Source organism: Indicator indicator, chromosome 2 (genome assembly GCF_027791375.1).
Source record: "Indicator indicator isolate 239-I01 chromosome 2, UM_Iind_1.1, whole genome shotgun sequence".
NCBI lineage: Eukaryota > Metazoa > Chordata > Aves > Piciformes > Indicatoridae > Indicator > Indicator indicator.
Window position 1 is genome coordinate 41,531,768 of NC_072011.1, and position 137,902 is coordinate 41,669,669.

General features: G+C 54.2%; 6 protein-coding genes across 7 annotated transcripts in view; 4 read left to right on the plus strand and 2 right to left on the minus strand.

Moving 5' to 3' along the window:
- The window catches only part of TMEM63B (transmembrane protein 63B), a 16,279-nt gene extending 8,904 nt beyond the window's left edge, over positions 1-7,375 (plus strand). The window contains exons 9-23 of the mRNA XM_054393868.1: positions 242-312; positions 1,016-1,096; positions 1,215-1,338; positions 1,427-1,560; positions 1,687-1,824; positions 2,096-2,249; positions 2,519-2,625; positions 3,409-3,495; positions 4,710-4,775; positions 4,908-5,070; positions 5,227-5,332; positions 5,489-5,656; positions 5,797-5,912; positions 6,145-6,225; positions 7,211-7,375. Of these exons, the coding sequence (XP_054249843.1) occupies positions 242-312; positions 1,016-1,096; positions 1,215-1,338; positions 1,427-1,560; positions 1,687-1,824; positions 2,096-2,249; positions 2,519-2,625; positions 3,409-3,495; positions 4,710-4,775; positions 4,908-5,070; positions 5,227-5,332; positions 5,489-5,656; positions 5,797-5,912; positions 6,145-6,225; positions 7,211-7,375 (1,761 nt within the window). The remainder of the gene's footprint in view (positions 1-241; positions 313-1,015; positions 1,097-1,214; positions 1,339-1,426; positions 1,561-1,686; positions 1,825-2,095; positions 2,250-2,518; positions 2,626-3,408; positions 3,496-4,709; positions 4,776-4,907; positions 5,071-5,226; positions 5,333-5,488; positions 5,657-5,796; positions 5,913-6,144; positions 6,226-7,210) is intronic.
- Positions 7,376-16,279: 8,904 nt separating this feature from the next.
- On the plus strand, positions 16,280-31,595 carry CAPN11 (calpain 11). The gene is made up of 21 exons (XM_054395130.1): positions 16,280-16,525; positions 17,116-17,185; positions 18,505-18,623; positions 18,765-18,898; positions 19,064-19,232; positions 19,826-19,909; positions 19,996-20,081; positions 20,305-20,379; positions 20,776-20,936; positions 21,013-21,182; positions 21,398-21,409; positions 21,681-21,892; positions 21,992-22,031; positions 22,317-22,382; positions 22,722-22,779; positions 22,856-22,920; positions 23,669-23,737; positions 23,868-23,946; positions 29,799-29,915; positions 29,991-30,049; positions 30,278-31,595. Exons 1-21 carry the CDS (start codon positions 16,280-16,282, stop codon positions 30,302-30,304), a joined length of 2,118 nt encoding a protein of 705 aa, XP_054251105.1. The 3' UTR covers positions 30,305-31,595.
- Positions 31,596-59,010: 27,415 nt separating this feature from the next.
- On the plus strand, positions 59,011-94,164 carry SLC29A1 (solute carrier family 29 member 1 (Augustine blood group)). Of its 2 annotated transcripts, none has more exons than XM_054394166.1 (13): positions 59,011-59,031; positions 85,724-85,806; positions 86,293-86,374; positions 86,642-86,811; positions 87,037-87,176; positions 87,387-87,521; positions 87,694-87,791; positions 88,134-88,224; positions 88,314-88,405; positions 88,545-88,653; positions 89,925-90,010; positions 91,707-91,906; positions 92,461-94,164. In XM_054394166.1, the coding sequence occupies exons 2-13, from the start codon at positions 85,778-85,780 to the stop codon at positions 92,570-92,572; spliced, it is 1,344 nt and encodes a 447-aa protein (XP_054250141.1). In that variant the 5' UTR covers positions 59,011-59,031; positions 85,724-85,777; the 3' UTR covers positions 92,573-94,164. The 2 variants fall into 2 exon arrangements, with proteins under 2 accessions (XP_054250141.1, XP_054250134.1); XM_054394159.1 differs by lacking the exon at positions 59,011-59,031 and adding an exon at positions 79,525-79,640.
- A 3,799-nt stretch (positions 94,165-97,963) lies between these two features.
- SLC35B2 (solute carrier family 35 member B2) lies at positions 97,964-104,034 on the minus strand. The gene is given in 6 exon segments (XM_054396981.1): positions 97,964-98,902; positions 100,172-100,332; positions 100,624-100,817; positions 102,135-102,232; positions 102,820-102,880; positions 103,232-104,034. Coding segments are annotated over 6 exon segments (2,256 nt in total).
- A 1,782-nt stretch (positions 104,035-105,816) lies between these two features.
- On the minus strand, positions 105,817-118,105 carry NFKBIE (NFKB inhibitor epsilon). Its single transcript, XM_054399097.1, has 6 exons — positions 117,774-118,105; positions 107,694-107,796; positions 106,974-107,205; positions 106,713-106,801; positions 106,171-106,419; positions 105,817-105,882 (listed from the first exon to the last, which is right to left on the minus strand). The coding sequence occupies exons 1-6, from the start codon at positions 118,103-118,105 to the stop codon at positions 105,817-105,819; spliced, it is 1,071 nt and encodes a 356-aa protein (XP_054255072.1).
- Positions 118,106-129,566: 11,461 nt separating this feature from the next.
- Positions 129,567-137,902, plus strand: part of TMEM151B (transmembrane protein 151B) — an 8,538-nt gene continuing 202 nt past the window's right edge. Inside the window, exons 1-2 of the mRNA XM_054399183.1 lie at positions 129,567-129,659; positions 136,668-137,902. The exon at positions 136,668-137,902 is cut by the window's right edge and continues 202 nt beyond it. Coding sequence (XP_054255158.1) covers positions 129,567-129,659; positions 136,668-137,902 — 1,328 coding nt within the window. The remainder of the gene's footprint in view (positions 129,660-136,667) is intronic.

A 137,902-nucleotide genomic window follows, 5' to 3' on the forward strand; every position in this document is an offset into this window, starting at 1 on the left:
GGCAGCTGCAGTATCAGCCACCTGTCAGTCTGCAGCACACCAGGATGCAGGATCCCAACAACTGGTTGAATCATAGCCAAGCAGGGGAGCCCTGGGGGGGAGCCCTGGGTGCTAGAACTGATGGGGCTGCTCTTTCCCATTGCTGACTCAAACCTCAAGGGGGTTGCTGCAACCCAGTCTTCCATACCATCAACACTGTCAACACTTACCCTTTTTTTTTTTTTTTTTTTTTTCCTTCCAGGTTAAGCGAACTCTCTTCATCAATGGCATCTCAAAATACGCTGAGCCAGAGAAGATCAAGAAGCATTTTGAGTGAGTCTCATTGTGTCCTTAACTAAAGGCTGCTCTGTAACGGGGATGTTTTTGTTGGGGTAGTACTACCTTGAACACACTGGCCAGGGCCATGTTTAGAAGCATTATGGGGAGAAGAGAAATGCTTTGTACCCTTTGGGAACCTTTCCACATTTTTCTGACCCCAAGCCTTGTGGTCTGTGAAGGCAGAGAGGGGATGTGGGGTCACGGGGTGAAAGTCCAAAGAGGCTTATCATTCTAGAGCCTGGAGCAATGGCCTTAAACTGAAGAAGAGCAGGTTTAGACTGGATCTTAGGAAGAAGTTCTTCAGTACGAGGGTGGTATGACTGGAATAGGTTGCCCAAGGAGGTTCTGGATGCCCCCTCCTTGGAGGTGTGCAAGGCCAGACTGGATGAGGCCTTGGGCAACCAACTCTAGTTGAGAGGTGTCCGTGCCCATGGCAGGGGGGTTGAGGCAGATGAACTCTGAGGACCCTTCCAACCTAAGCCTTTGACACTATGATGCTATGATTCTAGGATGTAGCATTTGCCCCATTTGTTGCTTTCGCTATAAAGGGCAGAGCCTGCAGGCTCCCCTGCTGACCCCAGCAAGCTCTTACTATGCAACATGATGCTGAGCCCAGAGAAGTCCTGGATGTATGGGGTTTGCTTGAGGGTACAACTTCTGATATTGGGTTTGATGAGTGGCTGCTTCCTGTCTGCAGGGAGGCCTATGCCAACTGCACCGTCCTGGAGGCTCGTCCCTGCTATGACGTGGCCCGACTGATGTTCCTAGATGCAGAGAGGTAACCTAGTTTGGGAGAGAAGGCAGAGTGGGTGATGCCACAGGCACTCCCTTATGTCTGGTGCCACAGGAGCTTTTCTGAGCCATGCTCTTTCTTTCCTTCCATTCTTCTGTTTCAGGAAGAAAGCTGAGCGTGGACGAATCTACTTCACCAACCTGCAGACCAAGGAGAACACTCCATCCATGATCAACCCCAAGCCATGTGGCCACCTGTGCTGCTGTGTCATCAGGGGCTGTGAGGAGGTGGGGAGGTGCTGGAGGTGTTGAACAGCAGGGCAAATGGAGGCTTGGGTTCCTGGGTCTTTGCTCTGACCCCTGTCCCCCTGCTCAGGTGGAGGCCATTGAATACTATACTAAGCTGGAACAGAAGCTGAAAGATGACTACAAGCGGGAGAAGGAGAAGGTGAATGAAAAGCCTCTGGGGATGGCCTTTGTCACTTTCCACAATGAGACCATCACAGCCATGTGAGTGCAAAGGGTTCTGTCTCATCTCTCACCTTAAATCAGAGGAATGGCAGCACCAGGGCATCCCTCTCAGCTTTTTCCTTAACAATTCTGTGTCAGCATTTCCCTCTTTCTCTTCTCTTCCAGAATCCTCAAAGATTTCAATGCTTGCAAGTGCCAGGGCTGTGCATGCCGTGGGGAGCCCAGGGCCTCTTCGTGCAGTGAGTCCCTTCATGTCTCCAACTGGACTGTCAGCTATGCCCCTGACCCACAGAACATCTACTGGTGAGCAGCTTTCTGGGGTGCAGTGGGCCCTGCCAATAGGAACGGAGTGCACCCTCCCTTCTCATTTGTTCCTCTGGTAGCTGAATGAATATTTCTGGCTGGAGCCCAGCCTGGTTGAGCTAGAAGTCTGATTTGACTTGGAGGGGGAAAGTCTTGGTCTGGCACCCCAAGTGCTTTTAATATAGGCTGGGCTGCAGCGTGCAACCTGAGGCTCCAGACCTGGTGCTCTTCCTAATGTAGCCATCATGATGTCCTCCTTTCCCCCTCTCAGGGAACACCTCTCCATAAGGGGCTTCATCTGGTGGATCCGCTGCCTTGTGATTAATGTGGTCCTCTTCATCCTTCTCTTCTTCCTCACCACCCCTGCTATCATCATCACCACAATGGACAAGTTCAATGTCACCAAGCCTGTGGAGTACCTCAATGTAAGACTTCCGAACACTGGTTCAGGATGGGTAGTGTGGGAACCACCCTGAAAAACAACAGGCCCTGCAAGGGAGGGAGTAGGGAAAGAGATTGTTGTTGTTCCACAGGTCCTGTCAGCCTGACCATGAGGGGGATGCTCGCTCTGGCCAGGGTGCAGTGGAAGCTGCGATGCTGGAAACTCAGTGTCAACAAAGGCAGCTTGTACCTGTGGCTGATGTAAGAGCTACTGCACCATGTAACATGCAGTCTCTTCTCTGCCTCATTGCAGAACCCCATCATCACCCAGTTCTTCCCCACCCTGCTGCTGTGGTGTTTCTCTGCTCTGCTTCCCACCATCGTCTATTATTCTGCCTTCTTCGAAGCGCACTGGACCAGGTAAGGAGAGCCAGAGCCTGTCCTTAGTCATACTAACGTGCTGCCTGGCCACTAGACACTTCTCACTGATGTAAAGCTCCTGGATCCTTCTACTTGAACTTCTCTCTTCCACTCCAAGCACGCTATTTTGTTGCACATCTTGGACACTTGTGATCTGTCATGGACAGCTGTTCTGCTGATCCTTAGTTATTATGTGGCATGGTTGTCTGAGCAGAGTTTGACATAGGTCTGTAAGAAGAAGAAAGGTTGGGAGGAGTTTGGACTGGTCACTGAGAAACGCTAGCAGTGAGGGAAATCTTGGGTGAGATGAGCAGACGGGTGGCATGCCTGTATCCAGCTTTTGCAAGAGAAAACCACTCTAGCTGCTGTGGCTTCTGGCCAGAGGAAATGTGTTTGAACTGCAGAGCACTAGAAATATGCTGCTTGTGAGGCACTTTCCCTGGAGGATGTGCAATGTAAGCTTTGTTTTGTGGTCTATATTAGAGACTGGAGGGGAGGATGTCACTGGTTTTGAGGACTGCAGGTTAAGAGAGACAATTGCAGAGTTCTCTATAAGAGACAACAGCTTGGACGGCCTATGAGACAAGTTGGGAGTAACTGGGATTCAAGAACAGACCTCAGATGTGCTGAAGGAAAGGGGGCACATTCACGTACTAGCAGTGGATAGAGTGGGATTCAGATTAGACACTGGAAATTTCTTTCTGATGAGGAAGCTATGGGGATGCTGCTCTTGGGGCTGGCAGGGTGACAATGAAAGATTAACAGCCTCCTCTCTGCCCTCAGGTCTGGAGAGAACAGGACAACTATGCACAAGTGTTACACCTTCCTCATCTTCATGGTCTTGCTGCTGCCATCATTGGGCCTGAGCAGGTGGGGATGGTGGGAAAGGGAAGCAAGTGCAGAGACCTGGAGCATGGGGAGAGGGTTGATATGCAGTCCTGGTTGCTCTCTTACACTATGTACTTCCCCTGCTGCACAAGTGCCATGGCCATTATCCCCTTGGTGTTTAATTCTAATTGTGGGGCCAGGCCATACCATGCCTGTCTGGCTCTCTAGGAGCACTGATAGGCACCATGGTGTTACAAATAATGCAGCAAAAAGTGACATGGTTGGATGCATGTGAAAAGCCTACTCAAGGTCTCGTGGTTGTGAAGGAGGCGCTTCCCACCTCTCTGTGCTCAGTGCACACTCCAAGTTTTGCACAAAACTACTGAATTCCGGCACTGGACAGTGATCAAGCAGGGAAACAGTGTGAGGAAGACAAAACTGAGGAGTGGAGCAGCGGGTCCTCACTGCTAAGGAGTTACCTACACAGTGTAGGGTGGGGAGATCTACCCCTTCCTAAATTCAACATTTGGGATACAGCCCCTCAGTGGTAAAGTCAGGCAGTTCCTACTAATAACAAACCCTCTGACAGAGGCAGAAGAATAGCCCTCTCCATCACAGTGGGTGACTACAGCAACATTCCCTGCCAGATGAAAAATGCATTGTTGAACATATAACCTCGTGACCTGGGCAAGTGAATGCCCAGGTACGCCAAAGGTTTGTGTTTGACTAGATCCTCTTAAACAGGCCACGCTTCCTTCTGAGGACTGAGTCCCCCTGCTGTTCCCTCTGGAGTGGTGTATCCTACCAATACCTGAGGTGCTAGAGGATTGCATGGTTTTATATCAAAAAAAAAAAAAAAAGCCCAGAATTTAGGGAAAAAGGATTTGTTTCTCCTGAATGATTTATTTTGGGCTTTTTTTGTTTTTGTTGTTTTCAATCTCTTATCTCTGTGTTGTAGTATATCTTGTCACTAACCAGTTTCCTCTATAGAGTCACTCACCTGTTCCTTGCATGGGTGTTGTGCCCAAACAGAGAAAAGAGGAAAACACTTTACTGATAGGGTCAGGGCAAAGGGAGAAGAACACACATGAGAGTGGGAAGATATAATTGCTGGTGACACATCCCAAGAGGGAACAAAACAGTCTATGGTCAGAGCTGTGGGTCATTCTAGAGCAGATTCCAGATGTTTTCATGTGCATGTCTGTCTATTGCTGCTTCTGAATTTCTTTTTTTCTTCTCACCCCCGTTTTCCACAGCTTGGATGTGTTTTTCCGATGGTTGTTTGACAAAAAATTCCTTGCTGAAGCCGCTGTGCGATTTGAGTAAGTGGGATTGGGCAGAAGGCTCTTTGCAATGGGGGAGGTTCTTGGTGTCCACAGGTTCCGGGGGCTCCCAGCTGCTGTCCTGCAAGGGAGGAGCACCTCCTGCAGCCTTCTCTCACTGCACCTCCCCAGATGTGTGTTCCTGCCAGACAACGGGGCCTTCTTCGTCAACTACGTCATCGCTTCTGCCTTCATCGGGAACGCCATGGACCTGCTGCGCATCCCCGGCCTGCTGATGTACATGATACGCCTCTGCTTGGCTCGCTCCGCTGCCGAGCGCAGGAACGTCAAACGGGTTCGTAGCCAGGCTGAGGGGCGAGCTTGTGGCCTCCACCTGGGATCGGGACCTTAACGGGGCTGGCCCGATGCTGTGCCTGCAGCTGGGTATGTTGCTGCACACCCCTGCTCAGCTCCCAGGGTCGCGCTGACAGATGTCTGTTATCTCTTGCAGCACCAGGCCTATGAGTTCCAATTTGGGGCTGCTTATGCCTGGATGATGTGTGTCTTCACTGTGGTTATGACATACAGCATCACCTGCCCTATCATCGTCCCTTTTGGTAGGTGATACCCCTCCACCTCCCTGGGTTAGAGGCTGGGGAGAGCTCGAGGAGGGAGCCAAGAAAGGTAGTGTGGGGGAGATACTTCCTGTCAGTCAGAGGTACTGGGGAAGAGTCTGATTCCCTGTTCTGTTGGCATCGCTCCCTTTCTCCCAGGGCTCATGTACATGCTGCTTAAGCACCTGGTGGATCGATACAACCTGTATTATGCTTATCTGCCTGCCAAGCTGGACAAGAAGATCCATTCAGGGGCTGTAAACCAGGTGGTGGCAGCCCCCATTCTCTGCCTTTTCTGGCTTCTCTTCTTCTCCACTATGCGCACAGGTGAGCACAGGGCTGAGATGCCAACTCCTGGCTTCCTACAGAGCTGCTTTCCTGGCCCAACTGTGGTCCTGGCAGCTCCCACCCACAGAGCATGGTCAGGGTCCCTCTGACATCTCCATTTTGGTTTTCTTTTACCTCAGGGTTCCTGGCCCCCACTTCCATGTTCACCTTTGTGGTTCTTGTAATCACCATTGTGATCTGCCTGTGTCACGTCTGCTTCGGGCACTTCAAATACCTCAGCGCTCACAACTACAAGGTGAGGCAAAGTGCTGGGTAGGGGCATGGGACCCTTCTCTTTGGGAGCATGGCTCAGTCACAGAAGAGCAGGGGCTCTGAGGGGCTCCCAACCTGCTCCCCAGCAGAGTCTCTCAACCCCAGCTTCACAGAGGGGTCAGTCCCAAGGCTGTTCTAGCTACCTGTGTACCACTCCTGTGGTGGAACAGTAAACATGTTGCCCTATGAAGTCTCAATTTCTCCTTTCCCTCCAGATTGACCACACAGAGGTGGACACTGTAGAAAATAGGCAGAATGGGAGAGCTGCCACCAGTCTGCCGGCTCCGAAATCAGCTGTGAGTCCCTGTCTCCACCTTGATGCCCTGACACACTCCTTACCTGGGATTATAAGGGGGAGGTAACTCCCTGAGGGAGAATCTGGGGTCTCCCAGTGAGGGTGGGATGCAAGTGTTGGGTGCTGTTATCACTGGAGCTGGACGATGTAAGCGTAATCGCCCCAAACACACTGCAGCCCTTTCCCAGTGCTCCTCAGGCACTGTGCATTTATTTCCTGCCTCTTTCAGCAGGAGCAGCGAGTCCAGCCAGGTTGGTCTCCCTTCTCCTTCTGCATCTTTGCACACTTACCCATCAGCAAAGGCTGTCATCCACCAGGCTGGCCCTAGTGCTGAGGGGACTCTCTCTTCCTCTGCACTTTCATGGCCTGCAAGGCAATGCCCACAGAGGCCCTTTTTGCACTGGCAGTAGGGCAGAGACCATTTTTTTAAACTTCTTGGCTCATTCCAGTGGCTTCCTTCCACCATTAGATTTTTCTGGTCGTGGTCTGTGCAGAGCTGTTTGGGGGGTTACATGCAGAGATGGGGTAAAGCAGAGCCTCCCGCTTCCTTGGGAGAGCGAGTCTGGGGTATGAGCATATAATCCAGGCTCTTTCCTATTTTCTGTGGAACTCGGGCAGCAGCATCTCTCCAAAAGGTGATTCCCCATAGGAGGCAGGCTCCACTTCAGAGGGACACATCCAGCTGGCATGAATGGGAGCACAGTCTTATAGCCCACATGGACTCTGAAGTGCTGAGAAGCCCCATACTGCCCCATGCTGCCTGTCCCAGAGTGCTGGGGTTTGACACATCCACTGTTGCAGGGCCAAGCTAGCCTTGCTTTTAACCCCCTTTCCTGGTACATCCCATAGTCTGGACCTTTCCTGGCCCCCTCCCCAGGCTCAACCTCTTGCATGGCACTTTGCATGTTGTGCTTTGCTGCCACAAGAAGCCCCCTAGACTCACATGTGTTTCTGCTCTCTCCAAACCCCTCACCTGGCCCTGGCAGAAGTACATCGCCCAAGTGCTGCAGGACTCCTCACCGGAGGGCGAAGCAACGGAGTCAGAGGAGCAAGGGTCACAGGATGAGGAGCTCATCAACACAGATGGCATGAATGACACGGATTTCCAGTCATGTGAAGACAGCCTGATAGAGAACGAGATCCACCAGTAGGGACCTCAGAGGGTGGGAGGGGAAGGAGGCCCAGGAGCAGGGCAGGCTGTGTGCATGGAGACCTAGGGAGAGGCACCTGAGGATGCTAGCTTCTTGCCCTGCCCACCCTCCAGGGCCTCCGTCCTCAGTGAGCGCAGAGGTCCTGCCCCAAGCTCTCCATTTCCCTGACCCTCCATCCCTGCACCAGCCCAGCAGCTCAGCAGGCATGCTCTTTACTAGCTACCTTCATTAATGCATCCCTGGACCCCAAAATGCTGGGGGCTGGGGAAGAGGGGGACGGTGATCCCCATGGTGCTGCTCTGGACCTGCAAGGAAGAAGAAAGCTGGGTGCTTGTGGGGTGGGGCCACAAGGGGAACCTTTGGTGACTTCTCTGTCCCTTGTCCTCCTAGTAAGAAATACTAATAATTTATTAGATTTACAGGAAGGTAATAAAGGAAAAGCTTTAGTCAGTGTACTGGAAGCCCTACCTAGGGAGAGAGGTGGCTTTTGTTGCACCTTCTCCCCATGCATGCCCTTTCTCAGCCCCTTGTAGCATCTACTTGGTGTGACATGCCAGGAGCTGGGTTAAGCATGGGGGCTGGTGGCAGAGACTTCCCACTCCCATGGGGTAGGTGACAACCTAGCTTTGTGGTCAGGGGTAGCATCACCCTGGGGAAGGGGTGCAAGGTTGGTGTGAGCTGGGCAGGCCCTCGCAGGGTGAGGGAATGTTGAGGGCACTTCTTGATGTCAAAAGGAGGCGCAGGCAGCCTCTCCCCCAGGTCCTATCCCCTCGTCTCCCAGGGGCATAGGCAGGGGATTGCAGCATCATTTTAAGTGGCTTTTTTTTTTTTTTCACACATTTCTCTCCCTTTTCAAACAAATCAACCTGACCCTTGTGGTGGTACCACGACCTCCTTTGCTGCCCTCTGTGTGTACAGCAGGCTCAGGGCTGGGGGCTGTGTTGGGAGTCACTTGGGTGCTAGAATAAAGGGTCCTGGACTGCAGGCCCTCAGCACCCTGCGGGGGTGGTGCTGCCTGATTGCCACAGGGGCCCTCATGGGCTGCCTTTCCTGAGCTGCTGCAGGGTCTTCCCCCATCTGAGGCAGAGAGAGGGAGTCCTGTTAGAGTAACCCCTGAGGAACCCTCTCCAAGCAAGCCCACTGTCTTCAGGAGCACAAAAACCTCATGGGGCTATGCTGGCTTTCTTCACCTGGCCTGACTGGGTGTAGGCTGAAAGAGAAGGGCTGTTTCTCCTCTGCCCTTGCCCTCTCCTTGGTGATAACTGTTCTAGAGACAGGCAGGGGACCAGACAGATGGGAGAGGTGGACTGGAGCCTTTAGCACCTACAAGGAGGCCTGACCCTGTTTAAAAACTCTGTGAGGATGTTTTTAGTCAGGATCAGTTGCCTTCAATTGCTTCCCCCTTCTCCTTGTGTAAAATGTAAAGGAAACAACTAAATCTCCCTGCTATTGAACTATATTTATTTCCCTCAAGGCCCTGCCACATCCCGTTTGGTGCTCGCTGCAGACGCTACCAGCCTCCCTTTGCCCGTGGGTGCTGCGCTGGCTCGCTGGGGCCATGCCCTACACAGCCTGATGGGTCCAGGTGGAAAGGAGCAGCCCTTTACCTTTCAATCACCAGTGCTGGCCCTGGAGCTCCAAGCACTTTAACAGACCTGAACAAGGGAGGCGTCAGCCATACCCAGCCGTGCTCTGGGAAGGGCAGTCACATCCCATGGCTTTTCTCTCCTGGGAGGATGCAGATGACTTTCTTGTACACCTCTCTATAGGAATCCTAGGTCTAGAGGGGGACAGAGGGGAAGAGATGTAGGTCTTTGCAGCGGGAGGGCAGGTCACCCTTGGTTCCAGGGCTCCACTGGGACTGGAGCACATGTGGGTGCAGAAGGGCATAGTGAGTGTCACCTGTCCCCTCCAGGGATGGGCTACATATGAAATGAGCATGTGAGCTCCCAGGCTGGGGCAGGGAGGATGTTGATCCTGCTTCCCTTGTCTTGCACACACCTATCACCCTTGTCCCCAGTCCAGCAGGTGAGCTGGGACGCTTCAGTCTCTGTAGGTACAGTTGTGGGCTGGGCTGCCTCAGCAGCTGCTGGGACTCTGCCTGCAGAGAGCTGTGTGTTCTGAGTGGCACTGTCTGTGTAGAGATGTGTATAATACCCTGTATATATTTGTGTACAAAAGAAAAAGAAGAAAAAAAAAAAGGAGCAAATGTTTTTGTAGCCTTTGCTTTGTGGAGTGGGTTGGGAGCTGGGAGAAGAGGACTCTGGCAGCAGCAGGGATGCAGGAGCATGCATAGTGCACAAGGATCAGGGGCTTGTGTGCTTCTCCTGTGTGAGCACAAGCCATGCCCTGCCACCAGGAACCTGGCCATGGTTCATGACTCTCCCAGCCCAAGGGGACTCTCCCACTGGCTTGCAGAAGCACCAAAGGCTTTTCTGCTAAAAGGAGGTGGGTGGGGAGCTGCAAGGATGGAGATTGGGATGGGGGAAGATGCTTTGGGAATGGTGTGGGAAGGAAGTTTTGTTGGTAGCCTTGGTGGCAGATGTCAGCCTCCAATCCCAATAGCAATTCATGTGGCTGCTCCTGCCATCTCCATCCAGGAACCTGTCTCCTAGCCTGATCTGGGTGGACAACTGAAGCTTTTGGGAAAGGGTGAGATCCCTGGAACACAGCTTGGCTTGGAGTGCTTTCCTCTTATGTGATGCCACTTGTAGCTCACTCATACCCTAATTATCCCCTGAGTTCCATCTGGGAACCGTCCTCCAGGTTGGAGCTGGGATGGTTCCCAGGCAGCTGCTGCATGCTCCTTAATTTGTGCATAGTGGCCATTGCTTGGAGAATGGCATGGCAGTGAGGGAAGGCATGGGGCTGCTTTTGAGAGATGGATGAGTGACCCCAAGCTCCCTGCTCCATTCCTACCTTGCTGTGCAGCATAGTGTGAGCAGGGGATAAAAAAGGTCTCCTCTCCCTAGCAGCCTACAGCCAAAGAACCAGAAAGAGGCAATGCCTGGGCACAGACAGAGAACCAAAGGCCAAGAGAAGAATGGTGCTTGTTGCCAAGCCCCTGCTGACATGGCTGCAAAGGGGAGCTTGGGGGAAAGGAACAAGAAAATTGTGCAGTTTTGATGGAAACTGCTCTAAAATCCAAGGGGCAGGATATGTAACAGGATTGCATGGGAGCCATCTCCTACCCTGAGACAGTCAGCTGTGACAGCAGCTTTAAGGGTCACAGAGGGATAATGAAGTAAGTGATTAACGAATGGGGTCAGAGCAAGGACAAGCACTGTCCTGGGTGGATCTGAGCAGACAGGGCAGTCGGTGGTGGCCAAGGCCAGAGAAAAAGCTGGCAGAGGTGTACAAACACAAGTTCAAAGCAGGAAGAAGCCCTGGCATTGCAGATCTGCTTGTTCCTCATCTCAAGGTGTGATGCTGCCTGCAGCTTTGTCCAGAGCTGGCTGGTGACCCTAGAGGGGATGTCCCTGTTCTCCCAGCCAGTGGGCAGCAACATAGCTGCCTTCTGGGTGAGGATAAGATGGAGCAGCCACTGCAGCTGCCTTTGATTCCTAAACTCCCTTTCATTCCCCACGTAAGGGTGGTTGTTAGAGGTGGTCCCAGAGTAGTGTGTGAGCCACCCTGCTCTTGTGATGGGACCCCAGTTCAGCTGAGTCATTCTTGGGGCAGCTGCGTGTAGCATAGTTGTGGTCACGAAACAGCAAGCACCCCTGATATCCCAGGTGACTGCTGCTTCACCTTCATTTGCACAAATTCAGTTGTGAAGGTGGCAGCAACTGCCTTCCACTGGCACAGATGCAGGTACCCAAGTGGTGCCTGAACCACAATGGCCTGTTTAAGGAGCAGACTGTCATGGTTGCTTGAGAAGCAGTCTGTTTGAAAATACTTCTCTGGCTATGCAGTTTCTACACAAGCTGTCTATGGCAGGCTCTCCCAGGCAGGAATGGGTTCAGCTCTGGAGGGTCCAGGTTAGTGCCAAAGTGTTCCCTTGTGGGTGGGTGCAGCAGCAGGACCATGCTACAGCTGGTTTTGAATGACCCAGTTGCCTTTCCCTCAGGCAAGGAACTCCTAACCCAACCAGTAACCTGCTCCCTCCTTAGCAATTATTTTCATCCCTGGGGCAAGGTGGAGGGGATGAGAAAGCAGGTGCTCTGTGAAGCCTGAGGGACCAGCTGGATGCCAGCTCCTGCAGTGAGGTGGAATGGGTCCACCCTCCCCATTCAGGCAGGCATGACAGGAAGAGAAGGAGCCCCACAGCTGGTGACATCTGCTGGGATCACCATCTTCAGCCCTGGCACCAGAAAGATGGCAGTGCAGATTGTCTTCCAGAGTCTGGGGCAGGTAGGGCTGGGCCAGGCTATGGCAAGCTGGGCTGAGCTGGTCATGCCAGACCAAGATATGCTGTGTGGAGCCAAGCTGGGCTAAGTCACACCAGGCCAAGCTGTATCAGTCCATGCTGGGCCATGCTATGCCAAACAATGGGCTGCGCAGTGCCGTGCCAAGCCCCACTGTGGCCGTGCCTCTTGGCAACAGCACTACCTAGCATAGCCATGCCATGAATCATGGAGGGCATGTAAAGGCAGCCCCATTCTGGGAAGCTTCAGGGCAGTAGGACCTGCTTGGGGTGGGCCCTGCTGGCACCCAGCAGCAGCATGGGGCACCTTGTGGGGTGGGTGTGAGCTGTGACTGCCTGAGCTTGCAGGAGTGAGGTGGTGCAGGCACAGCCTTCATAGGCAGGAGGAAAGGAGCAGGGATCCTGCCTCACTTTCAGCTAAAACAGAACCAATTTCTGTGGTCAATGATTCTACTTTTCAGCTCAGTCTCTTCTAAGCAACTGCACTCTGAAGTTAAGAGCACATTTATGCAGTGTCTGCCTCTAGAAGCGACAGCACTTGATGTGTCTGGTTATTACCAAGGACTGGCATGCAGAAAGGCTCTTGCTTATACTTGCTCCAATAGAAACCATGGTCATTGCTCAATCTTGTGTCCCACACTGGGGTGCTGTAAACGAAATGGTCATCACTAAGTTCAATACATTTAAAATTCTATACTTGCATGAAGGAGCAGGCAGGACAGGTGACCCAAACCTGACCAACAAGGTAATCCATTCCATATATGTCAATATTCAGTGTAAGGCTGAGAGATCACAAGGGTCAACCTCTCATCTTCAATGGCTGGCATTCAAGGAGGACTCTCTTCTTCTATCTTCCATCCAAATCTGTGATTTTCTGAATCCGGTTCCCATCTGTGTCCAGACTGGACTCTGGGGGAGTTGGGTTTGTATATATTTCATGTATTTTTATTGTTACTGTTTCATTAAAGCTCTTTTAGAGGGACTTTCTCCAACCCCTAAGTCTCTCTTCCGTGTTCCTTTTCTCTTCCCGTTCTAGGAAAGGGGAGGACTTAATAGAGAGCATCTGTCATTGGTTTAGTGGCTGGCCCAGCCTCAGCCTTTGTTTGACAGACGCCAGGGTGACTGACGCCAGTCGGGACCACCATGCTCAGCCCTGGTAGCAGGGCAACAAGCCCTGGGACAAGGCACAGTGCAGAACTTCACCCACGTAAACTGGATTGCCAGCATCGTGGGGCAGTGCAATGCCACCACTAAACTTTTTCCCAGGAGAAAGCCGCTTCCTCTTTTCCTCCCAGACCCGTTGTCCCTGTGCACTGAGCCTTTTGCGCAAAGGTGGAAGGAATGCGGTACCTAAAACTGCGAGGGAGTGGCATGAGCCAGGACCGCACCAGCAGCCCAGATAAAACCCTTCTCAGCAGCTGCAAGCGGTCGCTGCGCCTTTAATTCCCCCTCCTACCGCCCTTCCCGACTTTGCTGGCATATCCTGCCCGCCCAAACCCCACCTTCCGCGGGGCCGTACTGAGCTGAGCCGAGCCGATCCGGGCTGGGCTGGGCTGGGCTGAAGCGGGCAGGGCGGTGGCGGCAGCAGCTTCCGTAAGTCCATCTTCTCCCTCCTCATCCCCATCGTCACCCTTATCCGACCCTCAGCATGAGGTTAGCACCGGGGAGCGGGGAGAAGGGAGCGAGGGGGGAGAAGGAAGGCTGCCGACGGACGAGCAGGGGTCCTCCGCCGCGGCGACCCTCGCTCTCTCGTCGGCGAAGGTTCTCCCGGCTGCTTACCCAGGGTTCAGAGCTGCTTCAGGCTTGCCTGCCTCCCCCATCTCCTTTTTATCCGACGGGATTTTTTGCATTGGATAGTACAACCGCAGAGAACCCCAGAGGCTTCTCAATCAGGGCAGTGAGTAAAGTGGGTACCACAGGGACCCTCAGGATGCAATGCCAAGCTGTCGTCTAGTAGATGTGGGAACATAAAAAGGAACAAGTGGGAAATGAGGATCTTTGTCATTCGGAGGCCTGAGATGGGCCTGAGAGCTGCTTGTGTAGTGTAGGGCCCTAGGCTTCTTGCCCCGAGCTGAATATGCGGCAGGATGCGGTGTCTGGGCTCGGCCTGATTGGTTTTAAGGAAAAGGGATCCCTCTTCCTTTGATCTCTAAGCAGATGAAGAAATAGAGGTCTGCAGAGTTTTGGTGTGGTGTGGGTTTTTTGGTTTTGGTTTTTTCTTTTGCTGGACTTCAGCAATGATGCTGTCCAGGGGCTTCTCATTATGCGCTAGGGTGCATGAGGTATCAGGGATGCTGCAGGAGGACCAGCATGTCTTTCTGCTCCCACATGGGAGGGCTCAGAGGTGTCTCCAATACCAGAAGGCATCATATTGTGGCTGGGTGTTGCCTGATGTGGAAAACCGCCCTGGAGGCTTGAACAGTCTCTGCACACCCGTTCCTTCCTTCTGTGGAGGACCTGCAGAGTCCATCAGCATCAGCCTGGGGCAAGGTGTCAGCAAGCAGCCCCATTGCTTAAGGACCTTGCTTAAGGACTTTTATGGTTCCTGTCCCATGCTGGGGTCTGTAATACTTTTTCTCACTTTGTGCATGCGTTATTGCCATCTGCCCCCGAGCTTGTACAACCTTCCTGAGTATTTTGAGCCACGGAGCTAATAATAACTCACATGGTGCTTGTGTCTGGGCTGCAAGCAGCTTCCCAAGTCTGCAGCCATGTCCAGTGCTGGTAAGCAGGGTGGGAGAGGGTACAGGGAGCCTGACAGGGGCTGCAGGCAGGGTGAGTTTCCCAGACCTTGGCAGGCTGCAGTGTGAATGCTGCAAGCTGGCAAAGTGGGAGCTGGAGGCTGTGTGGGCAGTTGTACTTGGGATTCCTCCTCCCACAGAGGACCCCCTGGTCTCTAGGCAGTGGCTTGGACTAGAGGAGTCATCCTGCCAGCTCTGCAGGCACCAAGTGCCTGGATGCTGGGATAGGCTGCCTAGCTGGAGTTGGAGGGAGGTGATGATATAAAAGGGTGGAGCTCTGTAGATTTGTGGCCTTTGTAGAGAAGAAAAGGGCTGGTACAGCCTTGGAAAAGTATAGTAGGTTTAGAGCATCCCAGGGCAGGCAGAGTGATGTGGAGGAACAGATTTTCTTCCTGAAAAGCTTGTGGTTAGGGCAGCCCCTTGGGTTAGCATTCAGGTTTATGCCCTATGTATGTGCTAAGGCCTTGCAACCTTTTCACTGTTGCCTGCATTCCTTAGCTATCACAGCACAGGAGAGCTGCTTCTCTAGAGCCAGGCTGCACCTGAGACTGGGTGCTGGGGAGGCAGCAGGGCAGCACTGGCATTCTTAGCCCACTACTCTGAGTGGGTTGCTGACTCCTGAGTTACTTACTCAAGGACTGTTCTGCTGTTTTGCATGGAGAAAGACCTTCAGTATTTAGCATCAGCCCTGCCAAGCATGGCCCTGCTGCAGGTGACCCTGCTGGCATGGGGGTGGGGTTACAACAGGCAGTCCCCAGAGCCCCTTCCAGCCTAGGTAGTGCAGTGGCTGTGAGCACCAGTTCCTGACACTGGTGCCTGAGCGGGGCCGAGGGCAGCTGGACACAGGGCGGAGAGCTGGGGCTTGCCCCACTGCAGCGGTGCTGTGGGGCGGGGCTGCAGGGCCCAGCATGCCTGGCAGCAGTGTCATGCTGGTTCGAAGTGCCTGGCTGGGAGCTTACAGTTAAACCCGCGGAATAAAGGCCATAGCGAGCAACCGGTGCGGTGTGGGGTGCTCGGGGTGGGGGTCCGCCCTGCCTGGTCTGGTGCCAGGGTGCCGCACTGCACCCCACGTCCTTTCCCCGATGCCTCTCTGCAGGCTGCTCCGCCAGCGAGGCTTGAGTCACCCTGCGTATGTGTGCTAGCAATGGCCGGCCCGCCTCTTCCTTCCCTCTTCCTCCCCTTGTCCTCCGCCGGCCCCACAGATTGAGCTGCCACGCCGCGCCGCTCCCTTCCCGGCCCCACTGACTCAGTGCTCAGGCAGCCGCGGCTGACAAGCTACGGAGCGGCCTCTGACGCCCTCCCGGCTGCGACGGGCGAGGAGGAGCCAGGACGGGGAAAGGTCCCAGAAAGCTGCGCAGGGAGGAGACGCCGTCGGGGGCGGAAAGCGCCTGCAATTCTCTTGGGCGTTTCAGGACGGACAGGAGATCCCTGGCCTGGCTGCCCCCTTCCAGCTGTCCCCCAAAGCCACTCTGCTCCTTCGGTGTCTCCTAAAGACAAGCCGGGCTGGAGACCATGGGCTCAGAACGGGACTGCTGCCCGAGGTGGGGTTTGGGGAGGTGTTCGTGGTGCATGGGCTCACACTTGCGGCCGGATGTGCTTGCTGCCGCGGGGAAACGCTGCGGGAGAAGGTTCCTGGTTGTGGGGGTGGCGAGAATTGGGGATCTGGCCTCTTGCGTCTGGCACTGTGTGAAATGGATGATGTCCCCAGCAGGGTGTGTGGGTGCCAGGCCGTGTCTCAGTGTGGCTGTCTGTTGTTGCAGGGAGCAGAGCTGAAGGTAGCACTGCTGGTGCCCAGCCATGATGCCCTTTGGTGGGATGGCTGCCCGTCTGCAGAGAGACCGCCTGAGAGCTGAGGGGCTTGGCGAGCACAGCAATGCCATCAAGTACCTCAATCAAGACTATGAGACCCTCAAACAGGAGTGCCTTGAGAGTGGCACCCTCTTCAGGGACCCCCAGTTCCCAGCTGGACCCTCCGCCCTCGGATTCAAGGAGCTGGGGCCACACTCCAGCAAGACACGGGGGGTGGAGTGGAAGCGTCCATCAGTAAGTGCTAGGCCTGGTTCTCCTTGGGCTGGCATTCCCACGTTGCAGTACATGCACTGTTCTGGTTAGTCGAGTTACAGCCTGTCCATGGTTTGTTCCTCTCAGTGCTCAAAGTCCCTCAAGTGCTTCATAGCCTTTTTTCCCAAGACTCTAGAGCAATGCTTCATGACTATCTGCTCAGAAAAGTATTATGTCTAGTAGACCCTGCATCTTTTGGGCAGCAGATCATGGACTTTAAAATGGGTGGGCTATGTCACTGCTGCTAGGCATCGTGGCATGGATGTATCACCCCTGGTGATTGGGGCTTTTTTGCTTGCATACTCCTTGAGGCCATGAGCACAAGGGCAATGCCATTAGTCTATCTAGCTGTGTCCTGCTATGGCTACATCAGAAGATCCTGCCTTGCCTTACCATGATGGTCTTAGGGTGGCAGTCAAGCAGATTTCCCTGGCAGAGGGGAGGTGTGGTGCATCTCTCAGGGACCATATACCCTTCCTTCCAAGTCAGAGCTGCAAAGGATGCCATCCCCCTAGAAGACCAGGCCATGCTGAGATCTAGCACCAGCATCTAATTCTCTTCTCTTCTTGCAGGAATTAGTGAATGATCCTCAGTTCATTGTTGGTGGTGCAACCCGGACAGACATCTGTCAGGGGGCTCTGGGTGAGTGCTGGAACTCTGTCCCTGGACCTTGGTCTGGAGAGCAGTTACTGGACAGGGCTATCATAGCTGGAGAAGAGATGTTTGTGCAAGGTTGGGGGTGGACTAGTTTCACATCGCCTTTCTCTTGTGCAGTGTATTTTCTGTACAACTGTGTCTCTATCAAAGGCTCCCTTCCCATTTAGTGGGGTGGAAACTGAAAGGCAGGAGACATCCTGTGCATCCTGGTTAAGGCTTCAAGAAAATGGCTTGATGCGTGCACAGCTTGGGCATGATAAGATCAGGGATGATATTGGGTGGATCCACGCCAGATACATGCCAACAACAATGCCAAGAGAACTCCAGATTGCTCCCTGCTTTGGTAAATGGTGAGGGATGGCAGCTGGATGACAGTAACATCAAATGAGGTGAGGGTATTCTGGTCATGACAAAGTGCTTGTGAAGTAACATGGTTTGGCAGAAGGGTATTACAAGGAGAGTTACGGAGTGCAAGTGGTGATTTGTCATTTCTCCAGAACCAGATCTAGGTGCCACCAAGAGTATTGACTGATCCAAATCAAACTGGGTACTTGATTGAGAGTGTTGTGTACTGTAGCACACATAGCATGCTGGTTTCAGGGCTGACCATATTTAATATATCCAGTAAGTAGAACAAAACTTGAGGTGCCAATGAGAGCATATGACAGCCCAGAGCATTGTGGTGGCGTTCGGCTGGTCATTAAAAAGTCTGAAATGCCGTTTTGTCAAACCACATCCTGTACAGGTTATCCAGGCTCAAGGCTAAGGTGTGACAGGCTTCAAAGGCAAGAGAAAGGGGAACCAAAGGAAAGAATTTAAAGCACAGTGCTGGCCTGGAGCAGCACTTGTGGTTAAGAGCACTTGGAAGGAAAAGTGCAGTGGTGGTGCTTGCAATTTGAGAAGCCATGGCAGCAGCATTAAACCTCTCACTTGTTAAAATGTTTTAGTTTTTTTTTTAAATGCAAAGTGTAATTCTGCTGCAGAGCTCACTGAGATGCAGAGGGCAGTCATATGAAGGAGCCCCAGGTCTAGATAAATGGCTGCAGGAGGGAGCTGTTGGTGGTGACTGTGTGGTGGTCTGGGCCCAGGCTCCAAGCCAGGAAGGATCATTCCCGGTTTCCTTGAGCTAATACTTCTCTCCACGGCTAGATGAATGAGCCTGGCTCTCTGAGCTCCATTTATCTGCTGCACCCTCTCTGTTTTCTCCATGTGCTTTTTGAGCTGAGGAGCCCAAAATGTTTGCAGGCTCCTACACAACCCTCTGCCTACGGAAGATGCTTCTAACGGCTTCCTCTCTTTCCCAGGTGACTGCTGGCTGCTGGCTGCCATCGGCTCTCTCACTCTCAATGAGGAGCTCCTGCACCGTGTGGTGCCCCATGGGCAGAGCTTCCAGGAGGACTATGCTGGCATCTTCCATTTTCAGGTGTGCTGGGAGCTTCTGGCGCTCCACAGCTGGTTGTTGTGGTGGGAGGGTGGGTAGTGGGTTGAGGGCATCCCTCTGGGGTAGGGATGGGCAAATCATGTCGTGCTCTGAGCTCACCCCACTCTCTCTTTGACCCCACAGATCTGGCAGTTTGGAGAGTGGGTGGACGTGGTGGTGGATGACCAGCTGCCCACCAAAGATGGGGAACTTCTGTTTGTGCACTCAGCAGAGTGCACTGAGTTCTGGAGTGCTCTGCTGGAGAAGGCCTATGCCAAGTGAGTACTGCCATGATGGGCATGGGGGTGGGTGGGGGACATCTCACTATGCAGGACAGAGGGTCTTTTCAGTGCCTGGCCCTGCTTGTGCTGGGTGTCTGGGGAGCAGCAGTATGCTGTGTCCTTGTCTCACCTCATGCACCCTTCTTGCTGTCTGGCACTCAGGCTGAACGGCTGCTATGAGGCACTTTCAGGGGGCAGTACCACCGAGGGCTTTGAGGACTTCACTGGTGGTGTGGCAGAGATGTACGATCTGAAGCGGCCGCCACGCAACATGGGCCACATCATCCGCAAGGCACTGGAGAGGGGGTCCCTGCTGGGCTGCTCCATCGATGTAAGTGCTGTACTGGGATGAGCCATGGATTATGGCCCAGTGGTGGCCAAAGTGAGGCCTTGCAGCCCAAGACTGGATCAGCAGTTCTCTTCTTGGGACACCAGATGGGAGGCTTCTTCTTTCTCCTCTTAGCAAAGCAGCCTTTCTAGTGCCAGTATTGTGGCCCTGGTGCACAGCATGTGTGACTGCAGCCCAGCTGCCGTGAATGAGATCCTTTGGATGGAGCAGGAATGTCCATTTCAAGCATGGGCTGTTGAACAAGGGTCTGCCTATAGCTCTGGCCTTATGTCAGCATCTAAGAATTATCTGGAGTAAGATTTTCCATCCATTCTCTCCCATTAACTCTTTCTCTTGCTTTCAGAAGTTTGGGTTGTTCCTTGGTTTAGATGGACCTTCAGGATCTCCTGCCTGTGAAACTGTCTTTACATTGTCCTCAGCCAGCAGCCTTTTAGCAGAGGGTGCTGGTATCTGCTGCTTCTCCTGGCCAGAGCAGTGCAAACCAAGAGAAATTCTTCATGTGGTGGAGGGAAGAGGTAGGGATAAGACTACATGAATTTAATCATATTCACATGAGCTTTGTACATTTTTCTCAGATCACGAGTGCCTTTGACATGGAAGCGGTGACCTTCAGGAAGCTGGTGAAGGGCCATGCCTATTCTGTCACAGCCTTCAGAGATGTGAGTTGGCTAGACGAGGCTTTAATAGCAATAAAATAGCCTGGTCAGTGGCGTGGGCTCAACCTCTTGTATCTGGTGTCTGGCAGGTGAACTACCGGGGTCAGCAAGAACAACTCATCCGCATCAGGAACCCCTGGGGTCAGGTGGAGTGGACCGGAGCCTGGAGTGATGGGTGAGTTGGACAGAGGGGGCTTCAGTCTCACCACTGGCAGGCCAGCAGGCACTGCACACAAAGCTGGTAGGGATGCATGGTATTGCATGGCACTGCTGAGAGAAAGTTTGCTGCATACAGTGCCCTTCGTGTCAGCAAGGGGGGCAGTTGAGGGCCAGCTCTGAACTGCTCTTAATTCACCTTGAGTGGTTCTCATCTAATTGTCTCTTTCCTGCTACTCCAGCTCTTCTGAGTGGGACAACATTGATCCCAGTGACAGGGAAGAGCTGCAGCTGAAGATGGAGGATGGAGAGTTCTGGTGAGTGCCAGAGCAAGGTGGGGTTCTGCTTCAGCATCCAGACTGGGAAGGAGCAGAGGCAGTGGGAGAAGATCCCATAGTCATGCTTCACCTGAAACACATGGCCTGCATTTATGAATTGGATTTCCAGCACTAGAGAGCCTGCTAGTGTTTTCTCATTTGATTTGAGTTAATAATTTTCCTCCCTTCAGGGAAATGGAGCCCAACTAAATATAAAATAAGCATCTAGGAAGAGTAAACATCCCTTCTTCCCCAAACCCAGCAGTGGGCTTTAAGTGAGCTGTAACTGCTCAGGGTAAAAGCCCTTGCTGTCACTTAACTCTCCCAAAACGCTGGCTGTTTGCGCTTTCTTCCCCAAGGAGTGCCCTAGCCTCAACCCCTGTCTGCCTCCCACAGGATGTCTTTCCGGGACTTCATGAGGGAGTTCTCCAGGCTGGAGATCTGCAACCTGACCCCTGATGCCCTCACCAAGGATGAGCTCAGCAGATGGCACACACAAGTGTTCGAGGGCACGTGGCGCCGGGGAAGCACTGCTGGGGGCTGCAGGAATCACCCAGGTACTTCTTCTCTCCACATCTCCACTGTTGGCAGTGTGGTAGACACAGGTGTCTCATCCACACATCTTCCTCCCAGCCACATTCTGGATCAACCCCCAGTTTAAGATCAAGTTGCTGGAAGAGGATGATGATCCTGGTGATGACGAGGTGGCCTGCAGCTTCCTGGTGGCTCTGATGCAGAAGCACCGGCGGCGGGAGCGGCGCGTTGGGGGTGACATGCACACCATCGGCTTTGCTGTCTATGAGGTAACCCCTGCCCACCCCAATGATGGTTCCTTAGGGACAAGCTCAGCCCTGCCAGTCTCATCTTAACCTGGCACCCCAGTCCTCAAGGAAACCTTTCCCACCTGCTTTGGCCAGTTAATGTCCCCCATCCTATGCTCCCTGCAGCTGTAAGGGATGGGGACAGGTACTGGGATTCTGATTTGAGTTTTTTTCCCCCTTTTTTCTCCTCCCTGCAGGTTCCTGAGGAGGTATGTCCAGATCCACCAGAGCCTAGCCCTTATTGGAGGGGAGCACATGAGAGGGCAGGAATGGGTTAATGCACATGCCTGGACACGTGCACGAAGTGGCATGGGAGCCCCCACCATGTTGACAGTGGCTAGGGTGCTGGGCATCTCCCTGAAAGAGTCATGGCTCCTGCTGGGAAGGGCAGGGATGTCCTGCCTGACAGAGCTGGCTTTGGTCCCACTGCTCCCTGTGGGTCCCCCTGTTGCAGGTCCACAAGCATATTCATTCCCACAGGCCCAGGGCACCCAGAACGTGCACTTGAAGAAGGACTTCTTCCTGCGAAATCAGTCACGGGCACGGTCCGAGACTTTCATCAACCTGCGGGAGGTGAGCAACCAGATCCGGCTGCCCCCTGGCGAGTACATCATTGTGCCCTCCACCTTCGAGCCACACAAGGAGGCCGACTTCGTCCTGCGGGTCTTCACTGAGAAGCAGTCAGACACAGCGTGAGTGCTTTGTCTGGCCAGGGAACACTTCCCCATCACAAGCAGCCTGCTAAGTGGGGACCCCACTCATTGCTTTGGTTTCCTCCTTTCTGCCCCCAGGGAGCTGGATGAGGAGATCTCAGCAGAACTGGCAGACGAGGTAGGAGCTGCTGCTTTGGTTTCTTTCGGCGCTGAGGCTCTGGCACTTGGCAGGGGGAGCTGCAGGCAGTGAGAGCTGCAGGCAGTGGGGTGGTTACCTGGGTTTGGGATGTCACTGTGACTGAAGAGGGGTTGGCAGGCTCGAGGTGATTGGGATGTGGGAAGTAACAAAGGTGAGAAGAACAAAGAAGAACTTCCCTCCTGGTTTGGGTTTGCTGAGCCTGGGAGTCAGGGCAGAGCCTAGATTTGACCACTAACCTCTTGTTTCTGGCCCTTGTCACCCCAGGAGCAAATAACTGAGGATGACATAGAGGACGGCTTCAAGAACATGTTCCAGCAGCTGGCAGGGGAGGTGGGTATGGCTGTGCGAAGTTCTTGGGGTGTCCTGGGAAGGGGATGGCACCCTTGGCCATAAGATCTGCAGCTCACCCCATGTTCACTCAGTCCCATCCTACAGACAAATCCATCTCTGCCATGGCTCAGCCCAGCTGTCCCCAAGGGTGGTAGGATAGGAGGAGATTTGGGGAAGCGGCATTTAGCTGTGGCCCAAACTCTTCTGCTCCTGCAGGAAATGCAATAGCACCCTGATGTTTTGTGACTAAGGCAGAGATGTTTAGGTGGGAGCAGGGGAACGGTCACAAGTAGGGTGGAGAGCAGGCATGGGGTGCTGCTAACTTTGCTCCTGCTGCAGGACATGGAAATCAGCGTCTTTGAGCTCCGGACCATTCTGAACAGAGTCATTGCTAGACGTAAGTGCTGCCCTTCCCCATCCCTTGCTCCCTATGGCCCAGGGTTTTGATGCACATGCTCAACCTTCTTATTCAGACAAAGATCTGAAGACAGATGGGTTCAGCCTGGACTCCTGCCGCAACATGGTCAACCTGATGGATGTATCCTGTTGGTACTGCGGGCAAGCTTCCCTGGTGCTCAGCCTACCAGCAGCAAGACTTTTCCCATGGGAACTGAGGCTTGGTTCTCTAACCCTGCTGACGCTGTTCAGTGAGGGGCAGGAAAGAGGAAAAGGGTCCTTGTGGCCCACCTGCCCGACACCATTGGGCTTTAGCAGCAGGTTTTTTGGAAAGGGCCATCAGTTCCCATGCTTGCTTTGGGCCCTAGCTCAGCCATGAGAAGCCCATCCTCATTCACACCCCCAACATCCCCTCCAGAAAGAAGCTCCCTATGCTTCCCTTCACTGCAGGCTCTCCAGGCTGACGTGTGTGATTGCACCCAGCCTTTGAGGCATGTGAAGTGACAAGAGCTGTGGCCTATGTTCCTGCTTGCAAAAGGACATGCAGCTGAGGAGTAGAGCAGCTCCAAGCCTTTCTCTAGACTGTCCTTGCAGCATCCTCTTTTGCTGCAGGCCAGCCCAGTTTTCCTCCAAGGACACCACAGCAATGTGCTACGTGGAACAGCATCACAGGGAGTGGCACAGCAGTTAATTTAAGCATTGCACTTTTGCTGCTGGCCTGCAGGATCTGATCTTGCTGATGCTGCAAGAGAGAGAAGGAAGTTGGAGGGAATATTGAGCAGGCCAAGTGTGGCCAGGGTTTTCCCACCTCAGGTGGTCGGGATCTGTTGTCTTTGCCTTTACACCACCCCTTTTTTTGGTTGCTTTCACCTTGACCCTCTGCTCTCCAGAAAGATGGCAGTGCCCGCCTTGGGCTGGTGGAGTTCCAGATCCTGTGGAACAAGATCCGGAGCTGGCTGGTGAGGAGGAGCAGGGGAGCATGGCACACTGCATAAGGATAGCACTCCTCCTGGGGGAGAAGGGTCAGGGGATGGACAGTCTGGAAGCCACAAGAGAGCCTGCCCTCCACATCCTCTGATGTTTTTGCAGACGATCTTCCGCCAGCACGACCTGGATAAGTCGGGCACCATGAGCTCCTATGAGATGCGCATGGCTCTAGAGTCAGCTGGTAGGTCTGGAGAAGGATGGAGCTGGGGAGGGGGTTGTGAAACCAGCCTATATCACAGGCTTAGAGCCTGTAACTGGTGACAGGAAAAGAGCTAGGCCCAGAAATTGCAAGCTCCATTTAGTCCCCCTCTCTCCTCAAAAATACACTAATCTGGCAAAAGAAATTTGGTGCTAGGATGTTTCCTTGATGTGTTAGCCCCCATGCTTTTCTTTGTCTCTGTGCGGCTTGTAAAAGCAGCTTTTTTTTCCACCTGCTTAGACCATGGCTGGTAACTGGTGACAGGAAAAGAGCTAGGCCAGAATTGCAAGCTCCATTTAGTCCCCCTCCTCCTCCTCAAAATACACTAATTGGCAAAAGAAAATTTGGTGCTAGGATGTTTCCCCTTGATGTGTTTTAGCCCCCCATGCTTTTTCTTTTGTCCCCTCTGTGCGGCTTGTAAAAGCAGCTTTTTTTTTCCCACCTGCTTAGACATGGCTGTAACTGGTGACAGGAAAGAGCTAGGCCCAGAAATTGCAAGCTCCATTTAGTCCCCCCTCTCTCCCTCAAAATACACTAAATTGGCCAAAAGAAAATTTGGTGCTAGGATGTTTCCCCTTGATGTGGTTTTAGCCCCCCATGCTTTTTCTTTGTCCCCTCTGTGCGGCTTTGTAAAAGCAGCTTTTTTTTCCACCTGCTTAGACATGGCTTGTAACTGGTGACAGGAAAAGAGCTAGGCCCAGAAATTGCAAGCTCCATTTTAGTCCCCCTCTCCTCCTCAAAATACACTAATTGGCAAAAGAAAATTTGGTGCTAGGATGTTTCCCCTTGATGTGTTTTAGCCCCCCATGCCTTTTTTCTTTGTCCCCCTCTGTGCGGCTTTGTAAAAGCAGCTTTTTTTTCCCACCTGCCTTAGACCATGGCTTGTAACTGGTGACAGGAAAAGAGCTAGGCCCAGAATTGCCAAGCTCCATTTAGTCCCCCTCTCTCCCTCAAAAATACACTAATTGGCAAAAAGAAATTTTGGTGGCTAGGATGTTTCCCCTTGATGTGTTTTAGCCCCCCATGCTTTTTCTTTTGTCCCCTCTGTGGCGGCTTGTAAAAAGCAGCTTTTTTTTCCACCTGCCTTAGACCATGGCTGTAAACTGGTGACAGGAAAAGAGCTAGGCCCAGAATTGCAAGCTCCATTTTAGTCCCCCTCCTCTCCCTCAAAAATACACTAATTGGCAAAAAGAAATTTGGTGCTAGGATGTTTCCCCTTGATGTGTTTAGCCCCCCATGCTTTTCTTTGTCTCTGTGCGGCTTGTAAAGCAGCTTTTTTCCACCTGCTTAGACATGGCTGTAAACTGGTGACAGGAAAGAGCTAGGCCAGAATTGCAAGCTCCATTTAGTCTCTCTCCTCAAAATACACTAATTGGCAAAAATAAATTTGGTGCTAGCATGTTTTCCCCTTGATGTGTTTAGCCCCCCATGCTTTTTCTTTGTCCCTCTGTGCGGCTTGTAAAAGCAGCTTTTTTTCCACCTGCTTAGACATGGCTGTAACTGGTGACAGGAAAAGAGCTAGGCCCAGAATTGCAAGCTCCATTTTAGTCTCTCTCCTCAAAATACACTAACTGGCAAAAGAAAATTTGGTGCTAGGATGTTCCCTTGATGTGTTTAGCCCCCCATGCTTTTCTTTGTCTCTGTGCGGCTTGTAAAGCAGCTTTTTTCCACCTGCTTAGACATGGCTGTAACTGGTGACAGGAAAAGAGCTAGGCCCAGAATTGCAAGCTCCATTTAGTCCCCTCTCTCCTCAAAATACACTAATCTGGCAAAAAGAAATTTTGGTGCTAGGAGTTGTTCCCCTTGATGTGTTTAGCCCCCCATGCTTTTTCTTTGTCCTCTGTGCGGCTTGTAAAGCAGCTTTTTTTCCACCTGCTTAGACATGGCTGTAACTGGTGGACAGGAAAAGAGCTAGGCCCAGAAATTGCAAGCTCCATTTAGTCCCCCTCCTCCTCCTCAAAAATACACTAAATGGCAAAAAGAAATTTGGTGCTAGGATGTTTCCCCTTGATGTGTTTTAGCCCCCCATGCCTTTTTCTTTTGTCCCCTCTGTGCGGCTTGTAAAAGCAGCTTTTTTTTTCCACCTGCCTTAGACATGGCCTTGTAACTGGTGACAGGAAAAGAGCTAGGCCAGAAATTGCAAGCTCCCATTTTAGTCCCTCCCTCTCCCTCAAAATACACTAATTGGCCAAAAGAAAATTTTGGTGCTAGGATGTTTCCCCTTGAATGTGTTTTAGCCCCCCATGCCTTTTTTCCTTTGTCCTCTGTGCGGCTTGTAAAAAAGCAGCTTTTTTTTTCCCACCTGCCTTAGACATGGCCTGTAAACTGGTGAACAGGAAAAGAGCTAGGCCCAGAAATTTGCAAGCTCCCATTTAGTCCCCTCTCCTCCCTCAAAAATACACTAATTGGCAAAAAGAAAATTTTGGTGCTAGGATGTTTCCCCTTGATGTGTTTTAGCCCCCCATGCTTTTTTCTTTGTCCCTCTGTGCGGCTTGTAAAAGCAGCTTTTTTTTCCACCTGCTTAGACATGGCTGTAAACTGGTGACAGGAAAAGAGCTAGGCCCAGAATTGCAAGCTCCCATTTAGTCCCCTCTCTCCTCAAAATACACTAATTGGCAAAAAGAAAATTTTGGTGCTAGGAATGTTTCCCCTTGATGTGGTTTAGCCCCCCATGCTTTTTCTTTGTCCCTCTGTGCGGCTTGTAAAAGCAAGCTTTTTTTCCCACCTGCTTAGACATGGCTGTAACTGGTGACAGGAAAGAGCTAGGCCCAGAATTGCAAGCTCCATTTTAGTCTCTCTCCTCAAAATACACTAATTGGCAAAAAGAAATTTGGTGCTAGGAATGTTTCCCCTTGATGTGTTTAGCCCCCCATGCTTTTTCTTTGTCCTCTGTGCGGCTTGTAAAAGCAGCTTTTTTTTTCCACCTGCCTTAGACATGGCTGTAACTGGTGACAGGAAAGAGCTAGGCCCAGAAATTGCAAGCTCCATTTAGTCCCCCTCTCCTCCTCAAAAATACACTAATTGGCAAAAAGAAAATTTGGTGCTAGGATGTTTCCCCTTGATGTGTTTAGCCCCCCCATGCTTTTTTCTTTTGTCCCTCTGTGCGGCTTTGTAAAAGCAGCTTTTTTTTTCCACCTGCCTTAGACATGGCTGTAACTGGTGACAGGAAAAGAGCTAGGCCCAGAATTGCAAGCTCCCATTTAGTCCCCCCTCCTCTCCCTCAAAATACACTAATTGGCAAAAGAAAATTTTGGTGCTAGGATGTTTCCCCTTGATGTGTTTTAGCCCCCCATGCTTTTTCCTTTGTCCCCTCTGTGGCGGCTTTGTAAAAGCAAGCTTTTTTTTCCACCTGCTTAGACATGGCTGTAACTGGTGACAGGAAAAGAGCTAGGCCCAGAATTGCAAGCTCCATTTAGTCCCCCTCTCCTCCTCAAAAATACACTAATTGGCAAAAGAAAATTTGGTGCTAGGATGTTTCCCCTTGATGTGTTTAGCCCCCCATGCCTTTTTTCTTTGTCCCCTCTGTGCGGCTTTGTAAAAGCAGCTTTTTTTTTCCACCTGCCTTAGACATGGCTGTAACTGGTGACAGGAAAAGAGCTAGGCCCAGAAATTGCAAGCTCCCATTTTAGTCCCCCCTCTCCTCCTCAAAAATACACTAATTGGCAAAAAGAAAATTTTGGTGCTAGGATTTTTCCCTTGATGTGTTTAGCCCCCCATGCTTTTTTCTTTTGTCCCTCTGTGCGGCTTGTAAAAGCAGCTTTTTTTTCCACCCTGCTTAGACATGGCCTGTAAACTGGTGACAGGAAAAGAGCTAGGCCCAGAAATTGCAAGCTCCATTTTAGTCCCCTCTCCTCCCTCAAAAATACACTAACTTGGCAAAAGAAAATTTGGTGCTAGGATGTTTCCCCTTGATGTGTTAGCCCCCCATGCTTTTTTCTTTGTCCCCTCTGTGCGGCTTGTAAAGCAGCTTTTTTCCACCTGCTTAGACAATGGCCTGTAACTGGTGACAGGAAAAGAGCTAGGCCAGAATTGCCAAGCTCCATTTAGTCCCCCCTCTCCTCCTCAAAATACACTAATTGGCAAAAAGAAATTTGGTGCTAGGATGTTTCCCCTTGATGTGTTTAGCCCCCCATGCTTTTTCTTTTGTCCCTCTGTGCGGCTTTGTAAAAGCAGCTTTTTTTTTCCACCTGCCTTAGACATGGCTGTAACTGGTGACAGGAAAAGAGCTAGGCCATACATCCTAGCTCCATTTAGTCTCTCTCCTCAAAATACACTAATTGGCAAAAGAAATTTTGGTGCTAGGATGTTCCCTTGATGTGTTTAGCCCCCCATGCTTTTTCTTTGTCCTCTGTGCGGCTTGTAAAAGCAGCTTTTTTTTCCACCTGCTTAGACCATGGCTGTAACTGGTGAACAGGAAAAGAGCTAGGCCCAGAAATTGCAAGCTCCCATTTTAGTCCCCCCCCTCTCTCCTCAAAATACACTAATTGGCATAAGAAATTTGGTGCTAGGATGTTTCCTTGATGTGTTAGCCCCCATGCTTTTCTTTGTCCCTCTGTGCGGCTTGTAAAAAGCAACTTTTTTTTCCACCTGCTTAGACATGGCTGTAACTGGTGACAGGAAAGAGCTAGGCCAGAATTGCAAGCTCCATTTTGTCGCTCTCCTCAAAATACACTAATTGGCAAAAGAAATTTGGTGCTAGGATGTTCCCTTGATGTGTTAGCCCCCATGCTTTTCTTTGTCTCTGTGCGGCTTGTAAAGCAGCTTTTTTTTTCCACCTGCTTAGACATGGCTGTAACTGGTGACAGGAAAGAGCTAGGCCCAGAATTGCAAGCTCCATTTAGTCTCTCCTCCTCCTCAAAAATACACTAATTGGCAAAAGAAAATTTTGGTGCTAGGATGTTTCCCCTTGATGTGTTTAGCCCCCCATGCTTTTTCTTTGTCCCTCTGTGCGGCTTGTAAAAGCAGCTTTTTTTTCCACCTGCTTAGACATGGCTGTAACTGGTGACAGGAAAAGAGCTAGGCCAGAATTGCAAGCTCCATTTAGTCTCTCTCCTCAAAATACACTAATTGGCAAAAGAAATTTGGTGCTAGGATGTTCCCTTGATGTGTTAGCCCCCATGCTTTTCTTTGTCTCTGTGCGGCTTGTAAAAGCAGCTTTTTTCCACCTGCTTAGACATGGCTGTAACTGGTGACAGGAAAGAGCTAGGCCAGAATTGCAAGCTCCATTTTGTCTCTCTCCTCAAAATACACTAATGGCAAAAGAAATTTGGTGCTAGGATGTTCCCTTGATGTGTTAGCCCCCATGCTTTTCTTTGTCTCTGTGCGGCTTGTAAAGCAGCTTTTTTCCACCTGCTTAGACATGGCTGTAACTGGTGACAGGAAAGAGCTAGGCCAGAATTGCAAGCTCCAATTCGTCTCTCTCCTCAAAATACACTAATTGGCAAAAGAAATTTGGTGCTAGGATGTGAAACCAGCCTATATCACATGCTTAGAGCCGATGTGTTGTGATAGTGAGATGTGACCTATGTTTGTGCTGGACTCTCTCCATCCCAGCTGTTCCAGGTGCTGGAGCCTCAGACTTAGGGATACATGCAAGTTAGTCCCAGCCTCTGTTCACCTCTGACCTGCAGGGTCCCACACTGTTGGAGCAGAGGTGGATCAATGAGCTAACTAGTCATATGGCTCCAGGGAGAGCTTCTGCTCTTCCTGATGAGGCTGGACATGGTGCCCTTCCTTGGGTGGGTTGGTGGTCCCTTCAGGCAGAGACACGGACTTTGATAGTTAGACCCTCCTCTTCTGCCTCCCTCTAGTGTTGACTGCTCTCTACCTTGCAGGTTTCAAGCTGAACAACAAGCTGCATCAAGTAGTGGTGGCCCGCTATGCAGATGCTGACATGGGTGTGGACTTTGACAACTTTGTCTGCTGCCTGGTGAAGCTGGAGGCCATGTTCAGTGAGTGGTGGCTCCAACACAGGGAGGTCAGAGACAAAGGGACACGTTGCTCACTTTGTTCTCATTCCCCTGCAGGGTTCTTCTATAGCATGGACCCTGAAGGCACTGGCACTGCTGTCATGAACCTCTCTGAGGTAAGATCTCAGCCCATTGGAAGGTGGGATGGGAGACAAGGGGAAAATGCATTAGGGCACTTGGAGTGAGTAGTAGAAAGCCCTCCAGCCCCTTAGTTATGGAAACAACACATAGATAATAGGAAAAACCAGGATTGCTGTTGTTTCTTGGAGGACTGTCAAACTTGACACAAGGGCATGTCAAAAATGTGTGAGCCCCTGCTCATCCCTTCTTCTCTTCCTTCACAGTGGCTGCTGCTAACAATGTGCGGCTAGGAGCCATGACAGATCTGCTGTGGCTGAGACAACCCAGCTGGGCCAGGCCCCCTCCAAGTGCCTCCCCTTGGATCTGTGGACACAGCATACTCTTCCCTCCTTACTTCATCACATGCTGAGCCACCAGCCTTGCCTCCCAGCAAGCCTCACACCGCCCTCTCTGGTGTACCAGGGGTCAAGGCAGGCAGAGGATACCCTTCTCCTTTTCTGGGCTGGGCTTCTTATCACTTCCACCCCACCTCTCTCCCCACTCCAGAACAGGAGGAGGGCAGGCAGCATGGGCTACCTGTGCATCCCTGCACTGAACTTGGCAGGAGTGAAGGACTGGGCTGGGAGCTGGCTGTGTAGCAGAGAGAGGCAGGAGCTGCAGGGGCGAAGAGAGGAGGTACCCGTATCGCTTGCTCTAGTGCTGTTCCATCCCTGCCGGAACACATTGCCTGTCTCTGCACATACCTGGGAGCATCAGCAGCTACTGCATTGCTCAGGCAGAGGCAGCAGGTTCCTGGCGAGTCAGAGTTGCCTTCTTGGGGGGAGGAAGGGCCATACTGCTCTTCTTGAAGCCCTCGCACTGTACTCAGCACCACTAAGCACGACCAAAGTGTGGAGCCCACTGGTTCTTTCTGTGTGGCCTTCAACACATCCCTCCCACCTTCATGCCTCTCCCTGCCTTTGCCCCACCACTGGGTGTAGCCCTGCAACTTAAGCACTGACTGTTTGGGGGCTCCCCTTCCCTGTGAACATGTGACACTCTTCAGTGCAGCAGAAGCTCTTCTCTTCCACGTGGCACAGCAATGCTACCACTGTCACTGGCTTGGCCTACCCTCCCATCCCTGGAGCTCCTGGGGCATCCAGTGCCCCTGCCTATGGCCCACAGCAGGGCTGGGAGGGAGCCAGTATCCAAGAAGTGATGCCGTCTCCCAGAGAGGGAGGGGGAGGTGGTCTTAGGGGTGTTCTCCTGCATACAGTTGGGGGTTCTTCCCCCTTTCCCTCACTCTCACATACTATTACACTCTCCTCTTCCCTTGACGTCCTTCACCCAGTGCAGATGGCCTTCAGTGCAAACACTTCGCTGTGCTTCTCCATTCCCCTCACCACCTTCTGTGGTAATGGGGAGGCTCCAGCTTGGTGGTGGGCAGCAGCTCGTCCTTTGCCCTGTAGAAGCAGGTTGGCAGGCAGTTAGTTTCCCCCAGGCCCCTGTCATCACTGGAGGACACGCCTGCAGCAATAACCACTGCTGCCCGCCTGGCAGCTCCGCTTCCTCACCCTGCTCACTGCGCGCTCTGGGAATAAACTGAGATCTGTTGGACCTGTGGTCTGGGCAATCACTTGGCGTTTGCACCTTCCTTCCGCTCTCCGTGGCCCAGGCTGGGGGAATGACATATGAGCCAAGCCTGAGGCACACTGCCTGCCCAGCCTGAGCCACAGGAGAAGTAGCAGCAGGTACAGATCCATATCCCCTAGAATTTTATAAAGGTCACCTCTTCTTTTGCAGGGGTTACACCTCTCCCATGGTAAGAGAGCACTGGTCTTAAAAGCGAGAACAAGCAGCATGATGTTAGCAGGATTGTTTGGTTACCCCAGAGACTTTTTGTAGCAAAGGAAATGCCAATGCATGCTCCTTGGTGTTGGTGGAAAGAGAACTGTTAGTGCTGGTCTGGGATGGGGAGCCAAGGCAGCTTCACTCTAGCCTGTGCCCCAGGAATTTGGGTGCATCCATGCTCCTGCTCAGCTAGGGCAGCCCTGGGTCCATTCCAAAGGTCCCCCCTTGGCACTGCTGGTTGCCTCTACTCTACAGGCATCTAGAGTAGTTTAAACTCGCTATCTCCTTGCCTTTCCAGTGGCCTGGCAGCAGCTGAAGGCAGCCAGTGAGGCTGGGTTGAACTTAGCTCTGGGGTGGGTTCATGTTGGTCCCAATTTACTGCCTTGGATGATCCTTTGCCAAGGTCTCCTCTGCTGGTGGCAGAGATGGGCCCTGCATTTAAATAAAAGTTTAGTCTTGGGGGGGCTGGGGAGGGGAAAGAGGGTCTGCCTGGACAGGATGGAGTAGGTAGGAGTGATGGACAGCCTGGAGCTCTGGACCATGGGAAAGGGACCACATGAGATATGTGGCCCTGTGTAGGGGCTGTGGGAGGTCAGTGTTTTTTCCCATTTCCTTTGAGGCCATGCAAGTTATGGCTGGAGGCAAAAGCCTTCCAAGAAAATAACTGGAGAGCCGAGTAGTGGAACCTTTGACTGCACAGCTCACAGCAGGACTTGCTGTCTGTCAGTGTGTGTATCCTGCCCCTTACTGACACCCCTGAAGGGCAGCACCAGCCCAGAAGGCCCTAGGGGCACTCAGCATTTAGAAGAGGAGTGCCTTGGGTGATTATCCCCTTCCCAGCATCTCAGTATCCCTCATGTCCTTTGTGCCAGCCCAGCTCTGGGACCAGTCTCCTCGCAGTGGGGTAACACTCAGTTCTGGGGCAAGCTGACCGGTCTCAGAGCATGGAGAGGAGCTGAGGTGCAATAGCAAGAGGGAGCAATCCCCAAGCCACCTTCCCACCTCCTCTGGAGGCTTGCCAGGGCTGGATGGAGGTGAGCTGTTATCGCTCTTGGCTACCTATGAGCTGAGCTACCTCCTGTGGAGTGGAGGGTACCTTTAAGCTTGCCAGCCCAGGCTCCCTGCTCCTTCATACAACCCCAAAGCCCCTGGTAAACAAGAGCTCAGAAGGGGATGAGACACAGGAGCAAGCCTGCAGAGCTGTCCCTGCTTGCCAGCTGTGGGGCTTCATCACACACACAGCAGCCTGATTGTAGGGCACACGGACATGCTGGCTTTGGGATGACAGGTGCCCCCAGCACAGCCTTACCAGAAGCCCCCTGCCTCCTTCCAGGCACCAGCTGGCAGATCCCTTCCTCACTGGTCCCAGCAGCTGGCAGGCCAGTATCACAGGGGGGGGGGGGGTGGCCAGGGGGTACCCAGCTGCCAGCTAATGCCACAAAGAGTAGCCTGTCTCGTCCCCCTCATCACAAAGGAGGTCCAGCAGAGTCCTTAAATACCACTGTGAGATGAGGAGCAAGAGGGGCACACATGACCAAAACTGCTCTTTGAATTAAGTTTGTCTTGCAATGGGCACTAGCCAGCAAGAGCCAGCCAGCTCCCACCTTTCCCACAGGTCCACATTGGGTGGGCATGCACAAGGTGGGCAGGCAGCACACATGGGTGCACAGCACCACTGCTCCTGCTCCCCAGTACCACAGCATCCTCTCTTTCACTCCATGACTTGTGCCCTTGCTTCCTGCAGCCTGAAGCCACATGCCCACTGTGGGTGTTCCCCCTCTCCCATCAGCTGCTTGTATCCATCCTCCAGGCATGGGAAAGGGAGGGCCAGGACTGCAGCCCATCCCCACCTGGCCCCACCAGCTGTCCTGGCAGCTGGGTCCTGGCCCCATCTCCCCCTTCTCTGTGCTTCACTGTGCCCCAGACCCGAAGCTGAAGGAATGTCAGCCCTGTGGTCACAAGAGGCCTTTGTGTGAGCAGAGCCAGCAGATGGGGGGCTGTGGCTCAGCCCAACATCCCCAGCCAGGGCTGGGGAGAGCTGCAGCCGAGGACACGTGCATGGACAGCAGCTGCCACCAGCATGGCCTTGCAGCTTGCAGACAGGCTTGGAGGTGTCCCTACTGCTGTAAGAGCCATCACAGACAAAAGACCCCTCCCCATCTTCCTCATCCCTCCAGCACCAGCAGCCAGGCAGTGGAAGCATCTTGCAACCACCACCGTCCCAGGGAGCAGTGCCAACACCAGTGCAGAGCTGGCACCTCCTTTGCAAGGCTTGGCATCAGTGACAAGAGATGCCACAGGCTCAGCTCCCGTAAGGGGAGTAGGAGGACTCAGGGGGGTGCAGTGTGGGGGCCAAGAGCACTGGGCAGCAGCTGCTGGATTCAGCCTTTTTTTTTTCAACAGCTGCTGACCCAGTGCCAGCAAGAGGGAATGTGCACAGCCCGGGGCTTTCCAGGGCCTGGCCACAGAATGTCAAACAGACTATTTATAGCACTTGCATCCCTCCCCAGCAGAAATGGCCTGCATTCCTCCTGCGAGAGGATGGGTGCCACTGGTGTCCCCAACACCAACACTCTCTCAAGGCCCTGCCAGAAGGCTGGGATCTCCTCAAAGAGGGAACTCTTGGCTGCCTTTCATCTTCTGCACCCCCCCCTCCATCCCCCACCTTTCCCTTAGCTCCCAGTACCATGCCCAGAACAAGAATTTCAGCAAATCTTCCACACTTTGTGGAAGCGATGCCCAAAGGCTGTGCCCTTCTTCCCAATGTACCAGCTCCCTCCTAAATCCTCTGGAGCTTTAACCACACAACAACCACTTAACATTGGCAGGTGCTGATTGTTGCTTTGTCTCTGGCACCTGCCTCTGAAGAGACACAAGTGTCTTGCCCACCTGTGAAGCAGCCATGCTGTCCTAGGAACAGACTGGGTGCTGTCAGATTGCTCAGGAAGCAAAGGCCAGGGATCTGGCCCACTCTCAAAGCCCACACCAGCTTTGCCTGTGGGCTGGCGGGTCACAGGGCTGCTCAGAAGGACTTCCCTCCACTGACAGGCAGCAGTAACCAAAGGAGGTCATACCAGAAGGCAGCACAGCCATAAGTTGCCCAAAGGCTGGCTTAATGCTCCATCCATGCCTCCTCTGAAGTGGCATTCCAGAGGGTTGTCCTCTCCCAGAGCCACACTAGCTCCAGCCTCTAGATCTACCCAGGGGATGCATGGACTATGAGCTCACCCATTGCTCAGCAACAAGAAGGAAGGTGATGGGCTTTGGGCAAGCTGAATCCTGAGGAGTTTGGGAAGGCAGGGAGGAGAGAAAAAGAGGATAGATCTGCATAGTCCTGCCACCACCTTGAGGACAGACCCTGAAGCTTGGTTGCTTCCAGCAGGGCTCTCCCATTATCAGTGGTGCTCTGCAAGCTTACTGGGATGCCACACCCACCTTATGCTGACTGGGGGCATCTCCTGCTACTGGTATGCTCAGGTCCAGCTGCTAACTGACCACCTGAGAGGCACAAGTGCTACAGAGAAGTATGCAGTCCCTATTTAGACTTGGCAAGTGTATCTCAGCCCTCCCTGGCAATTTAACAGGGGATACTTGATTTTGCAATCAGTACAATAAAGCAAATGCACAACTGAAAGGAAGTGGCCTTGATACATACCCAGCAAAAAAAAAGGAGCTGGCCACCTGGTGAGGGATTTTGCACCTCTTGGTGAAGAGAGATGGATAGGCAAGAAAAAGAGTTCAGAGAGCAGTGACTGAAAGAGCAAAAAGTCCTCCGTGAATCACAGAGGTTATAGGAAGGCTCTAAGCACCTTGTCCCAGGGAACACACTCCAGTGCTCTAAGTCTTGGGTTTGGAAGTAGTTTTGTTTTCTTTTTGAGGTGGTATTCTCTTCCCATCTCTGTGCCTGAATTGCCAGAGGAGCAGAGTTAAAGTCTCTTCAGCTCCCTAGGCTGTGCTTTTGCCCAACTGTGAGACTAAAACCCCTGACCTTTGGCAATGTTTGGCATTTTGGCACAGACTAAAATCTGCCTGTTTACAAATTGTAAGAGCTTGGCAAACAAGCCCTGCCCCTGCTGAGATATTGCAAACACCTGGCTCTCACAGCAGTGTAGCCCCTCCTGCTCTTACCTGTGCTCACTCCCTGGGAAAGGGCAGATCTCTGCAGAGGCTATACACTGAAGTCCCTTTGTTCCCAAAGAATTTTTCCATCATCTCTGCCACATAACACAGAGACACAATTCCCCCAGAAACATGCTGCAACACCTCTGCACCTGGACACCACTTCCTGTTCCTTGTGGGACCAGAGATGAGGATTCCCCCAGGAGGCATGGTAGGATGGGTCATTCTGGCTCAACCAGGGCCTTTCCTAAGGATCAGTAAGGCTCCCTGAGGAATAAGAACTCTGCTCTTCTCTATCACTGCAGTCAGTACCACTGAACAGGGACACTGCACTTTTCATCCCAGCCCATTCAGAGGTGGGATGATGCAAGAGCCCTCTGCACAGGGAGGGGATATTCCCACTGTGCTGTGAATTCCCACTGTGAATCTGTACTGCTGGGAAAATTGATGTACTAAGTGAAGCAACGACCTACCTAGAATTGACCACAGGACAGCAAACCCAGGAGTCTCAAGAGCAGGCCAGGCACTGCCTTCCTGATAAAAGGGGAAAAGCTCCTTCACAGGGAAGCATAAACCCTGACAGAGCTGTAGCAAACCTTTGGCTCCTGCTTCCTTTGCCCAGGTTCTTCCCACTCTCTGCAGCAGCAGCACACAGTGGAGTGGTGCACCTGTGCTGAAATCCTCTGGTCGCAGTAGACTTGAAGCCCAGAAGGCTCCTGGAAGTCTGTCTCAAGTAGCTAAAGTCAGCATTGGGTAGTTGCAGCTCCTGAGTCTGGAGCTGAGCCCTCAAGTAGCTGTTTCTGGTTTCTGCACATGGTGTCTCTGTGATGAGGCACAACCAGCCCACTTTCCTCATCTATGGCTGGCTCCCCAAGAGGAATCCACAGGGCTGGGAAAGGTCAACCTGGCTGAACTAACTGCCCTTGGATGGGATTTACTGGGCAAGGAACAGCTTGCATCAGGCAAGCTGAGAGACAGAGCAGCAGCTTTCAGTTCCTTGTGTGTATTCTTTCTTCTTAAGTTATGTTTGGTGGGAGCCAAGTGTAGGGCCCTGACAGGGCTTTTGAGGAGAACAACAAGGGGAGGAAATTAAGCCAGCCAGACACCAGGAACACAACAAAACAAAGGTTAGGCACAGGAGGGAAGTGGAAGAGCACACATATGAGCTATGGACCTTCCTGCCTGTGCTCTCATGCTCATGCTTTTGTTCCCCTGGTCTGCAGAACCGTGGCCACTTGGCCTAAGCAGGCTCAGCTTGGGAGCGCAGCTGGAAAGAATGGGACGCTGGCTACCAGCTGCTCTGGAACCCTGCATGGAGCCAGACTGCAGTTCTTCCCCATGGGAATTCCCATCTGCTCCTCAGTGTTTCATGCTTTGGGGCATCCCTTGCCCCTCTCCTTGGCAGTTTGCCTGGGCTGCATTCCCGGTCCTTGTGGGAGCAGGGTGGCAATTGCTTACACCCGCAGAGAATGACAGGCAAGCATATTTTGGACCCAGTTGCCTGCTCAGGGGCTTTTGCAAAGCCTTGTAGTGAAACAGGACCCTGTCCTGCCAGCCCACGTTTCTGTGGTGGGCAGATGTTGTTCCTCCCTCACCCCCCTTCTTCACCCAGCCCTGCCACCGCAACAAATGGGGTCCGGGGGCTGAGAAGCAGTATCACTTACAGGGAACATGTGTTTGGCCTGGAAGGAGGGGGCATTTAAATGGGCAGGTGGGGTTTTGTTGTTGTTGTCCCTTGCTCTAGAGCTGCTCCTGCCATTTGGGACAGTGGCAGGTCCACGTGGGAGAGGCTGAGCAGTACAGGCTCCTCTGGAAGAAAGAGCTGAACAGTTCCCGGAGCGGGAAGGATCCCAAGCAGGGTAAGAATGACATGGGGAAGAGGTGGGGAGCAGAGTGGTCCCCTTCAGTGCTTCTCCCCGAGCAACCTCCCGCTCCCAGAGGTGTGCGGACACCTCGAGCACCATGCTCGGGTCAGAAGATCCGAAGCGTGAGGAGCTCCTGGGCACCACACGATCCGCCAATGCACCTCAGCGGGGGGTCGGAGGGTCCTGACGGTGCTCCCACAGGCTCGGGGGGCAGCATGCCCGCCCCGCCGCTGGCCGCCCCGCTGCTGGCCGCCCTGCTCGCCCGTCTGCTGCCGCTGGCCCGCCAGCGCCTCCTGCCGCCGCTCCGACGCCTGGGCCGCCGACTACGCTCCCGGGAGAGCCGTCAGGCCCTGCTCACCTGCCTGCTCTGCCTCCTCAACCTGCGCAAGAAGGTGGACGACTGAAGCCGGCCGGGGAAGGGAGCGGAGAGGGCACGGCTAGGGAACGGCTAGGGAACGGCTAGGGCACCAAGACTCTCTGCCACCTCCCCTGCCCGCCGCGGGAGGAGGGACCCGGGCAGGGGAGGGGACGCGCCCCGGCGGGGGCGGGAGGGTCCGCCCAGGCAGCCGAAGCCCGGGCGGCTGCCTGCTTCTCGCCGCTCCGGCCATGGGAGCCGGACCGCTGCCCCCTGCCCCGCTGCCCCCCGCCACGGGGCCGCCCCGCTGAGCGCCTCCGCGGGAAGGGGCGGCCCCGCCGCCGCCGCCCGCCCTGGGGAAGGAGCCGGCGCCGCCCGGGCGGTCTCCATCACCCGCGCTCTCGGGAGGCGGGGGCCCCGCGCTGACGCTGCGCCCCACGGTACCTGGGCCGGGGCCCCTGGTTGTCCCTCGGCGCGCCGGTGGCGGCGGGAGGGCGAGGATGTCGGGCAGCACGGCGAGGAAGGTGCAGCCCTTCACCATCAGCACTAAGCTCTCGCTGCCCAAGTATGCCGCCGATTTCTCCGGGGACGCCTGCCCTGGTATCGCTCTCGCCTCTGCTCTGGACAGTCACCGCGGCCTCCGCCGCAGCCTCAACGAGCGTATCTCCCTCTACCTGGCTCAAGCCCGGGACAACCCCGCCGCCCCCGAGGGCTATCCCCGCAACCCCAACGACGATGGAGGGACCGACGAGGAGCAGCTTAACCGCAACTCTCTTGCCCGCTCCATTAAGAAGATCACGCTGTCCAATTGGCATGGGGAGGCTGGCGTGGGGGATGCAAGGGGACCTGGGGACCTTGCAGAAACCGGCGATCAGAGGAACCACAACAACAATAACAGTAGGCCAGGGAAAACTCAGTTCAAGGTAAGTGCTTCCCGTCCCTTGCACCCTGTTTTCTCCCAGTCTTCCCTGCAGTTCCCCGTTCCTGACGAGGCAGCGTTTGGGCAGGGGATCCCTGCTGTCTTTTCCCCGCGCCCTCCAGGCAGCACTCGCTACAGGGCTACTGGAGCAGCTGCTTTTCCTCCCGACTCCCCCCACGCACTCCTCTGTACCGTCAGTCTGGAGGGCAGGAGGTCTTTGCAGGTTTGCCTGGCGCTAAAATAAGCCAGAAAAGCTTTGCCCCAGAAACCGGCTGTGGAAGCTTCGGCTTTCGGGATGCCTACGAGGATGCACTTACGTGTGGGGAGCTGGGAACTTGCTCTTCCGTTTACCGGAGGAGAAACCGAGGCCGGGAGAAGGGAAGTGACTCATGAAGGGCCACACAGACAGACAGAGCTGGGCCAGAGGCTAGGAGCAGGACCTAGGGCTCCCGGCACCCTACCCTCCAAGTCTGAGCGCTGGCAGGCATAAAAGTCTGAGTGCATCAGTGCCGGCGCTCAGCAGACCCCCTGTGTGGCTGGGATGGGGCGGAAGGCAGCTCGGAGATCTCGCTGTTCCTGGCAAGAGAAGGCAGGAACTCCTTGGGATCTAACCCTGACCCGCAACAGCTGGTTTCCCGGCGGGATAGCCGCTAGAGAGAGCCTCGCAGTCCACTGCCAAACTCTCGTCCTCATTGCCAATAAAGGCCAGGCACGGCCTTGCCAGGGCTGCCGCTTCCTCCGCGCTCGGGCAGCTCCGCGCTGGGCGGCCGGAGCCTGCGCAGCCCGAGGGGCATCGTCGGAATGAGGGGTCCCCTCTTTCTTATGAGGGCTAGGCACGGTCGTTTGGTGTGGGGCTCTTGGGAGGCTGCTAGGATCGGCCCCTCCTGCCTGTCCGGCCTGGGGGGATGGGGCGGGGGGGTAGAGATGGAACTAGGGAGGGGAGGAGGCTGCAAAGTGGAGCTTTGGGAGGGAGAGGGAGAGCCAGGACGCTGAAGGCGGCGTGCGTTAGGCAGGAAGGTAGCCAGAGGAGAGAAGGGAACACCGTCCCCCGGGCAGGACACGTTAGGGCTTTCTCAAGTGGGGCCACAGGCTCTGCCCGTTTCCTGTCCTGTAGGGGTGAGGGAGTCCTCCTTCACCTGCACAGTGCAGCCCAGGAGGCTGGCCCCGCTCGTCTTGCTCATGGGAAATCACTGGCACCTACACTTTTATGGGAACGTGGCAAGCGTGTGTGCTGCGTTAATTTTGCTTTTAACAGGGGAAAGAAGCGTTCACGAATGAAGCAGCTGAGGCTGCTGTACTCACTTCATGTGCAACTTTGCTCACATTGTGAAGCCTGGGGTCCTGGTGGGAAGCAGTTGGCATGGCACCTTATGGATGCTAGGGAAAGCACTACTGCTTCTCCCAGCCTTCGGGTGCTGCGAGAGTTTGTTATTTTGCTGGAGTGAGGACCCAACTCCAACCAGAGGGACTTGGGGCTGGTGGCGCAGTCCCAGTGGAACTGCTCTGTGGGAAGGATGAAGTCATCCTTATGCCAGCAGTCCTGTTTTCCTGCAGCTGATGGATCATGAGATGGGGACTTTAAATAAAGCTCCCGTGTCACCTGCAGGCACGTTTCCCAGGGCTAAGCCCAGGGGTGGGGAGGACAGGGGGTGACAGACTTGCAGGCTGCAGTCAGTATGGGACACTGCTGCCTAGAAGAGAAGCTTCCTAGGCTATTATGCCTTATAAACAGTTTCCTGCTTTACCTGGGTTGATTCCTCCTTGGACACTGTCCCCACTTTGAAGTGGTCTGAGTGGCGGTGGTCTGGGTCTGTCTGTGGCTGATTCACCACCCCATTTTCTATGGTCTCACAGGAGGGGGTGTCAGAGCAGTACACGTTGCCTACCACTTTGTGTTGCCTTGTCCATACCTTGTCCAGCTGTTGACAAGGTGGCCCAGGGGTGGGAATGGAAGGAGGTCCCTAAATTGGCCTGTTATATCTGACAGCCCAAGAAAGGATCCATCTGTAGAGTATGAGAATGGCTGCCCTTGTGCGTGATCCAATCTCATGCACCTCTCCTCCTGGGGCTGGGTTCCGCTAAGGATAAGGTAATGTGGATTTCATCCTGGACCTCCTCCCTGTGCTTGGCTACAGCACCTGGACTTCCTTTCTCCTGCTGCCATTCCTCACCCCATCCCTTGGGAGCCCTTCCCTGTGAGCCAGCCACACCTTCAACTCTCGCCTCCAACCTAGGCAGTTGGAGGGACTGGCAGCTGAGGTGACTGAGGTTCTGGCTGGTGGAGTTAATATCCTCCTAGGACCTTGTGCCTCTGCTTTGCTGTCCTGAAGGAGGGCAGGGTCTCTCAACTTGAGTATCCTTAGATGACCAGAGGCCAGTGGTGTACACTGAATGGATTTCTGCTGATTTTGGAGTCATTTGGAGGGGAAAATACGAGATGCATGCGTGACTTACAATGGAGAAAGTGCTGAGCAAAGCAAGCATAAGGATTCTTGCCTCTTGCTCAATACATGGCAGGAGCTGCCGATGGTGGCTCAGAGGTGCCTGGCCTGGATACGTGAGGAGGGATTTGCAAGAGCTTGGCCAAGCAGCGTTTGGGTACTGCCAGCAGCCTCCTCTGGTCCAGGGGGAAGCGGGTGCATGCTCCTCCATCCCTTTGCCTGCTGGGATGGTCAAATGCTTCCAGGCTTACAGCTATGCCTTCTTCTAGGTCTTCCTCAGAAAGGATGTGGATGTGGAGAATGAGCAACAGGAGGCTGGGAATCCCCAGGCCAGTAGTTTCTGCTCTGCGGTGGAGAGAGGTTCCCCTTTCTATGTGGTATGTTCCCTTGCCCTCTCTGTTTAGGAGGATCTGACCCAGGAGCACAGTGTGGGGCTGAGAAAACAGGGGCAGCTGGTGGTCTACCTGGGCATGATTGGAGCCTTGCCACTTTAAATGAGTGAGCTAGCATGCCAGGGCACAGGGTTAGGGTGCAAAGCCCAGAGGTTTTATCACCTCTAAGGGAGCCAGATTGCAGACTCATCCATCCCTGGCCATGTCAAGAGGCTGAAGACCCCAGAGTTTCAGGAGGGCCTAAGAATCTGTGTTGCTATTTTAAAAAGAAAAAAGAAAAAGAAAGAGGAGACAGAGGATTTCTGTAGTTGTTGTGGTTAGGCAGAAAGGCCTTGAGAAGCAACTCCCATGCTGTCAGCAGTGCGGCACATGCCAGAGTGCTTAGAGAGCTTGAAACAGTTGCCTGAACCCCACTGCTCTGCAGGCTTATGGGAAATTGTACCCTGGTGGGTTAGGGGTGCCTGTGATCCTTCAGGGCAGCTGTCATCCAGCCCCTTTGGGATGCCCTTAGGCTTAGTCCCAGGAGCAATTTCTGCTTGGTGAGAGGAAGCAGTGAACCCTGCACCTTCAGGTTTCTCCTGAAGATGCTCAGGCTCCTGTTTGCCACCACTTAGTATGTGGTCAGGTGCCCATCCCTGGGCAGCAGGTTAGGAAACAAGTGCCTGGCTGGCTGTGCTGTCCCCTTGGCTCTGTGCAGCTGCACCAGGGGCTGAACTTGGAGAGGGGCCAGCTCCTTCACTGACCTTTGATGGCTGACCTTTGCTGTCACCCCTGGTGGAGAGTTTTGTCAGCATGGACCACCTGCGAGGCTGAGTCCTGGGGGAGATGCTGAGTTTTCTGCCCCTCTGCCACTACTTGCTTGGAATGACGGTCTCCAAGTTCCCCCGAAGGACTGCTGGGCTGATTTCATTGAGGACCTGCCTTGTGGTCCCCCTATTCCTTGCAGGGACACAAAGCCTTAGGCTGTAGAGGCAGCAAGTGCCACATCCACCTCCAGAGTAGGCACAGGGCCCAGCCCAGGTGTTGGGTGACATCCAGCCATTCTGGAGTGACTTAGGGATGAGAGACATCCTGGCAACCCTGGTCTTGTTAGAGGAGAGCTATGCCTTGGCATTGCTGGGAGAGAACCCCAAATGTGTCGGTGAAGGAGAGGGAATGGGGATGAGGCAGGCTGACATACTTTATTTGGGTTTCTGAAACACTCTTGGGAGGTGATGGGAAGGGCTCCCTGGGGTGGCACACTGACCCCTCACCTCTGCCTGCCCCAGCTGGCAGGACCCCTGGCATCATCACCTCGGAAAGAGAGCCCCAAAAGCAAGGAGCCCACCGCAGCACCAAGATGCAGTAGGCAAAGCAGCGCAGGAGCAGCCCCTTTCCTCGACCCCAGCCCTCTGGTAGCCCAGTTCAACCGGGAGATGCTGCAGGTTAGGCTAACCAAATTGCCAGCCCAAAGCTCTTCACGGGGAGCGCTGCGGGGGCCACAAGCAGCCTTTCATGTGAGCTATGGGGTGGGGTGCACGGCAGGGAGGGCTGAACTCCTGGCCCCGAGCGAAGCAATGGTTGTGGCATGAGATCATGTTTGGCTGCCTCTCCCTGGCTGTCGGCCCCAGGGAGAGGGGGTCAGCCCGCACCGGGGCCCTGCTTCCTCCCCACATACGCATGCTCCTCTCATCTCTCATCCTTCTCCTCCCAGCCCATGTCCCTCCCCAGCAGCGTGGGAATGGGGATGGCATGGGCTGACTGCTTCCATGCCATTCTGGGGAGGGTGCATGGGTACTTGCACTGGAGAGCAAGGAGAAGAGGTGCTTCGTGCAGGGATATCTCACCCAGACACTCCACTCATCTTCCTATCTCCATCACTGCTGATGCCATCCTCAGTCTATTTGCTGGCTTCTTGGCACTTGGAGCAATGGAGTCGTCAGTTGAAAAGGTCACCTCTGGTCCCTGTTGCAGCTTTGGAGGGGTTTGGGCTTGGGTCCCTGAAACTGCATCCTTGGGGCTCTGGCAAAGGTGCCTGGCCATGTGGATCTTCCCACATTGCAGGCAGAGGGCTGGGTGCGAGGCAAGCTGCGGGACCTGAAGGACGGCTGCAACCTTCAGGACTGGGAGGAGGTGGGTCAGACCTTGCAGCGGGACATGAAGGATTTTGAGAACACGCTGATAAAGCTCAACCAGGTGAGGTTGGGTGGCATCATGGCTCCCATTCCCTGAAGCACCCAGGTTCTCCACAGTGGAGGGTCTCTGGGAGCCCCTGACATTGAATGGGACCCTGGGCCCCACAGATGGGTGAGCAGCTGATGTGGCAGGCAAGCCCCAGTGCTGAGACAGTGCAGAGGCAGCTGCTTGCCCTGCGGGATCAGTGGCAGCTCCTGAAGCAGACAGCCACCAGCCAGAGCAAAGCTCTAGGGGGTCTGCGGAGCCTGCAGGACTTCAACAAGAAGGCTGAACAGCTGGAGGCATGGATCAGACACCAGGTATGGAATGCTGGGAGCACGGTCTGGGGAGGGGGACAGGCTGGCTGTCCTACCACCTTCTCATACCTTCCTCTGGCCCAGGAGAAGAAGCCCTCTGTGGCAGCCCTCCTGCAGGAAAGCCTGGACAAGATCCAGCTTACTCGCCGCATCCTTGACTTGAAGCAGGTGAGAGGCTGCTGCAGGCTGCCAGTGTACTGGGGACCCCAAACCCCATGGGACTGGGGCCTGGCACAGGTCCCTGAGGTGTGATGCTGATGTCTGTCTCCTTGGTTGGACCAGGAGGAGCAGCAGTTCCAGAGTCTGCACAAGGAGCTGAACAGCTTGGCTCAGAAGCTAGAGAAACAAGGCAAAAGTGAGAGCCGGAGCATTTCAGCCCGGCGCAAGCACCTCAACAAAACGTGAGTGGAGGATGCATGGGCTGAGTCCAGCACCAGAAGCCAACAGGCTGGGAAGTGGGACACTAAACCTCCCACCTGCTTCCCCTTGGCCCAGCTCTGCAGAGGTCCCAGGGTGGGCACATGCTACCCTTCCACCTCTCTGTTTCCACTCACACAGGTGGCTGAGGCTGCAAGGGACCCTGAAGGAGCACCATGAGGCTCTGCAGCTGGCCCTGGAGGTGGCTGCCTTCCTCCAGCAAGCAGATACCCTACTCAGGGCTATCCATGCCAAGGTACCAGCACTGAAGTCAGGGTCAGCCTGTTGTGGGGCTGTTGCATGGTGAGAGCAAAACTAGGCAGGCAGCACCTTGTTCTCACTCACTGTGTGGGGGCTGCTCTAATCCTAGCACCCTGAGTGTGGGCCTTGGGGAGAGAGCTAGGGAATGAAGCCTGGTGTAAGAAGGGGAGCCGAGGCAAGAAGTGCAGCTTTGCAGTGTCCCTTTCTGCTGGAGTGGAGAGTGGGGCCCTGTGATCCTCTGCTGCTGACTAGAGCTTCTTCTTCTTACAGCAGAGGAGTGTCTGTGGCGTAGGGAAGCCAGGGGAGGGTGAGCCATGCCGGGATCGGGATGTCAGAGACATAGCCAGCCAGGTGATGGTAAGTGCAAGGCTCTGTCTTGTCCTCTGAGCCCTGGGGAGCATCCCAACTGAATGAAGATGTGTACCTTCTCAGGTCAGCACTGGCACCAGCAAGGCTGGGGGCTCAGTGGGCACCACATGGGCTGTGCAGGGCTGTGTGATGCCCCCTGGGTGCAGTAGGGGACTGAGCTTGTCATCTGCTACCTCTCATGCCCCACAGGGTTGCCATCACACACTCAGACCGTGTCTGCAGTGACTCATCCCTTGTCAGCCCTGTCATTGCTCCCTGGCTGCTCTCTCTCCTCCAGATGCTGGATGTGACCGTGTCCCAGCTCCTGAGTCTGCAGCCCAGCCTGGCAGCCCGAGTCACCCCCAAGCACCGAGATGTCAAGGAGAGTTGGGTGCAGCTCCAGCAGGTGCTGAGGTAAGGCACAGCCCAGCTTGAGCCCTAATGCTGGAGGTAGAGGCTTGGAGAAAGACCTGGATTAGCATCTGTCAGACTCTCTGAGGCATGATCTCCACTTAAAGTCACTCTTTTCTCCATCCTCTGCTCCCCTGTGCCTCCCTCGTGCTTCTTTCCCAGGTCAGAGAAGGCTCCAGCACTGGTGAGCAGTTCTCCAGCAGGCAAAGCAGTGGCTCTGGGTGCAGAGCCACAAGGAGACAATAGTGGTTGTGGAGCTGTGGGAGAGGAATCAAAAGGCAAATGGACAAGAGACCTCAGAAACACAGTAAGCACTGCCTTTCTCTGGTCATCTCTGGTGCCTCTGCCTCAAGAAGACAGGGAAGCTTGTGAGAAAGGGGTTTGGGAGTTGAGCAGAACCCAAGCTGTTCACATCTGTGACCTGGCCCCACTGTTTACTGGAGGTGATAAGTGCTGGGCCTGGGGCAAAGCAATGCATAATTTGAGCTGGCAAAGGAGGAATGGGAACCTTTGTGCCATAGGTCTTGAAGGATGTGCCAGGGAAGATGGTGGAGAACAGGACAGGGGAGAAGGGCAGCCTTGGCTCCACAACATCAGGACAGCCCCCTCACAGTGGGGACAGCAAAAGGTACTGACTTGTGGAGATGGCTGTGGGGAGTGGGATGGATTCAGAGGGCATGGGGGGGCCTTGTGTGCAAGAGAGACCTAGCAGTCCTGACTGTCCCACTCTTTGCAGGCAAAAGAGAGAGACAGAAGCTGAATGGAGGACACCGCAGCCAGAGGTGCAGGTGCATGACATCTGTCAAGCAGTGAACACAGTAATGTCTCCCCAAGAGCCTCCTTTGCTCTCAGCCTGGCCAGGGGAACCAGTGTCAAAGGGACCTTTTCCCTGACCCACTCTTGCTGCTCATGGACATGCATGCTTGTGCATTCATGCCCATCCCTGATGTGGGTACTAATGCACCATGTCTTCCCTGCTCCTCAGCCAACTGTGCCCCTGCACAAGGACAGCATGGGTCCCAGAGTACTTCCGTGTCCAGTGGGGGATGTGGAGAGCCTGGAGGCAGCACGGACACTGCAGGAGCCCCTGGATCGCAGCTCCAGTGCCAGGGCTGTGCTCTTGGTGAGTCCCCTTAGGAGGGAGAGAAGGTACAGCAGGCAGGGCCTGTCCTAACAGCCCACCCTGTCTCCTAGAAGGGCCCAGTGCCAGGGGGGGCCCCAGGAAACCCACAGGTGGAGGCCATGCTGCGGGAGCTGGGAGAGCTGTGGGAGGACCTGCAGAGGAAGCACCAAGAGAATGGCGCCGTGCTGCGGGAAATTGATAAGGTACAGTGAGGCAGGACTGGGATGGGCACAGGGTCATACCCCACATGGCTGTTTGCTGAGAACTAGGCAAGCAAGGCTGGTGTCTGTGGTGATCAGAGCTGCAGCTTTAGCACCTGCATCTCTGGCTGGCCTTGTGCTGCTGGTGGCCCAGCTATCCACAGAGGTGTGGCAGCATGGCTTCTTCCTGCCCACCTCAGAGCCAGGCTGATGGGCTCCGTGCTTTTCCCACAGGCACTGAGGCTGGTGGGGGAGCTGGATAAGGCTGAGCGGTGGCTGCAGGCTGTGGCTGGATCGCTTTCGGAGCCAGCCACCATGAGGAGCCCAGTGGAGCTGCGCAGGGACCTGGAAGAGACAGGCCAGCTGGAGAAGCAGCTCTTGCTGTGCGGCCTCGGGCTCCGGGCACTGCGGGAGGAGGTGGTGGGTGAGCCACCCTCTGAGCCAGAGGCGGCAAGGAAGATGCAGAGGAAGGTGGAGATGGTGGAGGATAAGTGAGTCCTGGAGGAAGATTCCTCCTCTCTGGTCCCTGAGGTGGGTGGGGAGGAGGATGCTCACCCTGAGGATGCCCTCAAAGAGGTGCAGGGATAAGGCTGCTTGCCCCAGGGAGGTGCAGAGGGTGTGCCAGTATCCATGATAGGCTCCTGTCCCCATAGGTTGGCACATGTGCAGACAGCCCTGCAGCGCCGAGCAGCAGACCTGCGTGACTCCCTGGTGCTGTCTGAGTTCCTGCAGGATCTGCAAGAGGAGGAAGCACGAACCCAGCAGGGACCTGCAGCGGTGAGCAGAGGGGTCAGGCATCCCTCACCAGTCTCAGGACTGCCCAGCACTTGAGACTGGCCGAAGGGTCAGTCTGTGGCTGGCAGGAGGACCCAATAGGTTCCCCTTTCTCACCCACCTGCCTGGGTGGTTGCTTCCCATCTCACTCATGCCCAGTGTTTCTGTTGGCTTCAGCCAGGGAGTGGCCATCGCAGCTTGCAGGGGTCTTTTCCCCTGCTTTCAGCCCAGGTTGGACAGCTGCCAAGCAACAAGGATATAAGCCACCCCTTGGGAGAGCTGCAGGAGGCCGTGGAGATGCTAAACGATGCAGCAAAGGAACGAGAGCGGGTCATGGAGGTGGCAGCAGAGACAGAAAGTCTGGAGCACCTGGTAGGGGATGGAGGCGGGAATCTGGGGATGCACTTGGGTGATCCACCTAAAGCTGAATATGTTGGCTAGTTGGGATGGGGCCTGGCCTGCACTTTAGCTGGTGCCAGTGGCACACAAGGACATTGGGATACATGGGGACTGCTTTGTGTGAGGCTGCTATCCTTATCTGTTCTGTGGCTGGTGCTCCGTGCCCTTTTGTAGGTGTGTGGCAGGGTGCCCCCATGCTGGGGTGGGCTGAGGCCATATGGTGAGTAGTGGCACAGACAGTCCCATGCCAGGGTTTATCACTCTTCCCCTGCTACCTGCTAATCCAGGTAGCGGAGGTGTCCCCACTCCTGGAGGCTCTTCGATGCAGAGCTGAGGCACTGGCTCATGACACTGTCCAAGCAGAGAGAGGCTTCACTGTGGTGAAGAGTGAAAAGGACCTTCAAGAGCTTCAAGGCTTGCTGAGTCAGCAGCAGGAGATGGAGGTGAGACCCAAGGAGCACTGTGTCTGGCTGTGTCAGTAGTGAGGAGGTGTCCCAGCTGGCTGGGGCTGTCCCAAGGAGATGCTGGCCCCTGGATGACCAGGTGTCATAAGCCTTGGCATGCTGCAGCAAGCTGAGCTGGAATTTTCTAGTGGAGCTGAGCCCTGTCCTGCTCTGCTCCCCTCTGCCAGCACAGGCCAGGCCATGGGAGCAAGCTTGCATCACATCCCGTGTGCCAGCTCCTGGCTGCCAGCACCTCACTTGATCTTCCTGCCAGTGGGGCAGGGACTCACATGAGCAGAGCAGGGAAACAAGCAGCCCTCCACTCTGCCAGCCCACCCCACCAAAGGTGGCTGGCTGCTTCCAACGGTCCCTGTGCCCACATGTTTCCCTCCATCCTGACATACTCCCCTCCATCCCTGCATCCCGGGGAGTCCAGCCTGAGCAGAGAGCGGTTGGATGAATCCTGAACCTTTTCTGCCTTGTGATCTTTAGCGTATGGTGTCAGAAACTCTGCAGGGGCAGCTGGAGGAACTGGAAAGGGGAGCTGCCCGCTTGCAGGAGCTCTGCCCCACTCAGCTGTGCCCTATCAGCCAAGAAGTGCAGGAGACACTGCGAGCCTGGGCAGGACTGCAGGAGCTGCTGCAGGAGACCCAGGCCCGAGTGCGTCAGGCCAGCCGGCTACGGCACTTCTTCAAGGATTACTTAGCCATGATGTAAGTGGCCATGAGCCATCAGGGTTGTCTCTGTGGTGGCTGGGAGGGAGCTGGTAAGAGCACAGCGTTGTCATAGTGTGGGCTGCTGGCAAGTACATGGGCAGCATTGGAGCTGCAGCCAAGCAGGACCATGGGGAGCCTGGAATGAAGGGCTGCCTGCTGTGGCGCAGCCCCATGGCATCTTGTCGTGCCCTGCCAGACTTGCCACTGCCCCAGGAGCTGCTTCCAGCCATCTCTAAGCATAGGAATGGCTTATTTTGGGCTCCAGGGCTGAGGAGCAACTCAGCTCCTCCTCAGCCCTCTCAGCCCACCTTTCACATGTCCACAGCTCCTGGACGGAGGACACACGGGCTCAGATCTTCTCTGAAAACCCCAGCAGTCATGGCCTCCCAGAGACTCCATGTGAGGAGCTGGAGAGGAGGATTGAAAGGAAACTCAAAGAGTTTGAGATGCTGGCAGCATCGGGACAGCAGCTGGTGTCTGAGGAGCACTACCTGAGTGCTACAGTAAGGACAGGGCAAAGGGAGTCAGGGAAACTCTCAGTGCCCCCCCCCAAAATTCTCTAGGGACAGTCACTGGAGGAGAGAAGCAGATAAAGATAAAGGATATCCTTTATCCTCAGATAAAGGAGCGCTTGGAAGAGCTGCAGAGCATGTTGGGCTGGGTGCTGGTGCGCTGGCGAGCACAGAGGTACCAGCGGGACCCAGGGAACAAGCAGGACGACAGAAGGAACACAGAGAGTGCCTCGGGTGTGTCCCCCACCAGCCAAGTAAGTACCCAGCCATGTTAAGCAGCACCAGTCTCGAGGCTGAGGGTAGCAGAGGCACCAGATGGAGTGGGTAGTGCAGCAGTAGGGGATGAATGTGTACCACTACTCCTGGGACACTCAGGCAGGGCAAAGGGAAAATGATCCTGAGAAAGTGTCCGGCCCTGGCAGCCTTTTATTCACGTTCCCTTTCTTGCCTTGCTCCTCAGGAGCAGCATGCCCCACGTCCTCAGCCCTGGCTGGAGAGTATCCACAGCCCCGTGGAGTTCACACCCTGCTCCCTCCTCAAGCCCATGCAAAGATCAGAGTCACAGCTGCCAGCAGGAACAGCCATTTCCCCACCAGCATCGCCCCTCTCAGATGCCCATGCGGGAATGGAGCACAGCTGGAGGGAGCCCAGCAGCTCAACGCCTCACAGTGTGGAACCACCCAAGGAGGATATCCGGCATCCTGCTGAGACCTCCACACTGCTGCTGCCACCACGGAGCCCCAGTGGGCTGGAAGGGACAGTCAACTTCATCTTTAGCATTGGCAAGAAGGGGGAGAAGAAAAAGATGCAGCCAGTGGCCAGCAGCAGGTGGCCAGGAGAGGATACACTGCAGATGGTACGTGAAGCATGATAGATGCCTTCAGCAGAACCATGGGTGAACACCTAGTGCCTGTCCCAGAGCCAGCCACTGCTATGCAGCCAAGGCAGCTTCCCAGAGCTGTGCCCCAAAGCAGACCAGGAGGATTTGAGGGCTGTGAGGTGGCCTTCCTACTGAGACCCACCCTGCCAGGCAATCTGCTGAGGCTGTGTCAGTCTCAGGAGAGAGACTTTGTATGTGCTTATGCCAAGCAATGCCCAAGGGCTGAGGACAAGCTTGTGCCATCCCTTTTGCCTGTGCTCTCCTGCCTTGGCTTCTTGCCCACTTTGCCCTCAACTTTCTCTGTCTCTCTTTCTCTCTCCCTCCCTGCTCAGCTCCCCTCCACTAAACTCTCAGGCTGTAAAACATTTTGGAAGCGTTGCCAGGGCCTTTTAGGAAACACTTGGGGTAGTTTAAAGCGAAAGAGAAAGCCACCTCACCAGCCACTGGAAGAGGTAATGTCCTCGGGGGAGGTTGCATGCCGGGCAGAGTGGCTGCATGGCGTGAACCCGCCTGCTACCAACCCTCCTGGGTGTGCCACTGTGCCCTGCTGGCGGTGGTTCCTCAGGACAGGGGAAACCCTCCCAGTTCTGTGGTCTTCAGAGCGTGGGTGATGAGGCATGTGAGGAGGGAGCTCAGACAGGGCTAGCTGCAGTTTGGACCCTTGGGTAAGTGGTTTTGGTGGCCACAGGAGGCATGGTGAGCTGGTGTCCATTTCTGCTAAACATCTCCAGTGCAGCCAACTGAAGGGTGCAAGGGGGTGTGTCAGGGTGCATGTTTCAGGGGAGGGCTTGCTCTGGGTTGCATGGCTCATAACCCTGGGGCTGAGAGCCCAGGATTTTTTTGGAACTTGCATCTGTTTGTTGCCTGAGAGCTTGCAGAGAGGGTTGTGTATGAGGAGACCTGAGGGCAGCAGTGGCTGGGCCCTCCATGCATCAAGGCTGGGTAGCCCAAGGCAGAGGACAGGGGCCTGAAGAGGCCCAAGGACATCAAGGCAGGTGAGGGTCTTCCAGGAGGATTTTGGTAACAGTTCTCCTAAGAGGTAGAGGGGAACACTGCTCCACCTCCTGCAGGGAAAGTCCTTTGCTTTCATCCTTGCAGCTGCAGAAGAGGGGCTGTGACTGGACTGGAGAGAGTGCTGGAAGGGACTGTGCTCAGTCCCTGCCCTTGCATTTGCTTTCTGTACTGCCTGGGGACATGCAAGGTTGGCAGGGATGGGCAGTAGAGACTGCTGTGTCAGTAGCCACCCACAAGTGGTGTCTTAGAGGGCAGAAGTCCAGGGGGAGAGTCATATGGCACAGGCAGTTGGGAACATCTGGGTGACTCAACCATGAGCAGAGGTTTCCCTGGCTGTCTGTTTGCCTGTTCCCTGCCTGCACTGAGGTGGGAGCAGCTCTTGGAAGGGCTAAGGTGAAACTGTGCTGCTCCCAGCTCTGCATGTACATCAGTATTTTTGACTGCCTGCCCCCTGGCCCTGGCTCCCTGCTGGCCCTGGCACAGCACGGAGGGTGTTTGTTGCAGGGCGGCAGAGACTCTGGCCATGGGAGTCACGTTTGTCTCCTCTGTGTCCCCAGGCACAGGTGGAAGCAGGTAAAGGCTCCAGTGCGAAGTGGCCTCCTGCTGTTGTGCGCCGCCCCCCAGCATCCAGCAGCGGGACACCAGCTGCCTCCCACACACTGCCCAAGTCCGGGGCCAGCTCCCTCTTCAACAGCCTTCAGCGGCGGGAGCGGGTGAGGGCTGAGCAGGCACAGCTGCTGACGCTGCAGGGCATCATGGGCACCAGCTCCGTGCAGCCCACACTTGAGGAGCACCATGGCCCCAGCAACACGTGGCCTCAGAAGTGTGGCCGGAGGAAGGAGGGGCCGGCTGCTGCTGGACCTCTGCCTGGGCAGCTGCTGCTCTATGTCAAGAATCCACTGGTGCGGGACATTGATGCTGAGTGTGGGGCAGCCTCCCGGGATCCCTGTGTCCCTGACCCAAAAACTATGTGTCCCCGCCTTTCTCTGGGCTCTGTGCTCAGCCTGCAGCTGCCCCAGGATGCAGCAGTCCTGGGGCGTCACCAAGATGCCGTGGCCCAGTGGAAGGAGGCGGAGGGGCAGGAGCAGAGGCAGGGCAGGCAAGTAAGGCCGTGGGAGCCCACAGGCCTGCATGGGGCTGGATGGCAGGAGGAGGTAGATGTGGATGGACACAGTCCCCAGGAGCCTGATAGAAGGCTGGGAAAGTCCTCCAAGAGTGAGCAAGGAACATGGTTCGAGGAGGTGAGCTTCAACCCCAGCTACAGCCAGCAAAGGGCACACCGTGCTGAGGAGGAGCACTGGAGCCTGAGTCACCCCAGCAGTGCCAGTGAAAACCTCCTGGACTTCAGGCCAAGACAGCTGTCCTGTGTTGGCATGCTGCGTGGGCAGGAAGGGGATAAGCTGGTTGCCCAGCTGGGTCAGGATGGCAGGGCCAGGCATCATGAAGCCAGTCGGCTAGAGCTTGGTGCATCCCCTGCTGGCAACCCAGGCAGGGCAGGAGCCACTCTTGGCACTGCCTGCACATGGCAGTCAGATGGCAGCAGCCAGCCTGGAGGGTCTCCAGTTTCCCCTGACACCCCTGCTCAGCTCTCTGTGTTTGAGTGGGCACTGGGGTCCCCAGAACCTCCCAACCCTGTGTCAAGCACCAGGGAGGTTTGCCATTCTGCCCATGGGCAGTTTGAGGAAGAGGAGGAGGAGCTGCAGGCCATCTGGGATGGAGCAGTTGAGCAACAGATACACAGCCTGCCAGTAAGCAGCCCCAGTGCCACCACCAGCAGGCCCCTCATCCTCTCATCAGCCAACAGCGTGCTAGTAGCCAAATTCACCCTTCCCAGCACCACCCAGCTCCTCCACAGCCCACTGGGAGAGAAGAGCCCTGGTGGGGGGCACAGTAGTAGTGTCAGTCCCAGCAGGCACATGGTGTCCCCCTGCACAGAGGAGCTGGTGTCCACAGTCACCTTGGATGGCCCTGGCTCCTGGGATCGATGGAGGCATGGGGAAGAGGAAAGAGAGTGCAGCAAGGTGAGAGCCCGAGGCTGGGGGCCTTCCCTTGGGGTCAGGCAGGGGTTTGGGGGACATGCTAGGCAGGAGCTGGATTACTTGCTCCAGCATAGATGACCTGTATTTGGGGACTCCTTGACTCCAGTGGCCCTTTTGCTCCAGCTGGCAGGGTGATAAAGAGCAAGGTGATGAATTTGGGAGTCCCTGCAGCATGCACTGCCCTGCCAGCCCTCAGCCTTAGCAAGGCAGCACTTCACCCCAAAAGCCTGAAAACAGCCCAGCCCTTGCCTGAGCCAGGAAATTTCTCCTGTTGCCCCCTTCCCACTTTGGCATCACCTGCTGAGAATGGATCATATGGACCCTGTGTGCCTGGGGGCTGAGCTGGCACCACTGACCCCAGCACTGCTTTGCTCACTCTCTGTCCTCTTGCAGGTCCTTCCCAGTAAAACAGAGTTTCAGATGATGGAGGGGTCACTGGAAAGGAAGCATGTGTTGCAGACAGGAGGGAGGAAGGTACATGCATGTCTGTGGGGGTCCTTTGGGGCTGAGGTGCTGGAACATGGCAAGGGGCATCCAGGTTTTGGGGCAGGAATGAAGCCAGAGATAGTCCTGGCACTACCATGACAGTGCTGCTGGCCATGCTGAGTGGGTAGACCCCACTGTGCCTGAGGGACATTTTGGGTAACAGGCCTGTTGGCATCACAGCTGTACTCTGCTCATGTCTCACAGGCCAACTGCAGGGCCTGGGGCCTCTTCCATGCTGTGCTGATGCGGCAGACACTGTGCTTCTACCAGGACCGCAGGGACAGCCTCAAGGTGCAGTGGAGGAGAGTGGGGGACTGGCAGCAGGGGCACTTTTGCCTCAGTGGCCAGGGAAGACAAAGCCAGCTGACCTCACTGTTGCTTTTGCTATTCCCTGTGCTACAGAGCTCCGTGGTGGCCCTTCCCCTGAACCTTTCTGGAGCGGTTTGCACCCCAGATGCCGAATACACCAAGAAGACCAACTGCTTCAGGCTTCAGTGAGTGACCCCAACCTAGGGCAGCCAGGATCTCATAGCCACAGCCCTCCCTAATCTGTGTCTGCTGGGACAGACACACCAATACCCCCAGCCCGTGCTTAGATGAGGATTTCCTTCTTTTTCTCACCTGCTTCCCTTCATTCCCAAGCTGATGGGGACTGTGGTATCTGCAGCCCATGTCTGTCTCATTGCTGACTTGTTATCCCTGCAGGCTGCGGGATGGCTCTGAGTACCTCCTGAGGGCCCCTTCCCAGACCCTCATGAATGAATGGGTCTTCAAGCTGCAGCAAAACTCAGGTGAGCAGCCCTTGCTGGCAGAGCCAGGTCTCAGCTCTACGCAGTTACCCTGGGTGTACAGCCCCTGCCAAGCCCTCTGATGTGTGAGGGGTCAGAAGAAAAGTCGCACAGTGATGGATGATTGATGCATTCTCCTAACCTGCCTTGGAACCATGGGTCTCTGCCAGGCAGGATTTGGAGGCTTTCTTTTCACACCACATACACAGTTATAAATCAGGAATAGAAAACTGACGTCAGTGGATCTTCAGCAGCAAAAAGCCAGTGTCAGGAAAATTATAATTGTGCCTTGGTCTTCTTCCATCTGCTGTGTGGGGCCTGGAAACTGCTTGCCTGCCCTCTAGGCAAGGAGATTTGCAGTGCTGAGGTTTTCCTGCTGCTTTGCCCATACTCAGAGGTGTTCAGGCTCCACCGTGAAATCTTAGGCTGGTTGGTAGGACTAAGAGCAGGTGCTACAGCAGAAGATCAGAGGGACTAGTCATGGAGGACAGGCACCCAGAACTGGGGCTGGCTCTATGGTACAGTCCCATGTGCTGTCATCACCCAGTAGGATGTTTGCTGTGCCCCTAGGATTCCCAGAAGTGGATTACTTCCAGGCGGCAGCAGCACTGTGTGTCGAGGGCACTGGTGGTGCTGGGGGGTGAGTAGCTTTCTAGCTAGCCAGGTCTTGTTACAACTCCCTCCCACGCTTGCTGGTGTGTGTGGCTCTGGCAGGCCATTAGTGGGCCAGTCTGGTTTGCTAAATCTGCTGCTTTCCAGTTTCAGCAAGGTTCCTAGCCCTGGGAGCTCCCTCCTCCAGGGACACCATCAAGTTGCAACCACCAAGAGCCAAGAGATTGTGCTGCTGCCTTGCTCAAACACCCAGCTGCAGCGGTCTCTGGGCAGCCAGGATGGCCTAGAAGATGGGGCTGTGGCAGCAGCAGGTGATTTTCCTGCTTGGCTGGGCTCCTCCTGTGCCTCGACTCCTCTCCCCAGCCCACAGAGGTGCAAGAGAGCTGGCTGGGGGAAGCTGAAAGCTGTCAGTTCTGAACTAGGTGGTGTCTGGGCCTGGAGTCCTGGAACCCAATACACAGGAAGAGGGTTTGGGGAAAGGAGCAGTTAACTTTCTTCACTTACTGGGATAACCACACATGTCCCTGTCCTCTTTGGGGCTGATACAGGGTCCTGCTGTGGTGGCTTTGCCTTGTGATATGTCTCCATTCTGCTTCAGAGGATGCTCATGGGGCTGGCCACAGGGAGCAGCAGTGGTCACCCAGGGGGTCTCCCGGGCTGTGGGACAACAGCTGCTCAGAAGATGACTATGGGCTGGTGGCTAACAAGAGGAGGTCCTACTCCTTCACCTCAGGTATGGCTCTGGTTTCACTGTCACTGCCAGGAGGTGGCACCACTGGCCCTGTCCCTACAGACACCAGAGGGCAGGTATGATGCTGCTCCGGCATCCATCTGCCCACTCCCACATCCCTGCACCTTTGGCTGCAGCCCCCACTTGGGTAGGGCTCAGTGGAGGTTGGCAGTACCTGCTGGCACCCTGCCCTCCCTGCTGACTGCTCCCTCTTGCAGCCACCTACCAGAAGATTACCCCAGTGGCCATGCCCAAGGAGCCAGTGGAGGCCGGGAGCAGCTACTCAGTCACATTGTATATTGGGGAGCAAACACCAGTTGTGCCCCGGGCACGCTGCCACTCCTTCGTGGCCCAGCCAGGGACCCCACGGGACACATCAGGGGAGAAGACCCCCACCCCACCTCGTCCCAAGAACAAATCTGTCTTCAAGAAGTTCTTTGGGAAAAAGGAGTGAGCTGCAGCTGAGGGGGAAAAAGGCCCTATCCTTCCCTTTATCCTGCTCTTGGATGCCATCCTGGCATGATCTTTGCTCCCAGCACCAGCTCACTGCTCACCACCTCCCCAGGGGAGACAGGCAGTGGGCAAGTGGCTCTACTCCAACCAGCTCCAGGGCTGCACAACACCCCAGCCTCCACAGCCCCCAGCCTCAGCCTGGTGCTGAGCCCCACTCCTGCCCACCCACCACGTGCTCTCCCTGGGTGCCACCGGCTTCCCCAGCATCCTGCTGACACACAGCGCAAGCAGGGGTGTGGAGGGGGTTGTTTTTATTAAAAAACAGAACAGATGCTTAGTCTGAGAGCTTCTTCCTCCAGTAGCACTTGTTAGTGCTGGAGGAGAGGGGCTCTCTGCAAAGTGATCAGGTGCAGGGGACTACTGCAGCAGGCTTCAGTCCTCCTTGAGGAGAAGCCTGAACCATCTGATGGCTCTCACAAAGATGCTTTGTCCTGTGGTTCCTCTGTGCCTGCACCAAGAGCAGATAATTCCAAGAGGCAGTTGGGCTCTTTTTCCCTGACGTGGGAGCTCAACAGGGAAGCTGCTGCCTAGAGAGCAAATCATCCTGCCTGTGAAGCCCTGCCAGGCCTCTTCAGCTGTCCTCTCACAGACCTAGGTCATGGCAGGTGCTTTGTGCCGTGGAGAGGGTCAAAGGAGTGTGGCTGGACCCTCAGGGCTTTCTGCATCCCAGACATTTTGCAATAACTTCACCGAGTCTACACCAGGCAGGTGCCTGCCTTCACTGCGAAGGGGAAAAAGAATCTGGTCCAACCTGCCCTGAACATGCACCAGCCCCAGGGAGAGAAGGGGAACTTTCTGGGCCCTTGGGCAGCAGAGCCTAGCCTCGGCAGACTGCAAGGCTTGGCCACACACACCCCTTGCCTTCTCAAGCACGTTGTGGGGCTTAAAATAGAAGTGCTGGCTGCAGCCCAGCCCTGCAGCAAGGACTGGTAGAGGAGAAATGCTCCCACCACCCTGTCTCCCCACCCTGCACAGTCCCTGGAGCTGGGGACCAGCAGCGAGGTAGGGGTGGGCACACCAGTAGCAGCAGCAGAGAAGCATTTTCAGTGCTTCTACTGAGCTGGGAGGAAATGCGGGCGAGGGGTGCTGCCATGCAGGCGGGGGATATGCTTTTTGTGTTCCCCTTGTGCCTTCCCACCCTTCATTTGGCTCCATTGCTCTTGGCTCCAGCACCTGTTTTCCTCCAGCAGCAAAAGCTCAGCTGCCTGCACTGCCTTAATGGGAAGAGACGAGAGGGATGGCAGTACTTGCTGGGGGGTGGGGGGGGGTGATGTCCTGGGAGGGGGCCACCCCCAGCTGAGCTGGGGTGGAGGCCGAGGCACGGCATTCGTGGCTCCAGCCACACATACCAGTAGAGCAGCTGAGGGGCCGGCGCCAGTTCATTCCTGAGCAGCTGAGGGGCCCGCTGGAGGGGGCAGCGGGTGCAGGGCGCCCTGCTGAGGGCTCCTCTGCCAACCCATCATGGGTCGGGGCTTAGCAAGTGTCTCACTGTGGCCAAGTCCGGTACAACCGTGGTGTGACATGTGCCACCAGAGAGGTACCCCCATCCCAGGGATGATTCTGGTGCTCAGGGCTGCCCTCCTTGCATGGGCTGTGTTGTCTCCCTTGGGTGGTTGGCAACCTCCAGCCTACCCTCTCTCCTTCTCGGCGTCGGGGGTCTGGCCCCGCTACAACCCACTGACGAATCGCGCTTCCAGTTCCTACGGCAGAAGCCACTTCCCTCCCTTCGCTAATCCGCCCGTGCACGCAGCCTCCACCTGCTGAGCCAGCGGGAGCCGTGCTCAGCCGGCCCCAGCCAGTGCCAGAGCTCTGAAATTCGCTCTGGTTGCAGTCTGCCCGGGCAGCAGAGCCTCCACACCCCGGTATCGCTGCCGCAGGAAACCCCGACCTTGCTTGGTACCAGGCAGCAAGGAGGCTGCAGGCAGCACCAGCTGGCACCAGAACTGCTGAACCCTCAAGGTAAGGACAAGGTGCAGGCAGAGTGCAGGCGCAGCAGAGAGAGCAGAGTAAGCACCTGTCCCTGTTGTGCTTTGTTCCCCTGGGTACCAGGGACGGGGGCCGGCTCCAAGCCCCTCTCTTCCGAGCCAAGGACTTGCGCCCTATTTTGGTTGCAGAGCAGCCCTGCTGCAAGGTCGTCCTGCAGCCGGGGGCCTGTGCTGAGCTCACGAAGCCATCACCCCCTGTCTCACTCCTCCACTCCGGGAGGACAGAGGTCTGGTGGGACCCTAATCAGGACCCGAGGCTTTCCTGTCCAGCCGCAAGGAGGTTTCAGAGCCTGGCGGGGGGAGTGAAAATGGGGGGCAGCAGTGGTGGGGCTAGCTGCCGGGACCCTCCCTTCCTTACCAGGGCAAACTCGCAGCGCGGCGATGCTCCCACCTGGAACAGGGTTCCCCGGAGGGCTCAGAGGGCCAGGAGGAGGGGAGGCACTGGGAAAAGCACGGGACATCCTTGTGCTATGTTGCAGCGGGGTGACCCCAGCAGTATCCCTCTCGCAGCGCCGGGTGCTCCAGCGGGGAAGAAGGGCTGGGGCAGAGCGCAGTGCGAGGCAGGGGTAGAAGCACCGGGGGCCATACCGGCAGCACTGGGGCCGTCGCTGACTTGGGCTGAGGGCTGTACTGCATCCGTCTGCCCTGTGTCCTTGATGTGGCAGGCAGCGCGCTAGGACCTAGCGAGCCCCAGGCAGGCATTGCTGGCAGAGCTCTGCCTGAACTGTGCGGATCCTGCCTTGCCAGCCGGCAGCACCGCAGGCAGGAGCCTGGCAGCTCCGGAAAAAAACACATGTAAGCGAGCGTGGCTGTGCCCCGGGGCCACCCCGCACCGGGCGGGAGCTCCCTGCGCTGCCTCCCAGCCTCAGGGACGCGCCCGGCTGGAGGGCTGGGGACTGCCTGTTGTAAACAGGGCACGGGGTGAAGGGCTGGTGCTATTCTGATGGGAGCGGGCATCCCGGCAGCGCTTCGGGGAAGTCCTGGCACCTGTCCCGTGGCAGTGCAGGGCAGCTGGGGTTGGGGTGCTGCGGCGATGGCAGGCTGTCCGAGGGGTGCTTTGACCCCAGCATGCTCGGTCCTGCGTTCCTGCATGTGGTGAGTGCTGCTGCCTTCCCCTCCTCATCCGGTGCCCCCCTGGGCCTGGGCAGGGGACCCGTGCTAGGAGATATGGCTGGCACCAGGACAGTGTCATGGGGCAGCAAACACGTGCCTTCCACCCCACTAAACCCCCATCATTAGCCAGCTGGGTATGGTGTTTGGCTAGCCTGCCCGGGGGGATGTCATCCCCAGGACTGGCATGGCCACCATTTATTGGCCCCTGTAACATCCTTCTGTCAGTCTTACGCTCGCTGAGCTCTGGCTCTCTCGCAGCCCTGCCAGTCCCTTATGTTCCTGTATGGCCCAGGGTGAGCCTGAACAGCAAGTGATGCTGCTGGGGAATCCTTCCAGTTCCTAGAGGCCCTGGGGCTGTGCTGCACCTCATCTCCCTTCTCAGGCTTTTTATGCAGCCCTGTCCATCCTGTAGCTGGGCACTCTCCCATGACCCTGTCTATTTGTAGGCTGTCTGCTGGGAGTCTGCCTTCTGCCCTTGCTCCTTCTTCCCTAGACATGGTGTCCCAGCTGCTTGTGGCATGATTTGGCCCAGCACAGAGGTTCCAATTGCTCCCAGTGCCTGAGACTTAGCCCAAGGTTTGTTTGCAGGAGCCTGACTTCATGTGCAGGGTAGAGAGATGACGGTACAGGCAGCTTAGGGTTCATGGCATGGCCCTTGCCCCTGCATCTGTGGTGCCTCTCAGGTCAGGGCACTGCCCTGCTGCCCTGATAAGGGTCTTGTGTGAGAGGTGAGAAAGGAGGATTCTTGCCACTGCTCCCTGTCCCTATGCCCTAGTGCTGCCTCAGGGAGGGAGTGGATGGTGTAGAGGCTGCGGTGGATCAGGAAGGGTAGGGAATGAGGGAAATTGGCATGGCCAGGTAGTAGGAGAAAGTGAGACTCATCTGTCATGCCCCCCAGGCCCACATAGGGAAGATGAAGGAGGATGCGGTGGAGGAGCATGACGATGTGCTGCTGCTGACCTGCTTGATTCTTTCATTCACAGACATAGAAGGACCCCCTTATCCTTGACAAGCGCAGCCAGAGCTGCTTGAAGATCCTTGAAGGCAAGCTGGGTGGCACTGGTAACAATGGGATGGGGGATGCAGGCAACAGCAGCAAAGCAGCCCATCCTGAATCACAATGGACAGCCTTGATCTGAGCTCCTGGCAGCAACAAGCCAGTCCAAGGCTTAATGGGCAGCCAGATTTTCATGGTGCTCTTTTGCTCCTCAAGAAGCTCGGATTTTTCCAGGGATCTCAGCACCTCCATGGCTTCTACTCCAAAGCAGAGCCAGCGCCAGCACAGCAGCAGCACTGGGCACTGCACAAAGCTCTCCAACTCTGCCATACATCCCACAACACAGCACTAGTGAAAGCTTTTCCACCTGCTGCATCAAGGATGGCAGATCCTTTAAAAAGAATGTGGAAGGCAGGGAGTAGGTGATGCCTGCAGCTTCTCCTCAGGAAGGTCTTTGTGGGAAGCCAGCCATTGCTGTTGTCAGGGCTGACTTTTCCCTTCTGTCTTGCCAGACTGTGCGTCCCAATGTTAGCAGACCAGGCTGATTTCCTGGAGACTCTGAATCCCTATCAGCTGAGGATAGATGTATCACATCAGTCTTGGGCCATGAGATCCTGGAAAGGTAGTGCCAGGAGCCGCTCTTGTCCCTGAGGCACTTGGCAGTGGCACAAGGGTGCTCCTGGCTGCCTTACAGCCTAGGAGTGTAAGACAAGTGAGCTGTCTGAGGAGGCATGCCTTGTGCTTTTCCCCATCCTGCCTTACCCTATCCCAACCCATCCCATCCTATCCTATCCCACCCCATCCTGTCCTGTCCCATCCCAGCCCTGCAAGACTCACAGCTCTCAGAGGACCAGTCAGGCCCCCTTTCTCTGTGCTGCAAGCACAACTCCACAGGACAGTGTTGTGTTCAGAGTGATTGTCACTGTGTTGTGTACTCTTGTGATCCATCCTGGGTGACAGTAGGACCCAGAAATTGTTTCCTAACACTCTCTGTGCATGGTATAGAATCATAGAATCCTTTCAGTTGGAGAAGACCTTTAAGATCAACAAGTCCAGCCATTTTCTAACTCCACCAAGTCTGGGGCTAAACCGCATCCCTAAGCGCAGCGTTTCTGTGCATGTTACGTGCAAATGATGGACTGCTTCTTTGCCTTCAGACCAAGAACTTGAACTTCTGCCCTTGGACTTCCCTGACTATTGCCTAGATTTCCTGCCCTTGCTCATCCCTAGGCTCTTTGTAACACAGCCCTTGGCTAGCACAGTACAGGTGCCAGGCCCACAGTTTGGGGTGCCTGGTCCCACTTTGTGCACTCAGTTCTCAATGATGGTGATGCCCACAGCGCCCTGCTCCAGCCCACTGCCGTCTCGTCCTTGCGGTGGGCCTGGAGTCCCAGCGCCCGCTGCCTGACTGGCACCTCGCAATGCTCCCCGGCCAGGAAGAGCCAGAGCCTCTCCCACCGGCCAGCAGCTCCCCGCAGCCGGGGGTACGCCGTCGCTGTGCTCCTTGACTCTGCTTTTCCACCCTCCCTGTCGCATGCCGCGGGGCCACTTAAGCCTGCAGCGGACGGGCTAAGCTCTTCCCCGTGGGCGCCCCGTGGCCCTGCTCTCCCCGGGGTGGAGGGGGGGCCTGGGCAGCGGGGCTGCATGGGGTTGCGGCCAGCAGGGGGCAGCACCGGTCCACGCGCCTCCCTGGGATCAGCCCCGGTACAGGCCTGGTACAGACCCAACGCATCCAGCAGCAGAGCCCCGCTCAGAGTCAGACAGCTGTGCAGCAATAAGAGGCAGGTGTCAGAAGCAGGTGCTGCCCCCCCAGGGACAGTAGAACTCTGCCGGGGTTCCCCCAGCAGCATGACCACAAGGCACTGCAGGCTCCTGGTGGTGTCTCTCAACCCCATGCGTGAGGGGTGCAGGACACCCTGAGGATTTACATCTCCCTCCTCAGGGCTTCCCCAGTCCATGTTAGCACATCTTCTGCCCACTGGTGAACCCTCAGCTTTGCAGAGGGGCTGAGGGAGGAAGGAAGTCACTCGAGTGATGCCCAGGACTGGGTTTGCCCTGTTTTTCTTCTGATGTCTCATGGACACACTTCACCGAGTGGCCTGGGGGCTGCATTCTGTCTTGGGAACCTGCTGAAGCATGACTGGTACAGAGGGGAGATGGTGAAGGTACAGAGGGGAAACGGTGAATGGCTAGTACTGTTAAAAGCTGTGGGAAAGGGCCTTCCTGGAGACCTCCCTGGGGGTTATTTGTGAGCATTCAGCCACAGCTCCACTGCTGATTTGCCCGAGGGGGAAAGCATGACAAGGTTGGCTTAGTTCTCCAAACAGGATTTAGTCAGCTGTGCCAGACGTTTACACAGAGCTGAATTCCTCCACACCAGCCAGCAGCTGTTGAGCCAAGCATAGATCAGGGCCAGCATGGTGGTGAGAGCTCCTGCCAATGTTTTTGGAGTCCTCATCCTCTGCATGTGCCATGGTCCCTGTGGTGTTGGTCACTGCAGAGCCTGTACACAGAGCAGGCACTTCTTGAGAGCCAGAGCATGACTGCCCATTGCCACCAAGGTGTTTCTGGAAGGCTGGTGGGACTATCCCTTTGGCCTGGGATTCAACCACCTCCAGAAAGGCTGCTTCTCACCTTTTTAGATGGCGCTTGGAGATCCGAGAGCTGCTGAGAACGTGGCTTCACTGGGATATGGATGGGCTTTGTAGGGGGATGAGGGATGACCAGGACCACACAGCAGCTTTCACCCACTTCATCCTGCCAGGTTCCTTCTTTCCCAGCTGTCCACAGGTTTCCCATGGCATTTTACAAGAGTGGCTGGCTGTCAGCCAGCTCCTTCCTCAATGGTTTTGCCCTGTCGTGCCAAGGAGTGGGATGTCCCTCCAGCACTGCTTCAGTGGGCTGGATGACCTTGACTATAGTGTGGCTCCCTCTGCCCATGCCAGCTCCATCCTCTGCCAAGAACACATGGCGTGAGACCATGACAGGGTGACACTGGGTGCTCTGAGGGATCCGTGTCCCAGGGCTGCCATCTCTGAATGCTGCAAGGCATTCCTGCCCACCACTGTGCAAGGGGTTAACCCTGGCTCCCCCAGTAAGAGTCGGAGCCTGCACTGTATGTCTTTCGCTTACCCAGGTCTCAGCTCAGCCCCTGGCGGGTGGAAACTGCCTGCTCTTGGTGTAACATTTCACCCTTGGCCAGTGGCTCTGTGGCTGTCACTCAGTAACTAGCCACCCAGCAACTCTGCATCTAATTGGTGTCATTAGACAGTAAGTGCTTGTAAAAGCAAGCAAACAGGCAGCTGGAGCTGAGGAGAGGGCAGCAGTGGTGCAGGAAGGAAGGGAAAATGTTCAGGCTGCAGGGAGAGAGGTAGAAGCACGGGGATGAAGGAGGGAAGGATCACTGCAGGAAGGATTGCACCCAGGAGGTGGTAGGGATGGGAGACCCTCAGCAGTGTCCTGGGCAGAGAGGGCTTGTGTGTCCCCAGCCTGCCAGCTGGGAGATTCTCTGTCTCAGAGATGCTGCTGCCCTGTAGGGCACAAGGCCATCCTCTCTGGCAGTCTGAGAGGGGCTGGAGCTTGACTTGACCCCAGCACCCATGCCAGCCCCTAGGAGCACTGTGGGTGCCCCAGGCCCCTTGCTGAGCTGCAGCTACCTGGCAGACAATGGGATTTGTTTCTGCTTGCCCAGCTGGAAAACACCTATGGCCCTACCACCAGGCTGGAGGTGCTTGGGGCCAAGGCTGTTCCCTGCTGTTTCCTCAAGTCATTTGTTCACTGGGGATATGAGCTTCGGGCATGGTGGTGTCACCATGCTGCATGTTGGAGTTACCAGCAAGGGAAGATGCTGAGCATGTGGAGGTGGTGGGGTTGGCAGCAAGTGCCTCCCTCTTGCAAGGCCTCTTCTTGCAGGTTTTTGCCCAAGACTGCTCTTTTGCTTCAACCAGCTCCTGTTGACCTCAGCCTACTAGTGGAGAAGTCACAGGCAGCTGCCTGACTTTATCCTGTCAGGTTGAGGGAGGAACCTCATATGAGGAAGTAGAGGGACAGCAGCACACTGGAGATCTGCTTGGCTCCCTGCGAGTGGTGATGTGCACAGCTGGATCTCTGTGCCACAGGGAGAGCTTAGGAGAGTATTGCAGCCTGCTTCTTTCCCACCTCACCCCAGCCAGGCTCAAGCCATCAGGTAAGCATTATTTCTGCCCTGGCACCTCTCATCTCAAAACACAGGGTGGTGCACCAAGGTCCCCAAGGGTAACCATTAGGAACGCTGTAAGCAATGACTGGAGAACTCCCACCCCAAAACATGTCTGTCAGCAGCTCTGCAGCCAGGGCCCTCCTCCAGGGTCTGCCAGGGCCCACGAGGGAACAGCAAAACTAAACTGGTCCTTGGGGCATTCACTGATCACAGCAACAGGCTGAGATGCTTTGTTGACCACCACATCATCCAGGATCATTGCAGTTTCATTATAACTGGGTTCCCAGGAGCCCGTAGTGATTTTTTCCCGCATTGGCATTTGACAGTGGTCCAGCATCTTCTGTGTTTCCCTCCATGTGACTGATTAAAATGCCTCTTCTCTCCCTTTCCCAACTCAGCTGTGTTCCACTGCCTTGTCACACGTGCAGAGAATCGGATATGGCTGCTAATCTGCTTGCCACCCCACTCTTGCCTCCCTGTTCAGCCTCTTAAACACACTGGCTCTCTGTTTCTCTGCTTCATGGCACTGAGGGCTGGCGCAGAGGCTAAGCTGAGCCATCCTCTGGGATAGGGTGAGCAGCACCTAATGGAAGGAAACACTAGCACTGTGGTTCAAACTTGCAAAAGAAAGGGTGGTTTTGTAATGCAAAAGGGAGCTGGATGGCATGCAGCTCCCAGACTTCAGCCCTGCTGTAAGCTGACAGCCTCACTGTGCCTCACTTTCCCCTGCCTCTAGCACTGGCACATTCAAGGGAAAGGGAAATCTAAATGCAGAGGTGGGCTGGTGGGTTAATTAATGTATGGTTGCAAAGTGCTTGCAGATCTCCAAGAAAAACAGTCAACGTGGGTGCCAAGTGTAAAGGATCCTGGAAACACTAGCTGCCTGCAAATGCTGTCTAGATCCTTAGGCTCTAAAATTCAAATATTGCCCAAGAGGAATGGAAAATATTCCTTCTGCTCATATGATGCATTACCCACAGCCTGGAATAAATTTCCCTTTTCCTCTTGCTCTCCAAACCAGCTGTTTGTTTGCTTTCCCCTTTTGGATCTTGTTGCTTTAGCTGAAGCAAGGGATTGCTACAGGGAAAAAAAAAAAAAAAAAAAAAAAAAAGGCAGCTTTTGTGAAAGGTTTGGCAGCAAGTGTCTCTGAAGGGAGAACACTTTGCTTGCTTCCTCTGCCAGTTACATGCTACTTTTGAGCAGAGTGTGCAAACTGGGCTCCAGGTGATGGAATTGCAGTGCCTGTGGCGCACATCTGACACTTCACAATGAAAATCAAGGGGCTGGGCAGCTTGAGCCCCATTGGCATGTCCTGTGGAGCATGTCCATGGGACTTCTGGCCTTAGGTAAGGAAGGCTGGCTGCCTTCTTCCAGGAAAGAAGGGCTCCACTTTCTTCCCTTGCTCTGGGGAGCACTGCAACAGCAGCAGCATATTTTGGCACCAGGCTTCTGCTTCAGGGATGGAGAGGGTGGATGAGCAACAAGCCTCCAGGCCCTGCTCAAAGCTGCCTTTTTTCCTTGCCCAAGTTACACAGGGGAGAAACATCTGGTTCTGTGTGTTGTACACCAGTGGGCCCAGTACCAGTGCTGGGCAAAGAACCAGCTGTTTCCAGATGGGAGCAGAAACCATTTCTGTAGCTGTTTGCTTCTTCTGAGAGGCTTGTTATTGTACTTGCAAAGGCAAAAAAGATAACATGAGAGGCACTTGGGAGAGAAGCCTTTGCAAAGACAACCCATCTTGCCAAGATGAAGCAAGACAGCTTGGCCCTTCTGCAAAGGCTCATGTTTGCAGGGCAATAAGTGAGTTGCCACCAGCTGCACAGTTTGTTACCTTCCCTCATAGAGGAGGCGTCGTCCTCCTGAGACCAGCATTGGCATCACACAGACCAAGGACTGAGGACAGATGTGCTCCCCAGGGGACTGAGGTGCCTCTCCTGAGACAAGACTCATGGCTGAACTGTCTTCTGTCCTGCACCAGCCAGGGCCAGATTGTAACCAATGCTCTCTCCCAGCCTTAGCCTTTCTCACTCCACAGTGTCTTGCTTGCTCTGGGTTTCCTGTTTGCCCACAGGAAGCAGAGCTCATCTTGCAAGTTGTTGGTGGGTGGGTGTGCAGATCTGTGCAGAGAAGCAGCCAGCAGCCCATGCTGTGCTGAGGAACCAGAAGCTGCCTTTCCCCTTGCCTCCTCCCCTTGGATGTATCTGCTGGCCTCCTGTCTGTCTGTGGTCAGACATTATTTGGTGCTAATGGATTTCAAACCCCCTGTCTCCACTGAGAGACATCTCTGTCGAGAGATGTTGATTCTAGTGCTTGGGTGGGGCTGTGCAGACAGGACCAGAGCTATGAATTAGAGAATATTAGTCCTGTAATTTGGAGGTGATTAGTGCTACTCACCCCCACTGATGAAAGCTGGAGGTGAGGCAGCAGCTAGACCCACCCCATCCTGAAGCAGAGACTTCCTGAAATACCCACTTAAAGGTACATTCTGTTGCAATTCTCCTCAAGATGAGGTCTGGGACTCCTAATGATGCTGAAAGCCTTGTCCTGGCTTCTCTAACCACAGTAGTGGTTCATCTGGGCACCACCAGTCTGGACCCTGCACTTGGGAGTCCCTGGGGGATAAGTTGCTGCAGGTTTTAGCCTATGCTAAAGATGGAGCTTATACAGGCAAAAAAAAGTGTAAAGATGTTCATATTTTAGCTCAGTGCTGCTGAGCAGTGAGTGTGTGCATCTCAAGGGAAAACAAAGCATCCAAGGTGTTGTGGTATTGAGGGCCCAAGTACAGCCACAGGGACCGGTAGGGCTCCTTAGGGGACGGTATAGCACATCTCAAAGCCAGAGAGGAGGTAATGTGAGACATCCCAAAGCAGGTGACCTGCTCTTCTATTTTGATTTTTTTTCCCAGTTTATTTTGAAGTGGTCTTGGTTCATGTTTTTCCTTTTATGCTGGGCTGGAAGGAGAGCAGGGAGAGGGAGAGGGAGAGGGAGAGGCTTGGAAAGGCTTAGGGAAAGTAGACTGAAGAAAGGCAGGCCCAGGGCTTAGATTCATCATTGCCTGGTAGATGCAGTTGGAGCTTAATTGGAGGTAGGAGCTTTCAAATTTAATTTGATCTGATATGAATCTTACATTTAAGACAACACCCTCCTGTCTTATTATCTGACAACAATGTCTGCTGCTCACTTCATGCTGTCAGTGCATCCCATTATCTGAGCCCAGAAACCCATAATGGCACAGAGAGGGAGAGATCCAGCAGCAGAGACTGCTATTGAGCAGGACAGCAGAGTCACCTCCTGAGGATGACACTCCACAGTATCATCATTGTGTCTCAGAAAGCACTGGTAGCTCTCTCAATTCTTTCCCCGTTGCCTTTTATTTAGGCTTTGGGGACTTTTTGCTTACGCAGTGATGTTTTTCAGGTCTGTCTTAAAACACAAGCTTGATGCTTAGATTCTGAGAGATGTGTGTTAGAGATCATCTTGCTGAGAGATCAAGAAGAAGGGAATCTGCCAGAGCATTGGGGGATGTTACAACATCTGTTTTTAATTTCTAACCCAAACTGGTCGCTGTCTGCAGAGAATTTTTCAAGGCTGTTTATTAATGGAGCAAACACTTTTACAGTCAAAACTGCTGCAGGGCCTTCCTGGTGCTGCTGCCTGTGACCATGCAGCATGAGAGTGTGAGGAGGGCCCTGTGCTCCTGGCAGAAACACCATGAAACACCCACCTACATAAATAAGATCTCTGCAGATCATTTAACTGCTCGGATATGAGACTGAATTCAGGTACACTCCCCTTGCTGGGGACAAAGTACCCAGAGTGCTGCTGCACCTTGGCAGTTAAGCAAAACAACAGCTTTTATCTCAGCTGAGTAGATACCTATTCCAGAGAGATAGGAACCTGGAGAGAGGCAGCTTCAAAGAAAAGCAACAGCTTGAGATTCCATGACTGCCCCTTGGATACTACTACTTGCATCTTCTGGATACAGGGGAGTTGCTAAATTTCACAGAGCTTAGCACATGACCTCTCTCTCTCTCTCTCTGTATATATATATATAGTGTCATGGAACACCTCTCCCATGAAGAAAGACTGAGGGAGCTGGGGTTGTTCAGCCTGGAGAAGAGAAGGCTCCAGGGAGACCTCATTGTGGCCTTTCAGTATTTAAGGAGGCCTATTAAAAAAATGGGGTCAATCTTTTTAGCAGGGCCTGTTGCAATAGGACAAGAGGTAATGTTTTTAAACTAAAAGAGAAGAGGTTTAGACTAGATATAAGGAAGACATTTTTTACAGTGAGCACGGTGAAACACTGGAACAGGTTGCCCAGAGAGGTGGTAATTGCCTCATCCCTGGAAACATTCAGGGGCAGCTTGGATGGGCCTCTGAGCAATCTGATCTGGTTAAAGATGTCCCTGCTCACTGCAGGGGATTTGAAATAGATGACCTTTAAAGGTCCCTTCCAACCCAAAATATTCTATGATTCTATGCTGTATGCTAACATCCTTAAGTGGTGACTGCCAGTAGAGAGGGATTTTGTCCAGATGCAGCACCGGGGGACGAGCAATGCAGCTGGTGAACGAGGCCAGTTCACACGGCATTTCGAGCTATAATATACCGTACAGCTCCCTTTAGAGCTGTAATATAACTTGGGTATTTACGCATACCCGGAGCTGGGTGCAGCTCAGGAACGTTGCGGGGGAAAGGGCTTTTGCTCTCCTCCCACCAGGGCTGTGTTTTGCTGAACCATGCGGGGGTTTTCCCGCCGGCTGCGGGGCGTGGGGATGAGAGGAGGCGCGGAAAGGGGGGGAGCCAGCGGAGGGGAAGCCCAGAAGGGAGGGCTGGGGCAAGTGAGCGGCTAGGCGCGGCGCGGAGGAGTGCGGGTCAGGTGGATTCACCCGTGGCGTGGATACCACTGCCCGCGGAGAGGCTGCAGCACCTCTTCCCCGGGTGGAGTCAGGGGAAAAGGCAGGAGGAAGGAGGGAAAAACCTCCGCCCCCTCCACGCGGGGACCGCGTGGCGCTGAAGGCGGCAAAAAGAGGAGGAGGAGTTTGCGGAGCTGGGAGGGCGGGAGAGAGGAAGGCGGCTTCCCATCCTCGTCGGGGACAGAAGGCACCGGAGCCGGCAAGGAGAGGGGGCAGCGGGGGACGTCCAGTTTTCAGGTATTGGCTCAAAGCCGCTAACTTTGCACCTCCAGCCTCTCCGCGCCGCGGCTCCCAGCAGCATTTCAGAGGTGCCGGAACCCACGCACCTGGCAGCTTTGACACGCTGCTAGAAGCCGCGAGGGAGTCGGGGGGCTACAAGTTCAGGAGCCGACGCTCCAGCGTGGGTCGCGGGGCTGGGGCAGGGGGAGGGATGCTTTGATGCTGCCTTTTTTGGGGAGGAGTTTTCTTCCTTGCTGCCTCTCATGACAACTCCAGATCCCCTTTCGTAGTTACTGCCGGAAGGGAGAGCATGTGGTATAGAGGATGCGAGGCGGAGCAGCCAGCATGTGGGTTTGGGGATGTGAAGAGCAGTGATGCTCTGATGTCCGGGATGCCGGACTTCACTGAGGGTTCTCTGCAGCGCTCCTCCGGATGCAGGGATTTACATCTCTGATCCAGCTCTCGTGTGTGTGCAGGGCAGCGGCTGCGGGCGCGCCGCGGGGCCCAGCTGGAGGGCGCGTGGGCTGCGTGCCATGTGCGGCTGTCCCCTTGGCTGGCAGCAAGCCGCGGGGCCGGGGTTGCTCCAGGTCCTGCTCGAGAAAATGCTCCCGGTTAGCTGTGGGATGCTGTGGAAGATTTCCGTCAGCGTTTCTTTCCATTCTGAGTAAACCATATGTGTTTACGGAGAGCTTGGTCCAGGAGGGAGCACCAAGAGCACCATGTAGGGTCTTTTTTGTGCTGTCTTCCCCATTCCTGTAGTTAAATCTGAGTGTCTAATTAAATCTGAGCCTCATGCCTCTGCTAGGTGCTAATACTGACAGACCAACACAGTCCCTGCCTGTGCTCACCAACATTCCCATCTGCCTCTTGGGAACAGGCTGTGGAGCTGTGGGCTGTGTGGGAAGGCAGCAGCAGCCAAGCCCTGAGGCTGTGGGATCACAGACAAGTGAGCCTGTATCCATGAGCCCAGTAGATTCCCCAGGGCTAGGGGCTGAAGGAGGAATTTGTGCAGCTGCTGGCCACAGCTGGATGTGCTTCCCGGCGGCTCCAGAGCAGGAAGCAGCCCAACAGCTCCTCTGTTGCTTGTTGCGAGTCAACACAATTGGGAGACTTCTGTGAAAGCCGACATGGGAAATCCCACTCCTCTCCTGCACAGCCCAGCTTGGCGGCATTGTTTCCGCTTGTCAGCCCCTGTGAGTTGCTGGTCAGCCTTGGGCTTCCTTGAGGCTGCCTTCAGTTCAAAGCTTTCTCAGGATTCTGCCTCTCTACTCTGCTTTGGTGAGACCCCAACTGGAGTACTGTGTCCAGCTCTGGAGTCTTCAGAGTGAGAAGGCTCTGGGGAGACCTTATTCAGCTTTTCAGTACTTTAAGGGGGCTTACAAGAAAGATCATGGCAGTCTTTTTAGCAGGGCCCCTTGCAGTAGGACAAGGGGCAATGGTGTTAAACTACAGGCCTCAAGCTGAACCAGGGAAGGTTAAGGCTGGACATAGGAAAAAAAAAACTTCACTGAAAGGATTGTCAGGCACAGGCTGCTCAGGGAGGTGGTTGAGTCTCCATCCCTGGCTGTGTTTAAAAACTGCGTAGATGTGGTGCTTGGGGATATGGCGTAGTGGTAGACTTCGCAGACTAGGGTTAATGGTTGGATTCCATGATCTTGAAGGTCTTTTCCAACCTAAATGATTCTTTGATTCTGTTCTATGATACAGTGTCAGTGTAGTGCCAATACCACTCGCGTGTCCTCTGGAGCACTTCTGCTCCTACCGTTGCCTTTTGCTTCTGGAAAAGGAGGTAGGCTTGCACTTGGCTCACTGAAAAGTCTTCACAGAGCAGAGGTGCTTTCCATATGGCACCATGGGATGTAACATAAGGCCTGGAAGGTGGTTTGCAGAGCGGCTGTTCCCCACACAGATGAGAAGTGAAGGCCTATCCTGTGCCAGGATGAAGAAATTTAACCCAGCCTGAAACAGCAAATGTGCCAGCACACAGGGTGATGTGGCACCTGAAGCTGATCCTCTTCTTTCCTCCCCAAGCTGTGTAATTAAACACTGGCATAATTTCCTCATCGTGGCATCCCTGTTCTCATTATCTTGGGCTGGGAGGTGTTAATGAGACTCTTCCTCTTTGAAGATGAACCACGGGCTTTGTTCTTGCACTGGCCTGACCTGTCTCCCTCCTTGTTGTGGTCTGGGGGTAAGCAAGGGCACAGAGGACAAGGCATCCGTTGACCCACTCCCACGCTGCACCTTCCTTGTTAATCCTGGCTTCACTCCCAGCTCTGCTGGCAGAGGCAGGGCTGGAGGTCAGGCCAGAGAGAGCCTAGGAGCACCCGCCTGCCCAGTCTAGATGGGAAGACACTGATTGTCTGCTTTGGGAAGCTAACAAGCAGCCTCCTTTGCTTTCTCTAGGACTGATGTAAATCTCATTTGTTTTCATCCAGCATAACATCCATGTCCTTGGTAAGTGTCGAGGAAGCTGTAACAACTGCTTTTATCAGCTGAGTGTCATTTGCTTGTGGTTCTTCCCAGCTCAGTATTGACTCCACAGTGCAAATTCTGCTCACCTGCAAGTGTCTTCTAGAGCACTCACAGCACCTAGCTCTGCCCCATGAGTGGTGCTGTTGAGGCTGCAGGACTGTGAGCCCTTGGGGTCACACCTCTGTGCTAATTCATGCTCAGCTGCCAGCAAGCTCAGGTGCAGTGCAGTGTGCAGAGTGAGCTACAGCCATTTGCACAAGGGCAGGAGTCAGGGTTTCAACAGCCACACAGTTATTAGGATTTGATTTGGAGGTGTGATAAAGACTAAGTGCTTATTAGGTTAGTGGTGTGCAATATGTGGGATGGGGAAACAAATGTGCAGAGTGGGGGCAGAGCCTGTATGGGTTTGATTACATCAGGGTGTGTGGTCTGGAGGGACCCCACTGCCCCAGCTGAGGTTGCAGTGCAGCACTGGGCTCTACCTCCCACTCCAGACCCTACCCACAGACTTTTTCAGGGGATTGGCTGTACATGGGCCCTAGGGTCCCTGTGTAGGAGAGGGGCTGTGGTGCTGCATGAAGAACGTGTATGAGGGTTATTGCTCTCATGGGACAAGGGAAGCTGTTGCATAGTGAGAGCACTTGCCCTTTGTACTTTGTTGCTGATGCTTGGGTGATGTGGTGAACATCATTGTTGTGACATTTTTGTCTTGCTGCAGTTTGAAGCAGGGTTTTCCCTAGTCTCACCAATCCCTGAGAAAGGGGAGTTCAAAGTATTGTGACATGGCTGTCACACATCACCCATGACAGAAATTGGTGAGCCTGGGGCTCTGGGTGCAGTGCTTGAGTCTTTCCTTTAGCTTCTAAGCTGTGGGTGAGCAGAGTCAGACTTCAGCTCCAGGAGACCAGCTTTTTTTGAGGTCATAGGGCAACAGAGACCTATTGACTGCTTGCTGTCTCATACAGAAGATACCATCAGGAAATCAGGCAGATTTCCACAGAGCCTTCTTCCCCCCACACCACTGCAAGAGGGATCTGCTTTATTTCATTTCCTTTAGGACTTGTTTGATGGGAAGGCACCTCACTGTGAAATTTCCCGCTGGAAGCGCACAGTGAGTGGTCCAGGAAGTCACAGAGGGAGGAGGCAGGCAGGGGCTGGAGGTGGAGAGGAGCAAGGCTGAGAGCAATATGGCTCAGCTGGGAGTAGCAGCAGGATCTGAGGGGTGTGCAGTCATCCTCCCACCCAATAAGCCATCCACTCTGGCCACATACTGAGGTTGAGTCACGGCAGCAGGACTGGGTCTCCTCCCAAACTTCTGCCATCAACCTGAATGGCTGCAAGGCTGATGGGGAGAGTGATGTCCCATCTGGGATACCCTGCCTGGCTTCTTCCACTGCTTCCCATGCTGGAGCTCTGAGTATAGTCCTCACCCCTGCCTGGTTCATTCCACCTAGCCCATCAACACCATTCAGGAACAGGGAGCAAATTTACACCTGTGGATGAGGGCTGCCTCACCTGGAGGAGCTCAAAGGGCTTTGGGGTGGGGAGCCACCTTTGAGTTTTGCTACAGGCTTGCTTGTGAGAAACCCTCATGAGAGGAGCTCCTTCCTTCTCAGCTTGGGGATTACCTCTGGAGAACAGCTTGGGGAAGGAAGATGGACTAGTAGCACAGTTTTTTTTTCTCAGCCCTGGCTAGCAGCTCAGGGTTGAAGGACCTGCCTGCCCTGTCTTCAACAAGCCTTGTCTTTTCCTGGCCTCAGGACCAAATTGGAGGCAGTTCCATTTTTCTGCTTGGGATATCCTCCTTTGGTGCTGTGGATGAGCTCTCCAATGGTATTTGTGCCAGATATTCCTCTGCTCCCTTGGGGAGCTGACTGCTGTAGGAGCGTGATGCTTTTAGCCTCTCCAGGTTCGTAGCTGTTGGGCTGTGGCTGAGGCCAGTGGGGTTGAGTAGGTCTGCGTGCTGTCCTGATGAGAGTGGGAGTGTTATCCGTTCACCACAGACCAACGGCAACGCAACCGAGTTGTTAAGAAGTGATCCACCCTCCCCTGCAGCTTCTTTTTCCACTTTTCACACTTGCTGCTCTTGGCAAGACGTGGCTGGTGTGACCGCATGATGAACCACACCAGGGCATTGATCTCTCAGCTTGTTCCCCGATGGGGTTGTTACCCTGGAGGCAGCAGGAACGGGATGCTCAGGTGATGGAGAGGAAGAGCTGTGCCTCATGGGAGGACAAGGGAGCTGCCGTAGGGTCCCACACTCGCCCTGCCTGGGCTTGCTTCAAAAGAGGAGCCTTTAACCAGAAACAAACCCAAGAGCACTACATACCCAGGCTGCTGGTAAACAAATACAAGTTGTCTGTTCCTCCTTTCCTTCTCTTGTGGCTTCAAACAGGGACACGGTGTGCCAGAAAGGGATTGCTTCAGCAGGGCATCAGCATCCCAAGTGTGTTCAGGCACTTGGGCAAGCTCCAGCAGGATGTCTTGCCACTTTAACAGTGGCTACAGTACCTTCAGGTCTCCCAGCAGGGACTCCCAGATCAGCCTTCATCTCCTCTGATACCCAACTTCACACAGGGGAATCTGTGAGGCTGATGGAGCCTGCAAGCCAATGTCAGTGCCTGCAAAGTGCCATTTCCACATGAGCAGAGCTCTTGGTGGCTCTCATGCAGGGTTCTCCATGCTGCCCTGAGCATCCCTGAGGATACTTGTAGTCCCAGGCAGCCTGGGGCCTTGTGGCTGTGGTACACTGGGTGGTGGTTAGTTGCAAGGATGTGGCAGTGCCTGTGGGTTGGGATTTGGAGGGGATGTGACTTGCCCTTTCCTGGCTTGTGTCTGGGCTTATTATTGTCGGTCATGTGGGAAACTGTTTTGCCAGGGTTTGGCCAGTTGAAGCTACCCACCTCAGGTCGGCTCTCCATGCTTGATCTTATTTGCTTAAAGGCTTTCCTGTTTGTCATGAGTTAGCTGAGGCCAGTGCTGAGAGTGAGAGGTTTGAGCTCTGACTTATTCCCTCCAAAGGACGTGTCTGCCTTGAGCCTTGCTCTGGCTCCACATTTGAAACCTGAGTCCTGTCAGGGTGTTTGGGGAAGCTGAGTTGTTCAGGGAGGAGTGAAGAGGGTGCCAGAGGTGGCGTGTCCGCCCTGGGTGTTTACTCCAAGTCCTTTGCTTGCTCCACGCCCATGCTGCCACCCTGGCTTTCCCTTCCTCAGTTCACAGACCATGCACTGCCCACACAGCTCTTCTGGAGCTGCCAGGGAGCAGGGGTGTGGCAAGCCCAGCTCTCAGCAGGCAGCATCTCTCCCTAGGCGTAATTTAAAATCAGCTGGGAAATGTGCAGGCGTCTTGTGGCTGCCCAGCTCCTAGGGCTTGTGGGGACAGTTTTGTCCTGCTGCAACTTTGGAAGTGACTACCTTTGAGCCCATGGAAGCAGACCCAGCTAGGGTAGCCATCCTTTTTCCCTCCTGGGGATTGTGGAGTGTCCCTTGGCTGGGACAAAGGTGGTGAGGGGGTGACAGACGTGCCCCATCGCCTGGGGCAAAGCCTGCATACGCCTGTTCATTGTGAAATGGCTTCGTTTAGCAGCTGAAGCCAGACTGGGGTTTGTGAGGTGCTGTGGCTGTCCAGGCAGCGAGCAGGATGTTGGCAGGACAGACAGCTGGCAGAGGGAGCACACAGGACTGCAGCTGATGCCAAAACTTGCTTCCCTCCTCACCATCCGCTTTCCCACTAGGGCTGTGGACACTTCATGCCAAAAGCAGCAGTCAGCCTGGGCCCCTGTTCCTGAGCTGGCCTATGAGCAAAAGGCCACTTTGGTCAGTGGGCACCCAAAATAGCCTTTGTATTTCTGTCCCAGCTGCTGAGCACAGCTGACATGTGGAATACAGAGCCAGCCTCAACCCATCACAGGCCCAGTGGTGGTTGGCCCCCACATGTCCATCCTAGTTTCTGCCAAGAGGCTGCTTGTCATTGGGTTGGAATTGCTCCTCCGAGTTTTGGGAGCTGGGGATATGGTGATGTTGGGGGAAGATTGTGTTGTTCTGGCACTGTTTTCACTCTTCCACTCCCCTCCTCTAAACTGGAAGTAGCTGTGCAGCCTGGACCAGCCTCCAAAAAATTGCTGAGTGGGGGCAAAATGAGCTCTGGCCCTGTGCCAGCCCCCTGGCAGAGCTGGCAGCCTGCTGAAGCCCCTCCACAAAATCCTCTGGGTGCAGGGGCAAAGCTCGCTTCATCCAGCCCCAGGGATGTTCTCCACCCTGCGCAGGGGGCTTGGGCTCAGGGGCAGCCTAGCTCTTCAGCAGCTCTTGCAGGCTGGGGGTCCAGCCAACTGCCAGCTCCATGCATTTGTATCTGGCACTGGCTCCATATGGGAAGGAGCCAGAGCTGGAAGGACACAGAGCTTCTCTTCTGGGAAGTAAACATGCCCTAGGGTGCAGGAGGTGGCTGGGTGGCAGTGGGCAGAGGGCTGCTATGGGCAGGTCTCTTGCTGCTGGTTGACTGACAGCTTTTCCTGCCCTTCCAGAAACAGCCCTGTTTTGTGGATGAGTTAGCGAGCCCTGGAATTGGGCTCTTCACTGCTGTGAAGTGCAGAGTGGCATTTGGGGTGGAGAAACAAATGTGTTTGGGGTTGAACTCTACCTCCCAAGCCTCCTTTGCCAGGGGTGTCTGTGCATGGAGAGGGCTTCTTGCATAGCTTGGGGAAGGATTTATAGGGGCTTTTGAACTTTCAATGATCTCATAGCCCCCAGTCACCTTGCTCCTCACTGCAAGGTTGTTTTGAGGACCTGGTTAAAATGTAAGCTGTCCCCCATCCTTCTGCCCCAGCCCCTCATTGCAGGTTGCTCTGTGTCCAGCTCCCTTGCGTCATTCCTGGCCTGACTCCTTTCTGGGTCTTCCAGGTCTGAGCTCAGTCCTGGGGCCAGGAACACAAAGCAGAGTCCCCTCCACTCTCCATCCCAGTGCTTTGGAGGTCACCAATGGCAGGTGGCCTTCTGCAGTCCTGCCCTTCTGCTCTGGTACTGCTCCCTGAGCTGTGATCTTGAAGTAGACACGTGTTGCTGGTAGATATGGCTGCTAGCAAGCCCAGGATAAGGCAGGGTATGGAGAAACTGATTTTGCCCCTCTTTCATTCCCCAGCTGTGGGACTCAGTCGCCTGGGTTTCTTCCCATGCATTCATTGAGTGATTATCTTCAGACTTGTCTGGCCATCAGCTGTTTTGTTCTCATGCTGTCTTGCTGTGTACTCTCTCTTTGTGGGTCTCACCTTCGCTCCTTGCAGCCACAGACATGAAGGGGGAAATGGGGGCATGCTCCTGTAGGCTCAGCCCATCCCTCCAACGTGCTGGTGCTGCTGCTGCCCAAGGTGCAGCTGCCCAAGATATCATCTGTACAGACAGGGATTACTCTTGAGCAAGCCTAAGCATGACTTGAGGGGAAGCTGCTAAAGCAAAAGCAAAGCATCTGGCAGCCATGCCCCAGGAGGTCTTACCTAAGTGCTGCCCCAGCCCACCAGGGAGCATCCCTCTTCCTACCCAGCTGGGTGGGAATAAGGAGTGTCACATGCCCGTGGGAGAGCTGGGCTGTTGCAGGCAGGAACCAAACTGTGCCATGTGCTGTGTCATGGTTGGGATTGCCTCTGTCCTCCATGCATGACTGTTCTGGTTCTATGCCTGTGGCCACCGCTTCCCCAAGCCCCAGACACCTCCATGCAAGGAGAACCTGCTCCCAGCTTGGTGCTGCCTCTGGACGCTCTTTATGCTCCCAGCTGATTTTTACATTAATGATGTCCGGTTGTCCTCCCCAGGGGTCCCTTAGGGTTTTCTCCATTGGGAAGCGGAAATGTGGCTTCCTCCTATTGTGCCACTTCCTGCTGCGGTCCCCAGTGTCACCTCAAGGGACTTGGACTAAGCCTTACAGACATGGGCTACTGGGGGCTACCAGCTGCAGAGGATGCTGGGCAAGGATGAAGGTCTGGGGTCAGGCATTCCTGGTCTCTCCTTAAACTCATGGTGGTCCCATGGGAAGCCATGGCTTGTTGACATGAGCTTGGTGTGAGCCTCTGTGTCTGCCTGTAGTGGGTCATCAGCCTGCCCTTCCCCACCTCCAGGAAGACCCTGGAAGTGCTGAAAGCTGCCTGGTGGCACTGTCCAGGACTTGAAGGTTGTTTCTGCCTGCTTTTGGAAATTTCTGCAGCTGCATTAAGTGTGGCCCTGAGTAAATCCCTCCCTCTGCCCTTGGGAGAAAGGATCTTTTTCTAAATTTCCCACAAATGCAACCTGAACCTGGCCCTGGAAAAAGATGCCTCCTTCTCCAGCCTGACAATCAGCAGGTCAGGGGTGTGGCTTGGAGGGGATGGTCTTTTGCCCTGGGGGCAGTGGCCTGCGTGGGTGCCATTAGGAAAAGCAGCCCCTCAGAAGAGCTCCTAGGAATCATGTCTCTGCAAACAGGCTCCCCAGAGCAGCTTATCTCTTACCCTCTGACGCCTCCTCAGAAATGACGTCCTCCTGCCCTGCCGGGCGCTGTATCTCCTTCTGCACCCTCAAACCGCTGGCAACTGCTCTGATATTTGTGGGACTTTACTTTCCTCTCTCAAGGCTGTGCTGTCTCCACAGTCCTGTGGCCTGAGGTGACCAGGACCAACGGTCTGGGACCAACTTGCCCTTCCGGTAAGCTTCTTGCTTATAATTGCATTATAATGTCCCCTGCAACATCTGATGGGATGCTGAGCAGAAGAACCTACCTCTGCTCCAGGATAGAGGGTCGTGTGGGTGCCTGGAGGGCTTTTTTTCTGGCTGGGGACCAGGTCTGCATGGGCTTGTGTACTCACCACGTGTTGAGGAGAGAGCTGTGTGCATTCATTGTGGGGCTGCCATCTCTAGGGGTCCCTTGTTGATATTTGGTCAGCGATATGTCAGGGCTGGAAACCCACTCAGAAGCTTCAATGGGGAGATGGATATCTACAGCCGTGTGGGACTTGGTGATGAGCAGAAGAATCCCAGCTGCCTGGGGTAGTTTTAGGGCTGGCTGTGGCCCCATCACAGGCTTCTTCCTGGTGGGAAGCCCTTCATGGACAGCTTTGGAGTCCCGTGGGCCCTAAGGACTTTGCCACTGCTCCAGGTTACTTCACCTGGTTGGGGCAAGGGCCCCCAGGGAGCCTCCCAAGGCTCCTTGAACTCTCCAGATAAGGAACTTTGCAGATGGCTGGTATGCGCACTTCAAAACACGGTGCAGGGCTGAGTGCTCCCCACCCGTGCCTCCCTGTGCCACCAGGCAGCCCAGATAACAGCCAGCAGGGAGTGCTGGGAGTGGGGACGGCCTCCGCAGCTCCAGCTGTGTGGGGAATTTGCTGCAAGCCTGAAGGCAGCAAGAGTCCAGAGCTGCCTCTCATTTTGTCCATGAGGGGAGCCAGGTGAAGCAGGTCAGAAATGTTGCCCAGGGACCCTCATTTCTGTGTGATGAGGGTGGTGCACGGGCTGCCTTGCAGGAGGTTTTTCTGCCTTCCAGGGCCTGGCAATGCAGAGAGATTTGTCTGCAGGTAAGAAGGCAAAGGAGGAGGCAGAAACGTCCCCATTCTGCTCACTCACTAAGCTCCCTCCTCAGGACACAGGCACAAGCAGCGCTGGGGGGAACAGATGGTGCAGCAAGCCTGTTTGCAGAGGTGCAAGGCTCAGAAAGGAGAAGAACAACAATACTAGGAAGCCCTGGAAACTGCCAGGAGCAGGAAGTCTGCCATCGTTCATTGGAGGGGTGGGGAGGTCAAAGGAAGAGAGGCCATAGCAGAAAAGTTAAATGAAACTTTTGCCTCTGTTTGCTCCAGAAGAGCCCAAGCAGTTTCTTCCAGCTTCTGGGGAGCTTCTCAGAGCATCTGCAGAGGAAACGTTAGAAAGCAAAGCTAAACAACAACAGGTTGCTAGGGCAAGGTGATCTTCACCAGAAGGAATGGGAGCATGAGCCGGCCAGCTGTCGTGTGTGACTCTCATCATTCATTCACAACTGCCCTGGCCCCTGGGGACTGGGTGGGGGGAAAAATGTGGCGTTCATTTCTCAGGGCTGGAGGGAACTTCAGGGAAAAGCTGATCGGCAAATCTGCTGCATGTCCTGGGTGTCTGTGCAGGAACAGGGTCTGTGGACAGATAGGGAGACTCCTGCTAGGGGCCCCCAAGCTGAGGCAGTGCTTCACAGGGATTCTGGGCTTGTGGCCTCTGTGCTGCTTACCAAAAAACATTCAGCCAGGGCTTTCAGCCCAGTTTTTAAGGAGACTGGCTGGTCAAGAGGGAAGGTCCTCACATGGCTCCATAACTGGCATGAAAACAGGAAGGAGGGTGTAGGAGTCAGTGGTCAGTTTTTTTTTTTTTTTTTGGTGTGAAGAGATCACTGTGTTGGGTTCCCATGTTTTTTTAGTATGTTTGTGAGTGACCTGGAAAAGGGAATGAGCAATGGGATAACAGGACTTGCCAAAGTGATTAGATTACTCAGGTTCATGGGGATAAGTGCCAGCTAGGAAGACTACAGAAGACCATTACAACATCAGGCAGTAGGCAGATGAAATTCAGTTTAGATGAATACAAAGTGATAGACAAGGAGATGGGGAGAAGCCCAAATCGCAAACAAGATTACAGAATTGGCTGAGTACTTGCAGAGAGGCCTGGCACTGTTTCTGATGGCTTGGTGTGCATAAACCCACATAGAATTATCTGTGTGAGGGACAAAGCAGGAAGGCCTTGCTCTGCTCTTCAGATTAGGATCCTATTCTCATCTAGTCCCCTGCATGACCCCAGCCCCCATGTCTCTGGAAGGGTTGAGGGGAGCCAGGGAAGGCTGGGAGGAAAGCAACAAGAAGGAGTGAAGGCGTGGGGCTGTGTCCAGATGACTCAGTGAGTCAGAATGTCTCTTTGGAAAACGTGCTGTAGGGTGGATACAATCCAGGCCTGTAAAGCTGGAGATGGCATGGGGAAGCCACTCCAATGTTCATCTACTCTTTGACAGTGAGGGAGCCCTGACTGAAGCCCTGCATAGGGAGAGATGCTGTCCTTGCTCAGAGGCTCCCAAATTAGAAGGGGAGGCAGGGACTTCACAGAAGTGAAACCCGCCATGGGCTGCAAAACGCATGGATGGCATGTCCCTCCCAGCTCAGAGACTGGGTGAGCAGCTGAGGAGTTAACCTATGCCTGTGCCATGCTTACCCAAGATTTTCAGCAAGACTGGCCTCTGATTTGTCCCAGGGTACCTGCCCTTATTTAGGGAGGATGTGCATTTGTCCCAGCTGAGTGGCACTCATATGTCTTATGAAATAGAAGTACATATCCTTGCAGCTGGTGGCTGAAGTGGGGGGTGGGCAAAATGCTCTCCAGAAGGCTGGCTCCCTGGACCTCAACACAAGGCAGGAGGAGGACCCACAAGTGGCATGGTTAGAGCTCCGGCATGCACACAAAATGTCATGAAATGGGTGGTCTCAGAGTGTTTCCAATCCTCCAGCTGAGTCACGGCCACCAGGACTTCATGTGACTTGCACAACTGTACCAGGCTTGTTCCCTGCCCCCAGGTAAACCTCTAAGGGCTGTTCTGCTAGCAGGGCTCTGTTGTCACCCTGGGTGACAAGTGGATGTAGAGGTGGGGTGAAGCCTGATGAACCTGGCTGTGCCCAATCTTGGCTGTGCTCAGAGGAAGTGCTGACCTTATCCCTGCAAACTGGTCTCCTACAAGAAGTAGCAGGAGTACATGGGGTGCTCACTTTTGGGCCTGACAGCAGCCCCTTACCTAAGGACTGCAAGGACAGTGCTATGCTTGGTGTGGTGTAAAAGGCTTTTCTTTAAAGAGCTGCTGTTTCTGTGTATAAACCTATAATGTGCCTACCTGGCACTGTGAAATCTCTTGAGTGGAAAGCCACGCATGTGCTGTGCTCACCTTCAGTGAAGGCAACAGAAGTAGGAGAAAAGGTGATGTGTGGGAAGCAAGAGGTAGGGAAAGCTCCGCAGCCCAGTGGCAAGTGGTTGCCTGCAGGCATGGCTGTCCTGCATTGCAAGTTTTTCTGCAGAGGTTAGGCAATTTTGGTATACATCTGGCTCTGAGGTGGGCTCCCAGGGTTTGGCTGGCAATTTGACTGCCTGTGTCCCAATACCCCAGCTATCCACTTAATGTCTGCCAACGCCTTTGTGTGGTGTGAATGGACAATTAAAATTGTGCCATCTCTTGTTTGTTCCTGCTCAGAGGTGCTAGTTTGTGGCTTGTTAAGCCCACTCTGTGTTATCGTGCTCCTTCCACTTACTTATTGCCTTCAAGGGGATACAAAACTTCTATACTGCCACAGACAAAATGGATGTTCTTACACCAAGGCTCTGTATCCCTCCTCATTTTCCCTGCCCCAGTGCTGTATGGCCGCTGAGCTGGTAGCCAGGCTAAACATCAGGAGACTCCTCCAGGAGATGGTTAGATCTATGCTGTGCCAGCCTGATGCTTTGAGGCTGACCTCTGTCTGCCAGTGCCTTATGGGTCTTGTCAGGTGGGAGCAGTGTTGCTGCCTGTTGCCGGTGTTGGTTTGCGTGACCTTTTCTGTTTATTGTAGGGTTGTCTGTAAGAGCTGGCAGCTGGATGTGTTTGCTACCATAATGAATGCTGACCTCTGCACCCCTTGGCAGGCACTGGCACTTTGTGGAAAAAATTAGGAGGCACTTAGTGAAGTGAGGCAGAAAACAAACAATGCAGTCAGAAGGCTGTGGTCAGGCAGCCAGGCAGCACCTGCTGAGGAGGTCAGCCTCCTGACACAGAAATGTGGGCACTGTCCAGATGGAAGCAGGAGGTGGCCAGGAAAGCAGCATGGTGAAGCAGCACACAGTGCTCTTCACCAGCACACTCCAGTCTCTGATCCTTCCACCTCCTTCCTGCTGGCCCTGGCTTCTGCCACCTCCTCCATGACACTTTTCCCTTACTCCCTTTCCTGGGTGCCTGGGCAGTGAGACCTGGGCTGTGTGCCAGCTGTGGTACCTGACACCTTCTCCTCTGCAGATGCCACTGTACCCACATGGCCCCAGCCCCCGTGACTTGAGCTGGGGCCTGACGTTCACCCCCAAGACCAGGGGAGTGCAGGAAAGGGGAACTGTGTTACTATAATATACACTGAACTCCGGGCTTTCTGTGGCTCCCCACTCCCCAGGTATGTCTGTGGGGTCAGTTCTTGCCCTGGTTTCTTGGGACATGCATGTCACCTGCTAGGAGGTTGGGACAGGCAAGGAGCTTGGCTGGGCAAGGGGCAGTATGTTGCTAGTTTGCTGGGGACCTGTGTGGGAGGCTGGGGTCCTTAGTACTTAGATGTGGGGTAAGATCTGTTTGCTTGAGGACAAGCAGTGCCTTAGAGGGGTTTCTGTGTGTGCGGTGGTGGCAGTAACGCTTGTATATCCTATTGCTAATCCATTGCCAGGGCTCAGGGCGTTTCCTGCCTGCAGCGGCACTGGCAGGCTGCGAGGAGGAGATTTTGGGATGCATTTTTGGGAAGCTCGAGTGTCTCACAAGGGTAAGGCAGGGGCTCTCATACCCTCTGCACTGGAAGACAGGGGAGAAGCACTGCACGCGGCTTCAGAGTCACGGGGCGGCCCCTGCCAGGTCAATGGGGCTCCTGGTCCCATGTGGGCATACCTGTGGTTCTGCTCTGGCTTCCCCAAGCAGCCGAGGGGCTTGCCAAATCCCCCTCCACATTCCACCGGCTATGTGTCGGTTCCATTTTAGCTATAGGCTTGCCACTCCCGCCGCCCCCCCGCCCCACGCTTCTGGAGGACCACACCGAGGAAAGGAGGCGACAGGTGCCCAGGACTTGCGACGAGGGGCGGGCTCCGCCGCCTTTAACGCACGGCGGGGCTGGGGGGGAACTACAGCTCCCAGCATGCTGCTCCAGGCCTGCCTCCGCCCACGCTGCGGCGCCAGGCTGCGGGCCGGGATGCTGTAGCTGGCGGCCGCGGCGCGGGTAGCTGAGGGGCATGCCCCGGGGGGGCCAGGGGCCCAGCGCCGGAAGCCTCGCTGCAGATGAAGCCCTGGGAGAGGCGCCGCAGCACCCGATGGTGCACCTTTCGGACTGGAAAAGGACAAGGCAGGCTCTCGGTGTCTCCGGGGCCGCTAATCCCGCTATGCCCCAGGAACAGCAGGGGGAAGCTGGGGAGGGAAGGGCCCTTCGGACTGTCTGCGGGCGCGGGGGCTGGGCAGGTGGTGATGGGGCAAAGGGAGCGGTGGGCTCTGGGGAGCAGGCTGCAGTGTCGGAGGCGCCCTGGGTTTCCAAGGTGACCCGGGGAAAGGGGAATTGTCAGTGGAGTGTTTGCGCGATTCCGGCCGGAGGGACTGCTGTGACGACGTACCCCGGGCGCTGGAGGGGGGCGGGGTGCTGCATGTATGTGACGGGAAGCTCGCAGCCCCTGGGTTGGGGGCGGAGATCTGCAGACTCAAAAATCCTCTAAGAGCTCGCTGCGGAGTAGCAGGGCAGCCGGTGCTGAGCAGCCTGGGCATCTCCGGAAAGCTGTTGCCGTTTCGGAGGGAACGCTTGGTATCCCTCGGCCAGCAAAATAAGGCCACGTGCCACGGCTGAGGCACTCGGCGCCACAGGTTTCCAAAGCTGCTGCACTACGCTCATGCAATTTGCTGGTTCTGTTTGGCTCGCAGTACTGTGGAATGGTTACCTGGCAGCATGGCCAAGGGGTTAAAACCAGCACTGCCTCTGCCTGGCTCGAGTTCCCTCACTTCCTCATAAAATCCTCTGTTTGCTTTCCAGACGGAGATCAGCCACGAAACTTGCTGGGACCGGCGCTGACTCTTGCCACACAAAATGACAGCAAGAGACGGGCCCCAAGATAGGTAACACTGGGCTCTGGTGTAGGTGTGGGGGCACATCCAGCTTATCAAGAGGAGAGGGGTATCCAGCCTCTGTGGGACTCCCTCTCCTGCATGCTCACTGGGGTGCTGAGCAGTAACATCCCTGAGATACTCTCTCGTTCAGCTTTTCCATGGAAAACAGGCTGTAACGTGTCCCTGGCACTGGGACATGCCTGATGAACATGACTCCCTCCCAGCTTTGGCAATAGCTGTGACACAGTGAGGAGTACCCAGTCTCCCCCTGCTTTTCAACCCTCTCAGGGAAGGCGTCTTATAGCCCCTCTGTGGTTCCACATCTCCTCTGGCAGCCCAGGCTATCAGGGACTGTGGGGCAGGGACAGGGCAATAAATTTTATCCTCTCTCCTCTGTCTGATGATTCCTGTTGTGGGGTGTGAGACAGTCAGAAGTGATGTCAGCTTACCGCCCCGCCCTGTGTCCTGCTCTAAACCATTCTGTTCCCTCTGCAGGTACAAGGCTGTCTGGCTGATCTTCTTCATCCTTGGCTTGGGAACACTGCTGCCATGGAATTTCTTCATGACTGCCAGGGAGGTGAGGACTTCCCTCCTGCTGCAGCCCATAATACTAATTGTCATCTGTCATGTCTAGGGACCATGGTGTAGGTGTCGCAGCACAGTACAGCATATAGCTCCTGTGTTTGCACCCATGAGACAAATGTGTGGGTGACCTTGGTGGGATGAGTGGTGCTGAGGTGGTAGGACAGATGGGCATGGGTCTGGAGCAGGGACAGAGGTGACCTGAGTGTGCTGGGAGGAGGCCTCACAGCACATTGGCTCCACCAGGCTTCTTCCCTCACAGTATTTCATTGGCCGCCTTGCGGACCCAGAGATGAGCCACCCCTGGAACCTGACTGGTGAGGCTACCTTTTCCCCCTCCTACCTGCAGTCCATGTTTGACAACTTCATGACTCTCTGCGCCATGGTGCCCCTCCTCGTCTTCACCTGCCTCAACTCTTTCATCCACCAGCGGTGAGCCTTGCCTTGTCCTTGCCCCTGCCAGCCCCTACAGGGCCACACAGCCTTGGCACATCCTCTTGTCCCAGCAGTAAGCCAAGCCACAGCCAATTCAGCAAAGTGAAAAGCAAAAAGACCTGTCTCTTGTGCTGGGGTTTGCCTGGGATTCCTGTGAGAGCTTGGATGCAGCCTCATAGGCTTTTAGGGGTGGGATGTCCTCACTGAAACCCTCTCTTGCAGGATTCCCCAGCAGATCCGCATATCAGGCAGCCTGGTGGCCATTGGGCTGGTGTTTTTAGTCACTGCCATTATGGTGAAGGTTCCCATGGAGCCTCTTCCCTTCTTCGTCTTCACCATGATCAGCATCGTCTTCATCAACTGTGAGTGAGGCAGCACGGGGGAAAGAAAGGGGCACAGCCCCATGTCTCAGAACAATCTCTCTGGGAGAAAAGCATGAACCTCACTGTGGGAGAGCCAAGGAGGAGGGAGACCTGCCTTGCCTCACAGTGCAAGGGGCCTAGGCTCCTCACAGAGGTGCAGTCCATTCTTGCCTTTGGTTCCTCATTTCTGCTCCTCTTTCCCCTTCACAGCCTTTGGTGCCATCCTTCAGGGCAGCCTCTTTGGGCTGGCAGGACTCCTGCCTGCCAGCTACACAGCTCCCATCATGAGTGGGCAGGGCTTGGCAGGCACCTTTGCTGCTTTGGCAATGATCTTCAGTATTGCGAGTGAGTAATCCCTGCCTGCAGGTGACAGGGCCTTCCCAGAGCACTGCTGTCAACCAGATCTGCTGGGGTCATGCTGGAGTGTTGGGAGGGAGATGACAGCAGGGCCTTATTCCTCTCAGCCTTCGTCATCTTCTGTCTTTCCCCACCATCTTCTCCCTTCCTCTGCTCCCAGTTGGTGCCCAGAAACCTGAGAGCTTCATTGGTTACTTCACCACAGCCTGTGTGGCAATTGTGCTGGCAGTCTTCTCCTACATCCTTCTGCCTCGTATGGTGAGATGTCATTGTCCTGGTGGGGAATGGTGTGGGGACATGGGACCTTTGCACATCTACAAGGACTGTGGCCCACTAGCATCCCAGCCTTGCCTCCTACCAGCATCTGTGTCCCAGACCAGGGCACGCTCCTAAAGTAGCTCTCTGGGATACTTTTGCTTCAAACAGTATCCTTGGGGTACTGTGGAAATGAACCTCTGGGTGAGCAGGAAAGCATCAGTATTGGTCATAAGTGGAAAGAATACTTTGCCTATATTGCATTTGCCCCTATCTGCTATTACCACACAGCCCCTGGCAGCTCACAGCCCTTCTTTCCTCACACATGTGGCTGCCTCTGTGCAGGATTTCTTCCGATACTACTCCATGAAGGACAAGACAGAGTACCGTGTGTACAATGCAGAGCTGGAGACCAAGAGAGACTTGATTAAGAAAGGTATGGGAAGAGCTGAGAGGAGGAGAAGAGCTGATTTAGGTCACAGTTTTCTGGGATCTGCTATGCCCTGTTTGTGTGTCTCCCTGCAGATGAGTCCAATGGGATGGAGCAGAATAACTCAAAGATCATCCCTATCCACAACCCGGATGAGAAGCCCTCAGTCATTGCTATTTTCAAGAAGGTCTGAGTTGCCAGCAACCCCTGCCCTGCCCCTCATATGAGGGGATGGACACAGGTGCAGGGAAGCATGGGGAGAGACCAGCCTTGCACTGGTCTCTTGCCCTGTGTTTGGTACCATTTCCCTTCTTTCATCTGTCTAGCTCTGGGTCATGGCTGTGTCTGTCTGCTTCGTCTTCACTGTCACCATCGGCGTCTTTCCTTCTGTCACAGCTAATGTGTCCACTGTCCTTGGAGATGGAAACAAATGGGGTAAGTGTGGCCAGGGATTTGGTAGAGTAGGAGGAAACTGGAACCAAGGTTAATAGGAGAAAAGAAAGTGGGGTTTCAAGGAGCCAGGTGCCCACCAAAGCCACTCTTATCACTGCCCTCCTTAGATGGACAGGGAAGAGAAAATAAAAGGCTCATGAGTTAGATAAGGACAGGGATCTTATTCAGAAATTACCATCACAGGCAAACCAGACTCAGCTTGGGGAAATAAGTTTATTACTGATCATATTAGAGCAGATAAATGAGAAATAAATCCTAAAAACACTTCCCCCAACTCCTCTCTTCTTCCTGCACTTAACTTTAGCCCTCATTTCTCTACCTTATCCCCCACATAGGGTGGATGGGATGGATGTCCTCCACAAATTTCTCCAACCTCAGTCCTGTCCACAGGCTGCAGTTCTTCGTGAATTGCTCCAGTGTGGGTCCCTTTTATGGGGTGAAGCCCTTCAGGAACAGAGTGCTCCAGCCTGGGTCCCCCACCATCCTACCAGCAAACTTGCTCCAGCACAGGCTCCTGTCTCCAGGGGTCTAAAAGTCCTATCAGGAGTCTGCTCCAGTGTGGGCTTCCCATGGGGTTACAGCCTTCTTCAGGCATCCACCTGTTCTGGTGTGGGTTTCTCCATAAGCTGCAGGTGGATATCTGCTCCAGTGTTAACCTACATGTGCTGCAAGGTACAGCCTGCCTCACCATGGTTTTCATCACATGATGCAGGGGAATCTCTGTTCCAGTGCCTGGAGCACCTAACCCCCCCCCCCCCCCCCCCCCAACCTTGTTCTTTACTGACATTGGTGTCTGGAGAGTTGTTTCTCTGAAATACTCTCACTCCTCCTTCTGGCTGCAATTGCACAGTTTGGGGAGTTTTTACCTCCTTTGTAAATATGTTATCACAGGGGCACTACTGCTGTCACTGCCTGGCTTGGCTGTTGCCAGCAGTGGGTCTGTCTTGGGGCCAGCTGGCACTGGCTCCACCACACATAGGGGAAGCTCCTAGCAGCTTCTCACCTACCCCTGTAGGCCCCCACTACCAAAACCTTGCCACACAAATCCTAATACATGATGCCTGAGGGGAGGAGGAAATGACTGTACCTGATGGTTTGGATGTGGACACTGGCCTGGCTGGGAAACTTTTTCAGCCCTTAGTGGGAAACCAGGAGGACCTAGATCTGAAAGATGGTCTCTGTGCAGGAGGGCCTGCAGTTGGCAGGAGGGCCTGGGGCACCCTGGGCTCATGAGTGACCTATGCTTTCTGCAGGTCTCTACTTCATCCCTGTCTCCTGCTTTCTGCTTTTTAATGTCTTTGACTGGACAGGACGAAGTCTTACTGCCCTCTTCACATGGGTAAGTGTGGGGCAGGGAGCAAATGCCCAGGCAATCTCCATTCTCAGGCCCTTGGCCATGGCTCCCACTCAGGCTGCCATCCATGGCTTGGAGCAGGAAGGAGGTGCAGAGCTGACTTCTGCCCTGGTTTTATGTCCTAAGTAGGGATTTATGTGTCAGAGCTGAGAACCACAATGTTGTCCTGTCCTCCTCCTCCCCTTTTTTCAGCATGGCTTGGATGAGGCTGCGTCCTTCATTTAAAGCCTCTTTGTAACCAAATCGTCACTGCAGCTGTGCAAACAGCAAGGCAGGATGGCAGCAGAGGAAGACAGGGCAGCCCAAAATAAAACCTCTGGCCTTTGCACAGGACAGAGTTGCTTTAAAGAGCATTGTGCTGGGAGCAGGGCAGAGCCATGCCATATGGGTTGCAGAGTTGTTCCCTTGCTCTCATCTCCCCTCCCTCGTTCATAACTATGGGGGCTGAGTGATGGGAGCTGTGATGAGGGTGGCCAAGGAAGGCAGCTGCCCTGTCTGTGTCTCTTCCTGCGCCTTCACCCACCCCCCAAGCATTGTTTCCCCCTGTATTGTGCAGGCTGTTTGTTTAGAGAAGCTCCTTAGCACCATGGGCTCTGTCTGGGCCCAGCTTCCCCACGGCCTGGAGCTGCTTCTCCCCTGGCCGTCACTGCTGGCTGCCCTTAGCTTGGCTGTGAGCCATGTTGCCTGGTGTCCAGGCCACAACCTTGATGGTGGGATGACCCAGCAGGAGATGTTTCCAAAACAAGGCTGTGTGGAAAGTCTGACTGCCTGTGGTTTGAGTCTCATTTCTCTGGTTGGGGCCCCACTCACTTCTTTTATCCTCTTCAAGCAGGAGAGGCTGCTGCTCTTGCCAGTTTGCCCATTGATACAGCAGCTGGCCTAACCTCAGCTTCCCCCTGTGCTCATGAAGTGTCCTGTGGCTTTGCCAGCCTGGCAGTTCCCAAGGCAGCTGTGAGTCTCTCCTGACACCAGATTAGTGAGACCTGTCATCTGCAATGCTGGCAGCTCACCAAGGGGACCCCAGACAGAGCCAGGCACATATTGTATGAAGGGCTGCCTAAGTCTCAGCTGCAGGGGCAACACAGGGGTACAGTGCCTCCTTCTTTGTCCTAGCCTCATGGGCCCAGGATCCAAGGAGACTGTAACTCAGTCTGTGCCATTCCCACCAGGGTCTGAAATAGCCCCAGCATAATCACTTTCCCAGATTTCTGGATCTTGCCCCCCTTGGCTGGGGGATGGCGTAGGAGGCTGAAGAGCTGGTTGAAGCCCAGTTTGCGGGTTCTGAGGTGCCAGAGAGGATTTACCTCAGCCAGCTTTGTCCTGCGTGGTTCACTGTGGGAGGAGATTGCATGAGCATGCACAAGCCTCTCCTGCCTGCCTGTTATTTCCAGCAAGGGCTTATCAGTCACTCACAAACTCGGCTCAGTATTTTGGCTGTAGTGCTGCTGTTTTCCAAATCAGCTGGGATGTGACATTCAGACCTAGTAGGCCCTCTTTACCACAGCAGGTGGTGATGCTGAGGTTTGTTGCAACAGAAGGTCTTTCAGCAGCTTTGCTGTCTCTGCAGCTCCTCCACAACCCTGGCACAGCAGGGACAGCCTCTGTACAGCCCCTGCCAGCAGGCCATGGAGTGGGGAATGTCCACTTCTCAGCTGCTCAGGGGCCTGTGTTTTTCTTTCAGCCCGGGAAGGACAGCTGCCTCCTGCCAGTGTTGGTGGCCCTCCGTATCATCTTTATCCCTCTTTTCATGCTGTGCAACGTGCATCCCCGGTACTACCTGCCTGTTGTATTCTCTCATGATGCCTGGTACATCATCTTCATGATCTTCTTCTCGATCTCCAATGGCTACCTGGCCAGCCTTTGCATGTGCTTCGGGCCCAAGTGAGTAAGAGCTGGGAACAGGGGAGGGGTTGGTTATGCCTCCAGATGCCAGACTCAGCATGACTCCTGGAGCCTGGCTCTGCCCAGGTCTGGCATCTGGAGAAGGGGATGCAGAGCAAAATTGCCATACTACCTCAGGAAAGACAACTCCAGTGTCCCATCTGCTGCCTTGTGCCTCTATGTCCTAGAGATGGAGGAACCTGTTTTTTGGGCTCTCTATTTCCCCTGTCTGCTGCACTGGGGAAAGGGCTGGACACAGCAGGGATCTGGAGGGGAGCACAGCATGGCAGCCTTGACCAATGCAGCAGCTGCAGTGCATGGGGGCAAGAGTCTGGGAGGGGTGTCTCTGGTGCAGAACACAGCAGCTTGCCTGATGCACTTTTTCTTTCTTTATAAGCCCATAATGCAGAGGCAGGGTCTTGGAGTCAAGGTGAATTTGCTGTTGCTGTTCCTCTGCTGTGGACGAGCACAACTTATGGCTCCTCTGTGGCCTTCTTGCTTCTCTCCATTGAACTCATGCCCAAGGACAGTTCTGATACCTGTTTCTCCCCTAGGAAAGTGCTTGCCCATGAAGCAGAGACAGCTGGAGCTGTCATGGCCTTTTTCCTGTCACTGGGCTTGGCCCTAGGAGCTGCCATCTCCTTTCTGTTCCGAATTCTCATCTAGCAGAGGCACCTGGAGGGTGCAGGGACACTGAGAGACGGCTCCGCATCCTCTGAGGCCCTGGACACCTCTGCATTGTGGGGAGATAACACCTCACACCTGCCCCTGCAAAATCACACTGCCATGGCAGATGTTACACGCAGGGACGGTTCCACTCCTGCAGGGCTGGCCTGGCTTCTGCCATGCTCAGCTGTGTGATGCCTTCAGGCCTACGTGCCTTCTGCTACCCCATGTTCTGTGTGTGTGAGACCCCTGGGATCTCACAGAGCTCAAACTGACTCCCGTTCTGCATTATTTTCCCAGCTCAAGGCCAAAAGCCATTCTCAGCCTTCTCTCTAACAAAGGTGAAGGCTGGTATCCAGTGTTACTCCCTCTTACCCTTGCCCCCAAGCCACCCAGACACTTGCACTGCTCTCCTTCCAGGGGTCCTGGAACCATCCACACCACTTCTGCTGGTGAAACTTGCAAACAGTGGAGACTCCAGCCAAACCTCATCATCCCCACTCTGCTAGTTGCACAGCATCCCAAAGACATAGATATCCAAGTCCTAACCAACACCAGGGCTAGGTTGAGGTCTTGACACACCACCTTGTCCCCCTCTTCTTGCTGTGGTTCCTGATTTGTCTGCGTGTGATTTTTCTAGTTTTATTTCTGCCTCCTACTTGTGTGGCAGGAGGTCCAATCGTGTGCACTGTTCCTATGAGGGGCAGCGTCTCCCTTCCCCCCTAGGCTGCCTTCCCTGCTTCCCTATGTTGTAGGGGAAGGCCTGACCTCTTCCTTGGCTTTTCCATCCCTCATCTGTGTAAATGTGTCTGTACAGTTGCTGTTTTCTATAAAAAGACTGAAATGCCCCTTTGGGTACTTGTCCCCATCACCACAGGAGGGAGTGCTGTGGAGGGGCAAGGGCTGAAGAAAGTGGGCCCTGTCATTTCCTGGGTGTTGCCAGGGTGCCCCGTAGCCAGCATTAGGCAGTAAAGCAGGGTGAGCAGCTCATATAGGGATAGGTCCAGCAACTTTTTTTCTGCGGACACAGGACCAGCATGGGAAGGGGCTCTCTCTTTGGGGGTGCGCTAAAGAACCACTGGCCTCTGATACGGAGGAGCTGGACCGCGCACGGTGGGGTGCAGTGACCTGCAGCACCTGGGCCTGGCTCCTTTCCTTGTGCCTGGAACAGCTGGAGCGCCACCTCTCGGTCCTGAGGGCAACTACACCGCCGTTCCAGCAGGCCTCCACCCCTCTGCCACACACCGTCCACAGCCATCATCTCGGCACTCCCAGGTACCCACAGCCAAAAGCTGTGGGGCTTGGGTTCCCGTAGCCCACTCTCAGATTCCTTTGCCGGTCAGGTCAGTGTGCCCAGCAGGAGCACATAAGGTTTAGCTTACTGCCCTAAGGCACTACAAAGAGCATACCCAAACACTGGCTTCCAGTGGAGAAAATGGGTCTGCTTTGCTCTGGGACCCTGACATCTCTACAGCTTGTCAGCTCCATCCTGGACCCTTCTCGTCCGCAGGGCCACTGGTTACAAGCGCCTCACACCGGTGTAGCTGCGTGGCTCTTGGCCTCAGGAGAAGCGGAGGGTGAAGCTGGGACAGCCTCCGGGGCTGCACGGCTCTCGGCTTCCTGCCCGGAGCTTTGGGCCAGAGGGTGCCGGGGCAGTTGCGAGGCCTTGGTACGGCTCTGCACTCACCGCTGTGCTCCTCCGCTGCCGGCCTCGAGAAATAGTTCTCTGACTGGGCTGAGGGCTACGCGCCTGCATCCCTTACACGGCAATGCTGCGAGGCCGCGCACGGTGTTCTGGCGCTGCACTCTGGGTGGGAAGAGGCAGCGGGGCAGGCCCGTAGAGGCTTCAGGCAAGACAGAGGGTGGATGGGCTGGACCAGGCCCATGGGAAGAGGTGTTCATGATGGTGGTGGGAGCAGGAAGGCGGTGCGAGGGCGATGCTGCTGTGGTAACAGGGCCGTTTAAGGCGGAAGGATATGGGGCGGTAGCGGGCATAGATCTACCCCCGGTTCCTGACGCTGCACATGGTGAGGTTGCTGCGCAGGTCTGCTGGCTGGGGTCGCCCGGCTCGTGTCGCTCGTCAGCAACACCTGCTACTCCAGCAAGGACATCGAACAGGAGCTCATCTCCAACGCCTCGGAAGTGAGCCTGGCCCACTGGGGTAGTCACCTTCCTCTGCCAGGGGGGAACATGATGGCCCACGCAGGGCCTTCGGAGGCATGGTGTCCCACGGGGGATACCCGAGTGCCTGGGTGGCCTGCGAGGCTTGTGCTGGGGAAGGGAAAGTGGCAGTTGAAGACGGAGGCTGCAGTGAGCATCAGCCTCTTCCTTAGGCACTAGATAAAAGCCCATACGAGAGACTGACCTCAAGAGTGACATAGTCCCCAACACCCAGGCCCGCATGCGCGCCCTGGTGGACACAGGCATTAGGGGTCACAAAAGCAGACTATGACCAACGCAGGCGCTCTTGCCAAGTCTGGGACCAAAGCCTTCACTGGAGCGCAGCAGGTGGGCTGCCTTTGGCTGCATGAGGTCCATAGAGCATGGGCCACGTCCCACAGGATTTCACTGGCTGTAACCCTGCCCTGCTGCCTTTTTTTGCCATGGGAGCTGTTGGCCTACTCAGGTGTGCTTCCCCACCTCTCCAGCAGCAGGGAGGAAGTGAGGGTAGGGCTGGCTTCCTGTTGGCACTTGGCGCTTTTTCCTTGCATGTTGACACGATTCTTTGCTGCTATGAATCCATTGCAGACCTTTCCTGTCTTCTTGGTCTGTCAATGCCTTTCTGCTTTCACATGCTGGGACCCCCACAGCTTGTGGTAGTGCGCTCAGTACAAAGCTAGCTGGTATGGGTGCACAGCAGTGTCTTAGCACTTTTCTTAATCTAATGAAACTCAGAGCTCTTACCCTGAGTCCTGTTTTAATTTCACCTACTCAGACTTTGTCTGGGCTGTTATGGACTCAGAAGGCCTGTCTCTGAACATCTCTCATGAGATGCTCCAGCAGAGCAAGATTTCTGGTTTATGCTGTTTTTTTTTTTTTTCCTCATGTATTTCACTGTGTTTCTTCTGCAAATAAGGCTAAGATAAGATAATCATGCATTTTCTTTTTAGATTAATTAGATTATTGGCTAAGGTAATTATGCATTGTGCTTATGATATCTCATGTTATATTAAACTTTCTCTCAGCCCTGAGTTTTGTGTGTCACTCTTCTGTGTTTTGTTCCACAGTAACTAAAGTATCAAAGAATGGGATTTCAATGGGAGGGTCCATTGTGTTTTATGTCTACCATACGAAGGAAAGGTACTTAAAGTGTGTCCATCAGGCTGCTCGTCTCTCCCGTCATGACTGGTTTTCAAAGCCCTGCGTTAGGTGATCTCTGTCCCTGCTCTGCCTAGGCACCACGTACTGGCTAGGAGAAACACGTGACTTGCTATGCAGGTAAGGCTAATTTCCAGTGGCAGTAGCTCCCCATCTAGAGTGCTGTGTGCCCCACAGACTAACAAATCTTTGCCATCTGAACATGTCATCTGGGCAAGCTGTGCCAGGACCTGAGCCGGTGCTGCTGCTGGATGGGCCAATCAGAGCGTCTCTGGGGGCAGGAGCTGTGGAAGCCTGTTCCCTTACAGCGCAGTGCTGGGGGCAGAGTGACAGCTCAGGACTGGAGTTGAGCTATCCCTTTTCAGCTCTTGGGCCAAAAGGCTCTGCGCTTTAGGCTTCTCCCTTTCTCCGACCTCCAACCTGTCCTTTTTGCGCTTCTGCAGTCCCAAGGGGTTTGGTAGGATCTGGCCAACCCCTGCCTTTTCCCTGTGTCCCAGATGACAGCAAAGCCTGGGGCATCCCTTGATTCATCTGCTCCTCACACTCAGCTCGCACCGCATGAGAGGGGTTTGTCATCCATGGCTGGAGTGGCCCCTGGGGTTTGTCAGGGAAGTGACACCATCAACCTGGCTATGTTCCCCATTTGTGTGTGCACAGATCTTGTCAGGCTTTGGGGTTCTGGGTTCAACCCTGCCTGATGCTTGCCTGGGCAAAAGCAGAGACACCTGTGTTTGGAAAGAAAAGACAGCTTTCCTGACCCAGAGAGACTAAGGACAGAGGAAGGGTTGGAAAACCTCTCCCCTCCTCCCAGGTATGTGGGAAAAAAATACATTTAAAAGAACACTTACCCCAGGGCACTCTATGCAGCATATTTTTAATTTAATAAAATAAAATAAGAAAAAAAGTTGCCTTTCAAAAGTACCAAAACCTGCTGTCTTGTCAGTCAGGTTGTGTTGAAGAGAAAAAGGTTAACCAGTAAAACCCAGGCTCCTGGAGAGGAGCAGCTTCCACTTCTCTGTCCTCTGCTGCCCTGGGGAGCAGGTGCCCACTTGCTCCATCCCCTGCTGCCTGGGGAGCAAGAACAAGGCACTGCAAATAGACTGCCCCATTTCTCAGCCCTCCAGGCACAGTGGGGCTCTGGCCAGGCCCCAGGAAAGCTAGGGCTGATGCCTCCAGTGGGCAGGAAGAAGAGGGGCTATTGTGCTTCTCTGAATGGCAGCTGCAAAGCTCAGAAACCATGGCACTGAGACACCCCAAGGCGACGCTAGGGCTTCTGGGCAGCACAGCCTTTCGCCTGCAACAGCAGCGGATGTAACCAGAAAGCAACATAAAACTCATCAAGCCTTGTGAGCTGCACCGGCCAGCCTCAGCTTCTGCATAAAAATCAGCCTGGGCTCAGAGTAGGGAAGTGTCTTGGAGCCAGAGCAAGAACTGAAAAAAACAAATGGGGAAATACTGGCTTTCACTGCAACATGCCCTCCCAGAGCACATCCAGACCTGAGGTAGGACAGGCTCCCCTTAGCTGTGCCTGCCCTGCCTTGAGCACCTCCTGGAAGAGGTGCTGAGAGCCTTGGGAAAGGCTCAGCTTGGGACTTGCCACAGATGGAGGTGTATCAAAAAGCAAGCTAGTGTTTTGCTTGCCCTTTTCTCCGGCTGAGTTCTGTAGTAATGACAGAAATGGAGAAGCATTACCCAGAGGCAAGGCGATACCAGGGAAAAAAAGCTCCCTTGTTCATCAATGACTTTGGAGAGAAGCTATGAGACAGAGGTGGGGTAGGAATACCAGCAGCCCCATGCTGGTTTTCCTCCAAGATGCGAGCCTTGAGGCCCATGCCTCAGCTGGAAGTCTTTGACCTATTAAGGCAAATGGAAAGGTTTGGAACTGTGGCAGCCCAGACCATTACCTGGGCTTGTCCTGGCCCCTTTCCCAGGAAAAGCAGGTGGCAAAGCGAGTCACTGGTCCAGCCTATCCATACCCCACCCTGCTCCTCAGTGGGTTCGGAGAAATCAAGCAAGTACCCCCAAGTGAAGGCAAGACAGCAGGCATGGCTTAGATGCCATGGCATCAGTTCCTTAGACCTTTTGTATGGGGGTCTCGCCTGGTGGAAGCTTCTTACTGCGCTTCTTCATGCGGCTGCGGGCATAGACACGGAGGAAGAGGGCCATGAAGACAACAGCTACACCCAGCCCACCCACAACAGTGACGGCATGCCCATAGATGAGGCAGGAGAGAAGGATGGCAAAGGCCTGGCGGAGTGTCATGATGATGGTGAAGACAGCTGCCCCAAACTGGTTGATGGTGTAGAAGATGAAGAGCTGGCCACAGGCAGAGCACACCGAGAGCAGCACGGCATGGGCTGTGAACTCTGAGTGGCGGGCCATGAAGTGTATCGACTCCAGCAAGGCACCCTGCTCCAGGAGTGAGCCCACGGTGAAAAGGCAGGAAAACACGTTGACGCCAAACATCATCTGCACAGGAGACATCTTGTAGGTGAAGAGGGCATCCTGCCAGTTGGATGTGAAGCTGTCAAAGATTATGTAGCCAGCCAGGAGAACTATGCCTGAGAAAGTGGTGACAGTGGACACGTGCCTGTTAGGAGCACTGGAGAGCAGGAACATGCTGACCCCCACAGAGATGAGGGCAGCAGTGAGGTACTCCCAGTACTCGTAACTCTTACGTGACACCAGTTTGCCCATCATCATCACTGGGATCACTTTGGAGGCTTTGGCCAGCACTTGGGTGGGAAAGCTGATGTATTTGAGTGCCTCATACTGGCACCAGCTGCTGAGGATGTTGGAGAGGGAAGCAAAGGAGTATTTGTACATAGGGGCCCCATGACGTGGCTGCTTGGTCAGAGCACAGTACAAACCAGCCACCGTGAAGGCCAGGATGCGGTTCATGAACACGAGGAACTGAGAGTCCGTGAACTTCTCACCAGGGTCTGTTTCAGTGGCACCATAGGTTCTTGTCATCACACGCTCCTGGAGCACGCCCCATGTGAGGTAGGAGGCCTGTGAAGCAGGAGCAGCACAGGAAGAGTCAGGACCTGCAATGGCAGCTGCAAACAACCACAGGAAGAACGGACCCCAGGAGATCCTTGCTTGCCCCAGCGTTGCCTCATCTTCTGCATGGCAATGCTTCCCTGACACGCTGGGAGACAGGGCCACACCCCACTCCACCACCCCTCTGAGGGAACCCACTGTCCCGTGAAGTTACAACCAGGAACATCCCATCCCAAACAAAGCCTGCTCAGTTTACAGCCTCTTGAAGGGGAAAGAACCTCATAAAGCAAGCATCCTGGCATGCAGCGTGCAGTCACACCTTACACTGCCTGCAACAGGATCAGGGAACCTTACGGATGCACAACTGAGAGTCTGGTGCCAGATCCCTGCAGCAGGCCCCCACAGTTTTCCCAGTGGCCTCTGCATTGGTTTTCACTCCCAGCTCCCTAGGCTCGTTTTATTCATCCAAATGAATTTTAGTTTCAAACCCAGCAGGTGACATTGTCCTTCAGGGATGATTGCTGTTCTGGCTGTTACCTCCACTACTTCAGCAGCCTTGGTGCCACAGTATCAAGCCCCTCACAGAAGTAACACACACTTCCTCTCACCACACATCACCTCCTGAGAAACCAAGGCACGGAGAGATGGAAGGACTTGCTGGTGACCTGCAGCAAGGCTGAACAGGCTAGGATAGCAGGCCAGAGAGTGGGTATCTCCTGCTGGCTGCGGGAGGCATGGTTTTTTCTATCACAATGACCATGACCCAAAAAGCTGCCCTTCCTAGTGACACTCAAATTGTAGCTGAGAATTAGGGAAACTCAGATTTAAAATTCCTGTGTATCTGTAGCTGGATTCAGTACTTCTCTCCAGTACTTGAATCCAATCTATCAAGGCAGGATGCATCAGCCCCAGAAGGTAACCCAGAGGACAGCCTGGGAGATAAGAGAACTCAGAATATCTGCTGCTCTGACATGAGGGCCAGAACAAAAGCAGCCCTAACAATCTGCTGAATCACAGAATTTTCCCTATCCATTGCTGCAGAGGACTGCAGTCAGAGGGACAGGAGTCCCCAAGCCAGATGACATAAAGAAACTGACCTCTGCAGCCCTTAGAGGTGATACAGCAGGGCTAGTGGGCTATCCTGGTTGACAGGCTGTGCCCTAACCTGCAACCCTGCTCTGATCAAGAACAGCACTGCATCCTTGGACAGCCACAAATCCACTGGCCACCTCCTCCCAGAGTGGGCTGGCCACACACACACATGCAAAGGACTCCTACCTGTAGACCAGCAGCACAGAAGAGCAGCTTGAAAACCTGTCGGGTTGTAGAGGACTCTGTGGGCTCTGCTCGGGGTGGCAGGGAGCCATCCTCCTGGTGCACAGACTTCACCTCAGAGCCAAACACGCATGATTTGATGACAGGGAAACAAATGCCGCGGCCTGAATGAGGTAGAACATGGAGACAATTAACCACAGCTTGGGCACCATAAGCTGCACCAGCTTGAGAGGTGAAGCTTCCCTCCTTACTAACTTCTACATCTACTGGTGCAGGAGTCTTAAGCGAATTTATTTTGGGATAGCACCTAGACAGCTCTGAGATGCAGCCTTGCAAGCAGCTCAAGCCTGGTGTGATAAAGCAGGATGGGGCAACAGACTGTCAGTGATGAACAGGGTTGACCAAGGGGGTGGAGAGAAGGCAGCAGGATATGGAAGGGACGTTCCTGCCCTTACCTGTCTCCAGGTAATTCCTTCTCTTGAAGTACTGGATGAGGAGGAACCCTGGCACCACAATACTTGCATAGCCAGCAGCATTAACAAAGAAACGGAAGAGCCAGAAGTCCCCCCATGAGTCCTGCAGGGCAGGGGAGATCTGTTCATCAGTAGCCATCACAGGAAGGGAAGTCAGCACAAGGGGAAGGCAAAATCTGCTGAAAGAGGAAGAGGCAGGTGGTGGGATACTGGTACAAAGCCAGCTCTGCTTTACACGCCTGTACCACCCACTGCCCAGCCTCCTGTCCGCCAACAGGCAGCACCCAGATCCCACCCCAGTGACAAGAGCAACATCAACAGCACACAGAACTTGAAAAGCCCTCTGGAGTTGAAAAGCACATGCCAGACATTAATGTTTGTTTCTATTAGATGTGTTTGCTCTGGCATGTGGACTTAGAAACTTGGGTTTCCAGGACCAGAGAGAACCTTTGAACACTGCTGTAGCCATGTGGATTTGACAACGCCCTTACTCCAAATTCAAGGAACACCTTGCACCTCACCTTTTTTAGGTTAAACTTTAGCACAGCTCTTGGGTAGAAAAAGAAAAGGTCACTGAACGGAAAAAGTGACTCCTACCTAGCAGCTCATATTTCAAGCCTCTGGCCAGAGCAGCCTTCCTCTGAGAACAAACACTTCAGAACTTCCCCCTCTGGCTGTACCAGGTGAGGGGAGGAGAGCTGGGGAGGGCTCCAGCTGCCAGCCTCCCCCACTCCCCAGGCAGCCTTGGAAGGGAGTGTGCCAAGGCATTCCCCACAGCTCACAGGAAATTACCAGGACTCATCCGCTTGGCAAGCAATAGTCAGAGAGCAAGGCTGGGAGGGAACTTTCCTACCAGCTGACTGGTTGGGACTTTACCAGGCCTGTCTGAGAAGGAATAGATGCTACTCGTCAGCCATAGTCCTAAGGTGATGACCTAGTCAGATTTAAACCTGCTTTAATATTCCCTGAAGGAGTTCTTCCCTCCACTGTCCATTTCCTCACAAAAGCAAACCTTTGATATTCAGGGGCCATGCAAAGAACAAGAGCATCAGATACACAATAGAATGAACAAGCAGGCAAGAACTTCCTATATGCAAGGCCACTTGCATCCCTGCCTCACACAGCAAGCTGCATCTTCCTGCATCAGGGTATATGGTTTCCTTTGTCCATGCTCCATCCCTGTCTCAGTCTCTCCAGTACAAAAAGCCTCCTGATTGCCTTTAGGTGGACAGGTGAGGGTGCTGTGGGGCTGGTTACATAAACATGTACCAGGAGCAGTTCTGGGCTTCTGTGACAGAAAGGGCAAGAGATGTTAATCCTTCCTCCCCCTAAACACCTGAGTCACAGGAATTCAGGCCCTGTGAGGTGTATCTGGCTCCAATATAGTACAACTGTAACCTGTAGTAGTCCCCGTATGAAACTCTGACCTACAAACTTACAGCTTTAAAGCTAAGAAAGTCCCTTGCCATGAACAACAAGCTCTCCCCACTAACCTTTTGTCCCCTTAGGAAACACCTGAGGGATTTTTCTTATCTTCACAGTCACTGGCCACAGTCGCTGTGGCCAGGACCCCACAGTCCAACAACCCGACCTAAACCAAGACTGTGTTTCACACTGTAATCTCCCTTCTGTGACTTGAAGGACCCTGAAATTCCCAGTCTACGGAGAAATGCAAACAGCTGGGGGTGGGTTTCTGTGCCTCCTTCCAATTTCTGACTCCATCCCTTGCTCTCCACTGGAGAAAAGAGTTGACACCTCCACCCATCTTCACTCTTGCTGTAGGAGCATCATTGTAGACTTTAGGGGTGCTGTGGCAAGCAAGAACAAGACTCAGTGCAGGGACCTGGTGTAAAAGATGACCACATGCTCCGGGATTTGCCCACATTAAATAATCCCAGTCAATTGTTGTAGCCCTCTTTCCAGGAAGAGGGTATAGAAGCACCATTTACTTTTGCAGAAGTTAGATATAAATGGCAGCGTTGGTTGCTACACTCATGGGCCATGCACCCCTTAAATCTGACAGAGACCAACAGCCAGTCAGCTCTGTTCAGTATGACTGTTCCTGCCGTTACCTCACCGGTCCCCTCAGCACTGCCACGGGAGCCAAACCAGCTCTGCTCTCCCACAGCGACTATGAAGAGGAGGCTATGCAGAGACAATGGCTCTCTATGCCCGCACTAGCAATTCCCAGGCCCTGAGAGCTGCCTCAGTGCAGCAGGCCCTGCCCTCGCGGTCGAGGCTGGGAACGAACAGGGCTGCCAGTGTTACAGGTAGAAAGGGGAGAGGCCATGCAGGGTGAGCAGGCAGCAGGCCGATGCATGAAAGGAGCCTTCTTCTGGGGCCTGAGGGCCGAGACAACACATTCGGGTCCTGTTCCCTTCGGTACAGAAAAGGACAGCTCAAAAGCACCGCTCCAGAGACGCGGCGGGCCATATTCCTCTGTGATGCAAAATCTGGGTCCTAGGCTAGTCTGAAAAAAAACGTAAAAAATCCTTGCCTGCTGCTTTGGTATTCTTGAAGCCCATCCCCAATATTTCAAAGGGTCGAGGTCAAACGCAAGCCAGGAGCTTAGCGGTCGACCGCCCCTCACTTAAAGCTCGGTGTTTCATGCCTGCCGCACTGCCCTGCAGCCGGACAAGGCCGGGTCGCAGGGATAGCCTGCGACTGTCCCGCCAGGGCCAACCGCCGCCTCCACCCAGGGGCTGCTAGCAGCGGCTGCCGGGCTCCTGGATCCTCGCCAGCCGGCGGCAATGGCAGCCTCCGCCACGGACAGGGCCCGGCGGACCCCGCTTCCCGCTCGAAGGCTTTTCTTTCCCAAGGCTCCAAGCACCAGCGGCCTCTGCCCGGGGACCGGCCCCGCGGGCCCAAGCACGGAGAGGGGCAACGTTCGGACGGATGCGGGACGAGCAGGGTGCCGGAGACGCCCCCTCGTTCAGCGGCCACGTCCGCAGGGAACGAACCGGTAGCGCGGCGGCAGCCTTCACCCACCCTTGCCGCGCGATAGTCCGACCCGCACTCTGCGCCCACCCCGGCCTCACTACCCACCTGCTGCCCGGCCCCGGCCCCGGTCCCGGCCGGCTCCCCTCGGCTCCGCTCCGGCAGCAGCGGCAGAACCCCCGCCCGGAGGGCGCGCGGCGGCTCCACATAGCGCCCCCTGCCGCTTCGGAGGGGCCACGGCTGAGGAGCCGTGCCCTCGCCACGTTCCTGTGGCACTGAGGGACAGAGCTCCCGCGCAAGGCTTGGCGGCTGGATGGAGGAAAGGGGCCAGTATTGCCCCCGCCGAGTCGGGGAGGGGAAGTCAATGGGCCGAAGTGACGCCGGTCCCAGGCCGGGCACCAGAAATACTTTCCAGGCATGAGAGACGGACCCTGCCCTCCCACCGCCCCATTGCATCGCTCCGGATATGCTAAACCCGCGCTTGCCCTTCAGCTCCAGCCAACCCTGGTGAGGGAAAAAATCCTCTTGCCGTGCAGAAGTCCTCGACCTTCATTCCTGGGCTCCCTCCGATCCTTCCCCTGGGACTCCCAGCCCTGCCCCAGGCAAGGCTGCAGGGCCGGCTGCAGCCATCAGGTGGCCACGCATTAAGTTTATACAAGACATCTTTTTTTTAAAAAAAAACTACATTACTTTATTAAAAATAATGGAAAACATTTGTGTAGATCACTTGTGTTTGCCTTTTTCTTCCTGCTCAGATGCAGACCTCATTTCACCATGCCACTCTGTGCTGCAGCACCCATTGCTCCTGTGCTGGACCACTTGGCAGTATCACACGCTCCCCATGAAGGTGGCACTGGAGCAGACTTAGTAGGCACCAGCCCCTGGCAGGTACTGGTTGAGGCCCATCAGCAGAATAGGGCTTGTTTGCAAGAGGGTGAGGCCCGGCTGGAAGGTGAGAGGCAAAAATTCACAGGAAAAAGTATAATCCAGCCTAAGGCTGATGAAAAGACCAAGTAAGCACCAGAGAGCCCCGGGATAGCCCACGCTGCTTTTCTGGCAGCAGTCCCTTGCTCTTTGTCTTTCCGAGGGAAGGTAACGGCTCACAGCCCAGCATCTCGGGCGATTGCGCCATCCAGGATTTGCGCCAAACAACAGCTGCTCCGCTCCCAGCCAGCAAATGGGGAAAGTCCCTGGCCGAGGTGGGGTCAGGCATGCTCAGTGTTTCCATCTCCACAGGCTTGTGGCTGCTCGTTCCCCAACGCATAGCACGTGCTCCTGGGGCTTGGAGGCGGCACAAGGGCGGGCGGGGAGCTGAACAACAGAAGACATCTGGAGGTACACCTGCCATCCCCTGGGCCTTCAGTCTGGGGGAATCTAAAACCCAGGGGAGACCCACACCCTGAGGCTGACAACACTATCCCAAGCCAGGAGAAGGGGCAGGATTTTTTTATCCTCTTTGAGAAAAAGGAAAGCAGAGCACAGTAGCAAGATGTCAGGCATGATAGCAGAAGCAGTGATCTGCAGCCTGGTCTTCAGCACCTTCTATGCTCTTTCTTGAGCCTTGAAGTCACTCAACAGGAAGCAAGAAAATAGAGTGCCAGGCTGGGATCCCCCCAGCCTCAGCATTGAGCACTGGAATGATTCTTCAAGTGGGGAAGCCCCTGTGCTCCCGCTCACCTTATGCCATGCAAAGGACACAAGGGAGCAGGCAGGCTGGGGAAGCCCCTGTAGCCTTCACGGGCTGGGTGCCCATGGTAATGCTGAGCCTCCCAGTGCCGTGAGAGAGCGGAGTGGGTTAGATCATGTGAGACCTCAGGCACCCACAGCAAGAACAAACATTTATTAGTGAGTGTTACTCTCTTCACCCCACACTTATTCTGATGGTGCCTGGAGATGCCAGAGGATGCTTCATCCATTGTCCAGTGTGAAAAGGAGTCCTGTCCTTTTCCTTCCCTGTGCGAGTTGAAGACCTCCACAAACCAAATGGATGGTAGGAAGGGAAATTCAGTCCTGCTGCTAGGCACAAATACTAAAAATGAAGCCTCTCATGTAGTGCTCATAGTGCCACCTTCTTCGCTCTGGGAAGGCAGACTGAGGCCAACAAAACTTTTCCAAAGAGAAGGAAGGATAAGTCTTCCAAAGTAGCTCTGCTCCCACTGAATTGCAGGCAGGCAAGGTCCCAGTGGGCAGCAGTTCAGAGCAAGGAGGCAGCTTGATGGGCCAAAGGAATCCAGCCACTCATTCAGTGCACACAACAGGCTTCCCCGAAATCTTCAGGTCATCAAAGGGCAGCAGTGCAAGGATCTGCAAAGGCCAAGGGTCATGTCTCCATCAGGCTCAGGTAGAGGCTCAAATATTCCTTCCCAGCCTTGAAGCCTCCCACTTCCCCAAGATAGTGCCAAGGAACCCTGTCTGGGCTTTCCCTAAGGCTCAAGGCAACAGGCAGTCACCTCACAGACCCCCAGAGCCTGCATGCTATCAGGGAGGATGGCCACAGCTTAGAAACTCCTTTTCAGAGCTCCACCTAAATTGTCCAACTCCTGCACCTCTCAACACACTTGCAGAACCACAGGCCTCCCCCCTCAGACTCACATCATCATTGCCATCAGCCAGGTCTTGAGCTGTCTCGTTCTCCATGTTCCTCAACAGGGTGTCAGCTCCGGAGTTGGAGAGGATGGCAGCGATGGCAGCATCCTTGCGGCCCACGGCCAAGTGGAGCGGGGTGCACCCGTTGTACATCTGGGCATCTACATACGCCCCATTGTGCAGCAGGAACTGGACAGCCTTGTGGTTGTGACACTCCACGGCCAGGTGCAATGGTGTCTTCCCGCTTGTGCCTTCCTGCAACCCGCCGACCACAAGGGCATGGCTGCAGAGTCCCCTCAGATGGGCCCTGCAGCACCCACCCACACCCTGTTGACAGGGTGCAGTCCCCATTTTGACTGCAGTCATAGCACCCAACAGCTCCACATGGACCTTTCCTCTCTTCCCCTTCAAAGTTCCATGCCTCAAAGCCCCACAGCAATCCTGCCACCACCCAGCACTGCCTGCCCAAAGGCCAGAGGGAGTGCCCCAAGGGAGCCACACACTGGGCCCAACATCACCCAAACAACTCGCCATGCCCCTGGTCTTACTTGAACATCGATGTAGGCACCACTCTCCAGCAACAGAGACATCATCTGTATGTTCCCCTTCAAGGTGCTGATGTGCAGACAAGCCAAGCCTGGGGTGGGGAGGCAGAAGAGAGCACCACATTCAGCCCTGACCAGCCCAAGGCATGCCAACCCCAGCTCCATGCATGCTCTGCTGTGCTCCCAGATCCCTGCATACACGATACATGGTCTCTGCACCACCCTGAACACCAACTCTGCATTGAACCACCCCCCAGGTCTCACCTTGCCAGTTCTGGAGCTGCAGGTCCTGGTGGTACCCAGGGGGCTGAGCTGTACCCTCTGGTGGGGCTGTGCCCTGCAAAAGCTGCTGAGCACAGTGCAGGTGCTGCTGCTCACAGGCCAGGTGCAGAGGAGTGTTGCCATTGCGGTCCTGCAGCCCAGGGTTCACTCCCTTGTGGATCAGCGCCTGGATCACGCTGGGCTGCTCCAGGTACACAGCAAGGTGAAGCGGGGTCTAGAGAGGAGATGAGGACTGAAATTAGGAAAGTGGGGGATGCCCCACTGGACACAAGGCGTGATGAGCCACACCAGTCTACAGGAGCCGACTTGGTGGCACCAGCTGCTGCGCAGGAACCTGTCCCTTTCCCAGGGTTATGAGTGGCTGGCACTGGGGAGTGCAAACAGCTTGCTGCTCCCTGCACCTCAGCACAGGGATCACCTGAGGGGACAGGGTAGATAACCTTCAAGCTGTGCCTGCTCTACCCTCTGGGGCTGTGACATCCTGGGCCCTCACAAACGACCCTTTTGCCCTTCAGTGCTGGGAGCAGTCACCTCTCTCAGGGAATCTCCCATGCCCTTCTTCTCCCTGAAAAGTGGCCTTCGCCACTCTTTGGAGGAAGCAGGTAGATGGTCCTGGGGAACGATCAAATGGATTAGGCATCTATCCAGGGAGCAGCCTGTGGCACCTGCCTTCCTCCCATCTTGTCTATCATGTCCACATACCTGGAAAAGATCATTTTGGATCTCCAGCACCTCTCTGGGCAGTTGAGCGATGCAGCAGAGTGCTACAGCTGGGACACAGTGAATAATGGCCAGGTGAACCAACCTACAGAGGGGATAAAGGGAATGGGACAGTGAAAAAGGAAATTGAGCTCCAAGTCCCACGCTTAGGAGTAGAGCTACCTCCACTGCTGGATGGAGGAATAAGCTCCTCACCTCCCACAGTCCTCTTCCCACCAGCTCAGAGCTTCTCCATCTTGCCCTCTCCCTGGGGAAGCTCAGCAGCAGGGCAAGGCAGGAACATGGCCTGAAGGCAGTCCTTCACTTTAATCCCCAGGGGGAACAGACCCTCCTGCCTCCCCACTAAGCACTGCAGGGTTCTCCCTCAGGCCTCACAGCATCTGCAGGGCTTGGACTCAGCACTGCCCAAAGCCAGGCCTCCCACTGGTGCAGGTCCAAAGAGCCTGGGATGCATTTTACAGAGTCCAAGGACCAAGTCTGGCAGCCGTGGAAGGAGTTCTATGCTCCGGCAGCTGCCTGGGGATTTCCAGTTCCCTGCTGCTGGCTGCACACTGCACTTCTGCTTTCCCTTCCATGAAGGCAGGAAGCCAAAACCAGGCAAGACCCCATCACCTGCATGGCACAGTCTCCATGCCAGCCAATCTGTTGGCTCACACCAATTTCCTCTTCTTCCCCTCCACATCCTTTCCTTTCAGCACTGCCATGACAGGGCTGGCACGCAGCCCACCACAGCAGTGGGGCACCAGAGGTGCAGCCATTGGAGCTTGGTGGCCAGCAGGGAGCCCTGGTCCTCAGAACTGTGGCCTCTACAGCCATTCGGTGGCCTCACAGTCCAGCATCCCCCAGCCCAGGCAGAGGTTTTATTCCTAGCCACGTCTGATGACGGCTCCCAGTGCAGTCACTACAAAAGTGAGAGCACGATGGAGGCTGAGCTGAGGGGGAATTTCCAGTCCCTTCTGATGACCTCCTACACTCCAAGGCTGTCCTGTGAAGACAGACTGGCCCCCTGCCACAGTCCCTTCCTGCCCCCCCCCAGGCAGACACCCTGGGCCAGCCCCAGCCATGGTGGGCAGCAGCAAGGAGCAGGCAGCAGTTTCCACTCTGCAGAGCATGAGCTGAGCCTCCTGCCACCTCTTCAACACTGCACTTGGGCCCCTGGGTAGGATTTTATCTCTGGCAGAAATCAGCTCCAAAATGAAGGCTGGGCTTTAAATGGGCTCTTGCCACCCACACTAGCTGGGGGAGGCAGGCAGGGCTGAGGATGAAGGGTGAGAGCTGTGCCAGCCCTGGCAAGACACCCCACACAGACAGTTTTGGGATGTCACCTGTAATGTGAGGGGTGGACAGCATCCTTCTGCAGATGGGAAGCCAAGACCTGTCCTTAAAATATTGCTGCAGAGCCTCAGGGCTGGGTCCGCCTTCTCCCCAGCTGCAGGGGCAACATGAATGTGCTGAGAAGCCCAGGGGTCAGTCCCCCAGAATGTCCTTAATCCACATCCTCCCAAAGACTGTCAGAGGGTTGAGCCAGCAACCAGGACCCCAGGCATTCTCAGCTGCACCCCATTTTTGTCAATTAAACAATGCCAGTTCCTCCTTCAGAGGCTGGGCCTGAAGACACTGCATCTCCAGGGATGTCCTGGGTCCCTCCATGGCAGGGAATTCCCTGCTGGAAGGAGAAGGCACCTATGTTTGCCTCTGCACTGCCCCTCACCACCAGCACTCCCTGGGGGAGGGGGCTGCAAGCCAGGGCTTAGTGGCTTCATGGGCAGGGTCTGGCTGCTGTTGGAACACCGTGGGACAGGGGCATAGACAAGGAGCTCAAGCTAGGCTAGCAGGGGGCAAGAGTGAAGGGCAGAGCTGGGGGACCAGCTGAAAAAATACCCCTCTGCTCAGTGGGCTCTTGCTGGCCCCAGCCTGGGTATGATGCAGGTACTAGGCCCGTGGTATGTGGCAGCACCTGCTCTGGTGTGTCCTTTGCCCTTTTGCAGGGACAGCATCTCTTTCTCCAAACTTATTCTCAGGCACCACGTGCTGGAGGAGGCTGTGGGATCTGCCTTCTTCAGGTATGACAGAGATCAGACTGTCAGACGGGGGACTTTCCAAGGCAATTCAGCTTGAACTTTAAACCTCTGCTGCTTTCACTTTCCAGAGCCACACTGGGCTCCTGGGGGAGAGAGCAGTGACTGGGGTCACTGCTGAAGCTGGCCCCCGCATCCCCAGGAATCCCCCTGGCCCCTCTGCCACAACCCACACCATGCTGCACTGTCATGTGGGGATGAGTGAGGCAGTCACCATGGGGAGATGGAAACCCCAAGACAGCCCTCTGCTGCCATTGGCACCTCACTCTTCCTAGTTTGGGTGGCTTTGCAGGTTGCCAAGGTGGCAAAACCACTCAGAGCTGGGCTGGCACCAAGCAAGTTTGGATACCTATGCCATAGAGGTGATGGGGAACCATCTTCACCCAGCCAGAGCTCAGGCTTTCACCTCAAAGCTGGGATTTACCTGCTTCAAAGGACTCCTTTCCCCACTTCTCTCTTCCTTCTCCACCTAGGGGCAGCCTCTTCCTGTACTTTTGTTTCTGCATTCCTTCCCCTCTTTCCTCACTGCCAGGCCTCAACTTCCTGAAAAGGCTGCAAGAGCTCAGGGGAATCATGGAGAAGCCACTGGGCTGGGATGAGCCCACCAGAGCACGTGTGCACCAAAGCACTCTGTGCCACAGGCCGTGATGCCAAGCGGGAGTTGCGAACATCTCCTGCTAAGCCGTGAAACCTCCTACGCTCAGAAGACCTGAGGCACAAGTATCATGCCAAATTCCACTTTCTTACAGCCATGGCTGTAAGCACACCTCTGTCTCTGCCATGGCAGCCACACCACCCAGCTGCTGACAGGCTGTTGCATGCTGGCACACAGTGCTCACAGCTGAGGCCAGGGCACGGTGATGCGGAGATACCTGCTTGCTCCCAGACACCCCTCCTCACCCAGCCGTGGTCCCATGCCTTTGCCAGAAGCAGCCCTCCACCTTGCTGTGCTCAGACCCTTGCCCTTCCCAGACCTTTGCCCTTCCTTCAGCTGCCTGCATGCATCTCCTCTGCCTTCCTCTGTGTGCCTACTCCCTCCCTTACTACACTCCTACAGGGGCAAGTGCCCAGCAGGGACTTTTGGAAAGGATAGGGGATGGTGGACCTTGTGGGCAGGGGAAATGTGGCCAGCCTAGGAGTACAGACTGCTGGGCTCATTCTCAGGTTTTCCACTTGCTCACCAGCTCAATCCTGGCACAATCAGACCCAGTGCTCTGAATTGCAAAGGTCTCATGGACACAGAGAGATCTACACATCACCTGAGAGATAACAATCCTGGAGGAGAGGGGTCACAGCTGTCCCTAGGGATGTCTCAAGGTCTGAACATGCCATGTCCAAGACAGTCCTAGTTCAGGCACATGAGAGCATCCATTTCCATACTGAGTGACCTCAAGCACCTGGTAGGAAAAGTGTCCACACCTGAGAATTGGAGGCAGGAGAACAAGGAAAGGGTGACACCCAGCTCTGACATGCAAGCTGAACTGATAAAGTCCATCTAGTTCTCTGGCTATCCTCTTCCCTCCCACTAGAAAAGAGATTGACCATGCAGATCATCCCATTTGTGGAGCAAGACACCTTGTCTTCAAAGCAGCCTCTCTCTTCACCATCTCACCCCAGAAGCACGTAGGACAAGGGATCCAGAATTCAGCAGAATGCGCTTTGACAATTTTTCTCTCTCTCTAAATAAGTTCCCTTATTTTGAGGGAACTGTTCGCTCCTGGCTCCTTATTTTGGATGAGTGGAGCAGTAGGAAATCATGCAAACAATTTGCAGAGGGGGAGGAAATGGCCCCAGAAGCAATAGAAAGCAGAGGAAAACAGCAGGGGAATTCCACGCTTACCCTGCTCTCCTGTTCCAGCCCCATAATATGCACTGCTAACCACTTCCTCAGCCACCAACATAAAGCTCTGCCAGTAGGCTCAGCAAGCACAGCTCCATCCTGCCCTGCAGCCCTCCAACAGCCCAGCCTGGGTCCATTCCTCCTCATGGAGCTATTTGGCTCCATAAAGCTGTTGCCCTCTGGCAGCTCCAGGGAAGCAGCAGATCCCAGCAAGCTGTGGGCTTACCCTTGTTCTTTGCTTCCACCCTGGTTCTCCTATTCTGCAGGTTTCTTCTCTCTTTCCCTGGGCAAAGCCCCTTCAGCCAATGGGTTCAGCCTCCAGTCTCCAGCCTTGGCAGCACCTGCTTCCCAGCCTGCTGCTTCTGGGGCCAAAGGGAGGTGTGGGAGCAATGGGCAAGCAGCGTTGACAGCCTCCACTTTTCCTGTGGTGCTCTGCAGAGTGTCTGGTCTGGGTGCTAGTAAATGAGGGATGCGGGGGGCTGACTGTTGGGAAAACAAGATGGCTGTGAACACCTCATTTTTCAGTGAAGTGGCAGAGGAGGAGGTGGGGAGATGAAGGTGCCCCATTCACTTACATACAGTACCCCCGGCCTCATATCCTCTGGACTCTGCACCCATGTATTTGAGTGTTTTGCTCCATTTCTGAGCAGCTGGTGGGTCTGGTATTGCAGAAGCACAAAATATCAAGTGTAAGTAGAATGCTCCATACAAGATGAGGTATCTGTCCCACACTACCATCACTGCAGGGATGGGCCAAGCCAGAAAGCAGGTCAGCCCATCCCAGGACGGCCCAGTCGCAGGATGAGAAGCAAGACGAACCACTGCAATAAAAGCAGCAACTCCAGTTCAAATGGAACAAATTTGGATTCTCACTCATCAGGAGGCAAACACATTCTCTCATAGTTTCTTTACACATAGAGATACCTTGAAGTCAGAATAGCCTCTTACAAGAGAACAGTGCCTGGGCTTTGCCAGAACCTGTACCATACACCCTACCAGACGTTTAAAGCTTCACATATGTCCTCACTGCCTCAGGATTTTCTTTCAATGAGGCACTAGCTGTGGGTCTAGGGTATATCAGCACTCCGCTTCAGCCCTGCATCTGCCCCAGTCAGAGGGGCTTACCCATCTCTGGGATGCATAGAACATCCCAAGCAGCTCACTGAGAGGCACCCAGTAGCCACTCTTAGAGCTCAGATCCCACAGCCTCTCTTTCTAAAGAGTCACATCTGAATCCTCTTTTACCTATATTGTATTTTAAAATAAAATTTAAAAAAACAAAACAACAACGAAAGTCAAAACTCTCTTTGTTAATTTAGCAGAGCTCAAGCCTCTCCCTTCCCACCTCGACTAATCTGTTACTCTCAGGCATCAGTCTTCTACATCTCAGGACATGGAAATTTCCAGCCATTCTTTCCCTTCCTGTGTGCTGAAGTTCCCTGTGCCCCTCCCCAGCTCCAAGGCGGAAAGTCTGAAGAAACTTCCTCCAGGCCAGGCTGATGTCATCTGAATGGGGGGAAAAAAAAAAATCTTCATGCCTGCACAGTCTCATAGGGCTGCCAGGACTCACCCATCTCACATCAAGGCTCTACGTGTGTGACTCCTGTGGCAGCCAGCAACTTCTAAGGTATCCTAAAGGAGCCCATGCAAAGCTGCCTGTCATCACTTGGAGGAGCACCAAGCCCTCCCCTCCAGCTCACCAAACTCCTGAGCATGTACAAAGAAGAGCCAAGAGTCCAGGCACAAGAAGCTGGACTAAAGCCCCCCTGGAAAAATCAGGAGCATCTCTGCTTCCCATTCACTATGGCCATCCTCTGCTGGGGAGCCAGCAACAGCTGGGCAGGGGGACTCCCAGCCCAACCAGCACACAGGTGGGCTCTCTCTCTTTAATCTTTCTAAAACTGTAGCTCTCTAGTCTTCTGCTTCCTTTTCCTTCTTTCTTAGTCATTTCCCTTTGCTCTCACATGCTGAGTGTTCCCCCAGGCACACACTGGGATCCATGGGTATGGAGGTTCAGCAACACCACTCTACATCAGGGCAAGCACCAAGCAAGCAGCTACACCAGAACTGGCAGCCTAAATGGGGACAACACCTATTCCTTGCATGGGGAATATCCCTAGCACAGGGCTACAGGAGTTGGGTACAACCATATGCTGATCAACAACCATTAGAAGTGGCTCCTAGATGAGCCTTTGTGCTGTGCCTACTCACATAGGTGAGAGCTCAGCAGGGAAAGCTCCTTTGTTTCTATCACAGGGAGGAAAGCTCAGAACATCAGCTTCCACATGGCCCCAACTCTACTCAATTAACTGTTCCGAAGCCCTTGTTAGGGCATCTCAGCCCACAAGTCACTGGCACGTGATTTCTTATCAGGAGATGGGGCAGCACTTGTCTCTGATGGAAGGAGGAAGTCAGGCTTCCTCTGCTCCCCTCCCTCTTTCCCTGCCAGAAACCAAAAAACACTCAGTTCTATTTTCTACATGTGGAGGCTGAGATCGCTCTCTTGTGATTGAGCTGGGGTCTCCCAACCCTTACCCTTGCAAACAAGCTGTGCTGCTTTGCATGTAGGGCCCCATGCAGAAGACAGTGTGCATGAAGGGTGGCTTTTGCATCACCACACAGCCAGAGGGCCAGAGCAAGACTGCATGTGCTCTACCCAGCTGCCCAAGGGACCCATCACCATGGCATCAGGTACAAAGACCAGTATGGGCAGAAAGCAAAACATTTTAAGTTTAAGATAGAATATATGGTTCTAGAGAAAGGAAGCTCTGCCTAATTTCCCACACTGATGAATCAACCTTGCCTCTCCAGAGGTGACAGACGCTGCCATATGCCAAAGCGAACAGAGAGGTTTTCCCTTGTGCTAAAATACAAAAGGCAATTTCAGCAGACCCATCCCACTCTGAAGGAGCTGATCCTACACTCACCCCTTTCCCAGGATACTGTACTCATGCATCTGCCTGGCAAGGCTGGGAAGGAAGGGGTTTCCTTAGTGAATCCTAACAAAGCCTGAGCTTGGCCAGAAGCCAGGGCACAGTGATAAAGATGCCTGCAGCCTGCTCAGAGCTAGCCATGTCTGCAGCTGGAAAGCCCTTCACTTCCACCCGGAGTACTCCCATTAGGATTCAATTCAGCAGAAGAGGAGCTGGTTTACAAGGAAAACACAAACGCTTGGAGGAGCATGAGATAAAGACAGATGCTTGGAGGAGGCTGCTTAAGCACACAGGACTTGCTCTCTACCCACCTGCAGAATAAGCAGGATACGTATCACTGCCCTAAGCACAACTGTCATCCTCTGCCTGTCGCCCCATTCCTCACCCTTGACCACCAGCTCTCACTCGAGGACTGAAGTCCAGTGCAGCTCCAACTTCAAGGCAGAGGGGCTGCCAGTGACACTGGAAAGGCATGGGGAGGGCTGACACTTGGGCAATGATTCTTGGAAGACGGTACCCACACGTTTCACTGACCATCACACCCACATCTCCCCTGTTGCCCAATTTCCTTCTTGCAGAAGCAGGACTCCTAATTTTGAGGGAGGGAAGAGTCAGTTTTAGTCCCATTGCTTCTTCCTGCCTGGGTTAATGCTCTCCCACAGAGGTGGGCAGGAAGGTACCCAAGGAGGATCCTGCTGATGCTCCAATTGCCCAAGCGTGTGCTCCTTTCCTGTGTCTCCACTTCCTTTACTTCCCCACAAGCATCAGGCTGAAAAACACAGCCCCCTCAAAAGCATACAGCAAGAAGGGTGGGCAAGCTAGAGAAACTATGGACAGACAAGATATTTGTCAGATGGAGAGCCAAGACTTTTGCCAGCATTTAGGGTGAGCCTGGTGCTCCTCTCCACTTATTACCAGCCAGGGCATCTGGGGAAACAGGAACTAGCTGGCCAAAACTCCCGAACTTTTTGTATTTTCAGAATTACAATTACAGGAAAGTGCTGTTGCCCAAATCTTCTGAAATATAATGAAATATAACCATAGTGTGATTTAAATTCTCATCCTGGAGCTGTTTTGCAGCAGGCACTCAGGCAAAGCTCACCATAAAATGTGCTAGTGAAAGAGAGGAAAAGGCCGCAATGGGTTTGTCTGGCTGGATGAAAGGGCTGTAGCCTGTGGCCATCCAATCCCTTTTCTCCCAAGACCTTCTGCCACTAGATGAGAAATGGTTCCACAGAATTCAGCATTACTATCAGCCTGGACTTGGTTTTGCATATGAAACTGGTGGCAGCTCAGTGAGTCGCTGGCTGCTCACAGTGCTCATTTGCATCAACCAAGCAGTGGATGTTCAGCATTTCTAAATATAAATGCCGCCTACCTCTGCCACAGTGTCAGGAAGAGAGACAGGAATAGCAGAAACAGAAATCCACAGCCTCACCACTCAAACCACAAGAATAGGGTTTTTTCCAAGTGCTGAGAGCAGATGCCAGGACATGGCCAGCTTGGAGCCGTATGAGCTGCATCACCAGCAGACTTTTTGCTCCCTCTCGTTCTTTACGGATTTCCTGTTCTGAACTGCACTATCAGTGAGGAAAAAAAATGAAGAGCAACTGCAACTGTTTGGAGAGCTTTCCAGGAGCCTCTTCTGCCTACAGTAAGCAAGGCACCACTGCTAATGTTTCCTGAGTTAATTAGATGCTTGTGTTATGTTTCTCCAAGCGAGTTTGACAAGCAAAGGGCTCAGGCACCTTACAAGACAGACCCAAGCAGCAAAAGCATCTCCAAGCAGCTGTATCTGTTTGGCTCACTATAGAAGAGCCAGCAAGAAGCCCTTGGCACACCATAATGGAGTGGCCTGGTGGGCTTTTCTGAGGCATTAACTTCCAGAGATCTACCTTAAAAGACTCCTGGCACTCTCCATGAGTACCTTGGCTCTAACACTACAGCTGGGAAAGGTTATGAAGTTCGTCCATGCCGAGGAGTCCCAGAGCAAGCCTGTATATAGGACAGGACTAGAAAAAGCACTAAGTAGGTGCCTGGCTGGAAAGTGTGGGAAGCTGGGTTTAGTCTAACCTTGCCACAAGACATCCAGCCAATCCTCAAAGCAGATCCCACAATGAACATTAATGAACTAATTCCCATATACACAGGCTCCTTCCAAACTGGGAAGTAAACACTTGGGCTGGCTCCCAGCTTGTCTTCAGCCTCAGAACAAGATCACAGAATGTTAGGGGTTGGAAGGGACCTCCAGAGATCGAGTCCAACCCCCTTGCCAGAGCAGGATCAGCTAGGACAGGCTGCACAGGAATGCATGCAGGCAGGTTTTGAAAGTCTCCAGAGAAGAAATTGCACTATGCCAGGCAAGGACAGAGACTTCTTGCTGCTCCTACTACTGAAGACACTTGCTTGCTCATGTCAGTGCCTCTTAGTTTCTCTTCTTTCTGCACCATTACTCAGTGTTAAACTCCAGCCTGGATTTGGGGTAAAAGCCTTTGCCCTTCTCAGCTGTGAGCAGACTTCACTCATGTTCTGTGTGTGCACGCATGAAGAAAACCTTCCACTGAGGGAATGTACAACAGGAAAACACTGTGAATAGCTGAAGGAAGTTACTAGAAGCCAAACCAGCATGATGTCTCTGCCCTTAAGAGAGTATTACAGATGTGGGAAGCCTCCTCTCATTAACAGAAACACTCATCTCTGTCACAGAGGCTGAGGAGGGTAGCCCCATAATGGGCTGTGTGTTGCAACTCTGCTGGGAGTTATGGCTGTGCAAGCAGGCTGGCAAAGCAAGGCCATCTCCACCTAAGAACAAACAACTCTTGGGTTGCTTGGCTGAGCAGTATCGGTGGCCAGCTTCCATTCGAGATGGGCTTCCTACAGCAGGTCGGCTCTCTGGCTGCATTGCCTGGGCTGCCTCTCTCTGCTGGACCTGGCTCGGATCCCTCACTAGTCACCCACCCAAACCATGCATCCATGTGCAACGCAACACCGGAGGCTTTTGGGACGAGCGCCTGTGGAGTCCTTCAAGGCCGGATGGACGAGAGCTCCTCGGGAAAGGGCTGGAGACCAGCGCAGATAAAGCATAGCTTATCTCCAAGCACCGGCTCCTCGCCACCGGCGGGGTGAGAGGGACCAAGTCCGCGGTTGGCGGGGTTCGATGCTCGCCAGCCGCCCCCGGGGAAGAGGGAGAGCCGGGGCCAGGGTCACTCACGTGTCTCCGTCCTCTGAAAGATAGGTGAGGGCCTCCAGCTGCTGCCGGCTGAGCCCCTCGGACGGCGGCGGCTCCTCGGCGCGGCAGGCGGCCGGCGGCCCGGGCAGAGGCTCGGGAAGGGCGCCGGAGCCGTAGCTAGAGTCCAGCCGCTCCTCCGCAGTCTCGGCGAGGGTCTCGGTCTCGGCGGCGGGAGGTGTCTCGACAGCGGCAGCAGGGGTGTCCCTCCCGCCCGGCAGCGAGCGCAGTGACTCGATGCCCGAGTCACACTGCCCATCCTCGCCCTCCCAGCCCGCCGCTTCCTTGCGGCAGTCGCCGCCCGCCATCCGCGACATCGCTCAGCGCCCACAGCCCGCTAGCCGCAGCCCCAAGCCCGGCCTCAGTGTCGGGGGTCTCATGGCCGGAAAGCCAGCCAGAGGTGCCCTGCGCAAAGGCTCCGCGACGGCTCCTCCTCCTCCTGCCCGCGCTGAGTCAGCCGCGCCCAGCACCGCCCGCCCGGGATTCCCCCCTACTGCCGCCCCGCCCCGGCACATCCCCCCGCCCCCGGCACACACCCCCACGCCTCGCACTCTCTATAGAGCTGAGTGCCTCTCCTCCTCTGCTTTGTCCAGTAGCGGGAGCAGTAGGAGGGAGAAAACCCCGTTGTGGGCGAGGTCCAGCAGCCTGAGGGGGGCAGGGCGGACGGCCACTCTGCCAGGGAGTACGAGCTGGTGTGTCCTGGAACTGCCTCCTCCCCTGCCTTGCTTGTTTGGGTTCTTTAAACAGTAGGCAGGTTTCCAGGAGTGGGAGAGGGACCTTGTCAAACCAGGTGGTGTGTGGGTGAGGATGCCGTTGCGTGTGCAGGTGTTGACTGAAGCCACAGGGTCTGTGAGAAACGATAGGGTGGATATCACTTACTGGTAGCAGAGATAGGTGCGAACGAGATATTTGCTTTTTCCATGTGCATGGTTCAACTCATTTCACCCACTGAAACACCGTCTTGTCTGTCTTGCCAGTTCAGGCAACGGGAAAGGTCAGGTAATCACTACAGCTGGCTGTACAAGTCACCTGGTCCAGTTGCTTCTCACCACCTTTTTGTGTTGCAAACAGCCCAAAGTCTAGAGTGGCTGCCAGGATTCACACAAGAGCAGCCATGACACAGAGAAGAAAGCTGAAAGTAGCACCTCAAATGAAAGCTTATCTTTTTGCCTATGAGTGACTGACCAAGCTGCATTTCAGTCCTCTCCTTCCAACATCAAAATGATCCAGTTCTGTTCTTCATGATCTCATCTAGTTACTTTACAGTGTCCGAAACATTGGCATTTCCTCCAAAGACAACCTAGATAACTCTGAATACAGAAGACACTTTAAAAACAATTTCACTTGTTGCTTTTATTGCTTGCCATGCCTCTCCACCTGTCTTTCCAGTTCAGCCCAGCAGGAGGGGAAGGTTCTCTTGGTGCCACACACCTGCAAGGGAGTTCACCTGGGAAGAGTGGCTACCTGGCTTGGCAGTAGGTATGGCACAGAGTTCACACAAGCCACACATCAAGCACCAATGACTTCCTCCTCCCGGGGTGCTGCTGCTGCTTTGCATTTACGTCACTCTCCCAGCACCGGCCACCGGGCCTTTAACCACAGCCTGCCTGCAGGCAAGCTTCACATATAAGGTGCCGCTGACCAGGCAGGAAGAAAGGATTTGGAGTGTGAGGGCAGCAGGAGGCAGACAGGGGAAGTATCTATTGGTGTCAATAACTTCCATTCATAAGTTTTCCTCCCATGCTCAGGATCTGTTTCCATATCGCCAGTTGTGTCCCTGGCACTGCCAGTCTATGAGACTACAGCTGCTAAGAGAAATAAGCTTCTTCCTCATCTCACCAGCTCTCTCCAGAGCTTATATATTCATTTCACTCCCTCTTGTACCCTGGCAGTGGCACCTTGTGCATCTGCAGCTGACATTCCTGACTCCCACAGAGAATTTCTGCTCTTTCAGCTTTCTGTACCCAGCTGCTACTAGGTTACCCATCAACTATCTTCCAATAGTTGCATACTAGATGCAACATACTAGATGTTACTACAGCAACATACTAGATGTTACTATAGAGGTGGCTCCATCATGAAATAGCTCTTTATAGACTTTTGTATGGATAAAATCAAGTATTGAGAGAAATCCACCTTGGTCAAGTCAGCACAAAACTGTAGTGATTGACTTTCCACCTTTCTGTGAACTAGTTGCTGCTTGGCTTTGCAGCAAGTGGCAGTCACTCCTTGATTATCTTGTGATGTCCTGTTCCAATTGAGGTACAGGTGTAGAGCCTGCTTCCAGGGCTAGCATAGGTCCACAAGCAGTTCAGCCAAAGCACAGAGCCTGAGCTAATGAATCCTTGACCAGCTCTGCAGAAAGACAACTCTGAGATCTACCACTTGTGACTCTATGGTCTAGTCCACTGCAAGCTGTCTACACTGCCTGGCTACCAAGCAGCCCTTGGAGGTGGCTCTTCCTCTGCTAATGTGAGCTTAGATGGAGAAAGTGATCCTGCAGCTTCCCTAAAGTAAGCCTTGAACTTTATTGAGCTAGCTAGTAGTCTCCCAGGACTATGTTCAGCGGTTTGCTGTAGCTGACCTGTGGAGACTCCCTACTAAAATCAGCTATGCCAACCAGGCATCCAGGTCCAGCCACTCTCTTCTCTGACTTATAACTATACTCACTAATACTCAGTTCAGGTATCCCCTCCTTGCCATTTCTCTTCTGGCTGGGTGTGCTTCTATTAACCTTCCAGACAATTTGACTGGAAGGTCTAAGAAGATGAGCTTTGACTACTCTGTCCTGTTACTTGCCTTCTGTCATTCATTTAGCAAGTCTTGGGCTCTGTTTCCTGCTGTCTGCCTAACAGAGAGCTTTTCTGCCTGGCCATGCTGGTTTCAGACTTTTATTATTTTCAGAGGCTTTAAACAGAGTTGTACATGTACATACACATTATATATATATATATATACACACACACACACATACATATATGTACATATAAAATGTAGTGGCAGGTACATTCTAATTCCAATTCTGGGTCCTCCCCACACCCCTTCAAGATGTGTCACTTAAAATGGTTTAAATTGCAGGGGAAAATTAGAGACAGTGGTCTGTTCCCACTAGAGGTCAGTGCCAGCACATGCCACTCAATGACACCCAGCGCCATTCAACCTCTCTGGCAAGAAACAGTTCAGAAACGCTCTCACATCACACTGTGCTGCCTGGAGCAGAAGGGCAGAGCCTGAGAAAGGGAAGGACTCCTCCAGACTGATCCTGGGTACTGATACTGTCCCGTCTTCAAATACTGCCCCCCAATTTCCTAACTGAAACCCAGCTCTCTGCACCCAACTTCTTTAACTCAAGTTCTGCTCATATCAGTTGCAGCCTGGGCCTGGCACCAAGCATCTTCTCCACTGTTCTTCAGGCTGCTAACTGGGTGAGCTAAGTAAGATGAAGCTGAGAGAGAGAGAGGAAGGGAGTTTATGCCTGATCTGTGTCCTCTGAGGAAAAATAATGGTACTTTAATTCCCAGCTCTCTGTCATATTTAAGCAACACAGCTTACCTGAAATTGTTAAAAGCCACAGTAATTCATATAGGCAATGTGACTTATGTTCCATTTTCCCCATGCAAACTGTCCATTGCACAGCTTTGGTTCCACATAAGCACTGGGCTGCCCTGTTCCTTGGGGTTGTAGCCCTTTCCTCCAATCCCCAGCATCAGAAATGTTGGGCCCATCAGAAATGTGCCAAATCTCTATCTGAGGAATCTCCCACTGCATGGTCCATACCAGAGGTGTCTCTGGGCATCCTGGGCAGCAACCTCTGCCTGGGGATCCAACTCTAGCTCAGGGAGCTCAGCCCAGGAGACACAGGTGCTCTTGGCCGGGAGCAGAGGCTCTGGCAGAGCAAGGAACGCTGGAGGAAAGACAACGGGCTCTCTCCTCCGACTACAGTTTCACGTATCTGACAGCAAATCAGCTCTGTAGTGCACCAAACTGGGTCACTTTACTTTCTGGGCTAACAGAGCGAAGCAGGAACATGTCTTTTAAAGATTCAATGCCCAGAAGAAAGGCCGAGCTTTTCTAACAGATCAGTGCAAAGCAGGTCCGTCTCCGGTACCCGTTCTCCGGGGAAATCGGCCTAGGAAACGCTGCCTGCCCTCTTGCGGCGAGTCGTGCTAAAACCACGGGGGCACTGGGTCTCTCCAGGGATGCTGCTCCCGGCACCTGCTCGCTTTTGCAATAAGGGATTATTCCCAGTCAGAGTTTTCCTCCACGCAGTCCATGCTGGATACCTCTCATCCTTCTGCTGGATAGGGGACCCATCGCGCCAAGACGGGAACACCACCTGGAGCAGATTAGGTTTGTCTACGTATGTAGGCTGCTGGCAAGTTGCCCTACCAATGCCCTCCTTGAGAAAGACATACAATTCCCACTGCTGCTCAGAGTCCCATGGTGAACAGGGCAATCTCTAGCTCTTTCTGTTGTTCGCTTTGTGTATGTGTGTATGATGTGTAAGAGGTTTGACTTGGAGGAATAATTCTTTGAATTTATTCACACCTAACTCACCCCGCTCTTGTCCACAGTATTCACTTCCAAGCAGAATGTGATGACTGATATAAAGACACATTAAAAACCCTTGAGCTTACAAAGCAAATAAACAAAGCCCTCAGATATTTTAACAAAAATTAATTCCAAATTAGATCCTTCTTGTGTAACTCCTGTCAGCTGGCTGGCTGCAGCAACAATACTCTCTGTTTACATTTGAACAAATATATGGCTGATAAGGCCTTGGTATGTATTTATTATGTGTGTGTGTGTGCAGCTGTGTGTGCTCAGAGTTCTCCCAAAGGAGATTGCAGGTGTGATTATGAATGGGGAGAGGATGGCAGATGGTCTTAGCTAACTGGTAATAAACCCATGCTTAAATAGATGGTGAAACTTTGACCTAAGTGAGAAATCTCATCACTTGGGGCTCCCTTAATAGCCAGTAGAGAGACAGACTTCAGGTTCTGATAACCTCTGTCTGGCCGCATCACTTTAATGAAGAATGCTCCTCCATCTACATGGAACAGCTGTGAACAGCACTGTTCCATTGCTGGGCTATAATTTATTGATGATTCTCTAAGCATAGTTTATCCAGCAGGACTACTCAAGGCAGAATAAAAATCTCAACTCACCCAACAATCCATTAGCTCACCTTGCCAGAGTGTGCAGGACAGGTGCTGCCAATGTTGTATCCTGGGCTTCAGCATCACACTCTGGATCTGGTGGTCACTAGAAAGGAGGATGGAGTGACTTTCATTTTTTAATTGCTTCCCGCTTCACCTCAGCCTGTCACTGCAGCCCTGACACCCACTGCTAATCCAGTCCTGGCCACCTAACAGGGCTTCAAGTGGCTACTCTGCTGGTCCCTAGCAAACTGCACAGTGCCGCTAGAGGCATTACTCATGCAAGCTTGGCTCTGCTCTCAGGAGAGTTAAAACTCCCAGCTGCATGACTGAATTAGAGCTTGTGTTGCTCCATGCTTGCATCAGAGTGATTTGGGAACAGGCATGGTGGAGCCACACTCTTGTAAGCAAGTGAGGAGCCTGGGATGGGTTAGGAGAGAGGAGTGGGCAGGATCATTGGCCCAGGGTGATGGGGAGGTGGGTGTGAGCAAGCTGTTTGAAATATTCAGGTGCTGAACAGGAGCACAGGGCACACAGAGGGCAGGTGGCCATCCCCTGGAATGGAGAAGCCCTGGTGCCGTGAATAAGTGATGAACAAATCCATGTTGTCCACATAATGGGTGTCCCTGGCACACTGAAAGTGGGAACGTAGCCATTCCCCAGGATCACCATCCCTGGCCAATGTGGCTGATGGCTCCTAAGTAATGCAGTCATGTGGTGGGTTTTTAGCCCCTTCCCCAGAACCACCGCATCTTCCCCACCTGTCCAGGTCCATTGGGAGAGTTGGGTGCTTCTCCAAACAAGGATCAGCTCCAACTGCTCAGCATGGGGAAGGCAAATTACAACTGAAACCTATTTTCTGCTTTCAGAGAGTGACTCCCAGGAATGTGTTTAGGGATAGGCTAAATTCTCTGAGCTATTAGTTTCTGTGGCTTATTCCTTTCTGGGGGATGATGGGCCAAAAACACTCAGACCAAAACATTTGCTAGTGGAGGATCTGACTCAGTTTCCAGGCTCAGTTTCCTGGGGTGGTTGCTGGTTGCTACTGCTCCAGAGCTACTTTGGACAAGAGAGAAGAGGGAGTTCTCAGGACTGTCAAACAGCATCTGGGTGGCTCTGAATCTGCTTTTTCCTTTTCAGGGGGGGATGTGAGGAAGGGCCCTGGGTATCCTGTTGAGCTGCTGCAGAGGGGAAAGCAATTTAACCTGAGCCAGAAACATGTGAGTAGCCCCAAAAATAGTAGTGGTGATGAAGAAATAGACTCTCATGGGGCAGGATGGAAAATAAGCAAACTGCACACAGGCAGCCTGTTGGATAGGGAAGGGTAAGAGCAGGTAGGAAAGAGTTTCCAGAGATAGCAATTCTCATCTGTGAAACATGCCCCAGAGCTGGAGCTACAGACCCACCTACTTCCTGAGATTTAAGACTTTTCACATTTGTGGACCACTGGCATATTGTGCATGAAGATATATTTAGTGATGCTAAACAAAAACTTGTTACCCAGTCACAAATTAGTGACCCCTATGAGTTTCCTTCCAACAATAAAAAAGGGCAGTCCTGGCTCTCCCAGTGGACATGAAGTCTGAGTGCAGCTGAGGAAAATGTAACTAATGGCACAGATCTCCTTGAGGACAATGATTGCTAAGGTAAGTGACACTTTTGCAGTCAACATGGCTGACCAGAAATGTCAAAGGGGTGCTGCTGAACTTGACCAAGAAGCACATTCCTTCACCCACACTCGCCTTGTTGCTTTAATTGGAGCAACACATTCTGGAAGGCTCGGGCAGCCAGCAAAAAATATCCTTGAAATTTCTAAATGTAATAGGCATTACTTTCTGAGCTCAGAGAATCCTGCATCCAACACAAGGAAGGAACTAAGGGAAAAAAAACAAGGTATATTGCCTTTGGAAAGGGGGGGAGGTAACTCAAGGTATGTTTAAGGATGTTGTTAGATCATGTAGGAGAAAAATTGGAGAGGCAAAAGCCCAGTTAGAACTCAAACTGGCCACTTCTGTGAAGGACAATGACAATAAAAAGCATTTTTAAAAATATATTAACGGTAAAAAGAGGGACAAAAAGAACCTCCATTCTTTATTGGATGTGGAAGGGAATATTGTAACTAAAGATGAGGAAAAGGCAGAGGTACTAAATACCTTCTTTGTCTTAATTTTCAACAGCAAGACAGGAGGGCTCCAGGATAATTGGCCTTCTGAACTGGTAGATGGGGTCAGGGAGCAGTACAGTCCCCCTGAAATCCATGAGGAAGCAGTTACAGACTTGCTGAGCCACTTGGATACTCACAAGTCCATGGGACTGGATGGGATCCATCCTAGGGTACTGAGAGAGCTGGCAGATGAGTTGGCCAAGCCACTGGCCATCATTTGCCACCAGTCGTGGCTCACTGGAGAGGTCCCTGATGACTGGAAGCTGGCCAGTGTGATGCCCATCCACAAGAAGAGCTGGATGGAGGATCCTGGAAATTACAGACGTGTCAGCCTGACCTCAGTGCCAGGCAAGATTATGGAGCAGATCATCTCGAGGGCAATCAGAGCACACCTGCAGGATGGCCAAGGGATCAGACCTAGCCAAAAGGGATTTAGGAGGGGCAGGTCCTGCCTGACCAACCTGATCTTTTATGACCAGGTGACCTGCCTGGTGGATGTGGGGCAGGCTGTGGATGTAGTCTACCTGGACTTCAGCAAGGCCTTTGACACTGTCCCCCACAGCAAACTCCTGGCCAAGCTGGCAGCCCATGGCTTGGACAGGAGCACTCTGTGCTGGGTTAGGAACTGGCTGGAGGGCAGAGCCCAGAGAGTGGTGGTGAATGGTGCCACATCCAGCTGGCAGCCTGTCACTAGTGGTGTCCCCCAGGGATCAGTGCTGGGCCCAGTTCTGTTTAATGTCTTTATTGATGATCTGGATGAGGAGATAAGAGTCCCCCATTAGTAAGTTTGTGGATGACACCAAGTTGGGAGCAGGTGTCGATCTGTTGGAGGCTAGGAGGGCTCTGCAGAGGGACCTTGACTGGCTGGACAGATGGGCAGAGTCCAACAGGATGGCATTCAACAAGTCCAAGTGCCAGGTTCTGCACTGTCCAGGCCACAACCCCATGCAGTGCTACAGGCTGGGTTCAGAGTGGCTGAAAAGCAGCCAGGCTGAGAGGAACCTGGGGGTGCTAGTTGACAGCTGGCTGAACATGAGCCCAGGTGGCCAAGAAGGCCAATGGCATCCTGGCCTGCATCAGAAATAGTGTAGCCAGCAGGAGCAGGGAAGTCATTCTGCCCCTATACTCTACACTGGTTAGACCACACCTTGTGTCCAGTTCTGGGCTCCTCAATTTAAGAAGGACATTGAGATACTTGAACATGTCCAGAGCAGGACAACGAGGCTAGTGAGAGGTCTCAAGCACAAGCCCTGTGAGGAGAGGTTGAGGGAGCTGGGGTTGTTTAGCCTGGAGAAGAAGAGGGAGAAAGAGTAATTGGCCATTGGAATGGGCTGCCCAGCGAGGTGATGGAGTCACCCTCTCTGGAGGTTTTCAAAAAAAAGACTGGATGTGGCACTTGGAGCCATGGTTTAGTTGTCAGGAGGTGTTAGGTATTAGGTAATAGGTTGGACTTGATGATCCCTGAGGTCTTTTCCAACCTGGTTGATTCTGTGATTCTGTGACAGGCATCTATGGTCACCTAGTTTAAAATGCAGTCTCTGACAAAATCTTTCCAGGAATGAAATATGAGTTTACTACATGGGAAAAACTAAAACCACACTTAACCTGGAGCTAAAAGGCTATTTTCTTTGACTAGCAGAGGCAGAAGTATGAGACCTTTTCTGGCTTGACACATTATGAGTGGAGAATACCACTAATGTGAACTGGTGCTTTACATGTAATTGGAACAGAAACAAATGTCTCTTCAAGGTGGCACAGAAAGAGTATCTGGGGAATAAACCTACTGATATCCCAGTAAGAATACCCCCCTCTGCTTTAGTTACCTTGTCTTCTTTAAAGCCTCCCTACTTCTAACCATTTTGTCACATAAGAAGTGCCCCCATACCAGAAATGTCCCACTCTCTAACATGATCTAACAGGAGAGCATCCCAAAACCTACAGGAAAAACTGGAGGGAATTCTCTCATACTAAAGCAAATATGCTTTTGTCTTTTGTCCTCTGTCCTCAAGAGAAAGAGGGGTTGAATGTTTAGGGCACTGGGTCATGATTAGGACTCCGGGGTTCTCCCTGTGATGGTGACAGAGAACACAATCTTGAACGCTGGCTTTCTTGCTTCAGATTCCCAATGGTGTATGCATTGTATAGCCTTATTTCTCCCTTTCTTGGCGGAGTCCTGTGCTCTTTGCAACACGTTATCAGCCATGCCCTTGTGTTCCTATCCAAGAGCTGAAACCTTCCATGTGCCTGTTCTCCCACCCCCCCCCACCCCCCCAAAAAAAAAAAAAGGCTGAGAACTTGTACAACTTCAGTTTGGATGAAGCAGGGCACAGGACCTCCTTGTGACACCTCAGCTCAAAAATACCATAGATGATGATATGCTTGGCACTATTTTCTTCAAGACACAGAAAACATGCTGCCAGGACAAGTATCAAAGATGCTTGACAGAAACCCCCCTATTTCTGGCTCACCAGTAACTACTGAATCCACTGGTGGAGAATAAACTGCAGGGCTCTGTGTGGATGGCTCCATAGGGGTGAAGACAGCCTGCTTCCCTAAGGTTAGTCATAGTAGATAACAACTCAAAAATGGGCACACCAAAAGAAGCTGCTCTTTGAGTCTGTGGGTGAGCTCTAGAACTCCTTGCCACAGAACATACACAGCATCTACAAGAGAAAACAAATTCAAAAGTGAATGGATAAAATCCCTGGAGAAAAAGCCACCATGGGCTATTAAATGCAAAGACATAAACTTATAACATAAACTCATGACATAAACTCATATCACCATTCCCCCCCCCCCTGCTTTGCTCTTTTTGGGTAATATTCCCATCTGTGAGAGAAAACCAGAGTTGTTCCTGGAGGGTGATCAACCCACAGGTACCCTTTGATCTAGCTGAGGTCAATTCCTCCGGGAATCCCCAGCTCTATAAAAAGCAGAAACATGTATACATATGCAAATTATTTGCATCTGGTTGTTAGTGTCCAGGCAATAGCGTAGAGTGCTGCCTTACAAATCCTGGCAGCTCTGGGCTTGTGCTCTGCTATGATACACACCAGCGAGCTCTCCCTAGAGGCATGAGATCCATCACGTGAGGAAGGGTCTGAAACTCAGGAGAGCCAAAGTCTGTGTGGAGGATTGGGCAGGGGGTGCCTGAGCAGTAGGCAGCGAAATTCAGAGCAGGCTGCTCCTGCTTGCTGCTGTTCCCATGGAAACGGGAAAGGCAGAGGAAATGCATCCCCAGCCTCTTTTGAAGATGAGCTCTTTCAGCAGCACCCCCGGCTGCCACACCTATTCCCATTAGAAGCAGTGGCTGACAATTACCCTTGGATGGATCTCCTTGAGTGAGACCATCAGGCCTATGGACCGTTCCTTCCCCATCCCTGGCAACAGAATGGGCAAGAGCAAGCCACTCATTTCCACATCAAGGCTGAGACTCAGAGCTCAGAAAAAGTGAAGCAATTTCCAGCAAATTCTGCAGCTTATGCTTTCCCCCATTTTGGATCTGAGGAAGTACCTGCAGACATACCTGATTTCACAAGATGGTCAGGGAAGCTGGGCTCTACCTGCAATGTCGGGGTCTAGATGAGTCTGGATGTTTCCTGAGCTCTCTCTGTGTGTCCTCTGAGGATGGTACTGTGAGGTTAGACTGAGGCTCTGAAGTGACTTTCCCACTTGTCCCTGCAACCAAACATGTAAGGTTTACGGGTGGAAGACGCTATAGTCAGCTCTCTGATACCTTGCTGAACACCCTGGCCCCCGTGGAGATCATAGCAGAGCAAAAACTGCCCAAACTAAGGTTTTCCCCTGAGTGCTGGCATTACTGCTGATGGTCAGCCTTACCCCCTGAGAACATCAGGGGCTGCCTACCAATTAGAAAAACACGCAAAACGGTTCTGGTCTTCCGAGATCTCCCACTTCATCCTGAGGGGAGGTAAACCCACGGGACCCCTCTCCTCCCCGTCAGCAGCCCTGACCCTCCCCAAGGCGGGGCTGGGAGCCGGAGCAGTGCCCGGACGGCAGCTCTGCTTTCAGTGGGGCTCCCACGGAGCGGCCGCATCGGACTCCGTGCCTGCTTGCCCGTCGCCGGCGTTTCAAGGTCACCCGCCGTCCGACTCGAACGGGCGCCGCATCCCGCCGCGCCCCCATCCCCATCCCGTCTCCATCCCGTCCCCCCCGCCTCCGCCGCGGCCCTCCCACCGCGGCTTTGCCCGCCCTCCGCCGTGCCGGGCGCGGGAGCGGCGCTGCGCTGCGGCGGGGCCGGGGGCCGAGGGCCGGCGGGCGGCGATCGCTGCCGCCGGTGCCGCGGCTCTGGGGGCCATGCCGCCGCGCCGCCCGCCCTCCGCGCCGCCCCGCCGCCCGCCCGGCGACCGGCGAGGCAGCGCCCGGCGGCGGGCGGGATAATGCGGCTGCCCGGCCCGCAGGTACCGCCAGCGGGGCGCCTCCGCGGCCACCGCCATGTCCCCCCCGGCCTCGGCGGCCGCCGCCAGCGAAGGAGGCAGCAGCACGCCCGTGCCTCCGGAGGAGGAGGCGGAGGGGGCCCGAGAGGAGGTGAGGAGAGCGGCCGCCCACCCCTCCCGCTCGGGGCTGCCCCCAACCACTTTCCCTCCCTCCCTGCTCGCTTTGCATGGCGCGCTCGCTGGTTGCCCCGCCGCGGCCCGGCCCGGGCTCTGCCCGCACAGGTACGGACCGGGAGCCCCTCTCCCCTCCACCGGCAGCGGTGCGGGCCGGCGGAAGGATGGAGGGTGAGGAAGCCCGCCGTCAGGCCCCGCCACCGGCAGGCTGCCCATCACCCCGGCTCCGCTCGCCATCCCTCGCCTGTCACCTCGGGCTCGCCGCGGTGCCGCCGATGCCGGACGGGGAGCAGAGGGCAGCGCAGTACGGAGTGGGGCCGGGACCCGGGGGTGGTTGGACTGCAGGAGGATGGGAGAAAACCGCGAAAGAGAAGCCCGGCGTGCTGCTCGGGCTGACTGCAATGGGAAGAGGTCGTTACACCTGGAAGAAGTTGATGTGCAGACCCCCCTTCCTGCACTCTGGTTTGTGAGGGTGCCAGGAGGCAGCACAGCCGCCTGGGTCACTGTGAGGGAAGGTGCAGTGGGCAGTAGGAGAGAGGACTTGGGGACGTGGTGAAGCCTGGGGTTGTCACTGGTGGCTGCTTCCAGTGGAATGTTGGCTAGAAAAATTGAAAGGTGCAGACTAGGGCAGGCCAGGTATCAGCACAGCCTGGCTCCAGGTATGCTGCAGTCCCTGTTGCAGCTGATGACTTTTCTGGCAGATGCCAAAAAGAGTCAGGAGCAGGATGCTTTGTGCATAGAGAGCAGCATGGGGAAGCAGATGCACAAACTCCTTTGTCTGCCCCCACAAATTCTGCTTGCAGCATGGGCATCCCAAGAGGAGAGAAAACCATATTGACTAGCAAGATCCACCTTATGCTGTGGGATCAACAGCCCATGCCAGAAAGCTAGGCAGTGTAAGAAGAGCAGCATTCTCCTGGTGTGGTGGGTTTGCCTTGCTGGTGAGACTAGAGCTCAAAAGGCAGCTTAGTGGGGGATGCTCAGAAGCTGGTGCATCACTTGTCCTCTGCTGCTGAGAAGCTGCAGTTAGCAAGTGCTGCATAATCCTGGTATTCTCTGCTTCCTTGGTTTAGAAAGAACGTGAATGGCCATGCATGGTTATTCTATATATACAGACATATAAATAATTGTGGGAGAGGAGCACTGAAGTTCAAGGACTGGGAAGCTGTGCAAATGCTATATACTCTGCGGATGTTCTTCTCTTCCTGCTTCTATTCAACAACCCCTGGTGCTCTGAACCCAGGCTCTCCAAACGGATCCTGACCAGGGTAGCTAAACTGCGAGGCCCCTTTTTAGCATGAGGACATGCTTGTGCCACAGTGGGATGTGATCTCTTGCCCTTGGTGCCCTGGCAGTGATGGCACTACATTCAAGAGAGCACTGTGGCTTTTGAGCAGTGCCAGAGAGAGCCAGTTTGGATGAAAGAAATGTAGCAGGGGCAGTGCCTGGGTATTTCCCTTGCCTGCAGTGTCCCCTGACTAGTAGGGATTATGAGAAGATTGTCTGGGCTTTGATTGCTCCACAGTGGCTGCCAACTAGGGTGTCAGTATAATCTTACCCTGTGGGAGTAGGCAGAAGGGCTGCAGTCCATGACCTGCACTATTTAGGCTAAGGGCATGCTTCTCATGGCCAGAAAGTATCAAAGACTTGCATGAAGCAGCTGGATGAGGAGAGGCTTCAGCTGACAGTGCCATGCTTGCTGGTGTCTCATCCTATGTAACAAGGAGAGACCTTAGTGGCGAGCTTGGATTCATGGACTGACCTAGGACAATCCTCTAGTCTTCAGAAATATTAGGAGAAGAGGATGTTCCTGCTCCCAAGTGGTGCCTGTATAAGCCTGTACTGGCAGTGTGATGGCCTCATTTCTGTCAGGACCAATTGATGGTATCAGCATTTGCTGAGCATTACTGGAGTTGTGTCTGAATCCCACCTGTAAGAGCCTGTTGCCCAGGGCTGACTGGGAGCCAGAGGAGATACCTGGGGAATGGAAAATGACTGGAAACATGCTCTGTCCTGTTGGAAGTTGCCTCATCTTGACATATCTCAGGTCACTGTATTTAGGAGCCAGGCAAAGGAGGGCTTCCCAGCAAGGCAAGTAGCAAGAGCTACTGGCCAGGGCTGGCTGAACCCTTTTTCCTTGTTGGCATGACATGCATACACTTGCACTTAATGTTGGTGAACCGAGTCTCACTCAGCAATGCATTTTCATCTTGGAGGGTAGAAAATGCCAAGGCATAAGCTCTTCAGCCTGGGAACAAGCAAAACAATGTCCTTGACTGTCCTGTCCAATGGATCAGGTGGGATGCATTGGAAGGAGATGGTTCTCCTCCAGGTTGCTATGTAAAATGGAGACCTTGGTACTGTTACAGGGGCTGGCTGCTGGCAGGTTTTCCTGGCTCCTAAACACTCAGCCTTCCCCTTTCCTCTGCAGATGGCAATGATGCCAGCCTGGGGCTGAGCCAGCTCTTTCTTCCAGACAGGCAGTTCCTGAATATGGGCTGTAGGCATGTGGCATGTGATGTGAGTCTTTACTGGGACCATGCTGACCAGAAGGTGCCAGTGTCTGTCCAGGGCCTTGGAAGATGGTAGCAGTTCCTAGAAATGACTGGATCCTCCCCATCTGTTTTGTTCTGGGGATTTGAGGTCAAAGGGAACGGGGCTTATTCATTTGTTGCATGATGCAAGCAAATAGGCAGGGCAGAGCCATGAAAACTGAAGCTGAGGTGTCCCACTGGAGTTCCCTTGCAAGCTGCTGTCACAGCATGGCTCTCAGGAGCTACCTGAACCTTCAGGTAGCAGCTCTGGGTCTTTTTGTGTCATTTTTTCAGCCCCATGGAAGGTTGTCTCTAGTACACCTAGTCTTGTGAACCTCAAGGCATCTTGTAAAGTGAGAGTTTAGCATTGTAGGGATGAATCAGAGATTTCAGGTGAGTCTCTGCAGGAAGAGGTGGGTGAGAGGCACGGGAGGTGAGGACGTAGGAACAGTTGTTAAATAGGCGATGGTAGATGGTGCCAGAATGTTTCAAAGAGGAACTTGAAAAGTTTGAAGGTTTTCTGGAATTGTTTAGTGTTCAAAGTTGAAGGGTCAAGGTTGTAGCAGTGATTAAGGTGTTTTGGCCCATGTGCTTGGCCACCAGGGTGGTTTGTCCCTCAAGACATTTTTGAGAAGATAACCCAGATCTCAAAGGGGTTTAGTGCAAGCAGTGATGGGGTCCTCTCCTCTACTGCCCCTGCCCTGTGCATTGCAGTCATCTCTGTTTGCCCCACGGCCGCTCGTAAGTCATCCTCTTCATCCCTTCCCATGCATCCAAGAGCAGCAGATGCAGGTGTGGGACTCCATCTCCTTTCATCTCAGGGGTAGAATCACAGGCAAATGCTAGGTATGAGGGAGGGGAAGCTGAAACATCAGTTCACCTCTTGCCTTTTCCAATGTGTTTTATACAATTAGTGCCCAGAAACCTGGTAAGGTTTGTCCCGTGTGCTCTAAGTGGTGAACTGAAGCACAAGGAGGGATTTGACCAGGATCCCACAAAGGGGTTGGCCAAGCCAGGCCAGGATTGGTTCTGGCCCCTAGCACTGCAGGGGTGTTGAGGTGCACCTGCAGTGGTGGATTTGCTTGCCATTCATTCTCCAGTGCTCAAGTCTGAGCAACTGAAGAGCTCCCTGGTGATGGAGGGAAACCCAGTTTGCAGTGAAGTAGGGCAAGCCTTTCACCTCGTTTCATCAGACTGCAGTGGGCAGATGATGGTGACATTTAAATCAGAGCCTGCCCTCCTCCCGGTGACACTGTGCTGGGACAGAAAGGATTTCCCTTTCCTCAGCCTTTTCATCTGTGTGTTGCTGTGCTGGACTTCTCCAAGGCTGTTTTAAAGCTCAAAGAGGCAACCTTATTCAGCTGCTTCTGCAGGCAGAAGCTGGGGAGCTGGTTGTTTGCTCCTGTGAGCCCTTTGCAGCCCAGGAGAGGAGCAGGGATGCTGCAGTTCCTACTGGGATTAAACTGCAGATGGCTCCTCCTCCATCTCTGCTGTGGTTGTATCCCCTGACACTGGCACTTCATCGCTTTCAGAAACCCCACCAGCATGGCTGGTGTGTATGTGTTTTACCTCAAAAGCCTAGGACAAAACTGGATTGTAAACAGTTTACAGCAGGGGTTAGCGTGACACTGTAAAAGTGCTGCAGTATCTAAATGCTGCGTAGTCCTAGGAGGAGACTAATGCATGGACTAGAGCCCTGCTAACACAGTTTCTGGAGCCAAGCCTGGACTGCATTGTGCTTGCTGCTGCCCTGCCCCAGGTGGGCAACCGCAGTGGGGTTTGCCTGCATCTCCACAGGGCAACAGCCAACATCACCCTTCCCCTCAGCAGGATGATGCAGGGGGTGTGGAATGTGAGAGGCCAGGGAGTGACTGGGAGGTGCAGTTTGCCTTTCCAAGATGTAAATGTGTCTCCCCGGTGCCCTTTTTCCAACTTCACAGAAGAACAAGCTGAATTCTTTGCTTTATTCTTTGTGCTGCATTTTGCAGACCCCCCGCTCCCCATGAACAAGGTGCCGTTTCTGTGCAAGCCCTCATGCCCCACAGACACCCCAGGGTCAGCAGGTGCCTTGCATCTCCCTGAGGCCTTCATTCAGACCATCCCCATGATCATCCTTTGGCCAAGCGGTCCTCTTCGAGCCTCACAGCCAGAGCTGCCACTGCCAGGGAAGGTTTGCACAGCAGAAGGTGCCTGTGGGAGAGGACGCCTGCATCTGCCTTGGTAGTGGCCCAGCAGTATGGTGTGGGAGAGCTGTACCGAAGCTGAGCAAAGCCAGGGGGATCTGGGCAGGCCCTTCCAACTTGGTATGGATCTGAGCAGGCTATGTCTATTGTGTGGGCCACTTTCCTCTCCTCACTTCCTTTTCTCTTACCCAGGGTTCCCTTCTTGCCCCAGGACCATGAGACTGGGGTGCATGTGTCCATGCAGGAGGTGCTGAGCAGAACCAGCCCCCCATCTCTCCCTGCTGCCTGCAGACCAGTGCTACTCCACCTGCCTTCCCTGAGCTCTGTGACTGGCTGTCACTCTCAGCTGGTGGCCCCAAAGAGAGGGCCTCAGCACTACATATGCTCAGGACCCCTGATGGGATGTGCCACGTTTCCCTTGCAACCAGCAGTCCTTCTGAATGTGCTGCCTGCTCCACTCATCACAGGCTGGCTGCTGGGGTAGGTGGGAAGTTCCCTGCCCCTGGGAGAGAAACCTCTATTGGAGATTTGGGCTTGATCCAACCCTGCTGATCACAGTGGCAGAAGTCCCACTGGCATGGGGTGGACCAGGCTCTGGCAAAGTGTAAGGAGGAAAAATTGGCACATTGGACACTAGGAGACCAAACCAGGGCTGAATGGGTCTTCAGGGAGAGCAGGGAAGGAGAGGTCCAAATATGTTCCCAGACCTACCAGTGGCCTTGTGGCCTCTGGTTCTTGATTTAGTTTTCCTTTTAATGCCATAGTGAAGTGACCCCTGTGCTTTCTAGCAGTGCGAACCCATTGAGCTCTTTGGGATCCTTGGATGAAAGACCTCTGCAACTCAGCACACTCAGGAATGGAGGAGGTATGGGGCCAGGTTTCAACTTCATTGCCTTGAGTGATGTCATTAGAGCTGGTGTTAGACTCTACAATGGCAGAGGTGAGCTCAGGAGCCATGCTGTATGCAGCCAGGGAGGGAGAGCAAAGCTGAAAGCCTCTTACTGAGTTTTGTGGCATCGCACAAGGGTGGGGTTCTTGCCCTCCTGTTTCAGGTTACACCTTTGGAGATTACTGGGTTGGGTGCCATTTGGTCTGGAAGAAGTCTTTTGTATAAGAAAGCAAATAGCTTCTTGGCATGTTCTTCCAGGGATGATACCAGCTCTCTCTGACCAAGCTGAATTCAGAGTGTTGCAGACAGTGACAGAGCTTTCCTTAGTGTTTTGGGTTCTTTTTCCTCAGTCTTTGTGAAACCCTGCACAGTACCTATGATGAAGGCATCAGCACAATCCCTTTAAAAGTCCCATTGCTGAAGTCCTGCCTGTTCCTCACCATGAAAGACCAGTGAGGAGTTTTTCCAGTAGCATGGGTGGTCACAGCCCAAAAAACCCTGGTGCAGGCAGAAAAGTTTGCTCGCAACTGTGACTGATTTCTCACCCACTCTGCTGTGGCAGATCAGTAGGGTCCTCTTCACTGCCTGCCTGAACACCTTTTAGGAAATTATTCCGTATTTGCTTTCTCTTCCACTAGAGGTGACTGTGTTTCAGTTGTGGAAAAGTACTTTTGTGTTAGCGTGGTTTGTAAAGCACTTGAGAAGCACTTCAGAACCCCTTGGGCTGCCAGATACTATGGTGATGTTATGGTTTGACCATCATTACCAAACAGAGGCAGGAGGTTTATTTCTCCACCTCACAGGTACTTCAGGCCTCTTGTCCTACCCTGGTAGGAGGAACATGAATATTGCATTGTGACTGGGAAAGGGGGAGAGACTTCTGTGCAAGCAGTGTAGATACATGGTGAGGTGTTCAGATGGGACAACCTATCAGCGCTGGCTGCACTGGTGGGATGGATGCAGGAACTGAGATATGTGGGGAAGATGCCCCAGCCTCCATCTTTCTGTGCTTCAGTACCCCTGCCTGGGACATGGCAGTGGTGAGGGTTACAATCCATTGATGAAGTGCCTGGGGTGCAGGCTGGGACAGTTGCCCTCTGTTGCTTTGCACATCCAACTGGGCTCTGTCCACCTCTCACAGAGGGGCAGAGCACTGTGAATGGAATTATGTGACATATGCCCACACTGCAGGACTGTCATTGTGAGGGAGGTATGTGTCTAGCAGGCCCACTGAGGCTAGGAGCCCTATGGCATCTGCTGTTCATGGAACTACAGGTGCCACTGTGGCACCCTGCTGCCTGCTCACCTTCCTCTTGTTGCTGCAGCCTACTGACTTCTCTCTTGTTTTCTCTTCCTTTCTCCCTGGTACCCCGGAGCAGCAGCGGCCCGTGAAACAGTCTCTCAGCAAGTCCCTGTGCCGAGAGTCACACTGGAAATGCCTATTGTTGTCCCTCCTCATGTATGGCTGCATGGGAGCCATGACCTGGTGCCATGTCACCAAGGTGACTCGGCTGACCTTTGACAGTGCTTACAAGGGCAAGTCCATGATGTACCATGACAGCCCCTGTTCCAACGGGTACGTCTACATCCCCTTAGCCTTCCTGGTGATGCTCTATGTGGTGTACTTGGTGGAGTGCTGGCACTGCTACACCCGCAATGAGCTGCAGTACAAAGTGGATGTGGAGAGCGTGCATGAGCGTGTGCAGCGGATGCAACAAGCAACTCCCTGCATCTGGTGGAAGGCCATCAGCTACCACTATGTCCGCAGGACCCGGCAGGTTACCCGCTACCGCAACGGCGATGCCTACACCACCACCCAAGTATATCACGAGCGGGTCAACACCCACGTGGCAGAGGCCGAGTTTGATTATTCCAATTGTGGAGTTAAAGACATCTCCAAGGACCTCATTGACTTGGAGAGCTACCCAGCCACACGGCTCCGCTTCACTAAGTGTTTTAGCTTTGCCAATGTGGAGTCAGAGAACTCCTACCTGACCCAGCGGGCCCGCTTCTTCACAGAGAATGAGGGCCTGGATGACTACATGGAGGCTAGGGAGGGGATGCATCTCAAAAATGTGGACTTCAAGGAATACATGGTGGCCTTTTCTGACCCAGACAACCTGCCTTGGTATGTATCCCACTATGTCTTCTGGGTGGCAGCTCTGCTGACGCTGTCCTGGCCACTGCGGGTGCTAAATGAATACCGCACCTCCTATGTCCATTACCACGTGGAGAAACTCTTTGGGTTTGACTATGTGGCAGTGACGCCCGCCGAGGAGCGCACCTTCTGCCGGAGGATGCCCCGCGTCAACACAGTGGACAGCACGGAGCTGGAGTGGCACATCCGATCTAACCAGCAGCTGGTGCCCAGCTACTCGGAGGCAGTCCTGATGGACTTGGTGGGCCTGTCTGGCTGTACCAGCTACTCTGCTTGCCGGTACGGGGGCTATCGGCAGAACTGTGAGAGGTGCCACAGGACTATAAGCAGCTCTTCCATCTTCTCCCGCAGTGCCCTGAGCATCTGCAATGGCAGCCCCAGGATCCCATTCAGCAGCAGCCGCTTCTCCCTGGGCCGCTTGTATGGCTCTCGGCGCAGCTGCCTCTGGCAGAGCCG

Excerpts from the sequence above, each read along its gene's own strand:
- NFKBIE (XM_054399097.1), bottom strand. The coding sequence starts at position 118,105 with ATGTCGCGGATGGCGGGCGGCGACTGCCGCAAGGAAGCGGCGGGCTGG. Across the intron at positions 107,797-117,773 it reads CTTTCAGAGGACGGAGACAC|GTTGGTTCACCTGGCCATTA; the intron begins GTGAGTGACCCT and ends TCCCCTCTGTAG. Across the intron at positions 105,883-106,170 it reads TGGCTGATGGCAATGATGAT|ATCCTTGCACTGCTGCCCTT; the intron begins GTGAGTCTGAGG and ends TGGCCTTTGCAG.
- SLC29A1 (XM_054394166.1), top strand. The coding sequence starts at position 85,778 with ATGACAGCAAGAGACGGGCCCCAAGATAG. Across the intron at positions 86,375-86,641 it reads TCTTCATGACTGCCAGGGAG|TATTTCATTGGCCGCCTTGC; the intron begins GTGAGGACTTCC and ends CTTCCCTCACAG. Across the intron at positions 87,792-88,133 it reads ACATCCTTCTGCCTCGTATG|GATTTCTTCCGATACTACTC; the intron begins GTGAGATGTCAT and ends GCCTCTGTGCAG.
- CAPN11 (XM_054395130.1), top strand. The coding sequence starts at position 16,280 with ATGATGCCCTTTGGTGGGATGGCTGCCCGTCTGCAGAGAGACCGCCTG. Across the intron at positions 22,032-22,316 it reads CAGCAGAACTGGCAGACGAG|GAGCAAATAACTGAGGATGA; the intron begins GTAGGAGCTGCT and ends TTGTCACCCCAG. Across the intron at positions 23,738-23,867 it reads ACAAGATCCGGAGCTGGCTG|ACGATCTTCCGCCAGCACGA; the intron begins GTGAGGAGGAGC and ends ATGTTTTTGCAG.